Source organism: Amphibalanus amphitrite, unplaced genomic scaffold (genome assembly GCF_019059575.1).
Source record: "Amphibalanus amphitrite isolate SeventyFive unplaced genomic scaffold, NRLGWU_Aamphi_draft 000890F_arrow, whole genome shotgun sequence".
Taxonomy (NCBI): domain Eukaryota; kingdom Metazoa; phylum Arthropoda; class Thecostraca; order Balanomorpha; family Balanidae; genus Amphibalanus; species Amphibalanus amphitrite.
In genome coordinates this window covers 113482-254826 of record NW_024882384.1, presented here as the reverse complement: position 1 = coordinate 254826, position 141345 = coordinate 113482, and the positions used below count along the sequence as shown (strand labels likewise).

Sequence of the window (141345 nt, the reverse complement as noted above, 5' to 3'; positions counted from 1 at the left end):
TTGATGGCTTCTCGGACTACAGCTCTGTCCCGATACTGTGGGACGCGGACCTTTCTCCACACTGCTTGTGTTAGGTGAAAAACACCCATTTACTGAGACATCAGGGGAGGTATCCCACACAGCTTTCCTGGCTGACATTCGAAGTCAATTACACACGTACGTGGTAGTAGGCCCCTTAACGGGTTTTAAACTACCGAAGATTTTGCTGTATGTTGCAGTAGTTTTGTCCGGAAGCTCCTTTATACGCATGGGGAAATATGACCAGAGTTACCTTCAACCACGTTCATTGTGAACTTACGTATATTTGATGGAAAGAAAGAAAAGAGCGAAAGAATGCATATTAGCCATTCCAACTAGCTGTTATTGCATTAGCTGCTCCGGCCTAGTTATTTTGAGGTACCAGCTATTTTGCGCTACCTCAAATAAGCTCTTTTGGCGCTGTTTTGATGTGGACCCGGGCACAGGACGCGGGACAATGATCGTAAACATCATCCACATATTGGTTTGTGTAGTAAAGCCTTTCATAAGTAGCATCTTCATCATACCTCATCACAGTTTAACCGGCGCGGTGTTATCTTACCCAGCTCGTGGCTGGCCGAGCCGCGCACCGTAGGCGGTGGCTCGGGGAAAGTTCTTCCAGCCAGTGATAAGCCCATTCGCTGATTACTGTGTCCTTCCATCTCGGGTTTCGCGGCCGGCCGTTGTGCGCGGCGCCATGCCGAACCCCTTTGGCGGCTAGTGGTGTGTGAGATGACCATTATCGGCGCCGCCCGCTCCGCGGCGTGCCCTGCTGGAAATAATAGCCGACCCACAGACGCCGGCCAGCGTCTTTTTACAGCAGAAGTGGCAGCTCCAGATGGGTTTTCGGGCCGGCTGGACGGGCCGGCCCCATGCGGAGTACACGAGGAACGGTCGCAGTAGCCGCAACCGGGGCAGAACGGATGGTCTGGCCACTGTTCGTGTAGGGTATCGCGGCTATTGGCCAAAACACGCGAGCTGGATATCACTTGCTTACAGAGTTTGTTTCTGTCTCCCCTTTTACGCAACGCTACGGTCATGAATATCCGCAATTTCCGAACGTTGCTTGAAGCATGGATGCATGCGGTCTTTTTTGCTGGAAAGCATTTCATCTGTATTGTATTGATGTTGATTGCACGCCGTCCGTTGTGTGAGCGGCGGGGTTGGCTGCTCAGTGCTCATTGTTCGACCGGAGTTAAGTACCTATGTTGGGTGGAGACAAAGGCGGCCTAAATACCAGGCCCTGGGGCGTGGGTCCGATACGTGGCACATCACTGAGGAACAGCGCCCTCACTCCCTCAGCGAGCTCCAGCTGATCCAACAGCTCCCGGAGCTCGCTGACACAGGGGCGCCGAGCGGCAGCCGCGCCGCCTACGAGGCTCACCGGTCTGTCTGGCTCTGGGCGCCTGAAGAGCACACGATTTTTGCGTATCTTTCCGTTGGTCTGAAAAATGCGCGGCATTTCGAGGTCTTTCAGTCGCTTGTATGTCTTGCATCTGTTCGCACAAAAGCGACACTTTGAAGTCGATTGCACATGTGTTGCTATGTCATCATAATTATTTCCATCATCATCATTTATTTATACATCCTCGAGGACAAGGTCGAAAACAAGCACACCATAAAAAGCGCATACAGCCGATCAATTTGGAGGCCACTCCTATAATACATTTCGAGACACATGAATTATTCATAAGTATATCGGTACGGTGCTTCAGGTGGTGTAGGCGTCTTAAGTAAACAACGGGACTAAGCTCCATGCACAGGCATCATTTCGGTCCCCAACCTATCTTAGAGAATGGCAACTAGGCCATACGCAGCACTTGTGGCCTCAGACCACAAACAAAACAAGCAAGCATTCATCAAAAGGAATGACTTATGTATTTACTCTGCAGTACATACAATATCATGTCTCACATATACAGAGTATCGGTATCATCAATTGCTTAAACTTACCACCAGCATCCAGGCTCAAAGCCACCTCATCCAGCTCATCCAAAGCAAGCTGAGCCCCGTTTCTGGTCTGAAGCTGACAGTTTATTTTTCCTGAAGGTGGAGAGTTCATGCAATTCCTGAGGACAAGTGTGACCTTTCCTGTCATTACCATATGCAAACAAACATTATCATCCAACTCAACTATTACATTGCCAATTTAAGCCATTAGTTTTGAGTTTGATTTGTGAGTGCATATGCTTATTCTTGCTATTTTACAATGGCAAATGAATATCAGAATGATCTTACTGCAAACATAATATATCATGTGTTATGAGGTTATCGGTGGAGCCAACAAATAACTAAATGCACTTAATTTTATTGACGTTTCGGTTTCAAACAACCTTCGTCAGAATAGAATTACAAGTTAAAATATAAATATACGTCTCAAATGCACATATCTTAAACATACTGAGTTGTTTGAAACCGAAACGTCAATAAAAGTAATTGCATTTAGTTATTTGTTGGCTCCACCGATAACCTCATAACACAAATATGTCCCTAAATGATCAGCATAATATATCATGCTGGCTTTGGCAGTCTGCCTGCTGTTGCCACATTTAAATGCATTTCCCACTAACCTCTGCTCGAGACAACTTGGTTGCGGGCCAACGTCTTCAGTTTCTCGATGTCGCAGGATATAGGGACAAGGCCTAAGAGTGCGGCAAGGCTGCAGGTGTCTGCCCATTTTGCCTGCCTCGCAGCGCCAGTGCCTGGCCCTTTCAGTTTGCCAAACATAATCTGTAAAGCAAAAATGATTGCTCAAGCAAGCAAACTATCATTAATTATCAAGGTAAATGTACATCCTGAATGAATTGAGCTCTACGCCTCAAGTAATGCAAGATTCTATTTGGAATAGATGGTATCAGGGAGGAAGATAGGTATTATTGAGAAATCATGATGAAAATGACAGGATTGAGGATGGTACATAACAAAAAAAAAAATGCCTCATTATCATGTAAAGGAGATGGGTTAGACATAGTAATGGTAGCTTTTATGTTCTGTCATGAAGATGGGGGCACTTAATTTATTATCACTGTCGCAACAATGCATAGCGTACGGGTTGCAAAGCATGCAAAGCATCTTTAGAAGCTTTATATGTAAATCAAGGTATATAAAGTACAGGCTCCATGGCACAATTCTCCGGTTTTTCATTTCGTTTTTCGCTTTCTCGGCTTCAGTAAACGATCGGCTGCACTTGATAACATTGTTGTAGCTCCATGGCAGCGAAGCCGAAAAAAAACGAAATCAGCAACTCGAAAAAGTGACTCTTAAAATCGAAAAAGCGAAAAAAAACGAAGCGATGCGTCCAACCCAAACGCTTGGATCGACAATTAGCTTATCGGCTCCAGCTCGTGACGATGCGATTATACTGATGCATTGCTTAATAGGTAGTATTTCAGTTAAGGTATAAACTAGCCGTTTTCACGACGGGCTATCCGGCGAGTGCACCTGATTTGACCAAATCTGCACCTAATCTCTTTTGCAGCAAATATCTTTATTTTATGAATTTATTTCAGTGTTTTAATCGATGATGCTCTCTGATAATGTGACAAAGCAGGCATATAAGCAGTTAGTGTAACCCTAGCTGATAGCTACTAAGAGGCATACTGAACCTGATTTGACCAAATCTGCACTTGAGCTGCACCAGATGTGCACCAAATGTGTACCAGATGGCCGTCGTGAAAACGGCTATTATCCACGTGAAACGACTGAAAAGCGGTAAATTGCGCGATATATATATGCACGCGTTTATTCCATGTTTTGCAAAACCTGTTCATCCATGCTACTTAACATTACTTAACGTATGGTTTTGGATGCAATAATGGTTTTAGCGCACGAGTTGGGTGGGAGCTTTCTTGACCTGTCAAAAAGCACATCAAAAATGCTTCAAGTAGATAATTCTCTTCTTCCTCTTGGCCTTCGCATTTCCATCGCTGCGTAGAGTTTGCATTTTGCCTTGAAAGTGGCGTTTGCTTTGGTGAAGGGAGTATCTTACGTTATGATTATTGGATCGCGTCTAACTTTGGTGAGGTGGCGTTGAGTGCTATGGCCCGCAGACAGTTCATAGTTGCCGATGCTGGTGTCTTCCCGTCAGACGTTTTAAGCTCCCCGTAATACCGCCTGAGTATCGGGGCGAACTCCTCAGGAGACACCGGAAAGATCGATAGTGATCTTTCTTTTCTTGAGCCATGCAGCAAACTTGCCTATAGTATATCCAGTATTCCTTTCAGTGTTTTTTGGTTGCGCAGCCTCATCCAAATTATTCAAATCAGCCTCTTTCATTTGAGAGTTTTGTGACCATGGTTCGTCACTGTCACCACTGAGCTCCATTGTTTTGGTGCCCCGAAGTCAATAAAGTGTGAATTGAAAAAATTGCAAGGTGTGATCAAAACAGACTAACGTCTAACACCTAACAATCAACTGCCTTCATGTGAGCAAGAACCAAACTTACCGGTGGAGCCTCATGATCCAATACTCATTGTCGCCCGAGGGTGAAGACCGAAACAAGTGCTATTGCCCTCGGCTTCGCCTCGGGCAATAGCACTTGTGGAGGTCTTCACCCGAGGGCGACAGTGGCGTTACAGCGGGCAATATTTTTTGCTATTGCCCGCTCCCCCATGCAGTATTCGTTTTATTGCATGGCCAACTCTCGGAATCTTTACTTAGTACTCATTCATCCCGTAATAAAAATATCCAAACACAAATATCATGGTACAATTGAATGTATTGGATATACAATCATAGCCACGTCACATGTCTACGGCACACACTTTTAGTTGCTTTACATGTTAGTTGCTTATGATCTACGGCGCCTTTCCCATCCTTCTTGGCCATATGGATCGCGACTTTGAAGGCTTCTGCGCCGAGTGGGAAGTTCCCTTCATCGCTGATATCCTTTCCGGCATCGACGTCAACAGGTAGGTACTGTTTCACGCCGTACTTGAGTGTGGAGACTCTTCGATTTGTAGCGTTCACCGTCCTTGCGTTTTACAGTAATGAAGAACTCCTTCACAGCGTTGTCCAGGACATCGTTGCTGTGCATGCAGCTTTCAACAGATATGCCTTTTACTTGCAAGAACTCAATGAAGACGTCTTCTACTGATTTAATCACATTTTTAGTGCCCTGAGCCCTGCGCGATGAAAATAGCTCATCCAATTCATGCGGCTCCAACAAATTAAATCGGGATATTTGAACGGACATGTTCAAATGACGGCCCAGTTCTTGATGACTTGACTAGCCAATCACGAAATCAAACTGAACAGTCTGAGAAAACGACGATAAAATTACGACATTTGAATTTTTGTTCAAACACCACTGCGCGAGCAACTTACCATTGACCGTTGACATGACAACCGCTTCTCACCTTCAGAAAGGTCAGTAACCTGACACTGAAAGGTCAGTAACCTGATGCCGGGCAATAGTAAAAAATATCTCATGCCAAATTAACACAGGAGCCATGTAATAAACATATGTTTTGACATATGTAAATCAAGTAGGTACGCTTGATACACTTAAGCACTGAGCTTTACTGTATGCCTGGCCTATTCAAATACATTAGCCGGAGGGGTGTGGTAATATATATTCCCGACCGGGGCTGGGAAAATGCGTTTTATTCACCGAGGTTTTTGTGCGGAGGACCGAGTGCCGGTAGGCACGAGGTCCGTAGCCAAAAACCGAGGTGAATAAAACTCACTGAACTCTATAATGTGGAATGCGCATTGGCCGCCAAATGGTGTCCAACGGTGCCGCCATGTTGCGCAGACCAGAAAGCGGCCGCCGCCTGTGCTGGGGAATAGGGAATTCGGGACCTCGATTTACGTTTGCGGTCGCTGCATCCGTTACGCTCAAGCTATGTGGACACGGAACCCGGCATCTTACGCAGAATTGAGTGGAGAACAAGATGAAATCCTAAAAAATCATCAGCTATAAGGAACTAATACGTTAAACCCTTATAAGTCAATGGGGAAATATGAAAATTGTTATTTTGGCGCCGAGAATGATCTGAAACTATCTCAAACATATAAAATCATGATTTCATGCACTCTTTGCAAGGTTCTATGCTTCATATTTGCATTGTTGCCCTTGCGTGACGTCATTTGTGACGTCACAAGGGTCACCATTTTTCTTCAATAACTCCCGATCAAATTGAGCTAGCGAGTCGGGAAAGCCACCAATGGACTCAGGAAGACCTGCCGAATCGAATGATATGCGACATGACCTCTTTCGACCAACTTCGTGACCTGGGGGTGCTGACCTGACCTTGACCTGAGGTCAACACCCTAAGTTGACCTGACCCGAACAAAAAGTATATCACTCGATGCGCCTGAGCTAGCTGAACACGATGATGCCAAAATCGCGGCTCTACGGCCATTTTTGGCGAAGTTATTTACCAAAAACCGAACCCGTGCCTTAGATCACTTGACCTGACCTCAGAGGTCACCGGTTGACCTGAGACCCTTACAGCGGGTTCCTACCAGTCACTCTGCATTATAATTTGCCGCACACGACCACTTTACCGCTTAATTCTAGTTTAATTAGCGGTGCATTAGCGAGGTGGGTTCAATCAACCCCCTCGGCCGGGGCAAATGTAGGTCAGGCGAGTAAATTTGAGGAATTCTGAAGATACGATCGTGTTCCCCACTCAATTCTGCGTAAGATGCCGGGTTCCGTATCTACGTAACTTGAACGTAACGGATACGGCGGCCGCAAACGTAAATCGAGGTCCCGAATTCCCTATTCCTCAACACAGGCGGCAGCCGGTTTCTGGTCTGCGCAATATGGCCGCCACCGTTAGACACTACGGCCAATAGGGTTGAAGCGGCATTGCTCCCCTGTGATAAAACTGCATTTTCACAGCCCAAGGTTGGGAAGAGATTTACCACATGCCGCACCGGCGTAACAGTTAATATCATATTCATTTGGTACTGTATGTTATATTCCTAATATGGTGTTAATATTCTATTAATACTATGTTCATATTTATAGTCACCGCGATTATTTTTTGTGTTTTTCATTATTGGGCGGCGCTGGCCGCTGAGTATGAAAGATGAAATTTCTTACTTTTCCCTTATTTAGGGATTGAAAAAGCTGAGGATGAAGATGGTGAAGCGCCAGAAGTTAGAATAAACTATAAAGATATGGAACCCAGCAGGAGTGAGGAAACCGCGAGGAAAACTGAAAATGGGGTGAAACGCTGAATCAAACGCGCCCTAGATCCCAGCTGGAACAATATCCAAATGTTTCATTGTGGCTCGTTAAGATGCTTCGCGCATTTAAAGTGTTCGTTTTTTTTTTTGCGTGCATTATGTTGTAATAATGAGTAGGTACCCTGACCATGTTCTGCAGCAATAAATACATTGGCATTGGAACGATACCTACCCTTGTTTAGTTGAATTACGTTGACAGCAAAAGTAAGTGAAAACACCGTCACTTAATTTGTTCACTTCTGCTGTTGCTGTTAGTGAACACACAATACGAAAATAGCTTCTTTGGATTTGGTTCTTCCGCTCAGAATATTCAGTAAAACTTTGTCTGGGAAAATCAAAAAGCCCTAGGGCCGAATCGTTTCCCAAATACCTTCAACATTAGCCGAGGCGGGCCGAAGCCATTTCCCAAATGCACGTGCTAATGTTAAAGGGATATCTCGGCATGTGGTAATAACTGGTGTAAGCAAATTGACCACGGTCAAAAATGCATTATAGTTCGTTTTTTTTTCTTCAAAAGGACGCTGGCTCCAAGTATGTTTTTCGAACAAGCACGTGTTTTAGCGAGCAAAACGAGCAAAAACTGAACCTGAGAAAATCGAACGTCGACTAATTTTAACATGTGATTTCTTCCCGATAATTTCCATGTGTGCGTTTTGGAACCATATATGCAGGGGCGGATCCAGCCGATCCGTTTGGGGAGGGCAAAAGTTTAGCCGACCATCGGCGACCCCGACCCACCACCGCGCCAGTGACCAAGTTACTTCACAACGCCAGTTACACTATCTTACCGTAAGATGGTGTAAGATGTCTCATGTTAACCCGTGCCAGCCGCGCTGGGGCTCCCGGATTTTCACGCCCCTGGGGGATGTTTGAACACCCATATCCCTTCTAACTCGGCTCCTGGACCACGTAGCAACACGCGGTAGGCGGCGTTTGAAAGAGTGTCAAACATAATGACCAAATTACCCCAGTCACTTTTAAGGTCAGATCAGATGTCAGATCACCAGAGCCCATCAAAGGCCAAATCCCGATAATATTTAGGTCCAGTTTCGAGAATTTTTGAAGAACTGGCGCATAACTCGGAAACGAATAGAGCTAGAGCGCCCCAGAAAAGCTAATTTGATAGCACTGTTACTGCTCTTTCTGGGCAATTCGCTCAGATTAGACCTAAGATCAACGGTTTAGCCTCCAGGGGAAACTGCCATAATATATACCTACTATTTTTACGGGAACGGATTTTCTGCGATAACTTTTGAATCAAACCTTGTGCGATCTTACTTTTACCGGCATCGTGTTCCTCTCGCGAAGACGCGTCGGATGAGTTATAATTTGATCTTAAAAAGTGAGCTTACAACTTTAACATTTGGTCAAGTCATGACCATGGAAAAGGTCGTGTTGCATATCAGTCGATCCGTATCGTAAAGCTGAACACATCTAAGGTGTTTCTATTGCTCTAGAATGCCTCCAGCAGAAGTTATTAGCGAATTGCTGCAAACTATTGCATATCTTTCGTGACCTGAGATGATCTCAGGGACATAAGGAGGGGTCACGGGTGCTATTTTCCGGTTCACTGTGTGCTGTTTAGGTTGTAACTCGGTATTGTTAAGAGTGACGTTTCTTATAAATTTAGCACGAATGTTTGAAAGGGCGGATTGACGGGAGCCGGAGCCTACGCTAAGCAGAGCTTGTTGCGTAGAGCCCAACCCCTACTGTCCGATCGCGTAATTCCGGGTGACAGGAGAATTTAGTTGAACGTTTAACAATGCCAATGTTTAACGTGCCCTTCAAAGCCGGACACAGCCTGTCCCACTCCTGACATTGACTGGCTGCGGCTGCTCCCACCAACCTCAGACCATCCCCGTCAGGAGTCTCAAATATCGAGCGCCGGAGCGACTCAAACCCGGGCTCTCACTACCAGGAGTCCATTGCTTTACCAACTGAGCTACCGGACAGGAGGTTTGCCCAAAAAAAGGTGCCTTTCAATTTTCTCTTATTTACTTATAGTGGAGAGGTCGCAAAAATGACCTAGCCCTAGGTCATCGATATAAAAATCATGTGACTAACATTTTGTACATAGGTACTGTTACCCTTATTAACTGCTGAAAGTTTCAAAGCGATCCGTCACTCGGTTTAGCTATGGCAAGCATTGGAAATGTTTTTAGGTTATGTCACTTGACGTGCAGCTATAGTTACATCGTGACCTTGAGAGACCTTGGTCTGACATTTTCAGAACATATGCAAAAAATAGGTATAAAATGGCGGCTAGGCACGTCGCCGTTTTTTTTTTACGCGGAACGCTCCACAGCAATGAGGCTCCCAACAAATGACAAAACTGTGGACTGCTTAGATAATTTCGAATATAGGGTGGTGGGCGTCTTACCCGACTGGGCATCTTGCCCCGTGTTACCCCACACCATGGCCATTGGCCACACTGCATATACTTATACATGCATTCAGTTCAGGGGGTGCAATCTAATATCAGCATACCGACCCAAAATACCAGCAGCAAGTGGTCCGCTCCTTCCTTCGGAATGGCCGTCACGGACAGAAGCCCTGCTTTTTGTCCATATAGCCATCGACGCCGTATTAGATTTGCTCATCGCTACATGCTTTGGGAGGGGCAAAAAGATAGTCTTGCCCACACGATTTGGCTTTGGGGAGGGCAAATGCCCATTTTGCCCTCCCCTGGATCCGCCACTGCATATATGAGAACAGTGGTGACGTCATACTGTCGAACATGTATTGCAATGTTGAGTATCCATGACAGGTTGGATGATGATGCAAATAATAAACCAAATTATTACAAATGCATTCAAATATATTCAAAAAGACACACAAAGCTTTCGGTTCATGGAACCTTGATCACTGTGTATTGCAATGTAACTTATAACTATCATGGACGGAACTGCTTACTCGATTATAAGCTCGGCAACAGTGAAAAACTAAGTTTCACCCAAATTCGTTGACACTTGTCCCATTGCACGGACATTTGGGTGCCTGCTGCCACCAGTGACGTCATCATAGTATGATCATTTTTAAGAAACAATTTCCAGCTACTTACCGTGCACAATTTGAAATCGGTTATTTTTTCGGTAAGAAATTCTTTGCCAGACACTGAAGCTGCCAAAACTCACGTGAGAGCTTCGATATTGAACTTTGAGCCAGCGTCCTTTTGAAAAAAAACGAACTATACCAGTTTGCATTTAAGCCAACATTTTGGGATGGTCTCGTTCCTAAGTCGGCTAAGAGCTTCGGTCCAGAACATTAATTTATTGTTGGCATACAGTAAAATACATTCCAAACTCGGCCGGTGATCAATTTTCAAGACCTCAGTCCCTCCTTACTGATTTTTGAACTCGGCCTCGGTCTTAAAAAGTTTATTTACACCTGCCTCGTTCAGTATTATATAACACCGCGCACGAGATACAGAGCTAGCTCTGGGTCAGCCAGAGTCGCGGCTTAACGTGAGGCCTTGTGCAACCTAATCTGTCCTCATCTCCTTGCACATTTTTCTGTACCTTACCGGACGGTTTGACATTGGGCTGGTCGAGGGGTTTGGAGCTACTGTTCCGTGGTTTTTCAATAAATTTGACCTCGTTTAGCACGATATATAACCATTCTCACCCACTCTTCAGTTTCAGCTCTCGTCTGCTCCGCCCTTCTCCCCACCGTTCCCGTGCTGCTGCTCTGACCGGGTCCCCGCCGTCGCCCGGGGCGGTGCGGAGACACGGCTCCGTCCGACCGGTAATCAGTGCCCGGGGCGCGTGTCACTCAGCTGCTCTGCTCGGCACGCGGCGCCGCGGGCCGCACTGCGCACCTGAGCACCCTGATTAACCACGGCCGCCGCCACCGTGCCCCGCGCGGAGCCCACTCACTCGGACGGCCCGGCTAATTTGGACGCTAATTGACACGGGATACAGACATGCGCCGCGCTTTATGAAACATTATCGGCGCGAAAAACAAATCCGCCGCCCGCTCAGCGCGGCGGACAGATTTGTTACCCCGCCGCTGAGCCGCTTGTCGGCACGCGGGCAAACAGAACAAGCCGAATTAGGCGCACCACCGACACCCGTTCGGGCCCTTTTGGCGGCCGGCCGGACAAAGCGCGTGGAAGGCTTAGCGGTCGGTGGCGGCCGGCACATGAACGCTGGCCAAACATTATTTGTTTAGCCAATTAGGGGTGCTGTCGCAGCGCGTTTGTGCGTCGTGGCTCGTCCGCGGTGCACGGCTCATTAGCTGCTCGTCCTCTCGCGGGCCGGGACGGGCCGGCCGGCCGTCTGCGGCGCCGGGACGGACGGGCAGACCGAGTCCGCCGGCCGCGCGGGCAGCATGCAGGCCTCGTGCGACTCTCCCGACCGGCCGACACAGCTCTCCTACATGGAGGTGCTGCGCTACCACGAGCTGTGCCAGACCCTGTACGGCGGGCAGCTGTGGGCTGCTCCCTGGCTGCCGACACCGGCCCCGGCCGGCTGGGGCGAGCTGGGCCGGCCAGCGGCACCCGCTACTGTGTGCGGGTCACCGCCGGCCGTCCTGTCCGACTGTCCCCCGGGAGACTGCAGTCACCGGCCGGCCGCACAGGAAACCAACACCGGCCGCGTGACGAGCGACTTCAGCATCGAGGGCATCCTGTCGGGGCGCCGGCGGAGCGCCACGCCGCCCGCAGACGACAAAGAACCAGAGTATGATTGGCTCAACTGCACCCGCTACAAGCCGCCCAAACTGCCACGTAAGTGTTGAGCCGCCCGCGGCGCGTGTCGGCCGTAAACACCGCCGAGCTGATGGCTTTTTGTGCTTGGTGGATGGGTGTGAGAAAGTCAAACCGCTTCAGGTATACTGAGCATTCCCAAAAAAGCGTTGCTCTCATGTGAAGATGTATTTCCACGTTTGCGATCCATAAATACCTAATACATAGACGAAAAGCTTTATTGTTGTCGGCTCCGGCAATGCTCTAATGCAGCATGATTCCTGGCTGTATGTATATCAGCTAGTTTTCTTAAAAGAAAACATAATTTTGAGCTACGAATAAAAAAAGATGAACGCCTTACATGCGCGCTCAACAATAAAACAGTCACTGGAAACATGAACAGAAACATACAAACTTAAAATACGGGCTGATTTGGAATTTCGAATGAAACAGCTCCGATAATTCCTTTGTAGCCCATCTTGATTTGATTTTGGCTAGCTAACGTCCATCACGATTTAGGAACATATTTACACAACCGAACAGGCCATAAGGTCGACAGTTCTATGTGCATACATGTTATTCATCAGAAATGGGCGGCAATGGTTTTAATGCTTAAACATAACATAAGGCGTGTATAACATAACGCGTTCGCTTTGTATTCTTGAGTCGGTACAAAGTTAATTCCAGTAAACAAAATCTTGGAAACCCCTGCTATACGAGACGATAAAAGGAACGTCTCCTGGTTCGCACTGGTTCCGAGTGCGAACCCGTTGACGGAAATCAAGTAAAGCAAAATTATATAAACAAAAGTACTACTCTTAGTTTCTTGACATAAAATTGGATTCAATAAGAAAATAAGATTTGCTGAGCAGGGTAGCTCCAAACCGAAATAGAACAAACTGGTCCCTACATAGTTCAGTGTTCACACGGTGTTGCTTTCCTTTGAGTTGGTGAGGAGCTGACTTCCAAAGTACTTGCTCTGTCTTTGAGGAACTTCAAACGATTGATACAGCTTGCTGTTTCGTCTTTAACACTTATGGGTCAGCGGTCTGTTTGAATTAGGGTCGATTCTCCGTGTTGCAAGACCAGTTCTTGCCCAAAAGGAATTTCCAGATGATTTGGGTGAGGTCCCTGGAATGTTGCCTGAATTCACATTTGCCGTCCCTACAGCTAATTACTGGTTCTAGGCAGTAGCGGCGGAACACCTTCAATTAAAGGGGGCACTGGCACTGCCGACTTTTGGTCCCATTCTTTCCATGCAACGCCCATAGGGCTAATGTTAAAATGCCAAAATCAAAGGGGGGCACGGTGCCCCGGTGCCCTCCCCGTTCCGCCGCCTATGGTTCTAGGTATTCCACATTTCAAGACCCGCCTTCTTCCCCTCACATCCTTTGTTGATCGTCCAATATGCAGCTGAGCTACAATTTCGGCGGCGTTCGGAGCTTGTAAATGTTCTCCAGTTTCGATTGCTCCTTATGATGATACTCGATTTTAAATTTATGTTGTCAGACGACCATTGCATTTTGTCACATCACAACGCCAATCGCCAACAATTAATGAGGGCTTAGCAAGACTGTAGCTTTTACCGTCGGGGCTGGAATATCCCACGGTGACTGACTTTAATATGTAATAGCCAAAACGTTATATGGGTGATATTTCGACCAACAGGCCTTCCTCAGAATGTAACAAGTGTAGAAATCTACAAGAATACAATTAATGAGGCATTCCTTCGTTTATATTGGTGATGGTAATGCATAATGTCAATCGCATGAGCGAAAAAAAAGTAATGACCAAGTTTCTCCTGATTGCGCTGAGTCACATCCAAGTGTGTCATATAACGCCTTGTAACGCGTGATTTGCTATAGATGTTTTTTTCGAGTTTGGTATTTGTAGCCGTCGTGTCACCTCTCTCCCGCTCTAATTTGAACGCGATTAAATTCTTGAAGTCTTCTTGTTTGAGAGCTGAGGCGAGCTGAGGCTTGTTTGAGCATTATAGGTAATGAATGCTATGGTGATAGAGTTACCTTATGCTCATGTTACGGTAGTGAAATAATATTAAAATGAGGCCAAAAAAGTTATTGATATATTTCGACTTCGTCGTCTTCGGAATGTACGTTTTCGGCATTGTCACAATTTAAATGCGCAAAGCATCAAAGGCGCAACAATGAACATTTGATATCGGTTCAGCTGGGATCCAAGACGCGTTTGATTAGGCGTTCCGCCCAATGTTCAGTTTTCCTCACGGTTTCCTCACTCCTGCTGGACTCTATACACTTCTTTGTTTTTAACTTCTGGCCTTTCACCCTCTTCATCCTCAAATTTTTTCAAACCCTAATTAGGGTTAAGAAGGGCATTTCATCTTTCATACTTGATGCAACCCAACAATGAAAAGCACAAATATAATATTTACTGTTGCGCCGGTACAGCATGTGGTTTGGCTGGCTCTTCCCAACCTTGGCTGTGAAAATGTTGCTTTATTCACTTAGGGTTTTTGCGACAGACCTAGTGTCTACCGGCTCTCCGTTCTCCGCACAAAACCTCGGTGAATAAAATGCATTTTCTCAGCCCCGGGCGAGATTTATATACTCCCAACGTCAAATAACAAGTATACTCATTATAGTCTGGCAAACCCAAGAAAAAACGGATTTTAAGTGCTGCGGCCGTTGATGCACGCGCATTTATACTGTGAGAGCATATTTTCTGTCACAACTTTTGCTACATATGTATTAAACCGCGAGTAGGTAGAACAAATATTTTGAACGTCGAGCCGATAGGCGAGACGTTTAAAAGATTTTTCTACCTACGAGCGGTTTAATGATTTTATCCCGTACCGCCGATATGTTTCGGGCGCTCTAAGGTAAAAAATACATCTTATATAAAAAATACGACATAATTCAGACTAGACGAAATGTCTACTAGACGTTTAACAGTTTGTTAATCATTTAGACGCTTAACAAATCAGTTAAACGACATCTGATAATTTTCTCTCTTTGAACGTGAAGCAATTGTAAACACTGTCTACGGTGCGGGATAATATATATTAACGCATGGTTTCCCGTGTGTAAATGGTTTTAACGCACGACGTGGATGGATTGGAGCACGAGTGTGTTAATGCACGAGTGAAACGAGTGCATTAACGCACAAGTGCTCCATTCCATCCACGAGTGCGTTAAAACCATTTATGCACGGAAACCATGTGTTAAACTAATTAATACATGCTTAACGGTGCGAATTTGAATTAAAATTAAACTTAGTCCATGACACTAAAAGGGCCTTTTACGGGAATTCTTAGAATAAAGTCAATGACCCTTCCGAAAAACTTCAGCTGAGAAAGTCATCACTGCACGCGCGTGCACCAATTTAAATTGGTGCACGGCTACCTTCGAATTAACGCACGGTTAATCTCCAGTGAACGCACCGTAAAGTATGTATTAATATATATTAAACCGCGAGTAGGTAGAACAAATTTGTTAAACGTCGAGCCGATAGGCGAGACGTTTAAAAGATTTTCTACCTACGAGCGGTTTAATAATTTTATCCCCTACCGCCGATATCTTTCGGGCGCTTAAAGGTAAAAATACAGTTTTTATGAAAAATACGACATATTTCAGACTAATATTTCAGACTAGACAAACTGCCTACGAGACGTTTAACAGTTTCTCTCTTTGCACGTGAAGCAATTGTAAACACTGTCTACGGTGCGGGATAAACAAATTTCTCCGAATCATGCATTTCAAGTGATCAAAACACGTGCTAGGTGATTCAGGCGCTTCAATTCCGTTCTTTCTTAAGTTTGCCAGACTATAGGTTTTTATATTGGGGCGTTTTTTTCATTCCATGCTATCAAAGTGCCTTGCCTTGTTTCCAGTTCAAGTGCATCGGTTGACAAACATCCTTAGAACAAACGTTGACTGCGTGTATAAGAGACACAATGCTAATTGAGACGTTCTTTCTTCACATTACTAAACACTGTCCAAGGCGCAGTGTGTCCCGTCTCCTCAGCATACCGATGCCAGCACACTGAAAGGAGATGAGGGAAGCGTGCCATTCGCTGTGAAAGCACACGTCCGCGCCCATTATAATCGGCTTAGGGCGGCGCGCCGATCCCATCAGACCCACACTGTTGACGATAGAGGCCTGAATTTTTCGGCATTTTTCTGGATGGTTGCGTGCATCTCGGCCGCCGGGCAAAAGCTCAATTTGAGACAGTTGTCGGTCGCGCGCGCGCCGGCCGGCCCGTGGTTAGTGAATTATGATTATCTGGGCGGGAGGCGCGCTACAAAAGCTGGCCGCCGCTATCGGTACATTTCATCGTCTATGTCGCCCGAGCGGCGCGAGTCATCTGCATACCGGCGTGGTACTGTGGCCACACGCACTCTGCGCGCCGCGCCGGTCAGGGCGTATACCGCACGGAATGCAGCCCGGGCTGAGAGCTGAGCTATTTCAGCTCTGTTCTCGCGAGATAAATTACTGCTGCACATGGGCCCATCAGCAATGTAAAACGTACCAAAATTTAGAGATCCCCTGAACGGATGTGGTGTGATTAAATTTGATCCATGGCGCGCACTTGTTAGTGTTATCCAAGCCTTTCCCTCGTTGACATCAAATGAGGAAGACTGACTACTAACAGTGAGCCGTGTGTCACAGGACCTAAGAAGGAGTGTCAGCTCTGTGACAGCTCTGTGTGGCTGACTTCTAACGGTGAGCCGTGTGTCACAGGACCAAAGAAGGAAGGCGTGCAGAAGCGGCGGCTGGGCCGGAACCCGCGCATCCCGTTCTCGTCACACCAGATCGCGCTGCTGGAGCACAAGTTCCGACACAAACAGTATCTGAGCAGCTACGACGTGACGGAGCTGGCCAGCCTGCTCTGCCTCTCTCAGACCCGGGTGAGTGCCTATTTACCGGGATAGTTTTCACAGACCCGAGTGATCACCAATGTCCTTTTATCTTTTTTTTTTGTTTTGTTAAAAAAAAACTGCATGGAGCATGTCGATAGAGTATCCAGCTGTGAGCCGATCATATTCGTTTTTAATAACAAATTGCGATTGCTTATCTCATTATAATACACGCATAGCCTATCGCCATATTGTATCGGATATCGGTCCCCTGGCTTCCCCTGTCCTCCGCTATTCGGGGTCGCACATTCCGCGGAGCCGGGGTGGAATGTATGAGGGGTGCTTCCTTAGACCACCTATTAGCGGCGCTCCCGACTATGATGGTTATCACTGGAACAGACCCATTACGGCGCCTGGACTGGCAAAGAACCGTGCCAGCAGCGGCACTCGGCAGCCAGGTGCGAGCTCAGAGCTGCGCCTCAGTAAGCCCTGGGTTTGTCTTGGTGAGCGCGTGGCACGATGGTACGGCGGTGGCGGCGGTACAGGGGGACGAGAAACATTACTGGTGTTCTCCGAGGCTGGAGAGAAGAGGGGGCTGATTGGTCAGGCGTCGTGTCTCAGGGAGACTGGGTTGGAAGGATTAGGAGATGTGCTGGGAGAGATAGGGCAGCTGGAATGTGACACTGGATCAGCCGAGCAGCCTGGGTTAGGCAGCTACCGGATATTGGACATGAAGCCGTATCTGGACAGACTTGGCTGAAGACTATGTTGAACACGAAGTGTTTGGAAAGAAACGTGTATGGTAGCGTTCCCATCAGAGTGACGAGAAGAGGACCGAGGAGGGCGCACGACAGAAAATGGAGTTGACTGGCCGACACAACACGATTGCCGATCCAGTCAGTGACAGCACCGTCTAGCGTCGCGCTCCGTAGGGGCGCCTCTTGGCCGCGGCGGCTCCGCCCGTCCTGTCCGGACCCCTCAGTGTCGCCCTGCGCCCGCCCGCTCTGTGGAAAGATAGGCCCGGGTTATTTTATAGGGGGATTATCGTCTTGTTTATAGTACATTAGCGCACTGTGGGCGCCATCGGCCGACGCGGCCGGCGTGTCAATGCCGGTTTATTTATGGGTTGGACGGTTGATTAGGCGTGGACAGAGGGATGAGCGGCCCGTGGCGGTCCCGGAGCGGGCCCACCGCCGGCTGCCACTCGGCGACAACAATGTGACACACTGAGGAGGGAGAGAGGGGAGGAGTGGTCACACCGGGCCGTGCGGCGCCGAGAGCAGCCGGCTCCGATCTGTAGCAGATTGTTGGACGGTGATGACACGGTGGACGGGCATTGGAGGACGTGTTTCAAACCGGCCGGCGCCGAGACGGCTAGTAGTTGAAACGTAAACTTGAGTGGAACCGAGGACTCCATTGGCGAGGGCCGCCGCATTAGACGGGCGAGCCGACCAATTTTCGGCCGGCTGGCCCGCGCTGTTTCGCTTTTGTTGGTCCTTTGAAAAGAGCCATCACGGAAGAATGGTTCCGCGATGGGGCTTGCCGGGCCCTATCAAAATTCTTGTCACCTGCTCACTCGTTATAGGGCGTATAAATATGTGCTGGATAATGAGCCAGATTGTGGATGAAAGTAACAGGGATGCTGTCATTCTCTTGTACTGTGTTGTTTCAATCAACAAAACGCGTTTATCGCGTCTTCAACTTTCCAAAGTTCTTTGTCCCCTACCCAGATGCATATTTATCTTATCTAGTTTTTAGCTTTGCTATCTCACCGATATATTCTGACACTTCACCTACTGACAGTACTCGCTCCCCTTTCCCCCCTCAGGTGAAGATCTGGTTCCAGAACCGGCGCGCTCGAGAACGACGTGACCACGAGGCGCGCACTCGCACCGCCCTGCCAGTGGTGTCGGGCGCCCCGGCCGTGCCGCCCTCCACGCCGTCCCCGACCGTACTGCACTCGGTGCGGTCCGCCTTCCAGCCGGTACTGGCGGCGGCCGAGACGGTCACAGAGTGTCACAGGAGTCAGGAGCGGCCGAGACTGGAGCTGGACATGGCTCAGACCCGGGGCGACTGAGGGTGGAACTGAGGGGTTAAGTCCGCCGAACCGCGGGACTACATAGGTCGCCGAGGGGTGGTGGCGTGAGCTAGAGGAGGCCAGTCGTGAACCCGATAGTCATGTTTGTTGTTGGTTGTGCTGAGTGTTGGAAGGAGCGCATGATGGAGGTTCCGTGGGTTTTATGTCCGGAGCGAGTGATGGAGATACGGAATGAGAAGGACCAGTCTGTTTGTGCAGACTGCCGGGTGACGATTTACATTTCTCTGCCGTCATAAGCAGAAAAAATGTAGTCCGATACGCTGCTATTCAATGTCGCTCGCAAGAGCAATGGGTAACTATTGTATGATTGTGCGAACATTACTGTCTCAGGGAATGGTCAGTCTGTCTACAGATGTATCTGTATTTTAACTGTACGTGTTGACAACCCTATCGGCGGACTGTCTACACACCGCCCCATGATCATTACGAGCGAGCGAGCGCAGCGAGCGAAGTGAGTCTTTTCAATATAACGGAAAAATCTCAGTATGAGCGGCCCGGCCCGGCCCGGCCCGGCCCGGCCCGGCCCGGCCTGTAACGCTTTTGAGAGGCTTATATCTCAGCAACCGCTGGACCGATTGGCCTGCGGTCTTTTTTGCTGGGTAGCCCCATCCCTTCTACCCCGTAATTGACTACTTTTGATACATCTCAGTGACCGTTGTGGCACGTGCCACGTGAAAAGTCAAGGGTGTTCAAGCTGTTTTGCAAAAGTAGTGATTTTGAGAGGCTCATATCTCAGCAACCGCTTGGGCGATTGACTTGCGGTAATTTTTGTAGGGTAGCAGCATCCCTTTTACCCAAAATAGGATACTCTCGATGCATGTGGGTCACCCCCAGTGCACGTGCAAAATACAACAATAAGAGGTGCCAAATTTGTTCCCATTTCAGTAACTCGGTAATTACTGGGGCGATTTCGCTGAAACTTGGCATACAGGTAGGCACCCACCAGGCAATGCATTCCCATGTGTTGCGGTTAGGGTGCTACTGCACGTGCGCACGTGCAAGGGGCGTTTCCAGATCTCAAGAACGGCTGGGCCGATTGCGCTCAAATTTGGTACACGGTTGGGGACCAGTTAGTAGGGTGCCGTGCAAAAGTCATTTTGGACCCCGTTTGCACGTGCGCACGTGCAGAATGCCGCTTCCAGATCTCAGGAACGGCTGGGCCGATTGCGTTCAAATTTGGCACACCGCTAGTGACCAGTTAGAAAGGTGCTTTGCGCAAGCCCGTTGGAAGCACCCTCTCGCCCTTCCGCACGTGCAGGGCTCACTATCTCGCTCGCTCGTTCTTCGCCCAAAAGGCGTTTTACTGGTATTTCATTGACATCTGCTGTACATCAGCGTGGTCGCATGTCAGCGAAAGGGGCTGCGCCTGGGCTGAACGGGGCAAATCTGTCCTCTGAGAGGGCATACAGGTTAATGGATATCTTCCTAGTTCCTTCTTCGCACGATAACTAGGTATGTGTAGTGAATGTGTATGAATAAAACGATATCTAAATAATGTGTTGTTCGTGAGTGTAAGGAATAGCTGACGTTCAGAGTAAGAATCGGGCAACGAAATGCACCGGTTTAGACAGCACAATGCATCTGGAAAAAGTGTTTATTGTGGACGCATTTTGGCAGGAGGCTCACAATCTCATACTGAGCGGAAATGCCCTTAGCCCTTTGTACACAAATATGAACTGGAAGGCACGCATCTGGTCCCTCTTACCACGAACGAGACATACCATTCAGGGATTGCCTTCGCGGTATAAAATTGGCCTAACACATCCACCAAGCAACGTGCAAACATCTCTACCCAAATCATTCCACTACGAGCGTCAAAAGATCACATGCGTTCAGCAGTACCAATACATTCACGGCCATCCGCTCCCAATCCCGCATGCATGCGTCCAGAGGACTGAGGTTTGCGCAGCGGTCAAACATCACCTTAACCAATCGCAGACATTCCAGCTCACGACACTAATAATCACATCAGGCTCTCGCAGACATGCGTTCTCAGTCCGCTGGGGACGGCGTGGAGCCCCATCTGGTCAAAGTAGTGCAGGAATCTCCTCGTCCGCCCGCCATCTGTCGCCCGGCGGTGGCACTCGAGCCTGCAGATCCGGCGGATAGATGGCAGCAGGTCCGCGGCGGCGGCTCGCCGGCTCAGCAGCAGACTGGGGACGGCCGGCGCCAGGCGCGAGTGGTGCTCCCAGGCTATCTGCCGGACCTCCTCCTCCTCATACAGGGGCAGACGCAGACCCTCCGGCTCGGGTCGACCGCTGGACGCGAACCGATCCCTCGCGGTCCGCAGTCGGTCGGCGCAGCGGCGGCCGGCCGCACCGAGCGCCTCGGCTGCCAGCTGCTGCCCGAGCTGGTCACACCGCTCCTCTGTCACACAGCGGGGCTGCTCTGACTCGGCCATGTCTGCCTGGGGCCGCCGCCGCCACCAGGAGCCGGAGCCCAGCCGGTCAGTCGGGGCCACCAGAGCGTCACACTCGGAGCGGACGTCATAGAGGTCACTCAGAGCCGCCACAGACTCCGCCAGCAGCGCGCGGTCCTCCGGTGGAGTCTCCTCCTCGCTCTGCGCCGGGGTAGCCTCCGCCGCCGGGGCCGGGGCAGGGCTAGGAGCCGGCGGTCGTGCCTCGTCCTCATCTGAGAACAGGTCCGGGTCGACGCACCGCCAGCGGCGCCGAGTCTGGCCGTCATACCCGGCGGCGACCTCTGGTGTCGGCATGGTCCAGCCGCTCTGCCGGCGACCGGCCGGTACCGTCGGCAGCCCCGCCGCCGTATCCTCCGGCTCTGACTCGCTGTCAGTCAGCCGCACCACCTTCAGCGTCGGCGGCAAGCGGTCTACAAACTCCTCCATCGGCTCCAGCTGCGCCTCCGTCAGCGCCTGCCACGTGTCCACCGTCTCTGCGCCGTCCGGCTGGCCCTCACAGAGCCACTGCAGCTGCAGGAGGGCGCGGCGCGCGTCCCCGGTCCCGGCCAGCCGCGCGGCGACCCGCTCCGGCAGCAGCCAGCCCTGACTGAGAGCCACCAGGACCAGACGAACGCGGAGCTCGGCGGCGGCCGGCGCGGTGGCCGTCAGAAGCCGGTGCGGCAGCGCGCGCAGCAGACGGGTGCGGGTCACCGCTGGGTCGTCACTGGTGAGCACCACTGGTCGTTTGGCAGCGGCGGCCAGGCTGGCGGCGGCCGCCAGGAAACCATCGTCCAGCTCCTCAGAGACCAGTTGGACGTCCTCGAGCAGTAGCAGACTGCGGCTGGGCGGGTCGGCGGTTGTACCGCCGCCGCCGCCGCCCAGCAGGCTGACTCGCTGGGACTGAGTGGCCTCCGACAGCTGGGAGGACAGGTGGCGCCCCGAGCGGCGGTTCGACGCACTAACCTCCAGCACCTGAAAGACGGCGGACACCGAGCGTGATGAAGGCGAGGTCAGAAAATATGTTGACACCATGGCACACCGGTAAAACAGAAGGGACGAAATCTGGTCAGTTTGGAATGATCATTTGCACAAGCCTAAATACATGACGTGAAATAACTGACACAAGAACGTATTCGTGACCCGTAACAAAAAATCTACGGCGTCGATAACGATGTCAACCCCAAAAATAAGACTAGGCTAACTAGGCAAAACGAAAAACAAAAATAATGGTAAAATAGAGAAAACGCTCCACCAATCAACCCACGCCCCAAACCCACCACTCCCATTCAGCGTGCTCACCTGAAAGCCGAGCTGCGCCGCTGCGGCGTACACTGCGCTGGTTTTGCCGCAGCCGGTCGGTCCGAGCAGCAGCACGGTGCCGTCCGAGGCAGGCTCCTCGCTGCCGTCATCCTCCCAGTCTACTCCTGACGAGGGGGCGCGCCACTCGGCCAGCCACTCGTGCAGCTCACCGGCCGGCAGACAGGCGCCGGCGAACGCGTCGTGGTGACGCGGGCGGAATCTGTCCGTCCAGAGAGACGGGCCTGCAGAGGGGGTGGTGGAGGCAGCGCCGCTGGAGGTGGTTGATGAGGAGGTAGTACCAGAGGGGACGGGGGTAGAGGATTCGCTGAGTGCGTCCAGGAGCTGGCGGAGCGAGGCGGCACACTCGGGCTGGGAGAGGCGGGGCAGGCAGGCCGGCGGGGAACTGGAGTCGGCTGGCTCGCCTGGGTCGACGGCTTCGGCTGCTGCCGTCTTCGTCACGTCCTCAGTGCTAGGATCAGCAATAGATGCCGTCTCGCCGCTGGCGTCCCCACCGGCACCTACATCGGCCGCCACCTCAGGTTTCCTGCCGAGCAGAGCCGCCAGACCCGGCACCAGACCTCCAACTGGAGTCGTCAGGCTCGCAGCCAGCGGTGGCGGCGGCGGCGGCTCGGTCACCCAGCTCAGACCGGGCGGCAGCGGGGGAGGGCTGGCAGACGGAGCGGCCGGCTGATCGTCAACGCGCTGGAGAACGTGGCTCACCTCCGGGAACATAGGCGTCAGCGACTCCTCCAAACGCCTGAGGGCACAAACAAGTCAGTCAGGTGAGAGGGCAATTAAACAGAGCACGCATTTAAGAACGGCAAGAGGTGAGCATTTGATCAAAAGTTTTAGGGTGCTTGCCATACAGCTGCCGCCTGTAAATACTGCATTTACATGAGAATGACTTTAGTCTTTAACGATCGATAATGTATCACATCCTTTACTTACTCGGTAACCCACCCACAAAAAAAAAATAGCCGAGGGTGAAATATCAAGCAGCGTGCGCACGCGACAGAACGGCAGAAATACTGACCCGTGACCCTGTCACACTCACTTGGCCACCTCCGCCTGCACCTGCAGTCGCTCTGGAACTCCACTGGCCAGGAAGGCACGCCGAGCCTCGTTGGCAGCCTTCTCTGCAGCCGTCTCCTTGGGAGGCCGACCGCCGCGGCGGAGCATCTGGAACGCGTCCACACCGCCGCGAGCGGGCCGCGCGCCGGCTGACGGCTGACCCGCCGAGCGAGACCGCACCAGAACGACCTCCGGGTCATCCGTCGCAGCGGATCGTTTTCCACGCGCAGGCTTCTTCATGGGACTGACCTCGACCTCACTGTCGCTCAGCCGGCGCACCGGTCGGGACGGACGGGAGGAGCGGCGCGGAGCCGGCGACTCGCCGTCAGCGGCGGTCGAGGGAGGCGCGGCACGGGACCGGCGCGCGGGCCGCTTGGCCGGTGACGACTCCACCTCACTGTCACTGAGCACCACTGGTCTCCGGGGTCGGGACGGGCGCCGCCTCTCCGGAGAGCGTCGCGGTCCGTCGGCCTCGGCAGCTGTCGGTAGCACTTCGATATCCGTGCTACTGAGTCGGCGCCGAGTGCCTGTAGATGTTCGCTTGGTTGGTTTCTTTACAGGCGTGGCTTCCAGTTCGCTCCCGCTGGTCTCTGTCGGTCGGTTCCGCCCGGTCCGTGACCGTTTCCGTCCGGAGGTATGCCGGGGCGTGGTGTCTGCGTTCGCGTCACTCCGTCGACTGCTCGACTTCCGTCCCGGGGTGAACTCGATTTCACTGTCGCTCGGAGCTGCTCGGCTCTTCTTCTTCTCTGCCCGACTCGACTGGCGCCGAGGACTGGCCGTGGCGGAGACAGCGGAAGACGCCTCGTCCGGCTTTCGTCCTACCGTCAGCAGGGTCTGCTTCGCTCCGGCTTTGGTGGAGGAAGCTGACTGGCGCCGTGAGGACGCGTCGCCAGATCTCCGTTTCGCCTGTTCCCGCGATTTTTTGACGAGTTTCTGGGCGGCGGACAGAGTCGCTGGTTTGGTGGGAGACTTCGCATCAGTGCGTGCTGCGGAGTCAGTACGGGGGCGCTTGCTGCTACCGCTCTGGGATTTGGACGGCGTCCGCCCCTTGCGCTTGCCACTGTTCACATCCTCAGGTTCAAAATCACTGTCGCTAGCAACTTTTAGGCGCGACTTTTTGGGTGTTGAGTGTGGTGTCACCTTTGTAACAGATTCTGATTCAATCCCTTTTCTCTTGCGAGCAATTTCAGATGATCTTTCACTGTGCTCCACAGATGTCTTTGAACCTCTAGATTTCTTGGACTTGACCTTGTTTGTATTATCCTCAGATATTTCTGATGACTTCTTTCTCTTGGATGACTCTTTTCCAGCTATTGATGATCTTTGGCTACTTTTTGAGGACTTCTGCTTCTCTTTGGCCAAATTCTGAGCTCCAGACTTTTTAGAAGTTTTGTCTACTTTATCACTTTTGTCTGGAGTGTCTGAATTAGCATCACTGTCCAAACCAGTCTGAACCTGATTTTTTCTAGCCTTTGGTGAGAAGATGGAAAAATATTTCACATTTTCTGGTTTGGCTTCACCTTTCCCAGGCAATGTCCTTTTTTCATCCTTCTCTTCTTTACACAGTTCAACACACTCATCATCTGATAGCATGGCTTCTGCTTCTTTGGCTTTAGCAGTTGGTTTATCCCACACCCCTTTCTTTTTCCCAGACTGCATAAGAATCTGGAAAGGGTTTTGTGAGGATAGTCTAGATGCACTCTTGTCCTTCAAATCTTCTTCATGATCAGATGGCTTCGGCTTTCTGGGTTCATCATTGGCACCATTGTTGATTGATTTTTTGCTTTTGATATTCTTCAATTCAGTCTTTTCAGATGCACTGCTTGAATTCTGAGCTCTGGTTTCATTTGAGTGTCTTCTTCTCTCTGCATGCCCTTTTCTTTTGTGAGCATCCTGTTCTTTGGATGATACAGTGCCATTTACCTTTTCTTGTCCTTCTGAAGGTGAATTTCCAAGGGTTTCAGGCTTTTCACTCCTTTCAGTCTCTGCAGTATGTGACTGAGGCAGTTCAACCTTCTTTTGAAAGAACTGAAGCAAACTTCCTCCCACACATTTTGTACTTGATGGTTTCATAGTGCTGCTACATTGAGGACTCTGAATGCCAGAGCTATCCATCTGGTTTTATACCTTCAGTACACAGAATACTTTTTTTTCATGAGCAGGCACACCTGGAACAAAAAAGATTGCACATTAAAAGGGCATAACATTGTAAGCTCACAATCATGCCACCCATTAACATTCATAAAAATTGCACACACCCTGTAAATACTTTCAACACAGCCTAGTCAATGACAATAGATAGTTACCTACATAACAATAACACTTATTCTTATTCTTCAGACCCATTCAAAGCAATGTCGGCAGGCCTTCACACCACCACCCCTACACAATTTTGGTTGACTCTGCCCCAACATCACCTACCAACCGACCCAAGATAGAACTTCCCAATACAATTTTCTGTCTTCGTTGGAGTAAAAACAATCATTTATACCCTAACTACAAACTACCACTACAAGCTAGGTATCCAATAAAAAAAGGAATTTTGAGACAAAATACCACAGCAGCCTCGATAATAATCCCTTTTTCAAGACTATAGATATAGAGGTCAAGAACCTATATGTCTTCAAATAACAAATCCAAAAAGATAGGAACTTCCATGCAATTTACAATTCAAATTACGCCCTAGCTTATTTTAGCGCCATAACCATAATTCTCTGAGTACATTTGGCAGCAATAATTTGAAGAACTGCTGCTGCCAAAAGATGAAATAACTTCAATAGGCCGAAAAGAGATAAAATTATTTCAAAAATAGTAATCAAAAAGGTTTTAAATATTCGTACCGTGTAATCATTTGTGCACTGTGACGAGTTTTTGGCATGGTTACTCGTATGGTTACTGGATATTTGTTGAATAATGTATTTTGCGGTCGAAGATGGGTCAATAGATTTTGCACCTTTTGCACTTCTAGACTATTCTTAAAATTCCTTTCAATACATATATGGCGCAGCAAATACAAAAAGCGAAAGCCGGCTATTTTCTTTGGAATTCAAATGTAATAAATATGACGTCATATAATGTAATACTGCATTTCTATTCGTGAAATTTAGTGTTCATTGCCGTTTCATATGTAATAACGTCATAATATAAGGAATAGCGAATGCTTTCCCTCGTGACCAACGCGAACGCTTTGTTGAGAAGGGAGTGTCTTTTCGGATTCAAAGCGGCGGAGCACGTGCATTCTAGGCTATTTCGTTTATAATTATTTGATCTCATCTTTGTTAGTGGTGTGACACAGTTCAATCATGACACAGCCTGCTGCTGCCAAGGCACCCGCTCCCGCTCGGGCAGTGGGATCATCTAACCAGCATTCCGCCTTCAAAGATAAGACAAAACCTGCAGAAATCAGGGCCAGCAGCATCACTGCTGCAAAAGGTAATTAGCCTGTGTTGTTGGATAAGGATGCGTAGCCTTGTGACCCAAGCATCCAACTTCACTGTAGTCGTTCTCTTGACTAGTAGTCACGTCCTTTCTTGTTCGGTACCAAGGCGTCAGTTCTAAATTAGCCTGAGAATCGCTAGAAGTTTCCATATATGTTAAACCCCCTTTTGCTTGACTACAGGTCTAAAGGGACGTATGCTCGTGCGACCCTCAATAATGCTCCAAACTGGGTCTAATCACACTAAATGTTGCAGACTGATTATAGAAACTACAAACTCTTGAAAGCAAATAAAAAATGAATTATGGTACCTGCATCAGTTAATTTATCTGTATTTCCGCACTGCATGCAACACTGAGTGCTGTTTGTTCACCATTTACTGTTATTGTGCTGTTGTTTCATGGTTTCTTATTGGTGGGTCAAGTCCCGACTGGAAAAAATGCCTCCACTACGCTGAAGTTCTCGGCGGAGGTGATGCGCCGAAATTTCGGCGCAAGGGTTTATGCGCCGAAATTATTTTACCAAGCCATGCTTCATGCGCCGAAAATTTTCAAGGCTTACTGATGGCTGCAGGCTGTAGCCACGCACTTTTCATTGAGGGGGGGGGGGCTGGCGTGTGTGTGACTGTCTTCCAGTGACTACTGTCTACAGACGGTTGTTGGCACGGTCGACGGGATCGGGCAGACAAAAGACATCAGCAGGCCATGCGGGACCGAGCACCAGGGTTCGCTATCACAAAATCTCCTGACTCACAAACTCACTGGCATGTTCCATAACGTAACCTTTATTTTGTTGCCCGGCTCTGATCAGCAGTAGTGCCCAGCCGGTGACTGACGCCTGACGGGGCCTTCAACAGGCGTGGTGCAAGCACGGCCGATGGGATCGGGCAGATACCAGGCCACGCGGGACCGATTGCCAGCGTCCCAGTCCGCTCACAAACCACACGCCGGAAATACAGGAATCACAACGGTCAATACGCGCACGATAGCATACGTTATCTGAACTAGGGGATCCAACAATCCATAACCTCACTCTGGATCGGTGAACTGTTCCCGCCGTGGGAGAGTCGCAATCAGGTTCACTGAACATGACTTAAATACCCTGAGACGAATACGAGACAAGATAAGTGATATTTAAGATGTTAAACTCCCGAAGACATTTAACCCTCGCCGGCCGAGGGGGGTTGGTGCCACTCCCCGGACGTTTTTTCGCGATTTACGCCGAAGTACGCCGAAAATTTCGGCGCAAGCCGTCGATTTACGCCGAAGTACGCCGAAAATTTTCGGCGCAAACGCCCAACTACGCTCGAGTTCTCGACGAAAGCGTGCATTTTTTCCAGTCGGGGGTCAAGTCAAACTGAAGATAAAATCCACATGCCTTTTCAGGGATGAATTTTGTTCCTTTCTGTTTTCCTGTGTCCAGAATCTATATATGATGTGTGTTAGTCCAAGAAGTATGACTTATATTTTTATATATAATAATATCTTAGATCTATTATATTCCTTTATCTTATATTATGTTATATTATTATGTATTTTTATAGCAGGCCTGTCACATGCCACCACCCATCTTTGAAAAGTCGCTAGACTCCATGAGATAACTGATAAGACTCTCAAGTTGTTAAGATATTTACACAAATTTTGCTTATAAGTCTCTAACCAGATAGTCTTACAGAGCAAAACATAATTTAACCTGACCTTACCTTACCTACTAACTGAGGTACAACCTACAAGGCTACAAACTTATAACGTACCAATGTGCAACCTACAGCAAAATTCATGTAGATATCTCAGGAACTGAAGTGAAATGATTTAAAATAAATGGGTGGCAGCATATGAGATGCCTGCTATGAGATTGCCAAAACTATAGGTACTTATCTTATCCTTTGACTCCTTTTGAGACTGAGATTCATATTTCATGGGCACCTGCATTTGCATTGACAAATCTTATATTCCTTGTCTCCTATCGCTTCCACCCAGGTAACATTCTCATTTCTCAGACTCATTTCTTGTTCTTTTTTTTTCAAGTAATAAGGTCCATATTACTGCAGCTTGCTCAACTTTGTCAAAAGAGTGGTTCATCATATTGTTTTCACTCCTTGAGTCCTGGCTGCCTTGATGATTAATATGTTATCATAGTGGAAGTGATTGATTGTGACCTCACAGGCATGTCAAGCTGTCTTTTTGTGATGCTCTGGTCAACAACGAGTAATGAATCAATTCCCCTGTGTTGTTTCCAGCTGTGGCTGATGCTGTCAGAACCAGCCTTGGACCCAAAGGAATGGACAAAATGGTAATGTTCATGGTGACAAGTGAGACCTGTGTTGGCTCTTCAGGTCTTGTTTTAGCAGAGTGTATATAAAAAGTTTTTAGTGTAAACTATGATGCATTCCTTTGCTACTGTTCTTTACTAAGGTGGATGGTGGTGTTTTGACCAAACACTTGTGTGTGTTTTTTATGCCAACAATTTTATTAGTCTTAGCCTAGCTGTCTCTTGCTCTTGCCTTGCTCTCTATGTGAACCTATTTTGTATTCCATTTTTCCATGCCTTATGATGTAAATCTTTTTTTCAGATCCAGGAGCCCAAGGGTGATGTCACAATCACCAATGATGGTGCCACTATCCTGCAGCAAATGAAACTGGCTCACCCAGCAGCCAAAATGGTAACTAAGACTAAACTACACCTACTCGTGACTGCAAGCAAATCACTACCAAATTTGTCATTGATTGTCTGTGTCTATTTGCCAGTTGATTAATTAGTGGCTACCAGACATCCTCTGTGTCAAACATAATGGGTCTACTATTGAGTGCAGCAGACTTGCAGCTAGTGCAGTTTTTCAATGTGCTTTTATTCATTAATAGAATTATGTACCGTAAACCAGAGCAACTTTGGTCCATCAGTGCAACTTTGGTCCACCATGGAAAAGATACTTTGCTTATTTTTTAAAAATCCATCGTAATATTTGGGACATTTTTTCATGCAGGCAATTTAGCCCAATATGTGCCCTAACTATGTGTGAACAGACCTGCTTTTGTTATGTGACCTTGACAGCAGCAGAATTTTTATAATAAAAGCCTTGATTTTGGCGCAAAAAACAGAAGTTGCTAGGATGATGTAAGGAGCGGAACTGGTAAGAATTGGAGCGACACTGGCTATCTAGACAGTAAGTACATGAGTTCTCCAAAAAGTGGTACAAAGTTGCTCTGGTTTACGGTAGTCTGCCACCCTGTGGGTGTGCCCAAAAAGTCCCTCTCCATCACAGTGTTCGCCCTAAGTTCAGCTCTTCAGCTGATAGACCTGTTCAAGGCTCCATTTACCTACATGGCTGCTTGTCGTTTGTGCCTGTTGGCACCTTTGTCCATCACTGACTGCCCTTTATTTCCCTCAGCTGGTGGAGCTGTCGAAGGCACAGGACGCCGAGGCCGGCGACGGCACCACGTCGGTAGTAATCCTGGCCGGCGCCCTGCTGGACGCGTCGGCCAAGCTGCTGTCACGTGGTATCCACCCCACGGCCATCTCCGAGTCGTTCCTGCGCGCCGGCGAAAAGTGCTCCGAGATTCTGGCCGACATGGCCACCCCGGTGGACCTCTCGGACCGCGAGAGCCTGCTCAAGTCGGCCTCCACATCGCTCAACTCGAAGGTGGTCCACCAGCACGCCGGCACCCTGGCGGCGACATCGGTGGACGCCGTGCTGAAGGTCATCGACCCGGCCAAGGATACCAATGTCGACCTCAAGGTGGGTAGAGATGGTGTGACGTATGGACTGTGGAGTGTGAGGAATGAACGTGGGACTGAGGGAGATTGATATACATATTTGATTTAAAATAATGTATCACAAATAGGTTCATTCCTGCTAGCTCGCTGGGCTGCCTCGTGAGTAATTAGCCAATGCGGTGGTGAGGGCGTGGCTCGCCCGCACTCAGCGATTGACTGGTCATCAATGTTCACCATCGTTTTCAATGCATTACTCCACAGGACATCAATAGACAATATCGACATGTTCACCGTCGTTTTCAATGCACCATTCCACAGGACATCAAGATCATGAAGAAGCTGGGAGGCGTGGTTGAGGACACCGAGCTCATTGACGGCGTGCTCTTCGACCAGAAGAGCAGCAGCTTCGGCGGCCCGACGCGCGTTGACAAGCCCAAGATCGGCCTCATCCAGTTCTGCATCTCGCCGCCCAAGACTGACGTGAGTCGCGGGGTCCGACGTGGGATGAGGATAGTCTGGTTGGGTTGTGGACGCGTTGGGCAGCGCCGGGCGAGGTGTTATTTTGGTCGTCATCCGGTTTTGGTGCGTTAAAGTCTTGGCTGCTCATCTATGTGCCGTGAAGCCCGGCTTGGTTTGTGCTTCAACTCATCCGACGAAAATTCAACGAATAAGCAATGTTTATCATGAGTTCTTTTTTCGACTTGACTGTAAGTCTTTATGGCTATCTTCGTTCTTCTTATCAGCTCATGGGAGTGTCTGCTCAGTTTCACTCTCCACCGCTATATTCCATTTATGATCACATGTTCTGTCCTGTTCTCAGATGGACAACCAGGTGGTGGTATCCGACTACGCGGCAATGGACCGGGTACTGCGGGAGGAGCGGCAGTACCTGCTCAACATAGTCAAACAGATCAAAAAGTCCGGCTGCAATGTGCTGCTGGTACAAAAGTCCATCCTCAGGTCGGTAGCAACGCCCGCACCCGGGAAAGAACCGGTTTGTGACAGCGGTAGCCGGGCAGAAGCCGAGCTGTTTTTATACCCAGATATGTGTGCTTAGAGATTGACAAGGGCGTTGTGCACGCGTAAACCGGTCTCGCTTTGCGGATCGTCGATTGTTGCTAAGCCGTTATTAGATCGTCTAAACAGAGCTAATGAAATGTTGCCTCAGCTTGCAGTTGTTTCCGAGTCGTGCGTGAATTATGCTTTAGAATATGGCAACTGGCAAGTAATTACAATATGTATTTCAAAATACTAAATCGCCGGCAAAATGTATTTCCGGTCCGGGTTTTGCCCTTCCGGGGATAGTCACGTTTTACTCAATGTATTACGTCATAAGCTGACGCGGAGTGCGAAATAGCTTTAAAGGTAGTGTGCCAGCTTTCTTGGACCGTATGGAGTTAATGGCCCAGATAAGGAGAACCGGATTTTTAGAACTTATCCATACCTTCAAAACTCATGGAAACGTCTTAAATTCTTCAAATTTTGAGTACCCCAGTGCGAAATTCGCCCCGACGGGTTGTCGGTCGTACCCCAACCACATTTCACACCACTATGAACAATAAATGCACACACTGAAATCGCTATTACCGATATGCTCATCCAATCAAGTTTCGATAAACCCGTTCATCATCATCTCCTGCGGTTTCGAACACGCCTGTTAGGTGGCTTCTGATGCTCGTCGAGGTCGGAATTTCCAAATACGCGTGGTGCGTCGGGCCGCGCGCTCTGACTTCGGCCAAGAAAAATGCGTCAGCTGATCATTGTCATTTCTGCCACTTGCGTGTGGTGAAATGGGGTCATAACTTATAAGACGGCTTTTTCATATCAATTATTTTACATAAAATCATATTTCAAACCATAAATAATGTTCGACAGCCAAATAAAAGAAACAATACCAATACGGGCTTACAGTTTAAGGCTCGACATTGCGTTGTCTACGATTAGACAGCTGATAACTCATTCCCGTACGTCGTATGGTCGTAACACTATAATGACCTTTGCTTATTGTCACAAGTGCGCCGCATTCGCGATTGTTGCCCGACGCCTGTTTGCAGGTGAGCCCACTACAGTTGTTATACATATCTAAAAACCGATAAACTTTTAGGCGAAAAAGGCACTATTCCAGGCCCATTTTTGATTTTTTTTGCGATATTAGGTAAAAACAGAAGCTTCTTATCCTAGGAAAAATAAAATGGGAAATCTTTCAAAGGTGGCACACTACCTTTAATTTATACCGGAATCCCTCAAATTCCTTTATCAACTTCTTAAAAACGCGACCTCATCACAACCCCATCTGACCTGACCTCTGAACCACAGGGACGCAGTGAGTGACCTGGCGCACCACTTCCTGGCCAAGATGAAGATCATGGTCATCAAGGACATTGAGCGGGAGGACATAGAGTACGTGTGTAAGAGCCTGAACGTGCGGCCGGCGGCGTCTCTGGACCACTTCACAGCCGACACGCTGGCCACGGCCGAGCTGGCCGAGGAGATCCAGACAGGCAGCAGCAAAATGGTCAAGGTGAGGCCGGTATAGCATAGGCGGATGTACGAGTATAGTATATACAATGCATACATGGGGGCTCTATATTGCCTCCATAGAACACTTGCCTGCTAGGTTTATTGACTGGAAGATTGAATTTGTATGAAGCCATGCGTGGTTTCTACTCTAGCATTATGCGGACGTGTTTTTATAGCAATTGTCAAGTGGCAATGTAATTATTGTCTTCCTCTGCACTAATCAATGTCCTTTAATCTGCCCTCCTGCTTACCTATACCAGCTGTCCGGTCACCTCTCCGGCTTGTGAACACCTCGCCTTCGCGTCCCTCTGCGTCTCTCACCGTCCCCCATCTCCTCACAGATCACGGGCGTGCAGAACCGCGGCCGTACGGTGAACGTGCTGCTGCGCGGCAGCAACAAGCTGGTGCTGGAGGAGGCCGACCGATCGCTGCACGACGCCCTCTGCGTCATCCGCTGCCTCGTCAAAAAACGGTCAGTGGTGGAGGGGGTATCGTAATAAAACTGTTTATTGATGTGTTTCGTAAATAGAAAAAAAGATCTGTGAGAGTAGCGAAAAAAATGCATCGTCAGATGAGGGTGGCGACATAACAGGCCTGCATCGTCTAAAAAAAGTTGGGCATGGAGATCGGAGTGCAACGTTGGTGAGAAAGAGTGTGTTCACTGAAAGGTTGAGTTGACCACGAGAAGGCACTTGAAGTTGGGTTCAGGTATAACAGAAGTGATAAAGATAATGTGAAGAGGATATTGACAAGCATGACAACTATTCAATGCTTGTGTGTGATGGAAGGCAAAGAAAGCATTTTTAATATTAGCCACGCTTTGTGACCGGCTACAATGTCATTTTATACAAAGCATTTCGTGAAGTTGATTGTCTGACATAAGCGTCTTTTCACACCAAATATTGAGCACCGCATTATATTGTCATAGCGCGGCCGCCACTTTTGCAATTAGGTAGAGATTTGTACCATTATCTGGCATTAAAATCCGGTCGAAACGTCGGGTTGTCGTGCCTCTGTTCCAAAGGTGTCTCATCAGACATGCAAGCGCTGTGGATTTCCGTGACTTTCGCGGTAGTTTAGTCATCCTGAGCTTCTGTTGAGTGGTAAAATGTGTTTCGACAAAGAGAGGTTTTGAGTTGAATCCAGCCTGTGTGTCTTACGATTGTCTTTCTGACCCAAGCAGAGCGGGACGTCGCCCGCTAACCCCCTTCCCTCTCCTCCAGGGCTCTGATCGCCGGCGGCGGCGCCCCGGAGATGGAGATGACCCTGCGGCTCTCCGAGCACTCTCACACCCTGACCGGAGTCGAGGCCTACTGTTTCCGGGCGTTCGCCGACGCCCTGGAGATCATACCGTACACACTGGCCGAGAACGCCGGCCTCAACCCGATCGTGACGGTGACAGAGCTGCGCAACCGGCACGCCAAGGGAGAGAAGGTGAGAGTGGGAGAGAGGGAGGAAGACAGGAGAGTGGGAGAGAATGGTGGGGACAGGGGAGGTAGGGACGTGAAGGGACATGCGGCTGGTGGAAGATTGTAAAAAAAAAACACAAAAAAAAACTCTGGGATGCCAGGGATACTGTAGTGGGACTTCGAGTGTGTGGAGAGGGCAAACAAAGATTTGGCGTCGAGAAATGGCGAATGAAGGCTGATATTGAAGGTCAGAGCTGCGTGAAAGGCGATTGAGTGATGAGTTACATGCTTTTGTGTTTTATTGTCTGTTTATTGGTCTTCCACTATTATGTTGAGGCTGATATTTAACCGACTGCTATTGATTTGCGGTTAATGTGTTCTGGAAATGGCATCGTGACTGGTTTGAGGCTCATATCAATCGTTTTAATGACGTCATTTGGAACACAATATTGGCAGAACGATCGGCCTCGATGCATCTCATTGTGGACATGGTGACCATGACCCACCAATTAGTGCCTCCAACTGCGGCCAGAATCAGCTGCGCAAGGGATCTTATTTTTATCGCCTAACATGATTGCTCCCAACTTTGTAAGAAAATTATCTTAGGCCTGGCTACACTATGCGTTTTCTTCGTGCGTTTTTTGCGTGTTTGCGTGTTTTGCGTGATATCGTTCTAGAAAAAAGAACGATATTACGTTTTTGTGATGTTTTTCACCTTAAATTTTAGTTACATAAGAGTTATATTAGCTTTTGTATATAACCAAAGTAAAAATTATATTGCTTATAACTTTTTTCCTAGAACGATATTACGCAAAACACGCAAACCTGCAAAAACGCACGCAGAAAACGCATAGTGTAGCCAGGCCTTAGTAGCCTGGTGTTGGACATCGCCCTATTGCAGTACCGACGTCAGGCGGCATCTCAATTCAAATTATGTATGCGCGCCGAGCATTTTACAACATTAATCACACTAGGTCGCCCGTGTTTTTCGTCATCGAACTAGCAAACACCACTCGTTTGTTCAACACCTGTCACCATCCGCTGGCCAGTCGGTCATACCGTGCCAGGTGTCTGAGACCACTCGGTGGCCATCGGTTGGCAGCTGGTGGGGTGAGCCGGGAAGGGGAGGGGACAGCAGGTGATTGGACATGCCTGTCGGCCAGGTGGCTGGGCCAGGAGGGTCTCTGTCTCAAGGTGACCGGGTTGGTTAGTTCGTGGTTTGTTTGTGTAAACTGGGGTTGTCCGTATTCACGCTGGATCCAGCTCTACTCAGCGCTGGAGACCTGGTGGAGGATGGCTGGATCTAGCGTTTAAGGCAGCTGCGCGTGTTTACTCCTGTGGTTATGCTATGTAGTCGTCAACAGGTCGGGATAGCGGACAGTTAGGCCACCGGACTTTGCAGTGTGCATATGTTTCTGGTTATAATAGTCTGCCGTGCCACTGTCAGCCGCCGTGAACCACCAGCATTTCCTCGGAATAGCCGCTTGAATGGCGTTCCCGTGCAATGATGGGCATTGGGCAGGGTCTCCGGGTCCCCGGAGCTCGAGATCACGACAGGGGACTGGGTGTTTCGAGCTCTGATGACGGTCGTAGCAAGAAGTGTTGACTGTATGACAGACTAGCATGGGAAGGATTTTGGACGAAGCGACAAGAGGTCGTGTTTTCTGAGGATTGAGGGGAATTAAACATGTTTTCCGTGTCGTTGTAGCTGTGATGTATTTCACCTCTGGCCCGCCACCGCCGACCATGGCCCGAGTCTCGCGTTTACCGAGTCGTTACCTTGACGTTCCCCTCCCTTCCTCCTGTGATCGTCCGCAGAACGCCGGCATCAACGTGCGCCGCGGTCAGATCACCAACATCCTGGAGGAGAGCGTGGTGCAGCCGCTGCTGGTCTCCGTGTCGGCCATCACGCTCGCCGCAGAGACCGTCTGCTCCATACTGAAAATCGACGACGTGGTGAGTCTCGAACCGGCGACCTTTGGGGTGCTAGTTGGGAGGGGGTTGCGGCTGCGACTTGCGTAGGTCTCGCGCTTGGCTAACGGTCCAGGTCGACTCGGTAGTTGATTTGCCGGTGTAGTTTTAAGAGTTAAGCGGGCCGGAATTTTTCGACGGCTCTGGCCATTTCCAGCAAGCAATTTTAAATCATCTCCTTGAAGTCTTTCTCGAAAGAATCTTCATTGCCGGTCACTAATGCGTTGCTCGTTTGTTTCAGATCAACGTGGTCAACTGATAAGCTGTGGAGCAGCTGTCTCCCGGCCACCCTATCCGCCGTGGGCGTCCACTCATGTTCCGTGTGATTCGCCGCCCCCGCCGCCGGCCGCCCCTCGACTGACCCGCCCTGACCCGGCCGGAGGCGGGAGCGTACCAGTCCTGTTCAATTAACGTTCTTTTCGCACGTCCGTCTTGCGCTGATATGATGATGATAATACAAATAACGCACTTAAGTTTCTCTAAAGTGGGTTCACCTGTGCAGTTTGGAAGATGAAAAACAAAGAGGGTGGGAGACGTCAAGCTCAAATTATCGATCGTAAGACGACAATCTGGAACAGGGCACCTTCAACTAGGACTATTTCCGAACTATGTAGCTCGAAAAATAGTGACCGAGATCAAGCCAACGCTAAAAAGCGGTCTTTGGCAGTTGAATAATGTCATCCAATCCTCCTATTTAAGTCATTCCAAGCGTTTGAGTTTTGGTAAATGCCTTTATGTTATATAGGCACGGTCATTATTCCAATTAGCTTCGGTCATCTAATGCCATCTCCAATCCCGGATTTTCCACTTCCGTCCCCCATTTCACGCTGTCGATCTTAATCAGCACGATTTCCCGGAACAGGGGTGCGTGTATGAGGCGTCACGTGATATCCTGACCCGGGTATCCGCCCCTCACGGACCTCAGCCTGCCGCCCCTCACGAACCTCAGCCCTCCCCTCACGGACTGCCTGCCGCCCCTCACGAACGTCAGCCTGCTGCCGCCACTCACGGATCGCTTGCCGCCCCTCAGCCTGCCGCCCCTCACGGATCGACCCCGTGACCTGTTGGCGTGCGGTGCTGGCAGGGATGAATCACGAACGTGGCCGCTCGATACCCCGGCACGGTCGCCGGGAGGGCAGCTTAGCGGCGGGTCCGGGCGTCGGCCGGTACTTCGCGGCGATTTCAGGCGCTCCGGGGCTGCGGCGCTGGTCCTTTCTTCGTCGAACGGGTTCGGGAATAGTCGACAACTGGTTTGAAGGTGGAGAGGGCAGGTGGGGGGGGGGAGGGGGGAGCCACGAGTCCGATGGGAACGGGCGAGTCTCAGTTTGATCCGTCTGCAGGGGCGGGGTAAAGGGGGCTCCAGGGTGGGCCAGAACTCCGAATTCCGAGGTGGAGGCTGCACGGTCGATGGTGTTTCAGTTCACGGGAAGTTTGTACGAAGTTTTGATCAACTTCGGTGATTGGAGCGGACAGCTTCTGGCGAGCGATCCTTAAGGTCAAGGTCCGTTCCAGTTAATTTCCCCTCCCCGCCCCATCCCCTCTCCCCTCCTCGCTCACTAAGGAGTCGGTTGGCACGCCCCGTCCAGCCCCCCCCCCCCCGTATAGCAGGGAGCCGGGGGAGGGGTTCCAGCTGATGCGGGGCACGTGGGGTGGTAGTGACGCCCGCCCGGCGGCCACTAGTGTCAGGCACGGTGTGCGGGCAGTGGCAGCGAGCGACGGAGACGGTTCGCTGGGAGCGTCGGTGGCTACCGGTGGTCTTTGTGTTCGCTGGGTGGTGTGGAGTGGGGGTGGGAAGGGGAGGGGGGAGTGATGGGTTCGTACTTCGTACCGTGGAGAGTGAGGAGTGGGTGATTCAAAACTAATTGCGTCACGAATACGGAACAACAATGCGACGAAAATCGTGAGTATGTGTCGGTATTTTGATTTGTGTTTAGCATGTGATTGTGGGTTCACTAGTTAAGTGGCCCATTCACTTCATTTTGCGGGACTTTGTAAATTGTTAGAACGTGGATACGAGACATTTCCCGTAATATTCGCCCGCGGTTCGGCGTATTTTGGACCGTCGTGCTAGTACGCGCTTCAACCATATACCCTGCTTCAACCGCCCTGACCTGTGTGTAGCACCCCAGAGGTGCCCCTAGCAACACGCGACAAACGCCTGTTTGACAACACTGCACAGTCTATTGCACCACGTGGTGGAAAAGCCCAACGACGCTGCCTGTGTTTGACACAAACAAAGTGCACAGGTCAATGCGAGCTGTAAACGTCAGGGAGCTCGCTGTGGCACAGTCTTCACACTGACCCCGATGTATGAATGGTATAACTACCAACTTGGCTGTGCCTTCCCACCAGGATGCCCTCCGCCGCTATTGTAAAAACGTTCACTTGCGACTATCATTTCGATGACGGATATGCCTCAGATACGACAATACCATGCGATGAACCGTATCGTTCCAACCGCAGGAGCCGTTCTATCTATGTCATCGGACACTTTGTCACTTTCGGTATGCGAGCTTCTTCCTTCGGCGCTTCTCCCCCTTTCGAACATCTTCACTGTTCGGGTTGGAGTTCTTTGTTGGCGTTCTATGAACGCCTCATGTCAGGCCTCCATTTCATTGTCTGCCCTTTACATTCGGCACGTGACGGCCACACGTGGGGCGATGATTCGTGGAACGGTCATCGTTACTGCGGCGCCAGTTCATCAGTTTGTCGTGCCGTTTCGCAGTAAATAAGCCGACTGCCGGCCGTTCGGCAGTCGTGGGACTGGGTCATCAGATACTAACAGCAGACGGTAGACAGACGGGTCATTTACCGCGGGCCGTAGAGGGCACCGCGTCGGCGGCCGTCGCCACGGGCAATCGAAGCATCCGTGGTCCCGGCCGCGAGTTACCTAAGTGTCTGTGGAACTACCCAGCGCCGAGCCGGTCGGATGACGTCACACCACGTCCCGGCCGGCGCACCAACAGATCGACGGCGCGGACGGTAGGCAGTGGATGCGATGCAAAGTGGCGTAGTGAATAATGTAAAAGATTAGCTGGTCGCTGGTCGAAGGCAGCCCGGATCTCTCGGTGGATATCCAGGTCTTTTCGGTTGCTGGCTGATGGCTCTCAACTCGCAAGTACGATATCGACCGCAGGTCCAGGCCATTGCATTTCCCTCAGTTTCACGGTCTCTGCTATGGGCAACACACGTCCCTTGCACTGTTTTGGGTCCGGAAAGGCCATCTCTTAAATATCTTCCCCCTGACACCTCGGGCTGGATCCGCCACTGCACATGGCCCTTACGCCGCCGCTGTCCCGATTGAACGTCACTAAAAAACGACGTTTTCCTACATAATGCCTAATCGGAAATAATGACATTTCATTTTTATTGGACTCAAGATTCTCTCGCATTTCAAGCTGTTTCGCTCAAAATTTCTCTGTAAATAAAATTGAAAATTTGTAAAATATCATCGGTTATTGATGGATGCCACCCAGTCAGCTGGCTGGCCTTTGTTTTGTTTTTGCGATTTTCAAGGACGTCGCTGTTGTGCAGCTGGTCGCGTCATCGGGGAGGGGACTCTCATTTCTTTGCATTGAATTTGGCGTCGAGCCAGTGATTCAAGGTTGTGTATTCTTGACTTACGCATATTGGTAGTGTCTGGTAAGTAAAACATTCCATATGATCACTTGGAAAGCCACTAGTTCTAGCAATGTTTCATAATTGATCGCGGAGAGTAACTGCGCCATTCCATTCAACCCTTTGATAACAACTATTATAACGTTCGATGACTGCATAATTTTGAAAATATGCTAATTCCTAGCTGTTTGCAATCTTTTTTTTGAGCTTGCTCATTTCCCATAGCTCTCAAATATTAACTTTGTGGAATGTCTAAATTGAAATAGGTTTCTTTGTCTTTGTCCTCTTTGTCCTACTTTTACCCATTTTGTTGTATGAATTCAGTAGGTATGCCTAATTTTGAACCATTTTTTGGTTTTAATGCTTGCTTTGAATTTTACCTACCTTTTTTGGAAATGCCACCAATGCTAGTTCCTAACTACAGAAGATATATTCTCTGTCAATAGACTGAGACTCGCAACGAAAGTAAAGGCTGCCGGTCCTAAAGTAAATAAATACCTTCATTTCTTGGGTTGAGACTGGATCTAGGGTCCACTCCAGTCTGTGAGCCAGATGGACCAGAAGTTAAGATCAGTTACCATTTACCACACTCAGCAATCATATAAAAAAGCAATGAGAAATGATGGTAGAATCCACTAGTTACTCAATCACAACAAAAAGTAATGCTCTTGTGATGGAGTAGGAAATGTATGCACACTTTGATAAAAAGTGCTGGCAGTAAGAAGCGAGTTAGCTTGTATTGATACTGCAGGCAGTTGTTAGAATGTCAGAAACTTACACACTTGAAGCTGTGACGCTGAAAAGCCAACACCTCAAAAATATATGAATTAGTGGTGTTGCGGGCTAGAAGGTCCAGCCAGTGGGCTGGATTGGGATGCTGCATATTGATATGTAGTAGGTACCCATCCCATACCCAGTCACCACTGTCACCTTCTGTACTGGGAACAAAGTGTCACCCAGTATCAGAAACTTCTGATTGAGATGTCAATTTCTGCAGTTGGTGGGACAGTAGAGGTTGGTTGGGCAAGACAGTGCACGCCCCACAGTCAGGCAGTAAGTGGTTCACAGATTGTACCATGTCCAGCTGCTGTGCTGGCATGCTAAACTTTGGATTCTAGATTGCCATGACAACCAGAATGAATTTACCTATCAGGGGATGAAAATTAGACCTCCTCAACAAGCTTTGCTTATCACAGTCTCTGGCTCATCATTTCATCCATCCAAAGCATACAAACTAAATTTCTGAACATTGTTTCCCCATAGGCTGCCTGACCCTTTGCTTGATTTATCCCCAGCAGCGGGTCAGCGATGTCTGCGGACGCGCGGCGTCCGGGCCGCGCCTGCGGCCAAACGGCCCGGCCCGAGACGGTCACGGAGAAATCCTTCATGGAGTCGGTCACTGGAATCATCAATGAGGTGAGAACCGTGAAAGGCCTGGTGAGGAGGCTGGATGCAGAGATGTTGTGCTGGTCGGTGATTGTCATTGATCGGAGTGAGCAATTAATTTGAGTTAGATAGAGACTTGGCTGTGGTGATTTGGCTCAATGTAATCAGCATTCAGGTAGCACCACTATATTTTTTATCCTATTTAGAATGCTATCTGTGGCTGTATTCTAACAATAAATAAGTGCAAATAATGGTAATTAGACACTTGTACAATCACCTCACTACTTGCCCTCTCTCTCCCCCTCTCAGGTGGTTCCCTCGAGCTACTCTCACCAGTCGTCGGGCGCCGACCACCGCGAGACGGTGCAATGGGCGCGCTTCGAGCACTGTGACGTCAATGACATCTGCAGCTACACGGAGCAGATGGAGGCCAACGGAAATGTGGCGCCGCTGGTACTCGTCATCGGATACACCACTGGCGTACAGGTATGGGCGGGGATACAGCTGGGAGGAGTATATCCCCACAGTCGAGGGCGGGGATATAACTGGTGGGCGCTGTCGTACGGGCAGGTACACAGCGCCCAGGTTATGCAGTAGTGAAATGACTGTAAATCGTGATGGATGTGACACGGGGTAGATGAGTTATGCAGTCTATTATGACCGTTAAAATCAACGGCTGTCATGCTCATTGCTCACCTAATTCCATTTGTCCGATCGTCTGGCTTGACCGATAGCGGTCTTCCCGTTTGTCTATCAGCGATCACCCTTTGGTCGATCGTCGGTCTATGGATGACCTTCCGTGCTTGTCAGTGACCGTCTTTCAGTGTCCGTTCGTCTGACCATCTTTACAACCACCTGCATTGCCGTCTTTCCGTCAGTCAGTGACTGTTGACTCGTCCAGTCATCACCAGTCACCGTCAGTAACCCTCCCCTGCCGGCTCCCCTCTCCACAGGTGTGGCTGCTGCAGGGTAACGGTGAGGCGCACGAGGTGCTCTCCTGGCGCCAGGGCGTGGCGCGTGACGCCCGCCTCCTACCCTCTCCCGAGACCGGTATGGACGACCTGTACGTTCAGAAGCGGCCTCTGATGGCCGTGTGTGACGCCGCCGGCAGTGAGACCCAGTTCTGCTCGGTGGGACTCATCAGTCTGAGGACCGGTGAACAGGTCAGTGAGGGTTAGCGGGAGGTATTAGGCGATCTCGGAAAGAGCCAAGCCAGGGAGGCGTTGCGGATGGGACCAGGGTATGAAAGAAGTGCAGGAGAATGCGGTGATCATAAACTAGGACATTGTGTGAGCCATGCCAGCCAGCCATGCAGAGTGTACGCGGCCGAAGTAATGATGTCCACTATCGGAATCTGATAGCGTCGGAGTCTGACAGGAAAAATAAAAGGAATTTCTGTAGGCAACTGATAAAGTACCATACATCGGCTTGTTTGACATTTCCAAGCTTCGTTTTCTTTCCTGTCATGCTCCAGAGAAAAGAAAAACAGTCTTTTAATCCATTGCACAATTCACCCTCCCGCTGACGTTTCTGGGCCTTTCCATTCGCCCCTCACTCTCTCCCTAGTTTCGGTCACCCCTTCACCCTCCCTCTCCCTCCCACCAGGTGAAGAGCGTCAAGTTCAAGTCTGCGATCAGCGCGGTGCTGGCCACCCACCGGGTGATGGTGGTCACCTTCCCCGGGAAGCTGGCGGTGTTTGACGCCGGAACGCTGGAGGACCGGTTCACAGTCACCACCTGTTACCCGGCGCCAGGAGTGCTGGACAACCCGGTGGCGCTGGGACACAGGTCAGTCAGGGAAGGGGTTAGAGACAGAGTCATGTCATGTTAGGGGACAAAGGGATGAGGGAGGATCATGAGTGGATCAGGACTCGGATGTCAAGGGTCTGGAGTCTGGGAGGAGTTGGATCACGAGAGGGGTTATCTGTGCCTGGCAGCTAGTTGTGGATGAAAATGGTGCTTGAACAGTAAATGAATCTAGAATACGAGAAGCTGGTGACTCAACACCATTCCATTCAGGGTATTATGTGTTCCTTCCATACCCCATCTCCCAGTAAAGTTGCTGACCTCTCCTCCACGCTCAGATGGCTGGCGTACGGGGAGAAGCGCCTCACGGGCTACCTGCAGAGTCGCGGCGGTATGAACGCCGAGTCGTCCCACAGCTACACGGCTTCAATGCTGCACGCCGCCAAATCCATCAGCAAAGGTCAGTTATACCCGGGTAACGGCTGGGTGTCAGCCGCGCTGACGTAACGCGATAGGGTATGGAGTTGGTGGGTTATTGTTTGTCATCAGCTGAATTGACGAAGAGTGGAGGAAAGATTGAATAATGAAATAAGCACAGCAGTGAGCTTCTCTGAGGTTTCCTACGCGCCATTTTTTCGAATAAGGGTGTTATTTCATTTTATCTGTTTGGTGACTCGTAATCTAACCAAGCTTTGTGTATGATACCTACTTTTACTTTAAACATGACTCAGTTCAGCCTAAAAGTTGGAATGGCCCAGCTGCTATCGTTTGTCTTTATCGCCAAGCTGTTTGATCTTTTTTATGTGTTTTGTGGTTGGTTGTTGCCACCCGGTGCCAGCTGGCGTCCCGACCGGCAGCTGGCAGCTGCCGCGGCCCGTGTGAGGGTGGTGTATCTCCATCCGCTCCTCCCTGTCCTGGTCAGGGTCACGGGGTCAGGGTCTCACTATTGGCACGCGGGCGGCCGTCAACCCTCCCCTCTGGTGGGCGTCACCCCTTCCCCTGGCTGTCGGGACAGTGGATGTTTGTCACCGTGCCTCCCGGCCTCTGGTGGGCGGGTCGGGGTGGGGGTGGGTCGTTATCTTATCCCCCTGTTGGAGGAATCGCGTCATTGGCTGCCCAACTGGCTGGTGAAATCCCGCTATCTTTGACGTTACCTGGCTCGTTGGGTGTCGTAAAATCGATGGCTAGTATACACTGACGTGCTATCAGTGGAGGGACCGTCATCGTGTCAGGGTTTTTCTAGCCAGGATTGGTCAGAAGCTGGGTCGCTAATTGTGCTAATTACGTAGAAGCTGAATTAGAATAGGTGAAAGTTTTAAAGACGTTTGCCATCAACGCAAGCTCTCAATCATATCGAAACCATTTGTCATTCATTACCACTGTCTAGTCATCCGCCACCCTGTCTCATGCCCTCTGTACCACTCCCTCCCCCCCCCCCGTCCACAGGTATCCGTGAGCTCGGTGAGGGCCTGGCCTCCACCCTGGCCGGCGGCCGGTACGCCCCGCCCGTCTCCCCGGCCGCCGGAGCCGCCGCCAGCAGCAATGGAGCGCCCCAGCCGGGTCTGGTGACCGTCCTGGATGTACTGGCCACCGGCCGCGGCGGTCCGAACGCGCCGCCGGGGCACGGCGTGGTGGCGCACTTTCAGGTCAGAGAACGGCGCGGAGGGGAGTCGCGTGTGCACGAGGGAGTGGAATTGAGAGTCTGTTGGCGCTGACTGAGAGTGTAGCCCTGCGCTGAAGCGGGCAATTTTGTGCTGTTTTTTTTTTTTTTGCAGTGTTTTGATTTAGTCGTGGCCCTAAATTTTTTCATCCATATCTACAAGCCACTACAACTGTCGCTGGGTGAGGGCAGCGCTATCCCAACCACACATTGTACAGCTCACGTCTGTCGGTAAGGCCGCTCAAACGATACTGACCAATCCCTCGGCACATCTGATCTGACCGCTCTCTCTATCTCGTTCCACCGCAGGCGCATCTGTCGGCAGTGGTTCAGCTGTGTTTTGACGCATCAGGCACACTGCTACTCACCGCAGACAAACCGGGGAACAGTTTCCATGTGTTCCGGATACAGCCGCACTCCCAGCGTCCGGCGCTGGCGACTGTACACCACCTGTACACCCTGTACAGGGGAGATACCACCGCCAAGGTACGTACCAAGGACGGTATACCCTGTACCACGGACGGTACATCATCTGTACACCCTGTACCTGGGTGACACCTTGGCCGAGGTAAAGATGCCGCTGATATTGACTGTATCTGTTAAGAGGGATTGAGCGGAAATCTAAGATTTTATTCTAAGCCGTAGACACCACAAAATGTGCTGGGTTGTGTTTCATTTCATTGTGTTAACATTCAAGTATGCTCTATCAAATGTCTGTGTTTGCATTGTTGGTGTCTAGTTAATTTATGTGTCCTCTTCCAACACAGCTGATTTGATCGGTACCATTTACGACCCTTCTGATTGTTTTTGCTATTACCTGTCCCCTCCCCCTCAGGTGTTGGACCTGAGTTTCTCTCTGGACAGCCGCTGGGTGTCTGTGGCCACCCACCGCGGCACCACACACGTGTTCCCCATCTGCCCGTATGGAGGTGCCATCAGTACCCGGACCCACTGCGGGCCTCGGGTGGTGAACAAACTGAGCCGCTTCCACCGCTCGGCCGGACTGCAGGACTCCACCTGTCATGGGTGAGAGCGAGGAGCGGGGAGGGTAGGTAGCGGGGGAGCGGGGAGGGCGGGGAGGGTAGGCACAGAGATGTCAGGTCAAAGCTTACGAGACCAGGGAGGTTCTGCGTCAGCTCAGATTAGTCTACCTCAGGTCTTCGGATGATCTTTTGGGGCCCAATTCTGGATATCCAGACGGCAGTTTGTGCGTTGATCTAGGATGAGGACTTCGATGTGCGATGCTTACGGCCGTGACCTCTGTAGTTAGAAGTTTTTAGAGATGGCGCCATTATCGCCACGTCTTGTGCCGGATAGCAGCAGCTAGCCGCTGCCCGAAACGCTGGTTTGATACGTTTGCACTATTTTGCTTTTATACTTTTGTAACAGGTTTATCAAGCACAGCTGTGAGCTAAGCGACAATGGATAGCTTACATCGCTAGTAGATGTAACATCCTTATCAGCCAAACCGATGAGCCATCTCTCCCCTCATATGAGACCCGATCAGTGCAGTGTCATTCCCAAAATACTGTCGAATCGACCTGGGTCGTCATTAGCGCTAACTAGTCCATCACAATTAACTAATCACTTTCAAAGTTGGACCCCAATGATGTACTCCACTGGCGAAAGTGATCTAAGTTATATATTTCCCCAAATATAAGCGATGTGATGCCTGCAGTTTGAGAACTATTTTACAGCCTAAGTGTGTTCGTTCGTTATTATTAAAACTGAAATGAATAACCGCTTGAAAGGCTGCTATCGCCTCGTCATTTTGGTCATCGGAAGTTATATTAAGGAAGATGTAGCAATGTATATGGTGTGGAATAGGTAACTGAATAGGTTGCTGCGCAGAATGCTCTGAGTAGGATTGCAATCAGTATCAATCTGGCTGCATATTCTTTCATAGAATTAATTTTACGTACTCTGATGAGCGCATAATTCACTTTCTTTGTGTTCTCGTTCCAAATGAAATGCTATTTTAATTTGCACTTAATCACCTAATCATGCCATCCTAATGGATGCTGAAATTATCCTTTCATGCTAATGAATACTGAAAATTAACTCCTCTTCGCAGTTCCCGAAACGAAATGTCAGGCACACGGTGGCGCCCATTTTGCTAGTGAGCTATGCTGCAGGGACCAGCGCTGCAATGTCCTGATGACGCCGTGTTATGTGTTTGAGCTGTTAGGAATGTGGCCTCATTGTTTGCACTATTCTGGAATGCAGCTATGCATTATGTCGCGACTATGAACAGCCACGCCCTATGTGACATCGCTGTTAGCCTGTGACATACCAAAGATGTTCATACCAACGAATACTCCAGCCCCGTAACCCGCTTACATAAACCTTTGATGTTCAAATGACTTGGCCTGCCGTTGGTCGTAGCGTCGCTAAATCCAGGGTGACGCCGCAAGTTCTTAGTTCTCTACCCAATTTTCACTATCGGGGGCTATGCTGGCGACTGTCGCGTTAGTGCTGACCCCTTTCCACCCGGCTTCCGACGCTCTGTCTCCCCTGGGGATAGGAAAGGAATATCACGTGGTCTGGGCGTGTGGCGTGTCTCACGTGATCCCAGCCCATATGACGTGATAGAGCACATACCTACCGGGGTTGATAGACGGCCACCCCCACCCCCTGTCCCGTCCGTCACGTGATAGAGGGGGTGGCCCAGAACCGCAGGACGCGCGGCTCGGACAGCGGTCGAACTACGTCAGACTTCAATTATGACGCTTAGAGTTCGTAATAAGAGCATAGTTTGCATTCAGTGTGGTTCTAAAGTTTGAGTTGATTATAAATAGCCATTGGAATGGCAGGATTATGTAACATAAATGCATCCTGTACGGGGCTAATTGAAGTGCGTCTAAAACCAAGACTATTATTCCATCAGCTTTTATCTGTTCGGTTGATGTTCGGTTAAATTATTGGCATCTTCCTCGTCTTTCAGCCCAACGCACTTATACCTCTCCAGTCTCTAATATGTTTCGCGACAAGACCCGGCCCAGGATTCTTACCGATAACCGGGCCACTGGGCGTCTGACCCCAAAACAGGTCACAGCCCATCTGACTCTCCTTGCGTCTTCTCCTAGCTCTGGCCGCAACTCTCCGCTGTCGCCGAGGACCCGAGAGGCATCCGGGGGCGGATCGCCGGGCGGAGGACCGGCGCCCGTCCTGGTGCCGCCCATGGCGCAGCTCAGACAGCCGCTGCTCACCCAGCTCACCGCTGGCTCAGGTGAGAATGGGGAGGTCTCACCCAGCTCACCGCCGCGCTGGCTCAGGTGAGAATGGGGAGGTCTCACCCAGCTCATCGCCAGAGCAGGTGAGAGCGTGCAGGGTTGCTGACTATACTAGTCGGTATTGGTCGGTACTGGTCGATATAAATGTGATAGTTGGAGCATCTGGTCGCAATGTCTCCCTGTAATATTTATTGTGGTTTCATCCAGGGTGCTGCAGAAGTGTTTAGAATAACTTAAGTTACCCAGAAAAGGTTCTAGTTTGTCATCATACATTGCCGTCGTGCCATCATGAATTTACCATCGCAGGTGGTTTCATGTTTACAAAGCCAGGCCGCTAATAGCACCATAAATCCTCACCGCCGAAGTATTCTGCAGCGTTGTGACATTAAGCGCCAGGTCAACAGCTCAGCGTCATTTCAAGTCACTTAGCCGCATCATTGAAACATGGTAACGAGCTTAAAGAATCTTATGTATGCTATTCGTACTGATCCGGCACCTGCTGCTTGCTGCACTGCATGTGGGTCGTGTGCAGACTACATTAAAGTATCATATAATATGTATCCACCTTCCACCCCTTGCTAAACTACATTTGACCCCTGCCATCGTGTGACCTCTGCCACCCCTGTAAGGGGTGTGACTCGTCCGTGACCTCGCCTTTGACCCCACAGGACCGTCTCCGCGCCACTCTCCTACCGCTCGCCACGTGCCCACGGATGACACGTCGCACGTGCGCGTGGTGTGCACGTTCGCGCCTTCCCGCGGCTGGGTGGCCGGCTCGGCGGGCGGCGGCGGCGGCGGCTCGGCCGGCTCCCGCGAGCGCCGCCACTGGGACGCCCTCTACGTGATGTCGAGCGGCGGCAGCCTGATCGAGTACCACGTGGAGCCGCGCCCGGCTGGAGGTGGGTTATGGGTGGCTACTGACTGCCGGGTGGTACCGGGCGGTTCAGGACGCACTGACGACCGCTGGCAGGCGGCTGACACGCCACCGCGCCGCTCCAACTCCGCCGCGGGGTATGGGCGGCTGATGGCGACCACCCAGCGGCAAGGACGTTCGGCGGGTCACCGGTCGGCTGACACGAGGCCGACTACCGACCGGTGACCCACCCGGCTGGCGGGCGGACGAGTCGGTGCGTCGATCGGTTGGGTGGGTGGGGCTGGGTGGAACGCTAGGTGGGGTTAGAAATGATGCCACGGGGTGTAGTAAACTCAGGTGTTTTGGCACTAACGTGCACGCTACTTCGTAAACAAAACGATGCATCTATAACCAATACGTATTACGGTAAAAACGTATTTACCCAACGTATTTACGGTACAGTCGAACACACACTACTATGACTCAGCGTGCGTGTGCAGCCGACACGCACAACTGACAAACACGCGCCACTTCAAAGGCTACTGTCCTGCGTGTTTTACTGGACCCAGCGGACCCTCGCACGCCCCTCTTCGCGGCACGCTACCGCACCCGGCGGGGCTAATGGATACTGCTCCAGATTAAAATAGGCGGCACACCCGTATTGATCCAAACTGGCGGACCGGGAGGTCCTCCTCCGTCCATCGGTATGTGGACGGCTCACTGATGCCGTCTTAAGCGCTTCAATCAGGGGTTCAATGTGCGGAAACAGCGACAAGACGTCCGTAAAGCAGCTAAAAACGCCGCCGTCAGCTGCCCGATCCATCATAGAACCGACGACGTCGGACCTCTCTGAGACGACGGGGAGAGGCCCGCCCGCCGGAGTGGGAAGGGGTGAGTTAGCGTCCTCTCCGAGTCTTGTGATGCCGCCTTGCCTACGCCCGGCAACTACGACTGTTCTGAATCTTATTAGAACGACACCCTTGCTTCCACTGACCGTTGGGGCAGGGTAGATGGTCTGTAGATGGGAGAGGCTAGAGACGCTGCTGTGTGGGATAGGGGCTCGTTGATTGGAAGAAGCTGGTGGCGGCAATAGCGTCCAAGTTGGTGGTGTCACTTGGATAGCTTGTTTTGGCGTGCTCCCGAAAATGAGGAGGCTCAATGGCTCAGCTATCAGGTTTGGTAAAGTTTTCGAGGCCCCGTCGTCTTTGACTGGTGAGGCGTGAAGGCCTTTACGGGTCGAGGCTATGTGGTCCTTTGATGGTCTCATCAATGCAAGTTTGTTGAAGTGACCTTTTAGCGGTTCTGCAGAAGTAAACAGAAATTTGGCATACATTACTTATGAGATGATCGACTCCACAACACAACCATATAGGTATGCCCAAACATTACTCCTTTGCAACCAATGCTTTGCGGAGAGTTTATAAGTGTGGTGAACCAGTTTCTTCTCTCGCGGTCCGACATTTACGCCACGTTTACTGCAGTCGGTACACGTCCGTGGCATGGGCTCCGTCTCCGTGTGCGCACGAGTACCCCGGACTATCTCAGCTAGCAGTACACCCCAGCGGACCGTCCCCCACGCACCGGCGACCGACCAGCCGACCGCTCTCCCGACCGTCCGACCGGCAAGCAGCGAAGCAATGAGCCGACTCGAGGGTCGCCCAACCGAGACATCGCTGCGGCCGGCCCGTCTGGGTCCGCGCTTTCTTCTGCGCTGCGTCTGCGCTTTTTTCTGGGCCGTGTCCAATAGAGGTCTGCACCGGCCGGCTGCAGCCGCGGCTGGCTGCAGCCCCACGGCTGTGGGCCGGGGCGGCTGCAAATATCTCCAAGAACACGGCTACGGCTGTGGCCACGGCTGTGAGATTTCAAGCTCAATCTTAAGTACTCAAATATAAAATTTTAAATCCTTAATCTTACATTCTGATAAGCAGTCTAGCCTGTAAAAATCAATGCTAAGGATGCCCAGCAACATTGAAAGTGGTGAAGCCTTTGAGAACCTGTAATGGTTTTACCATTTGCTGTAGGGGAGTTTGCACTCTGGTACAGAATACTAATAATAGGTACCAATTGTTCCTTCATCATCAAGAGCTTGACAGTTTCAGAAAATGCAACATGTTGCATTGTCACATCCCTCTCAAATCAATCTCACCTGGTCATTAGGAGAGCACCTTACAGCTATTGAAGACGAGCGTTCAATAGTTCTTTCAGGTAATAGAAAAAGAAATCATGCCTAGGTAAAGGCAGGTAAAGGCTTAATAAAATATTATCTAAAATACCTCTTAGATGAATTTCTGGATTTTCGGCAAGTCCAATTACATAATATAAAACTGGCGCTTTATGTTCTAACTGGTGTGTGAGTGACCGCTAACAGAAAATACCGATCAATGAAGCCAATGGAATTAGATTATAAGTGAGCATGAACCTTACTTACGGTTAATTCACATGATGGTGAAAACCCTGAACACGTAATTCACATGACGGTGAAAACCCTGAACACAATATTTCTTAGCGAGCTGTTGACTTTATAACAAAATGACGTCTTCTTCTAAAAATGTAAAAATTTGATACTTGATCTTTGTTTTAGAGCAAGTTTTTAAGTGCATAGGTTTATTATTAAAAATTATAATTTTTTGGCTGTTTATAGTGAAACAAAACAACTTATTGGCACTTCCTTTCTATTGACGTCATTAAAAACTCAAGTAAAATTTTTGATTGAAACATGCAATTTTGGCTCGCACGTCCTTGGGGATTTGAGCGAAGATCATTATTTGGAAAAATCAGAGTAGATGAATGTTTTTCTTTCTTGGATGCTCACTAGTGTTTTGATGCCTTGCATATCAAATTATTTTGAGACTTGCTCAGAAGGCTGCTTCAAGCCTGGCATATCACACCCCAGAAAATATGCAAGGTAAGAAAGAAGCAAGAGTTTTGACTAGACAATCACTGTTTGACAGTCCATCAACTTCAGTTTCATTTTCCATACCTAACATTGATAATGAAAAGCATCAGGGTCTGTTGTTCTGTCCCACAACCATGCTTCAGGATTTGGCATTAGATGTCTACACTGCTAGTGCTTCTATTCTGGTTTGTTGTTTATGTTTTCTGTTGATGTAGGTACCTACCTACCCATCTTTCTTAACTCTTCTTAACTTTCATCTTGCAAGGGCTTGTGTAGGCATGCATTGCGCATCAGGCTTCAGGCCTTCGGCCTAAAGCCAGATACACAACCACTTAACCTATGATGCTTCATGAGCTTGAGAATCTATAGCCCATTGCAATGTGCCTTTGGCTATATGTTTCAACTAAAAACAACTTATTATATACTATTTGGTTGCATTTCATTGAAAGTATCCACGGCCGGCTGACGGCTGGCTGCCCACAGTTTGCCACGGCTGTGGGCGGCTGTGGCTGTGGAGCCACGGCTGCGGGGCGGCTAGGCTGTGGAAAATTGCAGCCGTGCAGAACTCTAGTGTCCAAGCTACGAGCAGTGAGCGTAGCGGCAAAATACGTCCCTAGGGCCTGAGTCAGCGCGGTGCTAGGTGGCTCATATATTGGCTGCCTTGAGACCGTATCTTCGTGGTTCGTATGTAGGGCTCCGAGTTTGGTTTCTAATTCTCTCCCAGTCTGTCTCCTGGCCGACAAGGAAGGCCTGAACCGGGGTGACCGGAATGGCATCTGTCTGGTCGGACAGCAGAGTGGAATTTATGGGACTCTGCGGGACAGCTGGAGTGCGGCACGGATGTCGGGGTGGGGTGGGGTGAGGGGGCGTTCATAGGTCAGGTGGACTGATGGAGGATGGGATCACGACTGTCTGGGAATGGTATTGCGTTAGTGTGTGAAGGCAAGACATGTGTATAGTAATTGTTGTTGCGATTGAATATTTTTTATCTTCACACAGTCACCATCACTTATAACTTTTCCTTTTCACTGCTGATTCACTTTTGTGGAAGCATTTTGGGTAGTTTTTTTTTTTGCAACTTCTGGCTACGGCACATCGCCGGTATATGTAGTGTGCCTACCAGCTGTCGCCCTACTTTGTTGCCGGTTGTGCCACTATGCCTGACTTTGGTGTCCCCTGTTCCAGTGATCGCCAAGGACCGAGTGCCCGAGGACGCGCCGGTCGAGGTCACGGTTCACGCGCACGCCCAGTGGTCGCTGTGTCGCCAGACGGTGTGGCCCGAGGTGCGGCCTCCGCTGGCCACCGGCAGTGTACTGCTGCACACCCCGACCCCGCCGGCGCCGCCCACACCGCCGGCCGGAGCCGAACAGTGGGTCTCGCAGGTCAGTGTGCGGGGAGGGTGCGGGGGAGAGGAGCCAATGGAGAGGTGGATGATGGATGGGAGTTCTTTTGACGATATCAAGCGTTAAGAACGATTCGGCTACCCCGGACCCCGAAGCTATCCTTTCCTACCGCCCCCGCGGTTGCTGTGAAGCTGAAAAAAAAAAGAAACACGATGGTCGATGCACTTACTGGAACAGTGGTGTGAGAATTATACTTTCGTAAAGCTTCTTGCTTTATCGATGCCATTATGGCTTTAGTAACTCGGGGGCAGATTGATGTTCCACCACTCCCTACCTATCGGGCTCCCATGGCACAGCACTGGCTGCTGCCAGTGTTGCCTGCCCTCAGCACTGCTCAGCACTGCCTGCCAGTGCCAGTGCTGCCAGTGCTGCCACTGGCAGCAGCCAGTGCTGAGCCATGGGAGCCCGATGGGTAGGCCATGGTGCTGCCATTGGCAGCAGTCAGTGCTGAGCCATGGGAGCCCGATAGGTAGGCCGTAGGGAGTGGTGGAACATCAATCTGCCCCCGAGTGTACCCTGGCTTTAGTTTGAGCCAGGGTACTTGTGATTCCATCCAGACTCAGATACCCGACTTTGATTCACCGCGAGTATCGTCCAAACTCTGACTGGAACCGCTTTAAGTCCTCATGACATGTCCAACTTCCCCCATATCGATATCGCTACCACACACACGCCAGACGCTCCGCACTTATCTGATATCGACTCGACCCGACCGCTCGAACCTCCAGCAGCAGACATGTTTCTCCTCCGAACTCCGCTGATTGCCTCAGAACATCCTCCGATGAGTTACACCGTCTCCCTGAGGCAGTTCCGATTGACTTATTGCCACTGTTACCGTCCGAGCCGATAGTCCATCACCGCGTGACTTGTCTTACGACGGGTTCTCCGGGTGCTTTTCTAGTTTACTGAGCGGTTTTCTGTCGGAAAAAGCTGCTTCGGCGGCGCATTGCCCGGTTATATGGTTACCGCGCCAGCCCGCGCGACAAATGGTTTTTAAACGGCCGTGGGGATCGCGGCCCCCAATTGAGCTGCCTGGCCGGCCGAACGTGCCCGCGCCGGGGGTGAGGCTCGCTGGATTGGCGCCAGCAAAGCGGGCTCAAGGGATCGGCGGCGCTGTATTGATGAGGTCTGGACGCGGCGTGCCGGGCGAGTTTTTCAGCGGCCGAGTGGCGCGATCCAGAGCCGTGCCATCCGATGGTTGATCGCAGAAGCTGGAGGAGAATCCGTAATGGATTCCTCGGCAGTGATACGCCGCCATCCAGCGCCTGTATGCGAGACGTGATGTCGGGCTATTTACTGGCATCTGATTGGACTGGCCGGCGCCATTGTGTCGCGGCATATCCGATTGCTGATGCCAGCCTCCCTTTCTGAGTGAAAGATGAATGTCTAATCCAACTGCGATCATTCTTGTTCGATCCCACTCGACCCGTTTCCGCTTCTCTCTCCCTCTGTCTCCTCTCTCTCTCTCTCCCTCCCTCTCTCCCTCCCTCTCCGCCCTCCTCTCTCTCACTCGTTTCTGGGTAGGCGGGCATTGTCTTCATATCCGGTCGTCTGCGGTAAGCCTGGCTCTGTGGTCGGTCCGGGGCCCGTCGTGGCCCCACAGCGCCCCAGCAGTGTGCCGGGTCAGCGTATTACGACTGGGGTCATCGCCGCCTCTGCAGCCACCACCACCACCACTGCTCCGTGGAGCTTGGGCTGCGGTAGCGAACGAATTCACACGGAATACTGAATAGAGCAATCTGGAGGCTGGACAAAGTTTCAATTACAATAACTAACAAGACTAAACATGGAATTCAATTGTGTCTAGCTCAGTCTTGAATTAATTTCGGAAAAATACGCTGAGTTTCGAAGAACGTTCATAATCGGACAGCTGTTGCCCCGGCTGTTACGAGTGGCTCGATGATCGTAACCCGGTGCTCACGCTAGTCCAGATGGTCAGGTGTTTTCTTTATTATTACTTTAGCTGTGATCATGATAGACCAGCTGGCCAGCTACGGCTAAACCTGTGATCATGACAGACGGCCGTCGGACACCACCCGACTCACAGACGGTCCCCGGACGGTGAGAGCCGCGATGGAGCTATACTCGGCCGCGATTTATGGGAGGATGAATCAGGCACCCGGTAGGGACGGTGGAAACGGGCACCGCTCAGTCACTGCTGACACGGGCACGGGGGCGGATTCTCACACCGAGATCTGGCAACGGAACAGGAAGTGTTGGGATCTTTTCCGCCATATTTGTCTCGCCTTGTCGCCAGTCAGAGGCTTCTTATGTGTGATTGTATGTGGAACTTCCTGTTTTCTGCTTATCATTCTCATTCCAGCCAATATTGTATCTCTCTGCGGTTCGCCTCCTCTCCGCCTAATCCTGGCCCAGTATTTCGTCTGCTGGCACGGCTCCCCAGTCCCGTGTGAGTTCCCGCTACATTTCTCCTGTCATCTGCCTCCATATTCTCCTCTCCTCGCCGTAATGCGCACTGACTGTCGGGCTTTTACGGGGCCATTTGGACCGAGCCGTCCCTCCCTGGGTATTTCTGGATGCTTCAGTGCGCCGGTCGGTGATACTCAGGTCTTGTATTTCAACTGAAGTTTGGCACTAATGCGTGCCTAGGTTGTATTCAGACCGGGCTGTATTTGAACTAAAGTTCGGCTATTCCGAGTACGTGCTTATATGGTTGTGTTCAGGCTTTAGACTATTGTCATGTCCTTGCGGTATCGCATTGCTCCCGCTCGGCGAATATCGTGTCTGACACTGCGTTTCGTGATGTATCGTGATATCTTTCGTGATTAGCTTTGACACGTGCCGTGGTCCGTGAACCATACGGAACTTATCGTGATTTGGCTCAGTTTATCATATATTCACCACACCATCATGCCGTGATTCTCCTTAGTACTTCTCTGATGTTACTACCGGCAGGTAACAGCACTGGTCTGATCCTCTCCCAGCGGCCGACTCTGCAGCCATTGATCCCTTCAGACACGTGCAGAGTTACCTCTCCTTCCTTTGAAAGCCCGCTTCCCGGCGGCCCGCGGTCGGCCTGATGTGGTGCCCTCCGACATTTTAAGAAGATGAATTGAAACGTGAAGGCCATCCGTCTCGCCGGCACCGGACGACTTCCATTAAACCGAATGGAAACGTCAATGCAGCCCTTCGTCCGCCGCATGAACGTGATTGCGGTGATTTGGCCTCAGATGACTTCATTTGGCCGGATCAATTATTCGGAAATGGGTCCGGTATCCTGGGGGTAATGACGGACCATTAGAGGCAGCTGATGACAACGGTCCGTTGCGGCGCCGTTCCATGGACATCTCTCTGCCATTTGTTTCCAGCGGTGGTATCCGGTCCCCGGCGGTCGCCGCTCCATTCGGCACCACTCTCCCCGACCGGCCGTTTTGGGAGGTTATATTGAGACCGGTCCCCGCCAGTTGGGCTCAATTTCAGACGGTCAGTTGGCTCGGAGACGGTCCGGCCAGCGGGCTCTGAAACGGCGACTGTTTCGTAAATTGCTTCCACTATACGTGCCGCTATATTGTCCAGTCGCATATTGTCACCTCTGCCGGGCGGCTGCAGGGCGATTGGCTGGGAGTCGATTACCGCTCGATTTTCCTATATTGCTTTCTGATGGTTATTGTACGCTAATTTTATCTCTAATATTTCCTATCATCTACCACTCCTCTTTTTCCTCTCTCCTTATTTCCTCTCACATCTCATCCCTCTCGTCTCTCGTCTCTCGTCTCTCGTCTCTCGTCTCTCGTCTCTCTCTCTCTCTCTCTCTCTCTCTCTCTCTCTCTCTCTCTCTCTCTCTTCTCCTCCCTCCTTCCCTCCCTCCTCCCTCCCTTCCTCCCTCCTGGCTTCCTTGTCCCATCTCCGTGGTTCCCCACCCTCCGCCCCACCCCTGATGCGCCGTCCCAATCATCCCCGCCGACTATCCCCGCTCCATTAACATTCACACCATCCCACTACCAGCCTCAGTCCCCACTGCCCCCTGACCGACCAATTCCGCCAAACGGCCCGCCGGACCTCCGCCCTGCCACCGCTAGCATGGGGCTGTGAAACAGTCGCTGGCTTGGAGACCTCACTGGTACTCTGTGGTGTCACACATGACGTCATGAAGGGGATGGTTGTCGCGCCTGGTAACTGTGCGGGGATGGATATGGCTAGGAGCGATGTGTCTATTCTAGTTCCATCGGTCTTGTAGGGAGGGTATTTGGGACGTGCCTTGATGAATATTCAAAAGCTGTGATGTTGGACTGACGGCGAACGCGTGGCTGTGACGCCGGAGACAGCCATCGGGCGGTCTGGATTAGAGCTAAGAATGGATGTATGCGCTACGCTGGCCAAACCATCAGATCCGCGGTGATTCCCACTGTCACTGCCTCGTTCACCTCAGTCATCGTATTGACGTCAGCACGGCCTACGCTTTTCTCCGTCTCTAACGCTACGAATCAACCCAACGATCCCATCCGCGTCCAGTCTCGGTCGCCTGGAAACCAGGGAGAGCCGGGGGAGCCCGCTCAGCTGTGCTCGGAGGGGCGCCTGTCGCCGACGGGACGGTTAGAGCGACGTTCCGCTTGGTTGATCGGCCTGATGAGGTGTCTCGGTCGGCGCCGCGGGACGCCGGTCCCCGTCAGCGCGCCTCGCGTCGAGAGCGACGGGCGACGACGGCGACGACGACGGTAGGCGAGGAGGGATGAAACGTGATGGTGGCAGCGACAGCAGCGACGGAAAAGTGTGGAACGGTGCCTCGTCAGCGCCGGCGCTCGGCACCCCTCCCGCCCGCCACACGGCCGCAGAATTCGGCAAATGAGGGCCGTCTGACGGGCTCTGATACGGCGCTGAGCTGGCTGGATTCACTGTGATTGACGGAACGAGCACTGATGAGCGGCGACGGGGACGGTCCACTGATGAGCGATTGTTTTTGTAGGGGAGGTTGACGCCGTATAAAGAGTGCTGGTATCTTAAAGGTTGAGGCTTTGGTGGCGCCATAGCTAAGGCTACCCGAAGTTGTGATTACTCGACGTTGTATTTCGTATCACGATTCTTGATTCTCTGTATAAAAGTCCATCCGTTTATTGTGCGAATGTTTTACGTCGGGGTGGTTTGCTTTCACTCTGTCAGAATGCGTCATTTGATTGCTACCAAAAGTATCTATCGTCTGCAAGTGCAATACATTTTTCGCAAATTTTACTTGACAGTTTTTCAGATATATCTCATGCAAATAAGATCTGACAATTGATGGGTGTATGACGCGACACGTAACTACCTGCGTCATTCGTATGACCCCATCTGACAGCGTGTGCCCTGTTCGTCCCCAGGTGGAGATTCTGAGCCACTCGGGCCCCCACCGGCGGCTCTGGATGGGGCCGCAGTTCTCGTTCCGACCCTTCTCAGACTCGGCCGGGTCAGTATCACTGCGCATTCTGTGCGCCTCTCTTTATTTTTGCTTTCGCTCTTTGCTTTTAGTTTCATTTCTTGATGCCATCGTGCTCTTTGCATGCACGCTCTCTGTTGAAACAACTTTTTTCTTATTTATATATGTCGCCCACGCTCCTCGCTTTTAGCTCTAAGCCGAGCCTGTTCAATGACGTCAGCCCCTGTTGTCTTTGTGTACGCTGTGTTGTCGTTCAACAGCATCTACCTCGCCTCTTCTACCTCGCCTCTTCATACTCTGTTCTAACGCGCTTTTAGTATCGCGTGTCGTGCCTCTGTCTGTCCCTTCGCTCGTAGGCTCCCCAGCCCCGGGTGTTTTTGTTTTGCGTGCCATTTTTATGTTCTGTTCAGCCCATTTGAACTTTTATGTTGTGACGGAGCAGGCGGCGCCTCGCCGGGTATAAAACTACTGGGTGTTTTCGATGGTTCAAAAACCACCTTTGAGAATTGAATACATTAATTCCAGATCCGTGAGGCTTGGCTACAGGCGTATGTTTTCTTATACAGGGTGACACAAAAAAACGGTCATCACCAAAATTCGAATAACTTCGGAAGTTTTATTCAAATCATCACCAAACTTCGGCCACTTTAGGTCACACCTATGTAGCAGACATCCACCAAGTTTCAAGTCTTCATTACGAATACTTTTAGTACAGTGTGTGTTTTACGGACGCTCCACAATGTGCTCCAGGTGAGCGCCCCGGCGCTGCAGGGCGTAGGCACACCTGCATCCGGCGGGCAAAGTTGTCGATAACCCGATAAGAATAACGTTTCAGGGGTAGCACACCCCCTGAGCACTGTCTCCAGAGGCCATTGCACTCTGTAAAGTGCACAGCCATCGGGTTATCGACAACTTTGCCCGCCGGATGCAAGTGTGCCTACGCCCTGCAGCGCCGTGGCGCTCACCTGGAGCACATTGTGGAGCGTCAGTAAAACACACACTGTACTAAAAGTAATCGTAGTGAAGACTTGAAACTTGGTGGATGTATGCTACATAGGTGTGACCTTAAGTGGCCGAAGTTTGGTGATGATCTGAATAAAACTTCCGAAGTTAGGTATTCGAAATTTGGTGATGACCGTTTTTTTTTGTGTCACCCTGTACTTGCAGTCTGGCTCAGGTTTCTCATGAATACTCAAGTAGGATAAGGGCTGCCTATGAATTACTTATAACTGCTTGACAGAAAGGTACTTGACTCAGAAGCTCCATTTATATCTTACGGGATATTGGGGATATATTTTCGCTACTTATCGAAAGATTAGTAGCGTGTGCCTCATACCGTCATACAGTTTCCATCCGCCCCTGGCGTCCTTTCATCATCCCAGCTGTCTGCGTGCCCGGACGTTTTTCTTCAGCTATCCTGTGCGCACAGGCGGCATCGTCTTTCATACGAGAAGCCACATCATTAACTTCGCCCTAAGATCCCATCATAAGGCGTCTTTCATCTTGGATCCCGGAGTGTAGCGCTAAGCCATACCATCCTGCGCCCGTCCACGGCGGATCAATCTGCCACCGTGGCCGGTCTCTCTTCTTTGTCTGCTTCTCACTCTGACTGCATCCAATTTCCTGTCGTTTCCCGTGCTATTTCGTGCTCTGTGAATTCTGGTCCCGGTTTCGTATGTCGTCGCGCGGCAGTGATCCGGGGAAGAGAGATGCTGGGTTGCAGACGGAACGTGTGAAATGCTGACGAGATATGTGTCGAGACGGTGAACAGAATTGTGCCGCCGCTGATGATAAGACGAGCTCCGTCACAGTCCCATTTTCATTAATGTTCATTTCTGGCATGGCTGGTACGCAGAGCTTGAGATATACTTAAAATTACGAAGAGTACAAATTAGCTTATCACAATACGTTGAAGGCTGACAGTATTTCTGAAGTTCCGGACTGACTGGCCAAACTGACCGAGTCCGTGCCCTCAGAGACGTGACAGTCCCTGGCCCTTGATCAGATCTCTGTTTATGGCAGTTATCCCTGGCTGTCGTGACGTGACGGTCGCTCCGCACGGACGGCCGGTATCGACGGTACGGGCGCTGTGATCACAGTATTGACGCAGCTACCATAATAACGACTCGGTGGCTGCCTGTGCCGGTACCGGAAGTAGTGCCAGATAGTGTTAGGTCGGGCATTTGGGGCTGTTTTCGCGTGGCAGAGCGTGCTATTACCCATCTGCTACCCGCTGGTGCCGGACTGCGGACTTTGCTAAGTTCGACTCAGAAGAGGTCAGGTTTCGGCGGACAGTTTATGGTACTACTCTTCCCGTAGCACCGCTTGCAGAGATTCACTGTCATGATTAAGGAATAAGACGGGTGCCGAGAAAACTAGCTACCGTCTTACTTTTGACGCCGACTGAGATCCACGTCGGCAAAGTTTCTGACATGAGAAGCCAGGGACTTTGCGCTCTTCTTCAATATGGCTGCGGCGCGTCAGAGGAAGATTTTTAACGATAGCTTCAGTGGCAAAGTTGGGGACGTGACGGTCCAGGCATCCCTGACAAGTTCATTTATTCTGGTCGTGTCTGTGAGATAGCCCGGGCAACTTCAAACAAATCTGTATCGGAACGTCCGCCGGACGACCCGTGATTGATCACGTGGCCTGACTCGATCAGCTGACCAACGACCTCCAGCCATTCCGCGTACGTCGGCTGAACACTTCACCGCGGGGCTGTCGTACAACCCTCCGTCCGTCCCAAATCTGTCAATCACGAACAGCTACGTATCCTCTGCCCTGACCTGATACGTTACCTGCGGCGTATCAGTCGGAGACTCGCCGGCGGCTGCTCCTTCCCTTGCGCCGGCGGTGGTGGGGCGAGTCTCTAATGACGATCATTAGGGGAGCCCGTGACGCTGATGGGGGAGGAAAGTAACGTAGCCGTCGGTATGGTGTCGGGTGTCGGGTAGAGGACGGAGGATAGAGGATGTGTCGGATGTCGGGCCTAGGATATGTCGGATGTATGATGTCAGATGTTGATGCGTCAGGCGGATGATATGTCAGATAAAAGTGTAGTGGCTAGGTCTGTAGCGGCGGTGAAGGTATATTGGAATCTTCAATTAGCAGGAGACTGGAACCAAGAGAGAAAGCTTGGGTAATGCATATCGACCGGTCTGGTTTTCTGCTCTTTGGAGCGTCATTTAACCCGCGCCCCACTGGGGTCTGCGTATAACACGCCCTACTGGGGGGGGGGGGGGCTATTCATAGCCCCCCCCCCTCCTAACTCCGAAACTGCTGGGCCGATCGTCAAAATTCAAACGGCGTCTGATAGCCCCGGAAAAACTGTCGAGCGAAACCTAATTTCATTGACCTCGAGGTCACCGATGACGTCACAGGTCAGGTCAAATTAAAAATTATTAGCATTTTGGCTTGTTCACGTTTTGGGCTCTGGCCGCGTCTTGCAAGTCAGATCAGGCTCATTTTTGGTTCACACACTCGTGAACAGATGCTCTAGATACCCTGAGGGTGCCAAACTTGTACTTTGATTTTCAGGTCAAGGTCAGGTTATCACAGGTCACGAAAATATTATATCATGCGTCGGTCACGTGACACATGTTTTATGGTCCATTTAGGCCAAAGATTTCGAATTTGATGTCGTCTGTGTCATTTGAGGTCATTTTGAGTCGAATTTAGCTTAGGTCAGGTCACTTTCAGGTCAAAAAAGGTCAAATTTTGAAGTTATAATTTTTCAACAGAAAAGGTGTCTATTGGATGCAGTTTGAGCTCAGGAACACGATGGTGCTATTTATATTGGCGTACGATGTCAAGTACGTGGTGAAAAATTGATTTGAAAAATTAATAATTGTTAATTTTTTGCAATAATGCGTATAACTTGGCCATTTTTGAAGATATTTAGCTAAAACTTGCTAGAGTTAGTCATAATAACGCATTCTATCACATATATTCCGTTTTTTCGAAAAGTCAAAAACTTTTTGAAAAAAAATGTAAAAATGTAAATTTTGAATTTTATTATATAAAATTTTCAAAATTTTCAAAATTTCGAAAATCTGAGATAGCAGTTTGATAGTGCAGTCTATTCTGAGTCCTCTCATGCAAAGAAATTGGATCTAGCTTAAAAACTGAGCCCTTGGGAGCGATTGCCGTGGTTCAATGTTTGGCGTCGAAATCGGCCGAACATGACGTCACTCTGACGTCATTTTCGGCCGACCTATGGTATCTACGAAGTTCAATTTTTGACACAAGGTGTCAAATTGATGCAGCCGAAGGTACTGAAAGTTTGGCGTCGATACGTCAAGCGGTTTGGAAGTTATTGCAGAAAAACGGGAGGGGGGCTATAAATAGCCCCCCCCCCCCGTGGGGCGCGGGTTAATATTGCAGCTGCGGATTCTCAAATACAGGAGGTGCGGCAGAATTACCTTGGTGCGCCAGTGCATTTTCCCGTTTATCTTAACATTCTGTAATAAGAGAAGCCGGAACAAGATAATGGCAATGAAGGCACGGCTATATTCGGCCAACATTATGTGGCTTTTGCGCGTCCCCTTTCCATAACAGAAGGTCAAGGTCACGTTGGCCACACATCACATTATGTAGTCTCCCGCTGGGAGTTCTGTAAACGTTTACCGGAACCAAGAGCAGAACACACAGCCATTTTCCGCTGGTATATATCGGAAGCGACATGGGAGTCCGCCGGCTACCTCATGCCCTAACCGGCGCCGACATTTGCAGTTACACCGGCTCTCTGGGCTGTCTTGCGAGGCGAGTTAGACCGGCACGGCTGCCGAAATGCCGCCGCGGTGCCCATTGCGCCCGTGCCGACCGCCGCCGGTTATTTCGCCGGCCACCGCTCCTGGCTGGCCTTTCTGTGTGATGGCGTGTTGCCAGTTACGAGCTCGGTTACGAGCGCCGCCGGCCGGTGGAGCGGACCGGCCTCGGCGTGTGGACGATTCGAGTTGACACATCAGACAGCGAGTTTGGGTGGGGACGGGGATCCGGTGGAGACGGTAAATGTCGTCAGAGGCCGGCGCCCTCATCGATTACCGGAGGATGAGTGCGGAGGACGCTGACGACGAGTAGAGGGCCGGGGAGCTGCAGCTCGTCTGGAGAAGAGGCGGCGTGACGTGGGGGTAATGTTGGGTGGCAGTGGGTGGAATGTGATGCATCAAGCTGCTGAACTCGAAACTTTTCCATTTCTGTCACTTGTAATGCTGATTGTTGGCAGAAACTTCTTTCGTTCGTGTGAGGTCATTCTAAATTTTGCTCAGTCTTCTAAATTTGCTAGTTGTGCTTAGATTGATTGATTAAGATGCGTCTTTGAGTTTGAACCAGCTATTCAACAACAGCGTGACATATGGTTTCACAGTCATGGATTTATGACAGTCATAACTCATATGTCGTATATGTGGATTCGCAACCGCTGCGGCTCGTCGTGTATCCCTATATGTCCTGATACCATCAGTACATCTGCCGCCACCCTCCGCCACTCTCCGTCCCCCGTCGCCAGCCGCCGTCTCCTTCCGGTCCTATTGTGTCCGTGGTATCCCCTCGGACGGTGGCGGTATTGGCCCATCTGACGTCTGCCCGATGGTGATGCAGTCGTTCCCGCGGTCTGTCCTAGTTGCATATTGATATGATCCTGACGCATGTGACTAGCATATGACCCTATGGTATATCTGTTGTTTCAGTGTTTTCTATGAACTTTTCACAAAGATACCTCCCTGCCTTGTAGAAATCATGATAGTAGCTATTCATGTCAGTCAAGGAATCCTGTCATATTTGTCGTTCTGTCTCGCACTGGACTGTGACCATGCGTATAATGTGTCTCCCAGCTGCCTGTATGACCTTTTTGTGTGTCTGTATGTTCCAGAGGTGCCTCTGAGGGCCGCGACCTGCTTAGCGCAGCCCGCTCCAGCCCGGTCAACATGCCCGCCCAGCTGGCCTCTCACAGCATCGAGTGCGGCTCGGCCAGTGAGTACAGTTCGCAGAGCTTTCAGAATACTCCCAATGGAGTGCACTGTGCAGTATAGAAAAAGACGTAGTTTGAAACTACTGTTTGATAAGTCATTGGACGGTGGATGCGCTCGAAATCCACCTCAACGGACTAACATTTCCCTTTTAAAAGAACCTTTCTTCCCTAAAGTTAACAGCTTTCGGGCTACTTAGTGCTTATATCACTATTCAGCTGTAATGTGCCTCTCGCCGTTTCCTACTTCCTTCTTTCCCTCTGCCCCGTTCCTGGATCAACCCCCCCCCCCCCCCCCTCCCCACTCAGCTCTGCTACCGTGCGCACCACCACTCGTCCCGGATATAATGTATGAACCGGCCGGGCCGAGCGATCGCCCAGGCGAGATGGATACCCCGGCTGTGGTTCTGCAGCAGCGGCGGTGCAGCCTGCGACGCTAGTCCAGCCCGGGACCATACTCTGTACCCCATCCAGCCCATCCCCAGACCGGGCCCCGTGCTGTAGCATTACCCCCTCCCGCTCCAACTAGACACGTGAGTCGGAGAGATACGTGCCTGGCCCGGCGTAGGCACTGAGCTCGGCTGGCTGGGGCTGGATGCCCCGGGACGGGATAGGTGAGCTGGGATTTGATCTTGCACCGGCCCGGCCTGAATCGTGCGCTGAGCCGCGTGCAAGTGCAAGGCGGATTCGTTTGATGGATGGGATAGGGAATAAAGGACTCTTTTGTACTGTTAATTGACGTCATTGTAATTCGTATGTGTGCTTGTATTATGTAATTGGTTATTTTGGTGGCCTTCGCTTCATTGTGTATGTCAATCACCTGGCACCTACTTTGGGAGTGGACATCCTGGTACGCTGCTGCCGCTCCGCCCATCTGTATGCATTGCGTTGGCTGGAGTACACACACCCACGATGTCCGCCTGGTGTGACAATGGGCCAACTCCTAGAGCATCAGTCTGTTGTTGACATGACGGGGAATGAATGGTGAGGGCAACGGCGGTCTTAAACCCAGACCGAAGTTCTTTGACGACAATAAACGTCACATAGGGCTAGCAGAAAGCAAACTCGCGACATCCGCCTCTGAGTTTGTTCCGGCGCCCCTCAAGGTTCGTTCATCGATCGCCTCATGCCGGCGAGCCTTACGCGCTATTAGCTGCAAACAGAATGCGTCATTAGCGTGCTAATAACGGCGCTATTTTAGTTGGTAACGGCCGCTGGCGGCGGTCGTTAGGGCGTGTAGACTGAGCCGTTATCTCATCGGAGCTCGGTGGGTGGGTCGTTACCTTCGCCCCGGTGGGAGGAGGGTCACCTGGGTCAACGAGATGGGTCTCTATTAAAGAGGCTGCTGAGGGGAGATGGATCGTTGATGCAATCGATTCCCCTTTGAAGGCGAGAAGAGGTCAGTTGCGGCAAATGGACAGGTCACTTATTCATTGAAGTAGCGGATGGGGGAGGATTAGTTTGAACTTGTTATCTTGAGGGATAGTTTACGCTACGCTCTTCGCATGTAGCGTAGAATGATTGGGTGTAGACTTGTCAATATTGAACTTGCCTGTCTTCGGACTTATGCCGCTATAGAATGTCCATGGGCCAAGTGAGGATAGATCGAACGACTGCTGAATACTTGCCGAACTCTGGCCTGACAATTGGACGACAGCCTCAAAGGGAGCCCATTATCACATTCAGACCACGATTAGTGCTGGGACCCCAACTTAATATGTGTACCACTGGTGGCACTATTTAGCCTAGTGACCGATCAACAAACATCGCTACGCCACAGTCATTCTATACCGCATCCTGACCTCGTGGTTCTACCTCTGTGTCATGTCCGTGCGTTCTTTCTCTGCTGAATCTTTTCGTCCGTGTATTTTGGTCAAAGTGTGTCTCTGTGTGCCTCTGTGTTCAGGTCATGTGTGTTCTAACCTCACTGATCCCCTCTGTTCTCCATCTTTCAGACAGTTACGAGCAGTCGCCGCGTCTGATTGACGCCCTGGACACGGACAGTGACCGACACGAGTCGCAGCTCTGTCAGAGGATCGCCGAGGCCATGTCGGATCTGGGACCGCCGGCCGTGCTCGATGGTAAGACTCACGGGACGGTCACCGGAGAGAGATGACGGGTGTGGGAGATGGGCGAGAGATATCGCACCGGGGAGATGTCGGGGAGATGGGTTGGGTAAGTGACACATGAATTACCCAGCAGGTGTGGCAGGTTTGTGGATCAGCGCTGGGCTTGAAGTTGAATTACGGTTTAGGTGCTGGTACTGCATCTGTGTCTATTGTCGGATATTTTTTCCTATTTTACTCCATGCATCATTGTTTGGTAATTCATTTTGGACACGAGTTCAGTTGAATTGGTCTGTCGTTGCTCTAGAACGGCTTTGCATTACACTTCGTTGGCTATTTATTTTATATTTATTATTCATTTATTGAGACGATGTCGCTGCCGTGCCGGGCGTTGTTAGTTATCTTTCCTCATTCCACCAACTTCTTAACGAACGAAGGTTTCCCTCGGAGACTTAACCGTGCACCTGGGACATGCATTAGCTTCCTTCCTGAATTACGGCTCCCTGGGGCTCATAGTTCTCCAACTTGGTCCCAATGACCGGATTTATGGACCAAGCAGCCGACCCGAAGACACACGACCCCCTACATCATGGACACTGGAGCCAGATACAGCCAGGCCTTACTCCCTCATCATAAATTCATTTGTGCCTTAGTTACAAGCGATCTGATTTCTTTTTTATTATATAAATTTATGAACTTAAACTTGTCGCGAGAACTCTGTTGTAAAATTCAGAATGCGACGAGATGCTACTTCCATGAGTTTTACGGCGTTTTTATGTCGTAGTACCGAAGAACCGGGCGTATTGGTCGATGCCACTGGCCGAACACTGCTCTGTCGAATTCGATCATGATTTATACGGCTGGGCGTCCCGGCCGGCCGGCGGGCCGCGACGCTGCACGGCGTCCTATTTATGGGTCCGCAGCGGGGTCCCGCTTTAACGGCGTCCATATGTCACCCGTTATCTATAATTGGCTTTGTGCTACCAGCAGGCACGGACTCCGGTTATCGGCTGGGTCCCGCCCTTCAATTTCCTCACTGGCACCGTTAAACGGTAATCCTGACCGGTCAGTCGATCAACAATAAGTTTTATAACGGAAATCCGTGGGAAATCCGATCTTAGACCCACGATGACGTTCGATGACGTCATATTGGACAGACCGATGACGTCACGTGTGTAGCAGGTGCCCTGCGATGACGATTGTTTAATGTTGTTCGCCTTTGTGTTCATTATAGACTCTCCAGAGACCACATCAGCAACACTTTCAAGGAAATCGAGCTTTGTTGAGAGAAGTTTCTAACTGCATTCACCGGCGGAGTGTTTTATTAGACGCCTCGATTGAATCCAATTCAGGAAAGTTACTTCTTAATCACAGAAGTTCCAGAGGAAGCTTGAAAAACAACACTCGCTCTCAGGTCTTCGGGAGATCTGAGGTAGAGGCTTGGGGCGTTTCTCTCCATTTGGGTTCTTTCTTGCAGATAAGTGTGATACAAGTGTTATTAGTATTATTGAAGCTTCAACGGTGTACGCGTGGGTCATACTGAGTTACTGGCACTTTCTGGTGGTGTCAGCTGCCGGTAGACACTCTCTGGACACTATCGGTGTCAGCTGGTTGGTGACACTCTGCCGATGTCAGTTACTGATGACGGTCTCTGTCGGTGTCAGTCGGTGGTGTCAGTCACTCTATTGGTGTCAGCTGCCGGTGGACACTGCCGGGTTAGCCACTGATGGACACCATCTTTCTGTGTCAGTCGGTGGACACTGTCGGTGTCAGCCACTGATGACACTCTCTATCGGTGTCAGCTGCCGCATGGGTACTTTCTATCGGTGGCAGGCGGTGACGGGGCGGCCAATTTCCTGCCCACGATTGCCCACTCCTGCCGCGTCGGATCGAGCCGCCCCATTGTGCGGACTGGACGGACGGACGGACTGGACTGGACGGACGGACTGGACTGGACGGACTGGACTGGACGGACGGACTGGACTGGACGGACTGGCCCTGCTGGGCTATTGTACTGACGTCGGACTGTAGTCCGCGTGTCAGTGGACTGGTCCGTGACAGTGGACTGGTCTGTAGGTGGACTGTTCTTTAGGTGGATTGGTCTGTAGGTGGATGGCGGTGGACAGTTCCACCTCCAATCGCATCACTGTCCTGTGCGGAATGTGGACGGTGGTGAACAATTCCACTTTCGGCGACGCCGCCCTTGTCATGAATGGAATGTGGGATGTGGTAGACAATTCTACTTTCAGCAGTCTTGCTACCATCCTTACTGGAATGTGGACGCCGGAGAACATCCAGTTTCAGTTTCACCTTTAGACAGCATCCCACCTCCATTTAGTCGGGATTTCGACTGCGATGGACAGTCTGACTCCCAGCCGTCTCACAACTGCATCTGGACGGAGATTACCGGTCCATCACGGCGCCGGCAGGTAGTCGACTTCATCTCCGTTTGTGCCAGACGGGGGATGGTCTCTCTGCAGTTGGTGATAAACCAGGCTCGCCGCTGAAGGGCGAGTCCATCCTCTCAGCTCAGGGGGTACTGACTGGCAGAACCTGAGCGGGGTCGGAGTAGACCTGAGTTAAGAGATCTGCCGCTGTGGGAAGGCATATTCTGAGTACAGTGTGCTGCGCATTGATCGAGCGACGGCGCACCGCATAACGGTCTTTAGTGACATAGTGAGCTCAGACTTTTCTAGCCCACGTATTTCTTAGCTTGATCTGTTGTATTTAGAGTCATCATCCAATACCGTGATATTCAAAATCGCAATGCTGGACAAAAAGGGTACTTTTTCACGTACAATTATATCGTCCTATCAGTTTAGGCTCCATTATGTCAATCGTGAAACGTACTTGAAAACCACCTGTTCCCAAATGTTTTGTCGCCTGTCTGGTCCGTTCAGAGGAAACAGTCGGCGTTTATCGCTGGCATTGCGCTCACGAAGCCCCCGCGAACGCCAATAAATCGCATAACTCAGGCCGGTTGGTGTTCAGATTCGCGTTTACTCGCGATACAGAAAACAGCTCTGATTGGCGTATTCCTATCACGTGTCCCCCGAGGTTCGCCGTGCGCCGGCACGCAGCTGGCGTATTCAGCAGGCGGCCGACCCAGTGTCCCACCGCGACTTGTTTTGCTTCTCTGAAGCCCAGACGCTCTGCGAAAATCTATGTATCGAACGTGACGTTAATTAAACACAAACGCCAAGTGCGTTACCTAATTGCAGTTTCGCGCGAATTCCTCCCTCTGGGGCGGCATGTTCTGCGTTCCCTCGAGATGAGGCTGATGCGAGTCCATCGCTCAGTGACCGGAGGGAGGCCACACGACGGCCGAGGCCCTGATGGTGCCCCTCCGCTGCGGTCAGTATATTCCACTCAGCTTGCCAGAACAGGGGGTCGATACCCGTGTCTTCCCGTCCCCTGCACGCAGGGACAGATAGACACACACACGACTGCACCGGGGCGCGGAGAGGGCGACCGGTCACTTTGTGGGAGAGAGGGGCGGAGCGACTGAGGGACAGAGGTATGGAGAACTGAGGGGACGGAATGCCGCAGGGAGGAGTGGAGGAGACATCAGAAAGGCATGGACGTTCGTAGGCCAGAGGAATGGAGGCAACTGAGGAAACGATGTCAAGATGTCAAAAGAATGGAGACAACTGACGTGGGAATGTCCAAGAGAAAGAGGAAGGTGGCTCTAGGGGTAGAGAGTTTCTGAGATGGAGCGGAGGAGACACCTTAAGGGTAGATCACGGCACGCCCGGTAGACGGAGAATAAGCAGATGTTGGAGGGAAGGAGATAGGCAAAGTACAGAGTCGAGGAAGCACCCAGAAGACAGAGCAGCGGTATTGGCACGCTCGACCACGGCTGGGTGGTGGGGACCCGGCCTGCCGGGCCCAGCCAGCCGTGCACAGACCAGCTGACCGGCCCAGCGACCCAGGAAGGCCGCGGTACAGAGGACGGAACGGCGGAGGAAACGGGTGGTGGAGACCGGTAGCGGAGAGAGGTATCAGTGTCTGGTGGTGGTTCTAAAGGGACGCTCTTGCCCGCCGGTGTCGTCACACGTCCAACATTGTGTCACCTCTCGTGGCACTGTCGCCTCCGTCGACCGTCCGGTTAGCCGGTCATTCACGTCACCGTCGCCGGTCACCGATCACCGTCCATTGCTCCTGATGACATCGTGAACGGCCGTGAATCGTGAACGCCCACACCAGTGGCGGCCACCGGAGGCTGTATCCGCCCACATATGGCTCACTGGAACGACTCTCAGTGACAGCGCTACTGTAGGAATTAATGAATAATTCGAACACGGAAAATGATGGAAAGGAAAAAAGTGATGCCACTGCGAGGCCGGGCTTACCTGGGTAGTTGTCTGTCGGTTTGGCCTCTGTGATTATTTGTGTCACTGCAGTATCCTCTCTTGAGTATGACAGGACACCACGAGTAGTGGCATTGAGGTAGGTAGTCGTAGTTCAAGTTTGAAAGTATTTGAGCGCACTGCACTGCCGTTTATCACTGCACGCGCGCGACCCATTCGAGACCAGAGCAGACTGGACGTCTGGCTCGGGCAAGGTCAGCGACCGCTGACCCGGTCGCCCCGGGCGGCAGTCCTCTGAGCCGGCCAATCAGCTGGCAGCCCTGCGTCTGACGTGGCCGCCGCTCCACTGGGCCGGCCGCTCCTCCCCTACCCGCCCGGCCCCCCACAAGTGGCGATAGGAAGAGAGGGGAGGTCGGCAATGGCGTTGGGATAATGAATGATTGCATATATGAGATATTGTGGAATTGCAATTTCTCACACCCTCCCGCGGACTGATGCTAAACAACGTTTAGCATACATGTTTGAGAAGCATGCTCTAGATGCTTCCAGTACGAAGGAGAGACTTGATGAGTTCGTCTTGTTTGACCGCAGCTTGTCGCTTTGGACGCCTGGTCACTTCTTCCTGCGCCTTTTCAACACCATCTTGGACCTGCTGGCAAGTTGAGTCGGCCTGCTGTTCATCGTTCAGGACACGGCGACCAGTGTGCGTGCTGTGAATCTCAAGTGGGTACAGCTGAGAGATGGAATACCTTTCTGTACGTCCAGCACTAGTTTTCAAGAGAACTTGGCGGACATGGCCATCATCTCCGTACAACAGCTGCATAACTCGTCCCATGAGCCAGAACATTCTTGGTCGGTTCTTCGTATTGATGAGGACGATGTCACCTACAGCTATCTTGTCTTGCCATTCTGTCTGGAACAAATCTCGAGTGTTCTCGCGCAAACTGAGCAAGTAGTCGCTGTACCACATGCTCTTGTAGCGATCTTGAAGTTTCTGTTGCTCTTGAAGAGTCTTGTTGAGCTGCTGGTGAGAGTCGTCGGGTGTTGAAGTCCACAGAGGATCATCATCGACAGAGCACTCAACGAGTCGCAGTCTCGGGTTGGTGTGAAGCTTGAGTATTTTGTTTGGCGTGAGGGGTTCAATGTCGTCCAGCTTGCTGTGAACGTAGGTAATTGGGCGACAGTTCACCATGTTCTGTATCTCACTAAGCTGAGTGAGAAGCTCGAAGTAGTTAAGTTTGGCCTTGCCTACACTCTTGTACAAGCATTGTTTCACCGTCTTGATCTGGCGCTCGTATACGCCACCAACCCAGCTTGCGTACACGGGGATGGTGCGATGTTGAACCTTGTGCTGTCTCAGGTGTTCTTCAAATTCATCAGACGTGAAAATATTGTTAAGAACTTTCTGACTTGCCAAGAACTGCTTTGCGTTGTCCGTGAACAAGAAGTCAGGGACACAATACATGCTGCAAAACCGTCTGAATGACTGTAAAAACGAGTTCAATGTGAGGTCGGGGACCAGGTCTAGGTGCACAGACCGAATTGCAAGGCAAGTGTACAACACAATGTACATCTTTTTCATGTTCCCATCTTCGTCTGCGACAAAAATGTGTCCTGTGTAGTCAATCGCAGTGTTGCTGTATGGCTTGATGAAAGAGACTCGCTCTCTTGGGAGGTTTGTCATCTTCGGGTAGTCAAAGGCAAGAGTGTTCAGCTTCTTGCACGTGATGCAGTCTTTGAGGACACGCTTCACAACTTGCCGTCCACTTGGGATCCAGAATCCTCTCTCCCGCAGCTCGGTCAGAGTTGTACCGACTCCCAGGTGCTTGCAGCGCCGGTGCTGCTCTTCAATCATGAGATCAGTCAACCGGTGTTTCTTGGAGAGAAGAATGGGATTGTGGACTGCATAGGAGTACATGTTGAGTTTCGATAGTCTCCCTCTGCATCTCACGATTCCTGTTCCGTCAATGAACCCATTCAGGTCATTCAGCAGCTTGGGGACTGATGTTCTGGAGGTGTTGTCTTTTGAGGCTCTCAAGTAACCGAGCTCTTGAGCGAAGGACTGTTCTTGCATGATCTTGAGCCAGTATCTCTCTGATTGTTCTCTGGCATCAGCTTTCTTGTGTCTCAACTTGTTGACGAAGTGAAACACTCGTGCTGTCACACCATGTAACTTGCGCAGCGATGAAAAGTCTTCGATGTTCAGAATCGGCTGCAGCGCTGGTTGCCGTTCACTTTCCTCAATCCTGACTTGCTGATGCTGTAGTTCAACAGCACTTCTTGCTTCGTCCGATAGACAGAAGAGTGGACTTGTTGGCCACAGTTCTGGTTCCTCACAGAGCCAGTCAGGTCCGTGAAGCCAGAGGGGCAGTTTCTTGTTGAACTCTCTGGTGGTCAGGCCGCGCGTCAGCATGTCGGCTACGTTCGATGTTGTGGTGACATAATGATGAGTGATGTTGCAGTTGTGTTTCTTCTGAAGTTTCGCCCTCATAGATGCGATGTCTTCCAGTCGGTTTGATGTAAACTTGCTCTTTGACTTGCAGCCTGAGGTCAACCACTCGAGCACCACCTGAGCATCGCTCCAGACGTAGACGTGTTCTGTGGATGTGGCCAGAGAGTCCAGTATGACTGGCACACACTTCAGGGCAAGAAAGACTGCAAGCAGTTCCAGCTGGGGAATGCTCTTGTTGTCTGGTGCGAGCTTGCTTTTCGCAAAGATCAGCTGAGGTTCAGAGTTTTCTTGCTTCATGTAGCAAGCGAATCCGTAGCAAGACTTGCTTCCGTCACAGAAGAGATGGAGTTCAGTTGGTTGGTTGTTTTCTGTGCTGATCGTTTTTCTTGGAAACTTCAGATCGCGCAGTGCATTGAGATCTTCCTTCAGTTTCATCCATTCTCTGTACACTTCGAGTGACACGTCTTCGTCCCATGCTGTGCCATCTTTCCAGACCTGCTTCATGAGGAGTCTTCCTCTGATGGTCACAGGAAGCACAAGAGAAAGAGGGTCAAAGATCTTGCTGATGTTACTCAGCAGTTGTCTCTTGGTGATGCTGTGATCCTTTTCTTCGAAGATGAAGTCAGCAAGCATCATTTCATCTTCCTTGGTGTCGTACATGTACCCCAGCACCTTCTCCGCTGGGGCCTCATGCTGGTGAAGGGTTCCTTCTGATGTCATGATGTCAACCAGTGAAGGATGGTTAGACATCCAGCTGCGGAGGTTGAAGCCTCCTTCGTTCATGATCTGTCTGGCATCTTCGTAGATGTCAACAAGTTTCTGTTGATTTGAAGTTGTGAAGATAAAGTTGTCAACATACAACGACTCCTTCAGTGCGATCGCAGCCAACGCGTGTTCATACTTCTGCAGATGAAGCTGTATGATGTGATTGAGAATGAATGGAGAGCAGTTCAGTCCGAAGAGGATGGTTCGAAAACGGTACATCTTCATCCCGTCGTCAGTCTCCCAGAGGAAGCAGAACCTGTCCTTGTCCTCTTCATACTTCAAGTAGATTTGGAGAAAGGCCTTCTCAATATCAGCAAGAAGAACGTGATTGTTTGTTCGGAATCGCATGAGAAGTTGTACGAGGTCGTTCAACAGATCGATCCCTCCGAAGCATGCCTCGTTGAGAGAGGGCTGGTTGCCCGTCTTCAGACTGCAGTTGAATACTGGACGTATTTTCGTCGTGGTTTGCTCGTCAGTCTTCACCACAGGATGGTGTGGAATGAAGACTCTCTGGTTTGATGTTGGTTCTTTGGGATTGATTTCTTCAATTATGCCGTCTCGAAGCTGTTGCTCGAAAACTGCCGTGTATGAGTCAGCGAGCTGTCGCTTGATTAGCTTTTGGCGAACTTTCTTCATAGTTGCAAATGCTACATCGTAGTTGGTTGGCACTTGTGAAACCATGTCGTAGAACGGCACTTTGACAAAGTATTTCCCATCCTTGAACTCTACTTCTTCAGTAAAGCTGTCCACCAGCCGCTTTTCTTGAGCTGATATACTTTCATCACTTTCTTTGATGCCCAAGCTCTCAACGCTGAACAAGTGTTCGATCTGGAGATCCACGTCACTATCAGTGGACATGTGAGCCAGTGGGTGGAAGTATGAAGTCTTCGGATGCAGCGTTGCATTCACCATCAGTTCAATGCGAGGCGACTGGTCAGCTACATCAGCAGCGCCGTCAATGAGCGACGACTGGTTGTCGGATGCAGATGACTGTTTCGACGTTTCATCTGTTTGCGATTCTACCGTCGAGGCCAGTGTTTGATCATTTTGTTGTGTGTCTGTCGATGTGTGCAAAACACAATCGTAGTGTTCGTTTGTTTGTGTTTGTTGGGTTTGTGTTTGTGTTTGTGTTTGTGCTGGAGTTTGAGTTTGTTGTTCACTGGTCTGACTGACAGCGTCGTCATCCTCCGCCTGTTTCTCATGAGCCAGACTGCAGTGTGTTTGTGTTTGTTTAGTTTGTAGATGTGAGTAGTCTGCTGCCAGATGCTTCACATCTTGCATCTGTTGAACTTCTTTTGAAGACTCGTTTCTGTCCGTCGCGACCGATTGCAGCGTGGTCTGAACGTCTTGCTGTCCGTGGCTGGTGCTAGATGTCTGCTCGCTTCCGCTTGTATGTGATGGTGGCGAGTTCACACCGCTTCCACCAAACTTGTCATCTCTGTCCGGTTTCCTGGATGACCCCGGTGCGCCCCTGTTGGGTTCATGATCCTGTCGATCACTTTTGTCTTTGTCTCCTGCCGCAGTCTCTTGAAGCTCATCTTCAAAGTAGCTGTCGACTCTCCCGAAGAGAATGTAGCCATCTCGCACCTCCAAGGCCGTTCCGAGCGCGAGGTCTACAGTCTTCAGTGGCTTGAGCGCTCCAATGATGTCCGATCCGAGCAGACAATCGAAGTCGCCAACGGTGTCTGAAGTGATGTCGTTGAAGAACGAGTCCGCGAGACGAGCCCCATTGGCCTGGAATTGCTCAACCAGAGACTTGATTCCGGGAACTTCGTACTCCAGATTCATAGCTGGATCCACCAAGAAGGTGTGTCTGGCGGTGGAATCAGGCGTGAAGATGACATCACAGGTGACCGAGCTGTAACTCAGTTCCTTGACGCCGATGCACGTCTTCACGTTGAAGCACGTCTTTGGAGTGCTCAAGTCGAAGCCTAGCTTCCTTGCCAGATCTTCGCTGATGTAGGAAGCCTGAGAGCCGTAGTCAATCATGCATCTGACGAGTTCGCATGTCTTCTGGTCGTTGACGTGCATGATGACCGACATCGATGGTAGTATGACAGTCTGCCCCTTGTTTATGTTGTTGCACATGAGTGTCAAGCCGCTCTGAAGCATGGTGTGCTGTTCATCGGTGTTCACACACACTGCCGAAATGTGTTGCTTGCTGCCACACATGGTGCACGGGTATCGCAGTCCAGCAGCCTGACTTTTGCAGTCCGAGAGCTGGTGAGCACCACTGCACTTAGTGCAGAGCTTCAGCTCTTTCAGCCGTCGAACTCTCGACTGTGGTGTCGTGTACTTGGCACACTTCAACATGGAATGAGCTCCTTCGCATAGCTTGCATGGTTTAAACTTGTTTGCTGTTGGTTGTTGCTGTGGTCCGGATGTAGAGTTTGCACCTGCGGACTTTTTCACAGTTTCTGTTCCAGTTTGAAATCTCTGTAAAGTTGACTTCACAGACGTAGCTCCTGGTTGTTCATGACCACGAGAGAGACGAGATTTCTCTGTCTTTGGTCTGGCTCCCGGAGTCTCTTTTGTTTCTTGATGTTTTGCTGGTGCAGACGTCTTCATCAGTGACTTGATAACCGTGTTGTAGTTGTCCATTAGTTGCTTTGTTGAGGGGAAGTCAGTCTGCAGAATGCTGCTCAACTTCAGCTTGAAGTTCGTGGGGAGCTTCTCGCAGATCATGAAGCTGACGATCTTGCTGCCCAGAGTGTCATCCTCAAGAGCGTTGTAGCCGAATGCTTTCAGCTCGTACACTGAAGCGCGGGCCGTGTTGAAGAATGCTCGTATCGCCGGGAAGTCTTTTGCTGATGGCGACTTGAGGTTGTGAAGTTTCCTGATGTGTTCCTCTACAATGATGTCTGTGTCCAGGTATTCTTCGGTCAAGAACTTCCTGGCAAGTGCGTAGTTCTGTTCATCGTTTGACAGATGTTTGATTGTATCTAAGGCGTTTCCACGAAGGTAGCTCTTCAGATACATCAGCTTGGCGGAGTTGCTGTACGCTGCGTTGTTTCCCACGAGGTCATCGTACATGTGCAGGAAATCATTGAATGACATCACATCATCTTGTGATCCAGAAAATAGTGGCATTTTCAACTTCTGAATGTCTGGCTGTGTGATGTAGGTTTTGTTGACTGCAGCTTCTTCTTTGACGTTCTTCGCTGAACCAGAGGTAAAAGCAAAGTACGCCTTCTTGGTGGTTGAGTATACTTCGTAGACTTCATCCATCCAGGCATCTTCATATTCCATTTCGGCCTCGCTCGTCATTGACGAGACGTAGTCGTTATGCTTGGCTTCAACGTCGGACCACGCAGTTTGAAGCTCGACCCAGCAGTCTCCGACCAGGCTAGGTTCTGCTCCTTCAGCTATGACCTTCAATAGGTTTCTGTTGATTCTCGTGAAAGACCGTTTGCTGTTTGAACGTGCTGTCTTCAATTTCTCCATCTTGGTGGAAGCTTCTTACGACAGACAAGTGCCTATAACCTCGCTGAAGATGAATCGAAGCAGATGGCTTGTAGAAGCGCTGAAGCAGGCGAGGTATTGACCCGCTGAAGCACCGAAGCAGGCGAGGTAGTTGACCCGCCGAAGCGCAGAAGCAGGCGAGGTTGATGGCCAGCTGAAGCGCTGAAGCAGGCGAGTCTGATGACCCGCTAGAGCGCCGAAGCAGGCGAGGTAGTTGACCCGCTAGAGCGCCGAAGCAGCAGGCGAAGTTGATGACCCGCTTGAGCGCCGAAGCAGGCGAGGTTGATGACCCGCTTGAGCGCCAAAGCAGGCGAGGCTGATGACCCGCTGAAGCGCCGAAGCAGGTGAGGCTGAAGACCCGCTGAAGCGCCGAAGCAGGCGAGTCTGATGACCCGCTGAGGCGCCGAGGCAGGCGAGGTTGATGACCCGCTAGAGCGCCGAAGCAGCAGGCGAAGTTGATGACCCGCTTGAGCGCCGAAGCAGGCGAGGTTGATGACCCGCTTGAGCGCCGAAGCAGGCGAGGCTGATGACCCGCTGAAGCGCCGAAGCAGGTGAGGCTGAAGCCCCGCTGAAGCGCCGAAGCAGGCGAGTCTGATGACCCACTAGAGCGCCGAAGCAGGAGAGGTTGATGACCCACTGAAGCGCCGAAGCAGGTGAGGTTGATGACCTGCTGAAGCGTCGAAGCAGGCGAGATTGGTGACCCGCTGAAGCACCGAAGCAGGCGAAGTAGTTGACCTGCTGAAGCGCCGAAGTAGGCGAGGTTGGTGACCCGCTGAAGCGCCGAAGCAGGTGAGGCTGAAGACCCGCTGAAGCGCCGAAGCAGGCGAGGTAGTTGACCCGCTGAAGCGCCGAAGCAGGCGAGGCTGATGGCCCGCTGAAGCACCGAAGCAGCAGGCGAAGCTGATGACCCGCTGAAGCGCCGAAGCAGGCGAGGTAGGTGGCCCACTGAAGCGCCGAAGCAGGTGAGGCTGAAGACCCACTGAAGCGCCGAAGCAGGCGGGGTTGATGACCTGCTGAAGCGCTGAGGCAGGCAAGGTTGTTGACCTGCTGAAGCACCGAAGCAGCAGGCGAAGCTGATGACCCGCTGAAGCGCGAGGTAGGTGGCCCACTGAAGCGCCGAAGCAGGTGAGGCTGAAGACCCGCTGAAGCGCTGAAGCAGGCGAGTCTGATGACCCGCTGAGGCGCCGAGGCAGGCGAGGTTGGTGACCCGCTAGAGCGCCGAAGCAGCAGGCGAGATTGATGACCCGCTTGAGCGCCGAAGCAGGCGAGGTTGATGACCAGCTGAAGCGCCGAAGCAGGCGAGGTAGATGATCTGCTGAAGCACCGAAGCAGCAGGCGAAGCTGATGACCCGCTGAAGCGCCGAAGCAGGCGAGGTAGGTGGCCCACTGAAGCGCCGAAGCAGGTGAGGCTGATGACCCGCTGAAGCGCCGAAGCAGGCGAGTCTGATGACCCGCTGAGGCGCCGAGGCAGGCGAGGTTGGTGACCCGCTGAGACGCCGAGGCAGGCGAGGTTGATGACCCGCTAGAGCGCCGATGCAGCAGGCGAGGTTGATGACCCGCTAGAGCGCCGAAGCAGCAGGTGAAGTTGATGACCCGCTTGAACGCCGAAGCAGGCGAGGCTGATGACCCGCTGAAGCGCCGAAGCAGGCGAGGTATTGATCCGCTGAAGCACCGAAGCAGGCGAGGTAGATGACCCGCTAGAGCGCCGAAGCAGCAGGTGAAGTTGATGACCCGCTTGAGCGCCGAAGCAGGCGAGGCTGATGACCCGCTGAAGCGCCGAAGCAGGCGAGGTTGGTGACCCGCTGAGGCGCCGAGGCAGGCGAGGTTGATGACCCGCTAGAGCGCCGAAGCAGCAGGCGAGGTTGATGACCCGCTAGAGCGCCGAAACAGCAGGCGAAGTTGATGACCCGCTTGAGCGCCGAAGCAGGCGAGGCTGATGACCCGCTGAAGCGCCGAAGCAGGCGAGTCTGATGATCCGCTGAGGCGCCGAAGCAGCAGGCGAAGTTGATGACCCGCTTGAGCGCCGAAGCAGGCGAGGCTGATGACCCGCTGAAGCGCTGAAGCAGGCGAGTCTGATGACCCGCTGAAGCGCCGAAGCAGGCGAGTCTGATGACCCGCTGAGGCGCCGAAGCAGCAGGCGAAGTTGATGACCCGCTTGAGCGCCGAAGCAGGCGAGGCTGATGACCCGCTGAAGCGCTGAAGCAGGCGAGTCTGATGACCCGCTGAAGCGCCGAAGCAGGCGAGTCTGATGACCCGCTGAGGCGCCGAGGCAGGCGAGGTTGGTGACCCGCTGAGACGCCGAGGCAGGCGAGGTTGATGACCCGCTAGAGCGCCGATGCAGCAGGCGAGGTTGATGACCCGCTAGAGCGCCGAAGCAGCAGGTGAAGTTGTTGACGTCTCGATGCGGCGATCAGCAGACGGGTCACAGCCGTATCTGTGTTAGTATTATATTGAGCGATAATGTGCTCAGAGACGCGCGTCTTATCATTAATCCACAGCAGGCGATTAATCGAGCGATTCGTTTAGATTGAATAGTTGAGCCGTCTCGCACAATTGCTGTCTTGAAGATCAATTGCAAATCGCACGAGAGATCAGTGTGAGAAAATATAGCGATGTTTTGTGAAGGAAAACTGTGAGCAGTATAGGGCAAGTCCCGAGGAGCGAGGGACCTGACACAAATAATCACAGCTTTTCTATGTAGGAATTAATGAATAATTCGAACACGGAAAATGATGGAAAGGAAAAAAGTGATGCCACTGCGAGGCCGGGCTTACCTGGGTAGTTGTCTGTCGGTTTGGCCTCTGTGATTATTTGTGTCACTGCAGTATCCTCTCTTGAGTATGACAGGACACCACGAGTAGTGGCATTGAGGTAGGTAGTCGTAGTTCAAGTTTGAAAGTATTTGAGCGCACTGCACTGCCGTTTATCACTGCACGCGCGCGACCCATTCGAGACCAGAGCAGACTGGACGTCTGGCTCGGGCAAGGTCAGCGACCGCTGACCCGGTCGCCCCGGGCGGCAGTCCTCTGAGCCGGCCAATCAGCTGGCAGCCCTGCGTCTGACGTGGCCGCCGCTCCACTGGGCCGGCCGCTCCTCCCCTACCCGCCCGGCCCCCCACAAGTGGCGATAGGAAGAGAGGGGAGGTCGGCAATGGCGTTGGGATAATGAATGATTGCATATATGAGATATTGTGGAATTGCAATTTCTCACACTACGACGGGCTGACGATGGTATTCGCTGACGCGGAAAAATTTCACCGCCGTCAATTGCAGTATAACGCGGCGTTAGCTCACGTCGAATGGCATCCCGTGACGGCGAGTGTAGCGACTTAACGTCACGAGCCGCGCGCGTATTTTCTCATTTTAGATGTTGTAATTCACGTGCATTGCTGCCAGGAAATTGGTATTTGTGTAGAGTCGTGCTGTAAAGTTTGCTGCACCTCTGTGCAGCTGGTGCTGTCCTTTCTCCGGCTGCCGACATCAGCTGTTCAGGGGAGAGAAACGGTGGCTCCCATTGCGCACACATGTGGGATGGACATTAAAAGGTTTGTAAATAACAGCTAAACGGAATTATAGATCACCAATCATTGGAAACAAAACTATGAAGTAAACACCAATATCGGAAAAAAGTAACTATGCCGCACCTAGTTGGGAGGAACGAGGGCTCCTACTGCGCTCTGGCGCAGCACAACGCCGGCCTCCAGCGTAGTGCGCGTCGGCCGTATTCCCGGCCGGCTGGCCTGACCGCACGCCGTGCGCCGTACGATAAATAGTCGGCCCGATATTGGAAGGTCGCTCGCGGGGGCATTAGCGGTTATTCGGTGCCGGGGCCAGCTGGGTCGGTAGGACATTGACTGCCGGAATATGGGCCATCCCGTGCTCCCAAAGGCGCCAGGCTGCCCGTTTGCGGTGTTATGATGCGAGTAATGTGCAAAATTGGTGTGGTGCGTTGTAGTGTGGAGGGTGAAAATTGAGGGATTGATGTTTTGTTGTATTTTTGTTGTAGATTTTTGTTACTTTTATGGGTGCAACTGCCTCTCGCTGACTGCACATTTGTCTCCATCTGAACGCACCTGTCCCCCAAGCTGTATCCCTGATCCCACTGACCGCCCTCTCTCCCCCACAGACTGCAGTCGCCGCCGGCGCCGCCGTCGCAGCGACTCGGCCCGCAGCTCGGCCTCCAGCAGCAGCGTGGACGTGCGCCTCTCCCCGGAGCGGGGCGGCTCGCCGCTCGACTTCTCCGAGTACGAGCGGGACGCGCCGCCGCCGCCGCTGCAGCCGCACCTGCTGGACGAGCCGCTGCCGCCGCCGCCGTCCGGTGTTCCTCGGGAGGAGGACGAGGAGCCGGACTCGCCGCCACCCCCGGCTGAGGACTGGCCGGAGCCGGCGCCGCCGCGCCGCCGGCCGCCGCCGCCGCTGCCCCCGCGGCCCCGCGACCCGTCACCGCCGCCACTGAGCGACGGAGAGGACTCTCCGGCGGCACACGAGTTCCATACGGCCCGCTCCAGTGACGATGACTCGTCGCCGCCGCCGCCGGCGCCGCGCCCCCTCGAGCGCCAGCCCAGCTGCGGCTTCGAGGGAGGTGAGCAGGTGTATGACCGCGAGCGGGAACAGGAGTCCGGCTGGGGCGACGATATCCTGTGTCCCGACCTGGCCGCAGACAGCAGCTCGCGCTCGGCCAGTGACCGCGAGCGGGCCGATAAAACCAGCGACGAGGAACGGCCGACCGTCACAGTCACCAAACGCAAGGGAAAGAAGAAACGCCGATGATGTGGGGAAGGAGGATAGGGTTGTGATTGAAAGGACATTGGCGAATGGTGCGTTAATTTGTTGGGTGGGATAGAGTGCATGACAGCTACCCCTTTGAGGCAATTAGCGCACCGTGCTGATGTTTACAGAGACAGTTTGAATTGGGTGATAATTGCGTCACGAGAGAAGAGTTCTGGTGATATTAGAGCGACTGGGAACACTAGCTGTAGCACCGTGCGCTCTGGAGAGGCCACCGCCTTCGCTGCCCGGGCGGCTCTAGAGTAGACACCGCGCGTCGGCCTCTGCGCCGTGACTGTGGGCTTTCGGATCTATCACTGCGGCTTCTGAGGGTCGCGCCAGGCCAGCGCGAGGTGCGGAGTCGGCGGGGCCCGCTCCGACGAGGGGTTTGGTGTCGAGAAGGTACTGCTGGGCTGGCCCGGAAGATTGAGAGGCTGGTAGGAGGATATAGATTATATGCGTGCCCGGAGTGGTAATGGTTGGAGATGGATGGGGGGGGGGGTGATCGCGCCTAGGGGGGGGGGGGGTCAGTCGGCTATCGTAGAATCCGGCGCTGAGATGGAGTAGAAGCGCGAGTCACGAAACAGGGACTCGAGGAAGAGTAAGGAGCCGGTCTTATGGAGAGGTAGTAGGTATAGCGGGTAGAGCGAGTCATTGGCCGAGCGGGAGAAAGAGTGAACGGGTTTCGCTCAGGTCAGCCTTGTGTGAGTGCATTCCTAAATGTTGAATCGAGAGGCATACTGGGTGGTGGGTGTTTTGGGTGATAAACAAAAATATTGATTATGGTAGCAAATTGGCAAGATCTTATATGTATCGGCCGAAATCTCGTCGTTGTATCTGTCAAAAAATACGCTTAAGATCTATGGAGTAAAGAAAGGATCCGAGCGCGGTTAGTGTAGCAGTGAATATGATGAGACTGTCGGAGCTCGGTGCCATCGTAACTGATTGTGGCATAGTGTTCTGTGTCATCATCGGAGGCACAATGTATGTTTCACCTTCAGTCGAGAGAATCGTGCGTTGGTGCTTGACGCTTGCGAAAGCTGCCGTTCTGGGCTGGCGAACTAGGGCGTGGCGTGCAGAGAATAGCAGTGTCGTTGCTATGGCAACGCATATCATGGCGTTCAAAACTGCGTGCGCGTGCGGTAGTTGGTCACTACGCCGCCTAGATGAGCGAGCTTGGTGTCTTACCGGCCGCTGCTAGGGCTGGCGTGCGGCGCCGCGCCGCGCCGGGAGTTTGCTTTTCCTGTTCCTGTTCGCTAACTTATCGCATTTGGCGTTTTTAGATCCGCCGAGAGAGTCTTATTGCTCGTATGCCGTTATTTTGTGTTCCAATTATGGAATGTGACACCGAAGTGTTACCTGGTAAATCAGAGGTCGGGCATCTACGTCACAGTCTGTCTGTCTGTACGCTATAGCGTTGTGTCTTTAAACTGCACGGGAACCTCGATTTGAAACGATGACAATAAATATGGATAACTGATATAAATTGTGTTTCGTTGAACTGATCAGCAGATTGCATCGCGGACGTACAAAGATAAAACACAAACGTTTCTCCGGATTCATTCGAACCGCTTCTCCTGAATGAAAACCTGGTTAGCATAACTGCACCGACTGAATTCAAACATCAAACAGCCAATATTGCGCCGTAACCAGTCACCTCGGGCACTGGTACCTATACACGTGACTGAACATTTTTTTCCGGCTTATCTTCCGCATTCACTAAACCGACGCTGTCTGAACTATACCGCTCTGTGAGTGACACCCATTAATCTGCCTCGGTGGGCGATGTGCGCGCGATGCGTCAGTCGGCAGCTCCGCTGATCATCTGTCTGAGAAGGGTGGCTGTCCCTGGACAGAGTGGAAGACCGTGTTCGCTCGCCGGCGGCGCTCAGAGATGCATTAGAGGGACACCGGTGGGCGCTGCGTCCGCTCAATGCAGTGCGTCGGAGCAGAGGGAGGGGATGATACGACAGATCGGGATAAACGCCGGGAGAGGGAGATATCACTTGGCCCGGGAGGATGGATATTGGATAGTACCGGATAACTTTGGAGCGGAATTCGTGCCAGCTCGAGGAGTTGCAGGTTTATGGCCATTGTGTTTCAAAGGAAGATGACGATGCAAAGTTGCAAGGCAATATTAAATATTCATGAAACTTTTGCTTGGCTCGACTTTGGCCGGTCTTTGAAGTTATAGTGAACGTCTGCTTCTTCTTTTTTGTGGCGCACTACAGCTGCAAGCTCCTCAGTCCTCATCTCGCTACTTTCAATCTCACGCCCTCTCTCCCTTTCCCTCTCTCTTAGTACCAAAGTGGATTTGTATCTGTCTTTTTCCCTCCTATCACATTGAGTTTATGTATTGATGTTCCAATGTCATAAAGCCTCTCCTGTGTACTCGTAGATACGCTTTGATTTCCTCTGCACAAATGCCAAGTATTTAGCCATCAGTTGATCCAAACTCGCACAATTCCTGGTCCAGCAAACCAGACCGCACGGGACTGGCGCTGCTGCGTCCATCCCAGTATAGCTGCAGGGCGATAGTACGACCCATGAGAGGGCCATTACACCTGACCTCGATCGCCGCGCTCGGCGGGGCTTAGGTGCGGCTCCGGGCCCGAAATCGGACAGCGCTGTCCGTCCATGAGGGGCTGGTATGCCGGCCTGCTAGAGGCTGCTATGCTGGCCCACCAGAGACTGTCGGTCGACGAAACGCTAGTGGGTTGGGTAAGTGTGCTAGTCTTTTGGACTGGACTGGTATGTTCGCTTTTAATCTAATTCCTGGCGGGCTCCGCCGGGACAAGAAACTGGCGGGGGGGGGGGGGCCGATTCGGCCCCCCTTCAGATATAAAAAACTACACATCGCAGCGACAAACGGCAAACGGCTTTTGATAGGTCGTTTAAAGATCTACAACTTTTACATAAAACATTTTCAGGTCAGGTCAATATTGAGGTCATCAGAGGTCATCAACGATAAAATGTTTTGGAATTAGTTACCTATATAACTTTTAAACTAAGAAACATAGAGACATAAAACCAATACATTTTTTGTTGCTCTCGCCGAGGCGATGCGAAATAAGTATGTGATGACCTTCACAGGTCAATTTGAAATTTGACCTGAGGTCAAGGTCACGTCATTCATCAATGAGGTTGTGGGGTATGGTCATGCACATGCTGCATACCAAACGACGTGCCTTGACCAGGCGGGCAGTTTGGTACCACTTACAAGTCTTCAGCACCATCATGTCGTGATTTATTGACAGAATAACGATTTATGACGTCACATGACCTCAGATGACCTTTGCCGGTGCCCCTGTCAATTAGCGGCACCAGGATCATCACCGATGAGATAATCTTCCATAATACTGAGAGAATTGGGTGGTTTTGACTCGTTTACACGAAGCAGGAGGCGTTTCAATATTTTCCCATAGGCTTGCAATGTAAAGGTCACGAGTCTGGCCTGACCTCAGGTCACAGATATGAAAATTCTGAGATATACAAATTGCACATACTGGTACCCTAACTAAAACCTGAAGAGAAGAAATTGATCGGTCAAAAACTCTAGCTCTGGCGTGATTGCAAACTTTTCTGAGGTGGGGTCACCAAACCGCCTCTGGTGACCTGACCTGACCTGACCCGGCAACTTTTTTTGTCAAAATGTGCGCAATGAATGTTTAGAAAAAGTCACCGAGTATGAGCTTTCAGTCTTGCGGCGTTTGGCAATGGCACAAGAAAAACCTGAAGGGGAGGGGGGCCTTAAAGGCCCCCCCCCGCCAGGAAAAGGGTTAAGTTGCTGGACTATCCGTCACCACGTAGGACCACACTGAACAAGACACATGCAGCTCATGTTAGTTTAATCCGAAAAGCAACAATCGAAATGTTCTGGACGATAACCAGTAACCACTCTAACCAGCCTTGCTTGAAATTTTCTGATCGCCGCAGCATCGTCATATAAAAGTTTTGTTTTCAACTACTCGCGCTAGTTGGTGTAACTAAAATGGCAGTTGCCACGTCCGTTGACACACAGTATTATCGTTTTCTATCGCCAACATTGAGTTCGACAGCGACAATGGCGTCATTTATCGTTGTCAGCCTTTAAAAAGTTGTCGCCATTCGCAAACGGGGCGACAAGGCTCCAATATAAGTCGCTTTCTGGGCAATTTTCACGTCTAGTGTCGCATGCCCATTTGTCTTTTCCCGTAAAATATATTGCCTTTGTTCGAATTTCGAATAAATGTATTTCGACCGTTTGAAGGCTATAAAATAGTGATCAGGAATTGAGGAACTTTTATAACAAATGGAACAGCGAGTTGTTAATTTTTTTAATGTTTTGTAACAAAGACAAATTATTGAATTCTGCACCGTTATAAACTAAATATTGGCCACTTGCTGATAAACCACAATCACTGGTTTAGTCGTAGTCCGACAACTGTTTCAATAATACCTCGCCTGTACTTTCCACTTCCACTATCAAAGTCTATCGAATTCGAAGCATTCCTCCGTAGTCCATAGTTCTCACGTTACCGAACTCGACTGCCGGCTGATTGACAGTTCATTCTCCATGACCTTCCCGTATAACAAGGCCCCGCACCGAACCTGGCGGGTCACCGTGACCCTCCACCTCATCACGGCGACCACTCTGCAAACAGTGGGGGCGCCCGACCGCGGCCAGCTGCCGCCGACTTGTCCAATAACGTCGACCGTTTGTCGGCCGCTCGTCAGCCGGGCGTCGGAGCCGTCGCCGCTGGTGGGAGACCGCCACAGAAGGAGAAATACAGCGGCACGCCACACCGAGACCGAATCTCACCGGCAGAGCGCGAGAGGTGACATGGCATGTGATGGGTACGGGGTAGGAGACGAGGCAGAATGCAATCCTGATAGCATTGACGTTTGTCGCCCGAAGACATTAGGTCGGGACGGGAGGCTCTGGATCGAGAACGCTGATTGGATGTCTAACTTTCTGGTTTCTAACATACCATGCAGGTGATGCATTGTGTTTCAAAATGATCATCCGCAGACAAAACTACACAGTCATCGCTATCTTCCCCTTTCCCTACTATGGACGTCAAACCCCTTGAGACCCCACTTTTTTGCGATAATTTTTAAATGCGTCTACTCTCGTTGACAATATTCTGGCAATGTGTGTTTCACAACCTGCCGAAACTTTTATTACTATGGTATTTTGACGCCAAACGATTATTAAAGGTACTTCTTATTCACTCGTAATGTTAAATTTCACGGAACGAATCTGCTGTTTGGGTAGAGGCTATGCGCTCATGGGGCGGAGCCACGTAATGACGTCAGCGCTAAGCTCCGCCCTACCCCTCCGGCGCTCCTTGCTCGGCGACCGGTCACTCGCGTCTCTCGCTCCATTCAGGCTTGATGGTGGGCGGTAGCTGGTAGCGGTAGCGGGCGCTGGTAGATGGCATTTAGAGCAGATGGCGCTGGTGGCGGGTCTCGAGTGTGGCCGAGCGCAAGCCTCTGCCCGGGCCTGAATTGACCTTAACATTACGAGTGAATGAGAAGTACCTTCCATAATCGTTTGCCGTCAAAATACCTTAGTAATAAAAGTTTCGGCAGGTTCTGAAACATACATTGCCAGAGTATTGTCAACGAAAGTTGACGCATTTAAAAATTATCGCAAAAAAGTGGGATCTCAAGGGGTTTGACGTTCATAGTAGTTAGTTGTAAGCGGTAGGTACCCTGAGCAGTGCCAGTGCATCACATCGCGCGTTTGCCGTGCCCAGCTGAACATATCGCTGCACCTTGGTATGCTGCACCGTATCACATGCGTGTCCGGCGGGTTAGTCTACCGATGCAGGCTAGTGTTTGGCCGCACGGTCGGCACCGAGGAACTCGAAGACCAAGAATTTACAGACTTGTAAATTCTACGGCTCAGAGAGGTGTAGGTATGTTGTTGGAAAGACTTACAAGTTAGAACACATACTCAAAATAATCAAAGGTCAAAGGTCAAACATTTGACTTCACGGAAAACGTCACGTTATACCTACGTACTCGTATGTCAATGTTTCAACGCTGCATGACATTAAAAGTAAATGTTCATTAACTTGTATAACCCGGCATATGCCATCACCATACGCTGAAATATAGGGCGCTACTGGTGGTTGCATAGCGTATCGGTCTTTGGAACATTATGGATTGTTTGATATTTGCAAATTTTAACCATTCGTTCGCACATTAGGTTTTAACGTTTCCTCTTTATAAACTTTCCCAATGGTGTTGATTTTAGCTCGATCAAATAAGGAAAACACACTACAAGAACTGTTAACAGTAATACTGCTTAGTGCTTACGTAAGGCAGGCTGTCGCACTTTAAATGATCGATTGGTACATATCGGTGGGTATACATAACTAACGATTTAATTTCTTCAGACAGGTATGGCGTCAGTGATTTTTGCTCCTCCTGACGAAATTCCCGGCTGCTCCCCTGGCTTCCCTCCCAGGGATATATAGCAGCTGCGGCCGCGGCTGTGCCCCGCCACTGATGGATGGCCCAGTTCGTGGGAAGCAATCTCACCAATTATGCCGCGGCCTGGCGCTATGCATTTTAATCTGCCGTGCAGGCCGGCCGTGGGACTCTCAGGACAGCAGCTCTTTTTAGATACTTCTTGCACGACAGCCAGCTGGAACGGACGCTGGGCGATGAGCTGCCGCCAACTTTTACCGCTTTGGTTGAACAAACTTCACCAATACGTTGGAACGGTCTGGAGCAATGCAGTCAATCAATTTTGGCGTATTATGAAAAAACCAACTTCAAAACGTAACCGAATAAACAGATACGTAATCCTTTGTTTTTACGGCATGTTTCTAGCAAGAAGCAGTAACAATGCGGATAATATATTCTTTTTTTTTGCAGAAAGAAAATAATAGTTTTACGCTGCCCTTTTTAGCTGATTTTAAAAGTGACCACAACCGCCTAATTTATTTCCAACATTCATAAGAAGGGAATCGATTGCCAACATATGGTGCCTCGTGTCCCGAGCGCCATAACTCATTTCGCCAGTAACAAGGGGCACGTGTGTAGCCAATAGACAAAGTTCCCAGGCCTCCCGCAGTTCCATTCACCGTCCTGCACCGCGGCTCGTGCCGCCTCACTTACGCTACCCATACAGTATACTGTATAGTGAAGCTCGCTGCTCACGGCCGCACATCAATCCGTGTCGTACGGTAGACAGTGTCCAGGGGCGTATCTGGCCGCCGGTACAGACCCCGGACGGACCACTGACAATGGGACCGCGGCCATCGACCCAGCGGCGCGAGTCTCTGCGGCTTCCACCGGCGCCGTCACCGCCGTCGCCCCAGCGACCGTGGCGGCTAATGCTGTGTATGTTTGCCAAGAGCAAACAGCCGCACCTGCTACATGTCGATTTTCGGCACGAGAAACAACCCATGATGGATGGCCGGACGGCGCGCTGCATTGCTCCCGTCAGTCGATACGATAGGTACTAATTGGAAAGGGTAGCTAGTCATAAAAAAGACTGGTAACTTTTTTAAATTGACAATGATCCAGGACACAGGTCGTAGACGATGACTGAAAGGAAATCAGTTAAGAAAATATTATACCTACTTCCTATTGCACGTGCAGCCCAAACAAATCCTTTTTCCGTTTTCCATTCTCTGGGTCAGCAGCCACTCAATGCTTGCAAGCCGCAATTAATATAACAGCGGTGTATTTATCAAAATGGTCGATAATATTGTCCTAGATTGGAGATATTGCGCGGGCGATGCATCACAGCCCACAGGCCTGGCAGCTGAAACGGGCACTGCGCGAGTCTTGCGGCACAGCAGGGAACCAGGCGTAATACGCGCCCGACATCTAGCGGCTGGGATAAGAACTAGGTTAGAGTCTTGCGGCACAGCAGGGAAGCAGGCGTAATACGCGCCCGACATCTAGCGGCTGGGATAAGAACTAGGTTCGAGTCTTGCGGCACAGCATAAATCAGGCGTCATGCGTGCCTGACATCTAGCGGTCGTGATAGGAACTACATGAGTCATGCGGCACAGCATACATCAGGCGTCATGCGGGCCTGACATCTAGCGGCTGTGATAGGAACTGCATGAGTCATGCGGCACAGCATGCATCAGGCGTCATGCGTGCCTGACATCTAGCGGCTGTGATAGAAACTACATGAGTCATGCGGCACAGCATGCATCAGGCGTCGTGCGTGTCTGATATCTAGCGGTTGGGTTAGGAACTGCGTAGGTCATGCGGCACAGCATGCAACAGGCGCAACGCATACGCTGATATCTCGCGGAAACGACTGTAACTGTGAGTCTTGCGGCACAGTATGTTTCAGGCGCAGTTTGTGACGGCCAACCTTCGGCTAGCCTGGAGACTTCCGAGGTGGGGCGGCAGGTGATCAAAATAGATACTTTCATAATTGGAAGGTGCCGATTAAGTCTGGCCGGTAATTTCAGCTACCCACATTTTTTTGTGACCACATGGGCTCTGATATAAAGCAAGGCACCATGCGCTTAAAATGGAGACACCTTTTCGTATAGCTACGTTTCGGTTCAATGTCCAGGACTTAATTTCGGAAGAGAACTCGACCCTGACAGTTCATATTACCACGAACTGACACGGAGCTCGCACGATGTTTGCCAAGTATCAGCGGGCCGCGTTAATTCCATCAGCGTCGCGGGGGGCTCCTACCGGCACGACTCTCGCCATTTCATTTCATCGTCTGCGAACCTGAGTTTCCTGACTCGCTACAGAGCTCTCTTCCAGCAATGCCACTCTAGTTTCTCGCCCAGCACTTGCCCTCACCTCAAACGGCGCCTTGCTCGACTCTTCGGATGCCCATCTGACCTGAGCTGGCGTCCGTCTCGGGCCGGGGGGGGGGGTGTAATGGAGAGATCAGGCGCCTCTCCCCACCGCCCCGCCCCGTCCCCGGAGACCTTACGCTGAGCCGGCCTACTCGGCCGGTCTTACAGCTGATTGACCGTGCTAGGAGGGGCTGATGAGGGCGTCTGGAGCCGGGCGGGCCATCCCCTGGGCATATCGCAGGGAGAGAGGGAGAGAGAGAGAGAGAGAGAGAGAGAGAGAGAGAGAGAGAGAGAGGTGGGGAGAGTGGGGGAACAACCTCATCAGGATGATATGATGGCGAAATAATGACTGCGGAGTAGCCGCCTGCGGGCAAAATGTACGGTTCAGATGATTGTCCTAGAAAACATTTTCAGAAAACCAGTACTTACGAAAATATATGTATTTCACATTCCGTTACTCATAGGATGTTTTCTCACGTTTACATATCTCTAATTTCAGTTTTGATAAACAGAAAGAACATTTTCTGGTAGTCATAAAATGCTATGAAAACACAAAACATCAACTGAATCTCGAAGCATCCATGCAACCTGGCTGGAGCCATATATCAGTGATATCACCATAGCAATGCGAGGCACGTCGGTGTTCGATGAATCGGAGCGGCCAGCAGATGGAGTATAGATTGAACCTGGATTGAAACGCTTCTCCTACTTGGTATAACATGCCAGCTCGGCTTTGGTGGTCAGGGCACAGCAGGCGATCACGCTGTTTTTGTACTCGTAACAAGTGGAAATACAATAATTGTTAGCATTTCTCATGATGGTCCTAGTCCTACTAAACAGCACTGCCCAAAGCATTTTCTCGTATTTACATATTGGTTGTTACGTAGTGTTGACATGTATCTATCATAACAAGCTATTGATATTTACATGACTTTTTACAAGCATTTCATATTTTAAGAATTGCTTATATTTTCCTCCATTTCGTTTGATGCATGGAGGTCTGAGTCTTCATCATCCAGAATCTGCCTTGCAAATTTCGCACCCGTCGTATATTTGACATATCATTCCAGCCATCTATAATGCACGTGCAATCTATGTGCGCTACACACCTGCACCTTATTAGTGTATTTGTTCGCTCATGCCTTGGAGGCTAAACAAACAGCTCGGGAAGAAGTAAAGTAATGATGAGTCGGGGTTTTGATGTAATAATGAAAGATCAGTAGCATGTCACTCGTCGTAGGAACGCTCAGCGTAATACCAGTCTTCAGTGTTAGTCGGTGGATGGTAAATTGAGGGTTGTCGAAAACACTGCAATCACTGCTAGACATGATGCTAGCCTATACCTACAATTATAGAATTCACATAATGATATACTTGCGGAAGTTTTCGGTTAATGTCCCTATACTCATTGAAAGGTCTTGATCATCAACATCGGCCTGAGCCGCATGCCGTTTCAACGACACATTATCCACGAGGTTCCACCTCATCCTTTTGGGAAAGGCACACCATTGTTGTGTTAAAACAAACAGCGATCGAATTAGTTGATAGGGCATGGCTGCTCGAACACTCCTTTCAGAGTGTTTGCGTTGAGTGCATTTGCTCATTATTGCTGTTAATGCGTGCTGGTGCGCCAGTGTGACTGTGTTGTGTATCGGAACTATGTCAATTACGTCTATTATTCGTCAATAAACATGACGAATCAGTCCTCAATAGACTCCCAATTGCATACAGCGCAGGTCCCTTGGGGCACCGTCCAATCGATCCACATAATGACGTAGGTAGAACGTCCACTAAAAGCAGACGGAAAACTCCACATTCCGCAGCCCTTGCAGCAGTGCCGGATCAATACCCCAGAACGTGCACTATTGCACCATGCACATACACTCTAGGCACCATACCAAGAAACCATCAAACATTCCAGCCTGTCCTCGGTACGGCAGATCGGTCACGGGCGTGTCGGGCGGTCCGGACGGGCGGCCACTGATCCGCCGCCCCCGCCCCCGCCCCCGCCCCCGCCAGGTGACGGCGGCACGCACCGCGCCCGGTGACGTACCGTCAGGCGGCGGCGGCGGCGGCGGCGGCGGCGGTCGGACTGTCGGTCGCGTGCAGCACACAGGACGCCGCCGGCAGCGTGCAGTGAGACACAGTGTGCGGCCGTGCCGGGACGGGACAGCAGCGACGGCCGCCCGGGGGACCGCGGAACGAGACGCTCAGGGGAGCCGGGGAGGCTCAGTGGGGAAGGAGAGCGGCTCAGTGGGGACGGAGAGCGGCTCAGGGAGTACAGAGCGGCTCAGCAGTGTTCAGAGAGGCTCAGCTGTGACCATCTAAGTGGTGACCAATCATAATATTTGTGCATTGTGAGGAAACCATCTCATTTCATCTGGAGGAGGAAGCTATATCCGGTGAGAAATAACAAACAGGTCACATTTATCACAGATAAACGCACAAAGTAATTGCGTATCACAAACCGAGTGCATTACCAAGATAATCACAAAGTGCGCTTGTTATACGCATTTACTTACTCATGTTTCTCTAGCAATACCCGAAATGCTACGTAACATGTGATGCAGCCGTTGCTTGTAACTTTTCCTTCCAAATGTGCTAGCCTTAATCGTGTTGTTTGTATCTTTTCCTCATCGTGAACGATTCTGTAGCTTGTCAAATTCGACTGGCCAGCGTTTTCCCAGCAGAGTTACGAAATGCCGTGCCTGCGTCAATAATGATCATCACGCTTTTCTTTGGGCCACCTAATCTCAACTCGTTGAAATAATGGCGCTAACTCACGCCAACTGGGCCACTGGCTGCTAAAATTTATGTGTACCCAGCACTCAGCAGTTTGATACACGATTTTCGGACGAGAAGCCTAGTTGAATTGATGCCAAGCTGTAATTTCCTTGCCAGTGAATCATAACAGATTTACATTGATCTTAAGGATATGGTACTTTGTAATTGAGTTTTTGGAACGCTATTTCTTTCCGTTTTTTTTTTGTCCGATGAGCAATGGTGGATAGATGGCAGGAATATTTTATTTCAGTCATTATTTCTTTATTTTCAACCAGCACGTTTTCCACGAATAACAACTGCACTGTTATTTATTGAGGTTAGTTATGAATGGAGCAGACAGATACTTCACCAAGCAAGACAGACACTCTTTTCCACCTGCCTGCCGTTTTCTGAAAATAGTACGGTGCATTAGCACAGCCGTTTAGAACGAACAAAATGGCCTTCAGTCATAGAAGGAGCTAACTTTTGTAAAAATCTGTTGGAATGGCATTGCCTTCTGGAGCTATGCATTAGCCTCCGTGTCTACTTATTTTGTTTTTGTTTTTGCAATGTCACTCTTCTTCACCGCCAATGATATTTCACTAAGAATATCCCTCGGTCCTGGATACAGCGTTGGACTCGTTTCCCTGAGCGCCCAGGGGCCTTGTTGACCCTGAATTCAGGCGTCATCAATTCAGGTGCCTTGTTGACCCTGAATTGATGACCCGGGCCACCGGTTCGACCATGTCGGGCTTTTAGTCTGCGTGCAGTTAGCGCGGCTTACGAGCTTGTTCAGTCGGTGTTTAACGCTGTAAGGGCTATTGATCTGTGGGTGCTGAGGTCGCTGCTCGAAGCTGTAGCTCTCGTTAGGGGCCCTAATCACCGCCGTTGGCGCAGCTTGCGCAGTCAACAACCGACTGAAGAGGAGGCTTAATGAACGTTTTAAAGGCGAAGAAATCGACTGAAGTTCAATACCAACCTAAACAGCAGCTTACGACCTCATTACTTGATGGAAACTTATTATCTCATTGTTCAAGTTTCAACCTAAAAGAAGGCTGATTAGGTTGTTGTTGTTGAAGTTCAAAAGGGACATAGCAGCAGACTCAAATTTAGCAGCATAAAAACCACATACAGCTTCACTATATTGAACTTGTACCTAATTTCGCCATTTTCCAAATCCGTATTCAAATTGCACACAGCACATTATCAGTAGTTCATTAATTTTGACCGACGCATGGCCCCTTTGAGTGATCAACCTCACAAAGCTGATTGCAGTAGGTCAGAATATTACGTGGTAATGACCCAAGCTTTGAGTTATTTAGATTGCGTTTGTGATAGATTTCCACATCAATATCCATAAGCATGTATGTACAAGTAAAACATTTAAAAAAAAAGTAATTGCCACGACATGAGCCCGACGCATAGGAACCAAACACGCAGGCCAACACCCGTCCAGCTTCTTGGATATTGGATGCTTATATAAAATGTGATAACGCTCTACTTATAACTGTCATTAATTTGCTGTCATCATAAACTTGCAATTCGATCACCAGCGGTAGAAGTGACCCCTCCCTAATATCAGGCGCTACCCCTGTTTACAAGTAATCCCGCTCTTCTCTGCCCCTGACCCTGACACTGAAGCAGATCTTGACCCCAACCCTGACCCTAACCCTGCCCCTGGCCCTGACCGGGCAGATACCTGCCCACCTGGCTGGATGGCCGGCCGCCAGCATGGGCTGTAACGCCAGCAAAGACGGCGTGATCGCCGCTCCTGGCAGCGCCGGACCTGGAGGAAAGCCCAACGGCAGGGCGGTGGAGCCGGGAGTCGAGCAGGAGCGCGCACCGGGGGCAGGTGAGTTGAGAACCACTGGTCAGAGGCCTGGTGGGTTGAGGACCACTACCAGTCAGAGGCCTGGTGGGTTGAGAACCACTACCAGTCAGAGGCGGGTGACTTTTGAGCATCTTACCAGCGACCAGAGAGGTTTGTACATCACGAAAAATCGGTGGCCGCTGTGTCACACATTCACGATCTATGTTAATTGTAGGGATCATTATCATGACCCACTGGTGGACGTTATAACTATTTGATATCATCCACCGCAGTAATTAATGCTGCCATGATCGTTACAGCAACAAGTGTCATTATAAATGAAAGATGTCAGTGTTTACCGAACCTTCCAAGAAGCCATACATGCTCACAAAGTATAGCCCTCAGGACACGCCCAGCGTTACAGCAAACAGCTGTACACATTCCGGCTGTAGTTATGCAGAAAATGTGATAAATTAGCCACGTGTTTTCTTGAAATGCTTATATGACAGTTAAAACTTCATTTATGCGACGTGTATGGTTTGTGAGATAGTCGCTACGACCGTTGTGGTCGTTAATGGTTAGCGCCTTGCTCTTCTCCCTCCATTTACTTTTCTCGCTCTGCCAGAGTGGAACGGTTAATCGCTGTGGTGCCAACTGCAGCTCAGAAACGACTGCACAATACCTTGCGTGGCCAACCACCGTCATTACAAAATGTCAATGTTGTTTATCCTCTTGTGGAGGATCAGCGTTCAGCATATACAATACAGTTGCAGGCTGCTGCACATTCAAGCACATGCATACAGTCCTGTGCACTCTAGCCTATCTGTCTTGAAACCATGGCCGTATGTAGATATGGCTACATTTGAGATGATAAAGTGAAGCCGACGGGAATTTCACATGGAACTTTAATTTCTGACAAATGTCTGGTAAATGGTGCTAACAATCCATGGAGGTCTCGCATTAGCATGATAAATTTGGCGCCGCCAGCATTTAACGCTACTACGGCATGTAGCGGCATGTCATTTGTCTCATACTCATGTTAGACGGCACTGATTTTGGACGAGATGAGAGAGGAATGGTTAGAGGGAACTCATGGAAGTTATGACATCACACAAATTTAAATAAAAAGTAGGTAAGGGTTGTTATCTTTTCTCTCTCCACTTGCCTGTCTGCCCTTATCGCTCCTTTTCCTCCTCTCTTCCCTCTTTTGTCTCTCTCTCTCTCTCTCTCTCTCTCTCTCTCTCTCTCTCTCTCTCTCTCTCTCTCTCTCTCTCTCTCTCTCTCTCTCTCTCCCTCTTTCCGCTCTTCTACTCAGGCCTTCTACCGTCTTCCTTTTCTGCCATCCTCCTCCCAGTCCTCCCTCCCTCTATCCACTCTGTCCCGCTGCCGGCACCGCCCTGTGCCGGCAGCGGCCCCGTGAATAATTTAGCGGCCTCGTCTGCCGTGTCCAGGTAGTGTCAGCTGAATATGACGGGCCTACCCAGCCGTGATGGTCCCGCTTCCCAGAGACGCTGTCAGCCGTGCGTGAGCAGCTGCGTGCTCTTTGTGACCGTTCCATGGCTCCTGGTTATGAAGTATGGTGAATTTATGCATATATGGTTGAAATGTGGAACCAGTGTCTACTGTCTTCGGTCGTAATGCTATTGCATGGGCAGCAAGGTCTCCCTGATGTGCTGGATGTTAATTTCGATTACCAGCCTGTGATATGTTTCAAAGTCAACTACGCATATTATGTACAATCCCATGTCGATGCTTCCCCAATTGCTGACACCTGAAATGTACGCTTTTATTTTATAACATTATGCTCACTCTCAACGAGCTCACTCGGGGTCATTGTGAACTGAATACAATTAGGTACTTTTCCTTTGTGCTACGCTAAATTTGGAATGGAGGCAGTGATGAACTTCCTACTATAGTTTCTTATGTGTCGTAAAACTTAGTCAATGTGTGGAAAGTTTGATAACACAAGATGAATGTGTTCAAATGTCAGGCGGAAGCTATGTACATGGCATGCATAACGTAGCTTAATGCTGAGATGGACTGAGCATGTTGAGACGGACAGGCGGGCACTGAACGCTGAACAGGGCAAAGTAAGTTCTATAAAAAAACTTACGTTCGATGAAGCTACGTCGAAGACAGTCTGACTATTTCTAACCCCAGTGCTGAGTAAGCTTCTGTCGGTCTGCCTCGGTAATGCATTTAGGTGAACATAAGATGCTTCCTTTGAAGGCTTGATGGTGGGTGATATCATTGTCAAGCTCACTATCGTGTGTAATGTGATGTTTTTATGTTCTATTTTTCACGATAACAATCCAAAGGCACCGGCCAGCAGGAGGGCATAGTTTGTTAGGAAGTGTTAGTGTAGGTACTCTGTGCGCTTGGAGACGCTGCGCTTTTGTTCTAACTTGCTTGTGGCAGCGATACACCTGTTTGCATCACTCGGATATTCTCGCTTATAATCCAAACACATGTTCTTTACCGAACTAAAAACTAGCTAGGAGTAGGTCAAACTCAGCGCGATACAGAGATTTAATCAATCGAGCCGATGGCAAGACATCTTGTAATCCAGTGCTTCAATCACCTACGCTTATTGCTTTCAAGCAAACTATGTATCTCCATAGGTCATATCTATATCACCAGAGATTATCCAGTCAATCCCTGATCGTCTAACGTGTCAGGCTGATTCACACTCCAACAATGTGTTCTCTGATGCGATAATACCTACTGCATTCTGACATGGCATTCCACTCATTTATTCAGGACAGCAAATGCCAGCAGCAATCATGTCGGCTCAGTTATGTTAGATAGCTCGCCCGAGTCGGCAAATATCCAGAAGTAATCTCATACTTACAAAACAGCTAGATAAATATTGTATTTGACTTCTAACAAGCACGAAAATGGAATGCCATCTGAAACTATCGAGATAGCATAATGCTATAATGCCAGCATAACGCTCGGATGTCTGAGCACCGACAATTGACTGCTGTTTATCAGCATCTTGACTTTCGGTAAAAGGTATGCCATTTGCAGTTTGAATTCGCAGCTCAGCTTATGCACTGCGATTGAGCGTCACAGCTGAACATGAAGACTCAGCAGCAGGTCGACTTGCTAGAGATGCCACACGTTATGGAAATTTTCAGGGGGTTCTCAAGTCAACCTTATCTTCGATCTTATCTTCGACTCTTCATTTTCACTACCTTGCGGAAATAACCTGGCTCTTGCGGTATACGAGTACATTGTATGCAGCTTTGGACGTACCAAAGCACCAAGCAGGCAGACTTCGGCCTTTATCTGTCAGACCCACCAAGCCTCGACCTGATCCGACCCGACCGGGTTCACTACCGGGGGGATTGGGCTAATCAGGCTCAGTCCCGGATGAAGTCCTTACAATCAAGGATTTGGGTGATTATAGACCAAACGTGCAGTCATTGATAAGAACGGACTGGGAGTGGCAGGAAGGGAATGAGAAGAGAGAGATAGAGAGAGAGAGAGAGAGAGAGAGAGAGAGAGAGAGAGAGAGGGAGAGAGAGAGAGAGAGAGAGAGAGAGAGAGAGAGAGAGAGAGAGAGAGAGAGAGAGAGAGAGAGAGAGGGAGAGGGAGAGAGATTTGGGCTGCATAAAAAAGCATCTGCTGTCGTCATTTTCACATAATTATGCCACGATAGGCGCCATATGCTGCCCAAAGACGGATGCACGGGGCGCCATTTGTCTGATAACTCTGATAACGATCAGTCAGTATGCCAAATAGACAAGTAATGCGGCAAGCCATAGTTAGTGGGTCAGGCTGCATCGTACATAGTGCTCGGTCGACATCATCAAAAGGACTTAATGGCACCTCATGGCATTTATGACCATCAGCGACAGATAATGATTCACGAATGAGTGGCATGAGCCGCATGATATCATATACCCCCGGTCGTATGTTGACACAGCATGACGTTAAGCTCGACAGGGAAGAAGCTGAGAATTGCAATTAATTTCAGTGAAGGCAGTGCACGTTGTGGAGCAAACTAACCAAAGAATCATTCCACAAAGATGTCTAGTCAAATGAATTTTGCTGCAGATCGATCAAGATCGTATCACTTGTCCAGCTATTTGGAAAGTTAACTAGTTTGAGATAAGGAAATGCGTCACATTTATCACAGTGATGGCATACTAATGTCATGTCTGGCATAGCAGATACCTTATTTCAAATATGAGCCGCTGCTTGCAGCTTGTGATACTTTGATGTGATTTAAAAGCCTCTGCACCTACTAATTTCGATGCCTCGTGATAATTGACCTGACCTGGAAGTTCCAGGTCAGGTCAATTGGTCAGTGTGGCCAAATTGTTCAGGTCAATTGCTGGAACATCAGTAATAATTCGGCAGAAAAATATTCATGTGTTTTTTTATTATCCAACCATCAATTGTTTTACTTTCATGTCAATCATTACCCATGAACACGTGTCAGAAGATGACACCTCGCTTACAATCGATAATCGACCTGTGACCTAGTGGCATGTGTCCTGAGTCCTGACCTTCCGTTTTGCCAGCCTCATGGTCCCAATGCCAGCGCCCGATTATGACACAAGCCGCACGGACAATTTACAGCACCCCGTCACGCACGCGGCGTTATAGCGTCACCATAGCGCTATAGTTCCTATAGCAACTTTGAGTCCCCGCTGTGCCTATCGATTTTGACAGTTTGACGACACAAGTCTGTCTGTTTTTCCTAGCGGAGCACTGGCGCGACGGTCGTCGTTTTCATTTGGGACTACCATCGTCCCTTCTGGTGCTAATGGACATGAAGTAGTCTTCATTAACGGTCGTCCCTTGTCTTTCTTCGCCTCACGTCTATTGTGAGTCGCGTCTCGGTATCGAACCGTATTCGCTCGCCTATTGTTATTGGTCGCTCCCTAACGCTGCGCCGCGACTTGCTGTCCTGTCTGGGCCCGTATCTACCAGGCGTAGTGCCACAGCTGACCACAGGACAGGAACGGAAGACTGCGACTGAATTGTGACCGAACTGTGACTGAATTGTGACCCGACTGTAATCTGACTGTGACCAGACTGTGACCGGACTGTGGTCGGACTGTGGTCGGACTGTGGTTGAACTATAAACGGACTGTGGTCACTGGGGAGGCGCTCCTGACCTTGCCCGACCACTCTGACCTTTTCACGTTAAGTAACGAGGACACCTCAGGCCAGGCCCGTTGTAGCAACGCCGATTACGCCAGGAAATGGTCCGCCGAAGCCCGACTAATGGCGTTCTGGCGGAGGTCGGAGACCGGGACAGCGTCAGCGACCACTGCCGAACCGTGTTCGAATTGTGGGGAGTGCGCCTGGTCGACACCCAACAAACAGCGGTCAGAGCTAACAGGGTTTCAGACTCGGTCACTGGAATCGAAAATCAGATTACAGCGCTATTGGTGGCTGGTTTTGAGGTAACAACAGCTGTTTAAGCAGTTATCTGGAGTTCCCTGTAATCGACACGCTTTACCGCTTTGAATATTCTTTCCATGAACGATATAGTTAAACATTTAGCAAATCCGTAAATGAAACATTGTTGCCTGAAAGAAGCCTGTCGATGATAATTATGATAATTATATTTACTCTCTTGGAGCGTTTAGGCATTTTGTGACTTCAAACGTCAAAACATTACGTATGCATACATCTGACGATGCCATGTAGTCTGATATTCACCCACAGCGGGTCATCCAGCGTTTTAATGCAGATTGGCTCACGCGAGGTCGATAATGTCATTTGCATTCCTAAAAAGGCCAGATAAAAGTTGGGCCCATTCACTGGTAGCAAAGATATGAAGAATGACTTTGTTTACCATATAAAGCGGCAGTATAGCCAAAAATACAACCACTACACATCAGAGTTTAGCGATGCACATTTTTACGACATTCGTAAGGAAATGACATTTTGGTCTCTGGAGCAAACATAGAGTCTTTTGGGGCCAACAGAGTGAGGTCTTGAAACTTCGACCTCCGAGTAAATATCAATTGATTCACTTTACCAACCGTCACCAATAGGCAATACCCGATAGGTTACATAGGTTAAAGCCTACCAAGGTACCAGATTTCCGATGTGCCTGTACTGATTGCCTACTCACTATGCCTAGTATCCAAACAACCGCCTAGTAGATCGTCTAGTCGCTTAGAGGAATTGCCCTTCTATGTTTGGAGTATCAGTCTCAGTAGTAAAGTACCGTATACATTACTTAAAAGAAAAAGAAAGGAGACAACCGAAGACCAAATAAGCAGCTTTTATATACTAGGGCCACTGAGAAGAATGAAGCATTAAATGGGATTAAAACTGAGTTTTGAATAGCTACTGGCTACACCAATTGTAAATTCTTATCATATAAAGCGAAGTTTTAAATACATCATGCATTTCGTCATTGGATATCAATGTTGACATAAATCTATACACAAGAGATTTTTCTGCTAAGCCGTCCAAACAAAGTCTACCAGTCTACCAAACCGGACCATGTTGAGCCGTCGTTGCCATATTTACGGTATGCATGCTGCATGAGCCACAGCCTCACGATGTTGCACGGAATTTGAATGGCAAATTGCAGCACATGTCACATTTCGAGCACGCAACGGGGAATTCATTGTTGTGCCGCGCCCGAGCGAGGCGGTACTATGGCGGAATTTATGAGCAGGATATAAAGTTGAGGAGTTGTGGTGTTATGAAATAAATCAAGTAAGCTTCTAATGAAAAATATAAAAGCTTGGTTCAACCTTATCAACATTTAAACAAATTCCGAACTAGAAAGCATAAAAGCGTCGTTCTAATTCGTGCAATAACTAAAGTAGGTGCATACATCCTGTTCAGCATACTTTTTGTGTGTGTATCTATGGCAACAGTAGCTTCAAATAGACCGATGGAGGTAGCCTGGGGCAGCATGTGGGCATTATATTCTAACTGATGTGCACAAGCACCCATTATCGAAATGGATACTATATTTTCCGAGTTGCGGCCGCGTACAGACGCGATATTTTCAGCCACAGCCGGACGCTGCCCAGCCAGTAAGTAAGTGGCTTTTATCCATGCTGAGTCACATCGATCAGCTCCAGTTTCTCGAGCGATGGGCTGGGCAGCCGGCTCCCATTTCGAGCGTCAGCTATCGATGACGGCGATACTGGATGACTGAAAGATGATGAAATAATGAAATGCTCATCAATATCTTGATGCATCAATACATTAAGGCGCCAGTGAGATGTATGTACCTGAAATAATACCTATGCAAAAAAAGATGTGCAAAGTGATAACTTAGTCGCGTACATCTAAAGAAAACGCTTTGAAAATTGATCAAATAATGCTTTTTTATATTACTTAAGTCATGAGGCATACACTGCTTAAAATGATCAGATTATGACATTTTGACAAAAATCATGAGGTAGAGAGCATTTAAAGAAATTGTAAGTTTTGTTAAAAATAAAATGGCGACGTGTTTGATTGCAAGCATTAAACATGAAACTTATATAAAGCAGATAAAAACCTAGCTTACATACAACAGCCAATGTAGGCAGTCTTCGCCACTTCCAAGCCACTTAAAAGCCCAAAGCAGATAAACTACTAAATAGAACGGCCTTCCAGCACAGACAAACGCCCCGTCGCCGAGGTCGCAGGTGTCACCGGACCCCTGATGTGGCCAAATTCGCCGCTGTTGTGCCTCTCCGCGCGCCGAGGGAGACCGGTGAAGACGCCGCGTGTGCGGAGAGGTAGCGCCCAACCGGGCCGGGCCGGGCCCGCCTATCGACCTGGCACGGGACGGCGCGGCGGCTGGCAGCGTGCCGCGAGCCGGCCGCGAGCGAGCGACCGCGCGCCAGTCTGCCGCCGCCGCCGCCGCCGCCGCCGCCGCCGCCGCCACCAGTGACCTGTCAGACGCCGCCGCCGCCACCGCCGCCGACAGGAGGAGCAGGACAGCTGGTGGAACCAGGGAACGGGAGAGCAGTGCGAGATACAACCTTCGGTGACCGGTGAGCTAGGGACAGGATCTGGTGATCGGGATCGTCGAGTACGTGACCGCAGCCGGGCTGACCTGTCCCGGTAGAACTTCATTGGGATTGATATGCTCGCGTGACCAAGGAGCTATAGAGTCTAATCTCGATTTCTGAACGCTTGCGTGATGGAGATTAACCGAAATGTGATGAAGACGCCGTGCGAAATTGAGCGTGGTCGTATTATGATACAGCGGGTCGCATGTGACGAGGATTTCACATACATATTAGTACATAGATAAGCCGATTTATCAAGCGGTAGTGGGCAATATTCCACGGTATTTGAGCCTAATGAAAAGTCCATGTCGCCATTAGGCGGAAAATGGCTTACCGTGGGACGATTAAAGTGACTTATATTTTCTGAAATGTTACAATGCTCAGTTGTTGAATTGGAGCGATTACTTCCGTTTTTTTTTTATAAATGAGAACTCTCGACGTTTTCAAATTAGATTCATGCATCCTATTGCAATATTGCATGTTAGGTATGCTTAATGACAAAAAATTAATACATAAAAAATGTGTGTTTCTGGTGACAACTAGTGCTAAAAAATGTCTACCTGCGTGGCCTTTCAACAGTACACAACCATTCGTATTCTTGATATGCAGCAAAAATAAGTATCTTCTAACTAGATAAGATCTGTCTGAGACGTACCATTTTTGCTCTCTTTTACGTAGTAATATGAACTCCTCCGTCTAATTTTAAAATGGCATAGTTGAATGCCCCTCCCTTTGCGGATGTTGGCTATTTCTGAGTTGGATAAGACGGTGGAGTGGTGTTATGAAACGTTATACAAGCATTTCCAACCCAGGTCCTCTGAGCTAGAAAGAAGGGAATTAGGTTTTAATTATGCAAGATTTCAGCGTCAATTAGCTTATTTTAGTGGCCCTTCACAAACAATTATTATATGGTTTAGGCCTTCTTTTGATCATTTGCGAGAGTAAGGAAGCCAATAAAGAGTTCAAAGACAACTGCGAATGATGATGATGGGCTAATTATTTCCTTTTTCCTCCCGCCATCTCAGTCTCTCTGTATGTCGTGTGTGCCTCTGAATGGTCGCTCAGACATGATACTGACTGGATACCCTGTCGACATGGATGAGCTATACTCAGGCCGACGCCGTGTGCCCTCGGTGGACCTTGTTACTCCTGTGACCTACTCTGACCAGGGCGGGCGCTCGGTCTCAGGGCTTCCGTTTAGCGTGGGACCACCGTGGGCTATAACAGGCTTACCTGGGAACTTGGGAAGGGAAGGGGGAGGGATCTGGCAGAAAGGTGACGGCCGGGAGAAGGCACGCTAGCAACAGAAAGGGCCAGTTTGTATCCGCTTAGACCTTCAACGGCCTACGCTTTGATGTTCATTTGTATTTACGATCGTGGGCGATCCACACATGGCGTGGCGATTACTACCTTGAGATAGACTTATTTCGCAATGCGACACACGATTCAGTCCAGCAGTATGATATATTCCACAAATGACTCACTAGGCAAGGCGATCAGCTTCTCCAGGCAATCGGCATTCCTTAAGCTTAAGTTAACACGGGACAAACAAGCGTTTTGGAAAGCGTGGATGAATATCAAACACCTGGAGGACTTTATAGCGTAAAGATGAAGCCTGTCGTCAATATCTTGCATCGTAACCACAAAATTCACTTCCAGGGTGTTTGTCTTCGACATATTGAATACTTATTAAAGATGTTATGATGAAAAATAGGCTACTAAAAGCGTTTCATGCCAAGTTTTATCCGCGTCGCCAAACTTCTGTCAGCGTCTTTATGTTACGTGTGGCTCCATTTATTAATCAAACCGAAGCCACGTTGGTTGTTCCACCTTCAAATACTCTGTCCCCAACCAGCTGACTACAAATCCAATAGGTCAGAGTGAAGGGCGCAGTGTGTTCACCGTGCTCTTTCCCACGGGTCGGGCGGCTCTGACCGACTGACTGAGGGGGCGGGGGCGGGGCGGGTGGGAGGGGCGGCTCATTATTGGTGGGCGGGGCGCTGCGTGCCTCGGTCCGGTTCGGCGACGTCGCCGGGACGTACCGACTCGGTCGGAATCATCAGAATCGAATCAGACCTCCCCGGGGCCCGCGGTTCCCCGAACGGTCCTACCGAGCCACCCACTCCCGCTCCCTGACATCGCTCACTCTCTCTGCGCGGACCCTCCTCCCCTGCTCTCTCCCTGTCCTCGACCCCCGTCCCGCGCCATCGATAGCTGTCGTCTGCTGTTGTTCGCTCTCATATCCGGATGTTCTGCCCCAACGATTGCCACCCATCACACATGTCACATCGATATCGGGCGCCTCTTTCGTATTTATAATAGATTATTTACGCCTCCACGTCATTTAAGCCAGATTTGACGTAGTTGAAGACACTGGTAACCGACAGGTAGCGTCAATTTCACTCCGGAATCCCCGCTTATTTCATAAACCATCGGACCGCGGCTCTCACAGCTTCCCGTCAGCCCTGGTGCAGACAGAAGCACCTTATTGCCTTCATCGTCACACACTTCAGTCAGCTCATCTCACTCCCTTCACTGCTCATTCCTCCCTCCCTCCCTCTCTCTTTATCTCTCTCTCTCTCTCTCTCTCTCTCTCTCTCTCTCTCTCTCTCTCTCTCTCTCTCTCACTGACCCTCTTCTATGCCTCTCTCTCCATAGGCATTTCCGTTTCTATTTTGTCTGTCTTTTGGTCTCAGTTCTCTCTTCTCCTCTCCGTCTCTCCCTCTTCCTCATCTCCTCTCTCTCTCTCTCTCTCTCTCTCTCTCACCCTCCCTCTCACACTCCCCTCTCTCCGGCAGGGCCTGCTGAGGACGCTGAGCTGACTGCAGCGGCCACCAAGATCCAGGCCTCGTTTCGTGGTCACCAGGTGCGCAAACGACAGAAGGCTGAGCGGACCATGGCGTCTGCCACGGACGATATCGACCTCACCGACCCAGGTCAGCGGGGAGGGGATGGTGGGGATGGGGGGGGGGGGGGGTCAGCAGCCGGGCTTTGTGAGTAGAGATACGGTGCGCTAAGTGTGAGACATGTGGCGCATCGCAGTTAGGGTTCATGGGTTGGGTAGAACGCGTGACAAGGAAGAGTATAAGAGTTATGAATCAAAGGTGTAAGAAAAGGCGCTCCAGATTTATTTGTTGTGAGTTCGTTGGAAATGTTACGGCAGGAGTGACAAGAAGTGCTTTGTAGCTTATGTGTCTTGGGGCTAAAGCCATCAGTTGTGACCATAAGTTGTTGCCCATAAATTGTGCGACACAAGTAGGCATGCGAAAACACTCTCTCATTGGAATATTGGAAGCAAGCTTATTTGTCTCCAATTTGGGAAGAAATGCACCGATATCTGACGCCATCGGTTTCAAATCACTGCCATCCGTCCCAAATCAAAACCCTCATAGAACAATTTAGTTTCATCAATATCAGTCAGTCACGAACCATAAATCTCTAGGTCCTGAACTGCAGTCACGAATCAGTGCCAAATAAAACGAATTCCACACACGCTCGGCTGTCATAATGTTTATACAGACTAAGACATTTGCCGAAGAGCATATGCCATCTGTTTTCGTTCAGCCGATTCGCTTCTCAATCTGGAAATGTCAGATGCACTGGGATGTGAGTGAAATGCCGAATGGCTGTTGACACAAGGTTTATAACAAAGTTGCGCGATCCTGTTCTTCTACAGTGGGATTGCATTTTCCTGAGTTGTTCAGCCCTTTTATGTTGCACAGCAGCGCAATATCACATTGAGATTGCTTCTTCTTACATATAGACAGTAGAGAAATAGTGTACGACTTTTCTCATAGTTTTTCTTTATTGTTTTTACGTCCTTAGTTTTCAGTTTCCAAGTTGCATTCCGTCTTGATTTGTTACTTTGTGTGCTAACTTCAACTCAGCATTTTGGCAAAGATATCATGCATTTGTGGCGTTTTTTCCAAAGTTATTTTTCAAATATTGCCCGACTCCAGAGACGTATTTTGCTCAATTAACTACAACGCACAGCACATTTTTTTTTCGTGTCCCACCGTTTACACCATTTATCACCGTACGCTGCACACTGGTCGGAAACGCCCTCACGAGAGGCCATGGGCGATTCCGGAGTTTCGGATTATTTTTTATATAGATCGATTTGAAATTGATCAAATTATTATACTTAGGCCAAAAAAACTAATCCGGGTGACCAAAAATAGCTGTAATCAGCCCCCGAAGATGGGGTATCCCAGAACTCGGAAACTGACGCGGAGCAAGAGGTTTCTTGAGCCGGATATTCAGAGTCTTATTGCTGATAGACACCAAATTGAAATCCCACATATTATGCATCAAAATGTTCGTTATGAAGTTGCCGACTGGTCAGTGCAAAATTTTTGGTATACTTTTTCCCTAACTAAGATGTACTATAGCTTTTTTATGAAGGCTCTCCTACAGTGATTCTGGAATATAACTGCAAAGTTTAGGTAAGGAAACAACAGGTAGTCCCATCTAGTTCCACTCTGATTTTTTGTGAGATGAAGTAGGATTTAAATTTACACCAGGGCAACATAAAAGCTAACTGCGCATATTTGCGCAAAATTTGCAGGAGCCGCTCTTCCTACCCAAGTACCGCCCGCCCCGCCCCAGTTTCGGCTCGGCCGCCGCGCCCGGCTTACGCTGACCTGTGTGGCCTGCACGCATCCATGCGTAGTTGACTGGTCATTAAAAACAGATGCGCTTGAGCTTATGAATTTTGTGAAAAGCGCGTTTTATGTATGCATTTATGTATGTATTGACATCAAAAGCCTTCCACATATTGCGTGGCGATTACGGCTTGCATTTAGAGAGCCTTGCTATTGACAACCATCACTCGGCTGAAGAAAGTGGAAATTGAAACCTTTGTGAATATAAGACGCTGCAAATATAGGACACCTGTCACTGACGTCGGGTTACCTTGGGCCGTCTTTTTACATTAGATCACAATTCCGGTATTTAACCCTGGCCGGACCGATTGGTTTTCTACATTGACCGGGGAGGGTTGGTACAACTCCCTCGCCGTTTCGCCTCTAACTGAGCTAGAGCCTCGCGGAAAAAACAAGCTTGTGTGCCGTTATAAGACGCAAAAATTAGGTACTACCCGATTTTAAGGTCTTAGGTCAGCCAGTGACCTCTTAGGTCAGGTAAGTGCCACAAGGCACGGACTCGGTTTTAGGTTAATTACTTTGCCAAAAATGGTCGCACTGCCGCGATTTTGGCATAATCGTGTTTGTCTAGCTCAGGCGCGTTGAATGCTATACTTGGTTTTCGGGTGAAGTCAACTTAACTCTCGCCGGCACAGGCCATTTTGCGTCCTTCGACGGCACAAGGGGGGGGGGGGGGTTGGTACGACCCCGTCGCGTTTGGCCCCTGATCGAGCTAGAGCCTCGCGTAAAAAAACGAGCGTGTTGCCCGTCACGAGAGGAAGCCGATGATACCCAATTTTAAGGTCCTAGGTCATCGGGTGACCTTCCAGGTCAGGTCAATGACCCGAAAACTGGGAAAATCGGGACCTGTTAGAAAGTCGTATATTGTGGCTGCTATGTGGTTTTCCGGGGTGCTGATCACGAATATCGTATTAGTTTTGATCAGAGATGATGTCTTTAAGCATTTAGACCAGGTCGGGTCAGGTCAGGTCAGGTCAACCGGTAGGGGTTGTGACGGGTATTCGTAATACGTGTCAACCGCCTCTGACAGCTTCGTAACATGCTACGAAGGCGCCAAAACTACTTCGTAAATGTTCAAATGGTTGCTGAATTAGAATTCAGCTCCAAAAGCTAGCCTAAAAACATGTAAAACTCGAAAAAGTGAACCGAGGTCACCCGAGGTCACCAATGGTCAATGACCTGACCTGACCTTCAGGTGACCTTGACACCCATCCTAATGTATGGGAGCAACATCAAATCACATGTTTGAACGTTTGAAACCACGAAAAGCTTGCAAACGCGCGGCTAATGTGAGCCAACATACGCCGAATCGCGATTTCGGCCAAACATGGTCACGGAAAAGAGGTCACAGGTCAAAGGTCATTAGGGTCAGGGTCATGAAATTTTCAGGGTAGGTGTAAAATTGATCAATGCGAGGGTACTGAAAGTTTCGTCGCGATCGGCCGCTTTTTACGCGAGTTATTTGCGAAAAACCTTAGGGGGGCTGCATCAACCCCCCCTGTGCCGGCGAGGGTTAAGGTGTTAACCTCGGGTCAAGGTCAGGTCGGAGCCCCTCAGGTCACGAAAATGGTTGAAGGAGGTCATATCGCATATCATTCGATTCGGCAGGTCTTCCTGAGTCCAATGGTGGCTTTCACGACTCTCTAGCTCCATCTGATCAGGAGTTATTGACGAAAAACTTACATGGCCTTAGTGACGTCATAAATGACGTCACGCAAAGTCAACAATGCTAAAGTCAAGCACTGGACCTTGCAAGGAGTGCATGAAACCATTCCCGGTGCCCGAATAGCAGCTCCCAATTTCCCTTGTTGACTTAAAGTGGTGCTAGATCCTGTATTATACTCAACTATGACGTCATAACTTAACAGATTCACGTCATATATTTAGTGCTTGACATCCAAATGATAGCTTACATATGACAGAGAAGGTATGCAAAGTTTTATGAAGTTTGCTTCACTAGTTGTGGAATAACAAGCAAAAAACTTTTGCGGAAAGGCCGCTGGCCTCTCGCTGGAGCGTTTCCGACCAGTGCACTATGGTTGGAAACGGCCTCACGGATGGCCGTGGGCAATTTCGGAATATATGTATATTTGGGGTGTCATTCTGTTGGAAATTGATGAAATGTTTTGAATAGGGCAAAAAAATTTATTTAGTTGCACATTTAGTCTCCATTATTGTACGTGGAATCGGGAGTTTCTGATAGTGGCTTTTTTGGTGCGCCGTCAAAGGTTTAAACAACCGCGCTGGTGATAGCATGTGGAGTACCTCCATGACGTTGTAAAACTGGATTATTATGTATCAAAATAATCCTTGTTATGTTGGCTATCGAGTGGAGTGACTCTTTTTCCCATGCGTGTTCAAAATCAGGAACGGCATTGCATTCTGTTTGCAGTGTCACCACAGCAATATTTGCAAAATTACGTTTATGTTTCATTGGACATACAAAAAGTTCTCCATCGACCTCCATTGAGCTTTTTGGCAGAATAAATCTCTGTTCAATTCTGCGTAAGGGGAACGTAAAAGCAGACTGCGCACTTGTGCGCAAAATCGTCCGTGAAGCTTCATCTCCCGAGGCGTACCTACCCGTCGCTTCGTTAGCACCAGGTCGGCTCGTCAGTCTTGCAATCGCTTATCCTTATAAATGATGGTAAGAAGCAGGGTTGCGGAGTCGTGGTGGCGCCAAATCCGACTCCGACTACGACTCCGACTCCTGACTCGTTGCCATGACTCCAGCCAACTCTGTCTCCGACTCCGGACCCCTGCCAGTGTTTCGGAGTCGTGATGGAGCTGTTCCGATTCGGACCGACTCCGACTTCCACTGCGGGCTCCTGACCGACCCCGACTCCGACTCCGACTCCTGGCTCGTTGCCACGACTCTGGGCGACTCTGACTCCGACTCCGACTCTGACTCCGACTCTGACTTCGACTCCGCACCCCTCGTAAGAAGTAACTGCTCGCCCCTGCACCTGGAGTATGGATATCGTGCAAACGTGTATGGATATCCTGGAGTATGGATATGGATATCCACCGACAGAGCAGACATACAGACATGCTGTAAACGCCATTACACTGCCAATACCATGGCAAATCAAATGGCTATCTATGGTTTTTGATCATCGTTCTACATTTTCCAAAATCTTGAACTGAATGTTGGCAATTTCTCGTGGTTACTTCACGACCATGATGCATGCATTTCTGAAATTGATCTTTTTTCAACCAGCCACGTACTCGTATGATAAAATGAATGTCACCATCGTGTTCTACGCCCAAAAGTACCCATAAAACATGTGTCATGCATGGGCTGCGAATAGGTACCAGTTTTAATTTTCGGGGTTATGTGCTTACCTGATTGACCTGACTTTGACCCTGGCCAGTGGCCTATGTTTGACTGACCCCTACATTGATCTGACACTCTTTTAGCACTTATATGAAGGGTTGTGACAGTTGTGACAGCTGTGACAGATTGTTTAGGACCAACTGATGACTGAATTTATTTAGGACCAACTGATGACGATGTAATCGAAACGCGAAACGCGAGGCACCGATTGCGAGGTTCTAAAGTCCATGCTACTGAAAGCCCGATTTCAAGTGTTTGACCTGACCTTGACCCGACCTGTGACCTCGAAATTCAACTTTAAAGTATTCATGTGAATCGTCTCGTCGCGTTCTTCTTTCGTTTGCCGCGCCTCGTGCGTTTCGCTGCGCCTATTTGTTCGCGAGTTATCGGCTGGGGGCGTTGAACGCCCCCCCCCCCCCGGCAAACGGCGGATGGGGAAATACCCCAGCAACTACCGGGTTAATCTGACGCATGTTTTGTCATTTGATCGTCATTTTATTTCTTACTTTTTTGCCCAATCTAAAAAAATCATAAATACTCTTTCTCCAAATTTTTGACCCTTTATGACCAATAGTAAGACACTGTGCGTCACTACGTTGATATTTCTCGCCCTAAAGCATAACAACAATATCCATTCAGTAAAAGCAGTATTCAAAACATGTTCAAAATGCCTCGCGATATCGATAACATAACGAAAGACATAGGCGACTTATAACATACTTGCAATGATGACGTCACACACGCGTGACGTGACGTGACCTCGTCATTTCTGAGTTACTGTATGATGCACGAAAGACACTGGTATACCTATGCAAAGTTTCATCGCAGTCGGTCTACGCATTAACCCGCGCGGGGCTGGGGGGGGGTAAATTTTACCCCCCCTCGCGAATTTTTGCGATATCTCAAAAACGGCGGCGCGCAGCGCCGCCAAACTTTCAGTACCTTTTCTTACATCAATTTGACACGTTCCCTGAAATTTTGAGCGAAATCCGTCGGAAAATTTTTGAGAAATTGACGTTTTAGTGACGTCATGTTCGCCATTTTCGCCTCAAAAACGGCAAAAGTTCAAACGCCGCTAACATCTTCATTTTTAAAGGAATCAAGACGTAACAAAAAAAGGTTATACGTAATTTTACTTTGTCTATCAAATGGCTATCTCGGTTTTTTGAAAATTTTGGATTTTGGGCTAAATTTTTTCAAAAAACTGACTTTTTTGGGAGAATCATTATAAAATCCAAAATTTTGAGTCTATCGAAAAAACCGGAATATATGTCAGAGAAGTGGTCTATGTGCACCTACATACCAAATTTTAGAAGAATCAGTTCAAAAATGTGGAAGTTATTCAAAATTTGATGACGTCACGACACACAATTTTTTTGAAAAATGACTTTTTTGGAAGTTCTAGACCTCGTACGGAAACAAAAATAGCACCATTCGATTCGCCGTGAAAAACTGCATCAGATAGACACCTTTTTAGGCCTTAACAACCAACTTCAAAATTTGACCTCACTTGACCTGACCTTGACCTGACCTCGACCTGAAATTCATCCAGAGGTGGTCCATATCACTTATTGAGTGTGCCTATTGAATTCTATGAGTAAAATGACCCATAAAACATGTGTCGCACATGCCCTTTTCTATATTTTGTTTTTTGGTGACCTGACCTGACCTGACCTGACCTTGACCTTGACCTCTGAATGATATTGTATGCAACGAATATTGTCTTGGTAGCCTAAGAACACGTTTTGGGCGATCAGTCTCAGTCCATGACTCCATTCTTCGGCAACTACGGTGCAAGGCCGATACTGTAGAAACTTGCAATTTGTACCCTTGACCTGACCTTGACCTTGACCTCAAACTTAAAATTAAGTACATGTTTTTAGTAGTTCGTGATGAGAGCTTTCGATTGGCGTTTGAATTTTCCAAATCGGACCATTAGTTCGGGAGATAACAGGGGGGGTAAAATTTACCCCCCCCCCCCAGCCCCGCGCGTTCGGCTGGAGACCCCAGCCCCGCGCGGGTTAACAAGTTATGGGCAAAACATTTTTTCGCGTTGACCCCCGGCCATCCGTGAGGCCGTTTCCAACCATAGTGCAGTGTGCGCTGTTCGTTTCAAACACACTATTGTCACCTAGCTTCCCACAAATTATCCCCCAAACCAGGGCTGCGGAGTCGATGGATTTACGGCGACTCCGACTCCGACTCCGACTCCAGCTTTCAAAAACCAACTCCGACTCCGACTCCGACTCCGGGCAGAAATGTCGACTCCGGTCAACTCCAACTCCCGACTCCGACTCCGCACACCTGGCAGGGCGGCGGAGTCGACAGATTTTCGGTGACTCCGACTCCGACTCCGGCTGGGGTTTCCAATATCGACTCCGACTCCGACTTCGACTCCGGTCAAAACTGTCGACTCCGACCGACTCTGACTCCGACTCCGACTCCGACTCCGCAGCCCTGCCCCAAACACAGCACCGTTAATACATGCTCTGGCCACATCAGCTGGGATGATCCCGTCGGTCACGCCACGACTCTGCTCCCTCGCGTCGGTGGCAGATTGGTCTGTCTCCCGGACGTCATCATCGCCCCCGATATCTGTTAGCGTTAACACAACACTAAGCGCGATGGGACCGATATGGGACCGATATGGGACAGCAACCGGCGACCAATGCGACGACGCGATACTAAGAAGCAAGTATTCCACAGAGAGGGTGCATCCTATGCCCCCGTCAAATATGAAGCTGGTTGGTTCCAGGTAAGAGGCATTCAGTTACCCATTATATGGGATAGTAATTAGTCTGTAGCCAAAGCTAACCCTCTCGCTGTCCCGTGCTGTTTGCCCTGCAGAGCTGAGCGCAGCCGCCACCAAGATCCAGGCCACGTTCCGGGGACACAGGGTGCGGAAAGACGAGGTCATCCAGAAACGCGAGCAGGAGCTCAACGACCAGATGGAGAAGCTGCACACAGACGTGAGCGCTGGCGAGGACGAGCCGTGACCGCATCCGTTTAGCCGTGACCGTACCCCATATAGCCGTGACCGTACCCCAGAGAACCGTGACCGTACGCCTTATAGCCGTGACCGCATCTCTGTCGAGCCGTGACCTCATCCCGGATAGTAGAACTGCATGGGCTGGCCGTGCTGCAGCCTGGTTGTCCTGAACGTTTTGTTGTAGATCGGTTGTGCTGATGTCGGGTGCCTTTTATCTTTTTATCCGATGTTTCAAACATTTTGGTGTAAGAAGAGAATTAATGCCTTTCGATAGCATGCAATGACCCTCCATAATATGGAAATTATTGTCGAAAGATGTGCGGGCATCGCACACATAGCCATTGTAGTACATACGATAGGATTCCTCTGTAGAAGTCAGTTTTCCCTACGTGAATAAAGGTATCTAGGACAATGGAGAGCTTGCATGACTGTCGCCATAGGTCGTGATTCGCATGACCGTCGCATTCCTGATTGTGTTTGCATTAACTCTTTGTAGGCACTGCACCGGATAATGATGGTATTGAGTTGCGTTAAGACATGTGTTGAACCCTGATCGTGTGGCTGTGCTGTGTAGAAGGCGCCGTATTAGAGTTTTGCATGCTCTTATTTGGTAGTGAATGCCGCGACTTTACTGTGTTACATGTTTATAGCTCAAGTGATTAATTATTTGTTCAAAGTCAACATATCACCATTATTGTTTTGCTACGGCTAAATGATATCCATTTTTATGCATTTGGTAAACCAAAAATATAAACACTTATTTGGTATTTGGTATGTCTTAACCTGACACTTCCGCGCATTCGCTGACGCCACAGCGACCGTTTTGCTTTGAGAAGAGCCATGCGGCGCAGCATAACAGCCAGGCGCGAGCATCTGCTGCCATCTATTGGAAGCAATACAACTAAGAGATAATGAAAGTAATGATCGCAAAGGTGTATGGATTCCCTAATACAATCGCTACACAAGCGGTAAACCTGATATAAATGTAACCTAAAAGCAAACGTAGGATGCAATGCAAACGCAACATAATGCTCCAGATGCAAATATACCTACGAGTACCCACCATGAATCTTCACTTCACGGTGTTCAGTCGAAGGAAAAATGGTTGATGCTGAAAGTTCACCTTGGATTGAAATAAATTGGATTGAAAAGAATGTCTTAAGTGTGCTACGGCATTCATCCATTTATCCAGTGACCATGTATAGTCTGCAATGCACGGGGCACAAGTTCAGTTCAACCGTTTAAAAAAAGTATCAAAGAATTGAATGTCTTTCCTCGTCGCTCCGATCCAGTGCGTTTGCTCAGGTACCTCGCATTGCTTTGTGTCATTACTTATGACAACAAATAATGATAAATTCATTTCAACAGGAACAATTAAAAGCTAAGAAAACAAACCCAGTGTGCAAAAATAATTTCGCCACCAATATCATCAACGATCGCAGTTACCAGGTAGCGTTACGATAAAATCAAACTGAAGTTAATAAATCGTAACTTTTTCGGGGACCAATCATCAACTTTGATGTAGCGCGGCATGCAAAATTAGTTACCTTTTTACGTAACTTCAGAAATCACAATTATGGGTCGCTGCCGGTGTGCGATAGATGCGTGGGGGTATCCAGTAAAGTTCAACATAATTTACTTAATTAAAAAGTGTTATGTAATGCAGGCAGCCGGTCGAATGCGACGTGGCGCAGAAAAATCGACAAAATAGCCATCAAACACTGCTTATAAAGTTTAAAGTCTCTAAAGTCAACCATACTTTGGCAGCAGCGGAAGCTCTCGCGATCTACTAACACGACTTGACACTATGCATCTCAACTCGGGGAGCGCTGAGGAAAACTCTCCATCACTCAGGAGATGAAATGAGAGACGGTGATCGGGATGAAAATATAGTCGGTCATACCATGTCAATGAAAAAATGTACTCGTATACGAGGATGTATAAGTAATTGCTGGTCTTACCATTTACATAGCTGTAGTAGGGGAGTCATTAATGCTAGTGGAATGTGATATAAAACCAACATATAAAATTAACGTTAGCTTACGATTACGAACACTCGGATGACTCGCAATCGATAACTTTTGCATATCCTTATTATTTGATGAAAAGGGTTTCTGGGGTTTTCAAGGGTTTTCATTTTTGTGATATTCGAACAGGTAAATGGAAGCCACAAATGTTATGCTGTATAAAAAATTAACATAATCCACGACGCCCATTCGAGGTGCATCATAGAAACGTCACTTTGATCTTTGAAGGTAGGTGCATCCAATATTTATTATGCAGTTGTAACCTATTTATAGTATTTTATTTTGATGTGAGTAGACTTGTAATGGCATCGTGTGGCATGCTTCGGTGCAATATACCTTTTTTAGAACTATATTGATGTGCATGATCAACTGCGAGTGCTATGCATTTTCATTTTGGTACATTTTTTATCAAAAGAAGATGCCACGTCTATACAACAGGCCTGGAAAAATACAGGCTTTCTGCTTAAATTCTAGTTTGCAAAGAAATAGTGATAGATGTACAGTACAAGCCATCGTTTCTCAATTTCAGTTATAGGACAATAAATTTTCATGCAAGCATATCAAACTTATTGACACCACCTACCTATTCGCCGCAGTTTCTAACTGTTGGTAATGCAAATTTACAGAGCAGCATTAGTATGAACGAGAACTAACAGGAAAAACGCTCTTCTTTCAGGCGCCTAAGGACGAAGAAATTGATATCGATCTGAACGATCCTGAGGTGATGAAAGCTGCCAGCAAGATCCAAGCGTCTTTCCGAGCACAGTTTGGAAAGAAGAAATAGCTGAACTCGTTTATTTGAACCGTAGACCCTTATTGCTGGTATTCGCCTTTCAATAACATTCCAAAAATTCAACCTTGATAATTCATGTTCCCTGTAGGATCTCAATTTAACTCTTCCAACAACTCGAATGTAAATGAAGTACGTAGGTATATTTCCTATCAGCAAGTCCTCAGCATTCCAACGTATGGAGTGTCAGCCTTGTGCGCTGCGTGGCCTTTTTATAAAAAACAAATTGGTAGTACGAGTCCTTAGGCATGAGACAGTTTGTCACTTATTCAGACGAGTACATCTCTGAGATATTACATCGTTATGAAATTGTTGCATAAGAAGTTTGTTACAACAACTGTGGTGCCCGAAACAATAACGATCTGTCTACATATTGTTCCATGTCCTTGATATACCCCTTCTAGGTACTATATTTTCTCCATAGAAATATCTCTCGTTACGGCCCCCTGACCATAGCGGCAATTAAATGACGTGAAACTGAGTATCGTCATCCACCATTTTCAATCCATTTCCAATCCCAATCAGCATAATAAGAGCACTTTTTTTGTAAAGTGCGTCCGTTACAGCTCGAGGAAACGGCTCCTTCACGCGTCCCTATCTTTCGGGTCTCAACGAACAGCGGCGGCATCTCCCTAATTATGACGTCACTGGCCCGAAATGGGACGTCACTGATCTGGGAGCTATGACGTCAGCAGCCCGGAGTGTAATGCCATCAACCCGGAGTGCGGCATCACTGTGACACCACTGAGCCACTGAGTATTACGTCGCTGTACCGGAATAATGACGTCACTGACCCTATGAATTATGACGTCACTGGTTTTCCAGCCCGAGTCCGTGGCCGGCTGCTGACCGGACGGTGTGGTGCGCTGTGCCGCTCGGCCGATACCCCCGTGTGTTCTGCCATGCTGGAAATAAACGCCGACATTTATCGGGGGGACGTCTTTGGCGGTGGCGGTGGTATGAACGGTGGAGCCGAGGTGATTGCTGGTGACGTGCTAAATATAGGATCAGGGTGAGTGTCCGACTCCAGTAGGAGTCGTAGGAGTGTAGGCAGTAGGAGTGACCTGATATTTCAAAGTTTTACAGAAATACTAGTCTTATAATAAATGGAAACGTTTGCAGATGTTCACAACTTAACAAGGAAGATAATGTCATTTTTATTAGCTTTATTCTCATATTTTGGGAGTGAAAAATGATAGAAAACATTTAAAATATATTTTCTAACCTGGCTGTCATCGTTATTTGGCCGAGTCGTGAATCCAAATTGTTGCCAGAATTCCTCGAACATGCATTAAACTTCCGTAACAAATTGTCAAATCGAGGGAAAATCATCTATTTAGTTCGGCCATCGGTGATCGGGCGACACAGCAGCTGCCTTTCATCCTGGAAATCGCGTGCCTGAAGTTTGTTTCATGAAATGGAGGGATAATTATGGTGCATTCCCCAACAAACTCCAATACGACTGGCAAATGATAGCCAGGGAAAACCAATCATATGGAGCGATCTCACAAACACAAATTAAATGCAGCGCAAACAGTAGCGAACTTCTCAACTCTGCACGAATATTGAGTCACTCCTGTCAGTCCCTAGAATGATAAGCACCTTCGTGGAACCTGAGGAGACGGTTTCATAATAGCATAGTCGTAACGCGGTATACTTTACCAGAGATGTCCTTACATAAATCGATTGACATCTTATTGATAAGAAAGTTTTCACGACAGAGCTAACATCAATGTGAATGCTGTAAGCGAGTTCGTTTTTCATTATCCGGATAAATGCATTAGATTGGTGCATCAAAACGGGTATCATAATCATGAGAGATTGATCCAGGAGGCAGGAGGAAACCACAAAAGCGTCAAAAAGGTTGTTAATGGGCTGCAGGACCACCTGGCTACACAAAATATCCGATGGCGAGAGGCGGCATGGGTACCGGTAAGTCAAACACTACGTAGTTAGCTCAGGCAACATGAGCCAGTTCCATTTCCCAGCCTTATTTTTCATTCGGTATGAAAAACTTTAATCTTTGCAAAACGCCCCGATGAAGTCGGAGGCATTTTATTCCTTATCGTTCGCAAACCACCATCGCATCAGTGACACAACAAAGCAAGTCCCCATAGTTTATTCAAAAAGGAATGTTCATTTTAACACGAAATACCCCAGCGTGTGCATTGGTAACCGCTCATCTGGCCAAAAACTGCACCGTTCCGCGCACAGCCACATCTCACTGCTTCTTCTTCTTCTGCTGCTGCTGCACCGGAGAGTCCTCTACCGGCCAGAGAAGGAACTTGAGTGAGCCGATACCGAACGCCAGGGTCTGCAGTAGCCAGAGGACGCGGGTGACGCCGCCGATACCGAGCTTACGGCAGCGCCGGTGAGCCACCACGCACTCCAGACAGTGGATCAGGGGGATAGCGATCAGCCTGCGGAGGGGAAGAAGGTGGGTTAGATACAGCACGTGATGCGAACAGCAGACAGAACCGGTAAAACGCGTCGGAAGGCCGATGTCATGGCCCTCCTGGCGGATAAAAACTTAATAAGCTAAACGGTCCTCTAAGCTCTCAGAGATGATATTTCAATTATATTGTTGCATTAAGTGCTCTCATCACCGCTCCGTGCTTCTATCCTCAGGATATTGAAATCCTTCTCCTCCACGCCGCAGCCCCCTCCGGGCTGGACAGGCAACTTTATCTCATGCGGGCTGCTCCCTTGGAGCGGCACCGCTGCTCCCGAGGGAGCGCACCCCGTAGCCGGGTGCAGTGAGTGCCTTGGAGCTGGGTGGCCTGTTTTCTGGACGGGCTCAGCCCCGGCGACTCACTAGGGTGCCTGCCCAGACCAATGTCTCCCCCTTTATCCTATCATCCTCCCGGCTCTGAAAAAGTCCCATTGGACCGAAAGGGCCTAACCCAACAAAAAAAAAGTGCTCTCACCCCTGTTTTCCGTGGATGCTGTAGCTGGCATGAGCGGTCTGAAGCAGAGCTGCCAGCCGGGCTGGTAGCCAGGTAGGGATCCAGGGCCCTCCCAGCCAGACGGCCTGTGGCGAGAACATGTGTAGTGTGTACGATAGATAGGTCAGCGCCCGCTCAAGAGTTGGCCACAGGTGTGCGATGTGGGGATGGGTGAGAGGGAGAGGTTAACAATTATACGTGCGGTGGTAGGCAAGTTTAATACACAGAGATGCTCTTTGCTCACAGCAATAAACGATGCACCGTCCACTGACGAAATCGGAAGTGTAACAATTAAAGAGAATCTTACATTTATAAGTGCAACACTACATAAATAATCGGAATTCAAAACCAACAACGCTGATTCAAGAGAATCTTACGTTTATAAGTGCAACTGTACATACATAATCGGAATTCAAAACCAACAACGCTGAAGAATCTTATGTCTATAAGTGCAACTCTACATGAATATAATCGGAATTCAAAACCAACAACGCTGAGTGAGTGAATATGGAGATCATAACACTACCAAACCGACAATACCCATCTAAAACACGTAGCAGTAACACCGTCCTCACAGCAGACACCATTCACCAATCGACAACTCGGCGACACTCACCGCCAGAACGTAGTAGAGCAGGAGGGTGACGATTGCTGTCCTCGTCTCAGCCACCTTGAAGTAGGTGCTGGACACCATGGTGAACCGTCAGATGGCACGTGGACGAAGCAGGCAGGACGCCGGCACCCGTCGAATATGGAGTTCAGGGCTGAAAATAGGTCGATTGTCGGTCAGAGATGATTATGGCACACATACGATTACATTCCGAGGAGCTAACAGCGAACACGTAGCTTTAATGGGCTATAACGGTGCTTCCATAGTGCTTACCGCAAGGCTAGCACTGCTTATCTTCTTCCCGAGGTTCATGCCTCGGTAAGATTTTGCCAAATGGCTTAAAGGGACCCTCCCACCTTCAAAAAAGTTAATGAATTGGCATGAAAGTGATGTAGCTCGGTTCAGAAAGAGCAAAAACGAATATCTACCAAATTTCATCGAAAAATATTCACCGGTTTTCAAGATATTAGACTTTTACTTTTGTTTACTTTTTGGGATCTCCGCTGTTCCTAGCGACTTTATTTGAAAGTGCGGTATTTGTTGCGCGCAAAGCAGCATATACCACCGCATGCTACGAAACGTTTTAGTCAAACATTTAACGGACGTTCGAAAGCCTGATGACGTCATCAGACTCCCGTAATGGTTAAGAGATAGGGACCACGCTGGTCCCACCCTGCAAGTAAAGGGAAGAAATTTCTTGAACACCATAAAGCTGCGGGGGTTGCGACCAGGATAAATGGTGGTTTCTGAGCCTGGCCGCAAACTTGGCTATCTCAACTCAAAACTAATGTTAAGGTGGGAGGGTCCCTTTAAATAGCGATCACGACATTCAATGCCTCCATGAATTCCATCTTAGCGAGGGTTTAGAAAGTGTCACTAGAGAGCTGACAGAACTTGCATGCACTCAGCAAATATTTTGGGCCTAAGAAGCTCTAGTTATATGTCCTATTCAAAATTTTGTATAATGAATTCGCATTTACACTGAGCATATCCATAGGCGGCGGAACGGGGTGGCACCGGGGCACCGTGCCCCCTTTGATTTTGACATTTTAACATTAGCCCTATGGGCGTTGCATGGAAAGAATGGGACCAAAAGTCGGCAGTGCCCCCCCCCCCCCGAAGGTGTTCCGCCGCCACTGAGCATATCTACCATTTGAACAAATTCAACATTAAAAAACGATCTATTTTTATGACATATCACATCTCACTGATAATGTCCGTGAAGTTAGCGTCAGCAACAGCAACGAATACAGCGTCGGATTCAGAATCGCTTAAAAAACTCATATTAGGTCAATTGGGGGACGGGGAGCAAGAATATGACCTTTATTTGGCCCTAGCTCTTACCCCTTACCCCTTAATCGGCCCTTAAAGGAAGGGGCGCGTCAAAAGTGCCTCAAGGGTTCGTCTGATCGCCAAAATAAGGGTCGCAATCGATTCCCCGGGTCAATATCTAGCCGCAGCCTCGGGTTGCAGATGTGTGCAACTTACCCCTTACCCCTTAATCGGCCCTTAAAGGAAGGGGCGCGTCAAAAGTGCCTCAAGGGTTCGTCTGATCGCCAAAATAAGGGTCGCAATCGATTCCTAGGGTCAATATCTAGCCGCAGCCTCGGGTTCCAGATGTGTGCAACTTACCCCTTACCCCTTAATCGGCCCTTAAAGGAAGGGGCGCGTCAAAAGTGCCTCAAGGGTTCCTCTGATCGCCAAAATAAGGGTCGCAATCGATTCCTCGGGTCAATATCTAGCCGCAGCCTCGGGTTCCAGATGTGTGCAACTTACCCCTTACCCCTTAATCGGCCCTTAAAGGAAGGGGCGCGTCAAAAGTGCCTCAAGGGTTCGTCTGATCGCCAAAATAAGGGTCGCAATCGATTCCTCGGGTCAATATCTAGCCGCAGCCTCGGGTTCCAGATGTGTGCAACTTACCCCTTACCCCTTAATCGGCCCTTAAAGGAAGGGGCGCGTCAAAAGTGCCTCAAGGGTTCGTCTGATCGCCAAAATAAGGGTCGCAATCGATTCTTCGGGTCAATATCTAGCCGCAGCCTCGGGTTCCAGATGTGTGCAACTTACCCCTTACCCCTTAATCGGCCCTTAAAGGAAGGGGCGCGTCAAAAGTGCCTCAAGGGTTCGTCTGATCGCCAAAATAAGGGTCGCGATCGATTCCCCGGGTCAATATCTAGCCGCAGCCTCGGGTTCCAGATGTGTGTAACTTACCCCTTACCCCTTAATCGGCCCTTAAAGGAAGGGGCGCGTCAAAAGTGCCTCAAGGGTTCGTCTGATCGCCAAAATAAGGGTCGCAATCGATTCCCCGGGTCAATATCTTGCCGCAGCCTCGGGTTCCAGATGTGTGCAACTTACCGCTTACCCCTTAATCGGCCCTTAAAGGAAGGGGCGCGTCAAAAGTGCCTCAAGGGTTCGTCTGATCGCCAAAATAAGGGTCGCAATCGATTCCCCGGGTCAATATCTAGCCGCAGCCTCGGGTTCCAGATGTATGCAACTTACCCCTTACCCCTTAATCGGCCCTTAAAGGAAGGGGCGCGTCAAAAGTGCCTCAAGGGTTCGTCTGATCGCCAAAATAAGGGTCGCAATCGATTCCCCGGGTCAATATCTAGCCGCAGCCTCGGGTTCCAGATGTGTGCAACTTACCCCTTACCCCTTAATCGGCCCTTAAAGGAAGGGGCGCGTCAAAAGTGCCTCAAGGGTTCGTCTGATCGCCAAAATAAGGGTCGCAATCGATTCCCCGGGTCAATATCTAGCCGCAGTCTCGGGTTCCAGATGTGTGCAACTTACCCCTTACCCCTTAATCGGCCCTTAACCCTCTAATGCCCACACATAGTTCCACGGTTCCTAAAATTAGCACCTTGTGACATATGATTCATTTTGGGTCCCTTGTTCGAAATCTGGAGTCAAATATTTTTTCGCACTTCAAATTTCGGAAATAAATTTTGTATCAAATATGATACATTGGGCATTCCACTTGGTAATTTTTAGTGGTATCAGACCACACAGAAGGAAGTGAAGACATAGATGAGAAAATATATATTATTAAAAATTTCAGTGATAAAAGTGGCAGTTAAAATGTGCAAAATGCGAACAAGACATCCTATACTGTGCACTTTTTATCAGAACATTTTCTTAATATTTCATTGGCATCCTTCTTGTATCAAAATGTCCTTTCAGTCGGTGCTTAGGGAACAACGCTAATCATAGGCATCTATTTACGAGTGCCTTCTATTCCTTCAATTTCCACGATACAGCGCGTTGCACTTGTGCAATTTTTTCATAATTCAGACATGTGTGCCATGCTTCTCAAACGTAGATGCGTTATGCATACTTGATATAGAAATGAAGACATTACAGTTGGCTCGCGGTAAGTGATTGAAGTGAAGCAGTTCTGATGCAAAATGCTGGACAGCCTGCCGACGGACCGGAATCAATGCCAAAGACGATGTTGGTTTATCTTCATGATAGCCGGACAATCTCGGGTGACTGAAACTCTCAGCCTGTGAATCGTCAGTTAGTACTTTTCCCATACCTGCTACATTGCATGATTAAATCGAGACATCCAGGCATTTTAATGGCACGTGCACTGTACCACTCTTTTCAGTTTAATGCAGTGCTTTAATATTGCCAGCCGTGTGGTTCAAGGGGTGTGGTTAAACGCGTTGAACCACACGGCTGCTGACGTCACTATCAATTATAGTTGTGAGCTTTTTGGCAGGTATGGGAAACACCTTCCAGCCCTAAGGCCGAGAATTCAATAAATGTCACCTCGCTTTTTTAGCGAAAAGCACCTCGGGCCTAACGGCCCTCGGAGTTTTCGCTAAAAAAACCTCGGTGACATTAATTGAATCATCCCGGCCCCGGGCAGGAATATATTTGACTGGTCGTGCGGTCCTGATGTCATCGGCGTCAGTATAACAGCCGCGCACTGACCAGTGCAATAACCGTTGTACGTGTCAGACAATAAAGGTACTGGTAACTGTGCACCGATCGGCAGGAACTTGCACAATATTCATTAACCTCATATGGAGGTGAGCATACGCATTACGCAATGCCGCACTTTAACTTTTATTCTTATGGTCAGTACAAAAGTAGTATCCATGTTTTAGTACCTATAAATCCTTTTTGTTCAGTGGCACTCAGCTACCACAGTTGGCGGTATATGTCAATATATGACAACAAATGACATACCTGGCAGTGAAAATGCTTGTCAGGTGTCAGGCACCTGCTGGAACCTGGCAACAGTGCATGGTTGCCTACTTCTTAGATAGGAAATCAAAGGAACCACGCCCTTCGGTCCGGAGTCTGTCTTCATGGCGAGCCCGTTTAGCCAGCTTCCTCTGAAGATGACGATATAGTTTTCCACTCCACATTCAATCTCTTACTACTGGGATGAACGGAGGAGATTTGAATCGCAAACAAATTGTGAGTCGTTCTCCAATATGAATGAAAAATGCTGGCTGGCTGCTAATGCAAGTCTTCAGCCATGCCCAGCTAACACATAGACCCACAAGACATAAATAAGCCCGTCCACAACCCCTGTTGGAATATCGAAATTGTGCAAGAGACCGCTGGATCCTCCTGTCCCTAACATCAAGTCTCAATTTTTGGTTTCACGAGTATAAATGCTCGCACGGATGATCGTTCCTTGAAATCAACAAGCTTGTCATCGATAGCATGTCATTCCTAACGTGGTTTTAGAAGATATGGTCTGCTAGTGTCCTGCAGATCAAAAAGTTCACTATTGTCATCGTCAAACAGTTGCAAAACCATATTCCTATGAGCGTTAGAAAAGTCGAGATGTATGAGGCATGTAAGGCCACTCATAGAAAGCTAGATGTTGGAAGATTGACAAGGATGAGAGGCGGCATAGCGTACCAGTATCGTTATGACATTTTAAGTCTGGAGCGAAATAGAGTTATCTGGCGCAAGAGGTGCGAACTTCACAAATTTATGCATCTTGTACCATCGTCATTTGCAATGACTCACAGGCCATTGCAATGCTTATCACCTGAGAAAACTATGGTATTGGCACACCGTATGTTGCAGCGGCGAAAATTTCATATATTGATATGCGAAAATATTGGAGTGCTATGCCCACTGTATCATATCTAGTATCCCCAAAAATAGGGGTCCATATCTTTGACCCTGAAAAAAGTTGCGATGTTTTGCAACATACAATGATATATGTTGAACATTTGTCTCACAGTATACCAAGTTTCTTTCCAAATAACTAATTTTTTGTTTTCTAAATGCTTAAATTTACACTTGCATCTCAAATTGATTTTCGGCAAAGGACAAACTGACCCTCTTCAAAATCACCTGGTGGGAAACTGAGAAATCATTACTTAAAAATTTTGCCACCAGGTGGTTGCCAAGACGTACCACTTCTGATACAGCAGGGGTTTCAACAATTTTCACCTCTATGATTAGCAGGCGAATTTTCTGCAAATTGACTTACAGATATGATACCGGGGGCACTAGAGGGTTAAAGGAAGGGGCGCGTCAAAAGTGCCTCAAGGGTTCGTCTGATCGCCAAAATAAGGGTCGCAATCGATTCCTCGGGTCAATCTCTAGCCGCAGCCTTGGGTTCCAGATGTGTGCAACTTACCCCTTACCCCTTAATCGGCCCTTAAAGGAACCCGAGGCTGCGGCTAGATATTGACCCGGGGAATCGATCGCGACCCTTATTTTGGCGATCAGACGAACCCTTGAGGCACTTTTGACGCGCCCCTTCCTTTAAGGGCCGATTAAGGGGTAAGGGGTAAGTTGCACACATCTGGAACCCGAGGCTGCGGCTAGATATTGACCCGAAGAATCGATTGCGACCCTTATTTTGGCGATCAGACGAACCCTTGAGGCACTTTTGACGCGCCCCTTCCTTTAAGGGCCGATTAAGGGGTAAGGGGTAAGTTGCACACATCTGGAACCCGAGGCTGCGGCTAGATATTGACCCGGGGAATCGATTGCGACCCTTATTTTGGCGATCTGACGAACCCTTGAGGCACTTTTGACGCGCCCCTTCCTTTAAGGGCCGATTAAGGGGTAAGGGGTAAGTTGCACACATCTGGAACCCGAGGCTGCGGCTAGATATTGACCCGGGGAATCGATTGCGACCCTTATTTTGGCGATCAGACGAACCCTTGATGCACTTTTGACGCGCCCCTTCCTTTAAGGGCCGATTAAGGGGTAAGGGGTAAGAGCTAGGGCCAAATAAAGGTCATATTCTTGCTCCCCGGCCCCCAATTGACCTAATATGAGTTTTTTAAGCGATTCTGAATCCGACGCTGTATTCGTTGCTGTTGCTGACGCTAACTTCACGGACATTCACTGATAGTAGGTAGCAGGTCTGAATTTGAAACTTAAATTTTCTCATGCAGCATGGATCAACAAAGGATGCTAAACGATCGGCAGGAGACTAAATTAGTAAACGGAAATGCATTAGGTACAAATAACTTACTGCGAAAGAGCGAAAAGGCAGGCGGACAGCCTTACCTGACCCTGCTGGTCCCTTCCTATCCGCGCTTCAGACGTCTAGCCACTGCGCCAGCACTTGCTGTTTATCTTAAAAGATCGACTCACGCTCACAAGCCACACCTCAGACCTCTCAAGAAGGTACCCAGAGGCCAGATAAGATACAGCAGATGCCGGCACCTGGCGGGCGTACCAGACCTGCGCGACACCTACCGGTCATTCATGTGAACTACATTGATATCCGGCCTCTGGCAGCTGGCGCCACCTATAACTACGGGGCCGGATATGCGTACTACCAGGGCCCTGCCCAGGGCGACCTATCTATCATCACTGATCAGACGGATGGGCAGCGCCGGAGGGCAGGCGGAGCCGTACTTGGAGAAGTCAGCCGATCAGCCTTGGCTAGATACGGGCACCGCTCGGCGGGGCTGGCGGCACTCGACGTGAGCCGCTGGCCCGTGAGACGGACACGGACTTGGGACTCGCCGGCGATCATAGCTTATCCCAGACGTCATCGACCACTGTCGGAGATTGTCGGCCGTCGGCCATGAATCTCAGGACTATTATAGTTAGGGCGACGGGCGTTGATGCCACGACAATAGCGCAAAAGTTGTTGACAATGAATTATGAATACACCGCTGACTGAGGTTAGAAATTGTGGATAACATTCTTGCATCTCACAGCCGTTCTAAACAAAATTGATCGGATAACTTGATATTTGCCTGTCAAAGGGCGACTTGGTGTGAGAAGTGAACACATAGCTTGAAAATTTTGACAGACTGGGCCGGTAGGCATAATACACGTCACACACGTTATTGTTGCTTTTCGACCGGGACCAGTTGTCCACGCGAAATTATCGAACGCCACAATCGATGGCCCTGTCGAACGAAGCAGGCACATCTCAAGAATTTTACACCAGGTAAGCTCCAGCTCTATCCAATTAATGCTTCAACCGCATTGTCTGTGGTGACCGCAGCTACGCCGGATAGTAGCCCTACACGAAAAAAAATCCCGCCGCCCTCCGCTCCCTTCCCCGCCCGCGGCCCAGGGCCACCGAACTTACCGTTCCCCTCCCGTCTCCAGGGCCGGTCGCTGTCCGAACCGACCCGGCGGCACCCCTCCCAAACGCGGCGAGTTTCCCGCCACAACGGAGAGACGCTCACGTGGCAGCCGCGCTCCAGCGAGCGCGCGTCAAGGTCAGCCGCGACGGCGGGAGAGGCCGGTCGGCGCGCCGGGAGGGCGGGGGCGCGCGATGGCGGGAGCGGGACACCGGCCGCCGCGCGTCACTGAACTGGCCGGACCAGTCGCCGGCGTGGCGGGGACGGACGGATGGCCGCCGCCGGCCCTCGCCGGACCGACTGGCCCGTCCTGAGCCCGCCAGAGGCGATGGGAGTTCATGGGAAGCGCCGGAGGTATGCGAATTAGAAACCGGGACCGTCGGCCGGTCAGACCAGAAACCGGGAGACGTTCCAAGGCGGCGTGGTATGCACGTGCAATGGTGTGACCGTTCATTCAGTAGGTATTTCAACGGTATTTCTCTATATTGTGTCGCGAGCAGCATAATGTATCCTACATTATGTCCCACACAGCACACCCGAGTCACCTTACCAGACGAAATGTATGATACCGCTAAAACGATGGAAGTTCGTAATAACTGCTCAACGGGATGTCCGAGCACCCGCTCATTCATTGACATTTCAGAGTTCGCTGAAGAGGAAATATTGCAGGGAAACACCAAATTCCAGGCAATAAATGCAGTCATTTGTGAGACGGTCTAGCGTTTTCCCCCATCCAACACGAGACAGAGAAAATGTATAAAAAGAGACGTCGAAGGTGGCATTGCCTTACATGAGTCATATCTGATAAGCGCTTGGAACGAATATTTTTATGGTAAATGTAGCAGTGTTCGAGCCTGGATCGCTATTCGCTTATTAAGCAGTTTGCACCGCCACACCCGCGCCACGCGCCGGTGCGCCCAGTCACTCCACCAACCGTGACAGTCACATTCCGCGTCACTTCCGTTCTGTTCAGCCCCATCCGTTACGGTGGGGGGGGGGGGGGGGCTCCGGCGGCCCCGGCCGGCCGACTGGACTGCGCCACTGCCCGGGAAGTTGCGCCCGATTTGGACCGCAGCGACCGCGGTGGTATGTTGCAACTGCCCCTGCAACTGCAACTGGCCCCTGTTACTGTGGATTTCTGTGCGACCACAATCACTGAGTCTAGAACGGTGAGGAACCTCGGAGTGACGATGGACCGTCATTTGAGTTTTGAGCCGCATGTCGACAGCGTTACACAGAAATGTACTGGCATGCTCATAGCACTGATGCATGCACGTCATGTTGTGCCGAGGTCTGCCTTGAAGTGCATCGTCCAGTCACTAGTGATCTCGGTATTGCGATACTGTTCGTCCGTCTACGGATCGTGCGGAGAGACGCAACTTCGGCGGCTCCAAAAAGTACTGAACTTCTGTGCCCGGGTCGTGTCGAACAAGCGGCGTCGCGACAGTGTGGCATCTGCAATGCGCGAATTGAAATGGTTATCTGCCAAGCGACTAATTGACTACCACACCGTGTGCGCTGTACAGCGAGCTATCGTATCTTCCCAGCCTGAGCGCCTGAGCAGCACCATAGGGCGCCAGGCGAGCAATCGCCACCAGCACGACACAAGGCGCGCCAGTTTGCTCACGCTCCCGTCCATTCGGACGGAGGCAGGCCGACGGCGGCTGTGCTACAGGGGAGTGGCACGACTCAACCAGCTCAAAGTTGACCCAATGGTGGCATCTTTCAGAGCTAACGCTGTGAAGGTGCTGCGAGCAATGCCTGAACAAGATGCTTAGATTATGTGTGTCTATGTTGAGCATACGTACTGTGATTTGTGAATGCGTGGATGTGTGCTCGATATACTCCCCCCTCCCCATGATGTCCCCCATCGTATGACGTGAGCTTGTGAAAAGCCACTCCATTGTGTGGATCTGGCTCGAATATATCTGTATCTGTATCTGTATCTGCACCCAGCCGCCGCCGATCGGACTGCAGACAGCTCGAGGGGGCAGAGGGCGCTCGGTCGCGGGGCGGATCAGCAGCGGGCGTGGCAGAGTCGCGGCGGTCGCACAATCGGCCTATCCGGCACGGCGCGGCTCACGGGCTCCTCGCAGGTCCCTGTCGAGGCAGCTGATAGCCAATCTGTGCTGAGTGCGGCCGGGGGCCACGTCAGCCCGCGAGCGGCGCCGGCCCCGCTGACGGCGCTGATTCGGCCCCGGATAACCGCCGCCGCCGCAGCAGCAGAGCGCGGCGGCTATTTGCAGCTCTCGGAAATGGCAGTCCCAGGCGAAGACACGGTGGCCGGTCAGACGGATTGAACTACATCACATTTTTTCAGCCACACGTGCTCGTGGCTCGCGAAGCCGCCGTGGCACCTCACGATGGTGGCACATGCCCCAAGGCGCCCGGCATGCTTCCCCGAAGCCGGTCAAGACGCCAGGCTGATTTACGGCCGTGTTGCCGAGTGCAGATGCCAGCCTCGGGATGCGGGCACCGGCAAAATAAACCTTCGCTTCACTCCGCAGAGTGCGGACTTTAACCGCAACAGTTTTCAGAAGCATCAATTTGGTCGGCCACGCAAAAATTGTAGCTACCCGGACAGTGTTAAGTTCAAGAAAAAAAAATAAGATAGCTCGGAGATTAATCACGTTTGACAGAAGCAGTAATGCGCATCGATGTAGACGGTGGTTTCCAAAATTGCTTATATGCCCGCCTCTTCATTTGCAAAACACATTTTCACTCTGATCTCAGTCATATATTACCATGCTCTTCACGCTAAATCACTGTTAAAATCACGTTTGACTGACATTGGTATCGGCATGTACCCTCCACTTCTGGCGAGCCCTAGCCCGCTTTCACAATACGCCTAGCGCCCATAAATAAAACCAGAACCACGCTGGAAACGCAAACAGAACGCATCACGGGGGAACACGGAGAATAAATGGTGGACACGAAGAGCGGTGACGACAGCGCATGGCGACGATCGCGGCTACCGGGCGACCCCAGCTACCACAGTGGAGACGTATAAAAATCAGGAATGTAGAGGACTGAAGGTCTCGGCCCGCCAGTTGGCGTCTGGCGCCGAGCCGTCCGCCGCCACGCCCGCACCGCACAATATAGCACCTATATTGTCACGATGCTCTGTTGTAATACGGCACGCACCGGTTGTTCCGCTGCTCACTTGGACGTCATCATTGTGACGAACTCTGCGGGACAGAGAGACACAGGTGTTAATATGATAAACAAGGGACAGGCCAATATCCAGCAAACTCTCCGCTCCGCTGACTTTACACGGTCGGAGCAGCCCATTCGCCACGGTGGCGGCAGCAGCCAGAGCTTAGCCTCGCTATTATTAGTTCATGTTAAGCCGCTGGCGTAGATAAATGACGCTGCGGTTCGCTTTAATTGGCTAATAAATGAAACACATTTTACCTTTATTGCTCACCCAGCCGTCACTTATACAACACAAATCACTTCCAGCATAGTAGCCCAGTTCCTACTCGAAATATTCCCCCCTCTCCCCCAGCTGAGTACAGCACAAAAGTACACTAGGTACGATAGAAGTATCCCTTCTGCCGTGTGGTACTGACCTTCGTAGTTGACCTGGCCGTCTCCGTCGATATCGGCCTCCCGGATCATCTCGTCCACCTCCTCGTCTGTCAACTTCTCACCCAGGTTGGTCATCACGTGCCTGACGACAAAAGACAACGAGGTCAATCAATGAACGACAACCATCCAACAATGCAATCGTGCAGCATGTCTCGATAGCAAACATTTTAATTCGGCTGAAAAACTTGTCACTCTAGCTCACTCTGCCCCATTTCACATTCGGATTTGTCCGATAAGCATTGTTCCGATCGGAAATGCTGTTTTAGGCCAATGCGCGATTAACGTTTAGCTTTCAGTTGGCGTCTCCGGTCATACGACGTCCACACTGCTAATTCCAGAGAAAGAATGCAGCCGTTACGCTGAAATGACGCCATCCCTCAGGAATCTCGGGTGGTCTGTCTCCACCGGCGGCCATTTGGCACCTGAACGCACGCCAGGCCCGGCCAGACGGCCGTTAGAGCACCGTCTGGGAGCCAGCCGACTGCCAGTCACCAGAGGCCCGCCCCGGCCAGACAATGAATAGACCAGCTGCACTTTAACCGCCACCTGTCAGCCGCAAACGCCTGCACAAGTGTAGAAACTGAGTGGCATCAGTAGTGGATGCGTGGCAAAGCTATTTAACCTGTCCGTTTGACGGAACTGATCTGGTATTCAGAAAGTAAATCAACAGTGGAAAGTTACTAAGTTTAACACCGGTTCAACAATCAACATGCCTCGCATCAACGTGTTGCACTTTTGAGCATCATTAAACCGCAACATCGCATTGGCAAGTGGGCATCATTCATGAAGCGTCATTAAGTATGCTGGCAACGTCGCATTGCTACTGCTATCGCCTACTGCGGAAATGTGGCCCCTTTATAGGAAGCGCAACAAGTGACTGCTCTTAGCCTGAACATAATTGTTTATAAGTGTAAAAAACTAAGTTAAGGGCAACTGCTAAACTTTGTTAACGTTAGCCCTAGCCGTGCTGGACAGTCTAGTTTACGCCCATATGACCAACGCTAGACATGTAAATGAATACCTTCGGAAAACAAATACTAGGGCACCGAGTGCAAACCGAGCTCTTCATATTACAATCCCATCTGTCCTGGCACACCGGCCGACCGTTACCGCCACCCCTGGCGCGACACCCTCGCGCCAACGGCCATACATAATGCAGCACCCTGCGGCCGAGGCGAGTCAGTGCCTCGACCTTGGATCAATACGGGCATGCAGGGGTCCGTTACCGAAAACTGCACTACCGACGACACGTCACAGCGGCACAAACAAAACAAACCGCGAGGCCGCGATCGACTGAGCCCCCGGTAAACCGTAATGTTATCGCAACTCCTCCGATCTATATAGAGTACGGAACCGGCATGGCGTTTGACCACATTTCCTGATTTTACAACCCACCTGAGCTCGGCAGCTGAGATGAAGCCGTTGCCGTCCTTGTCGAACACGCGGAAGGCCTCCCGGATCTCCTCTTCTGAGTCGGTGTCCTTCATTTTCCGCGCCATCATGGTGAGGAACTCGGGGAAGTCGATGGTGCCGTTTCCTGCAAACGGTACAATTCCATAAGACGTTACACCTTGTACGCTGACACTGATCGAAGGTGGGCATATTTCAATGCACCTGTGTCGAGTTCCCCACCCTACGCCATCTCAAAGCCAGGTATGGACCCCCCCCCCCCTCTTAAAAGTTTGGAAGACCACCAGCGAGCGCAACCCGTCATAACTCTGTCATCATTCCCTACTCCGCACCCCATGGTGCCGCGTCAGTATCCGGTCAGGCGGAACTCTCCCGGCGACCAGCGATGACTCATAACCGCACCGCCGCCGCACCCCCCGCAAGTCACCACGCCCTAGAGAGCCGGCTATCGCCGCGGTCCTGAACGAACTCGCGACCGAAAAGGCGCTCACCGTCCGCGTCCACCTCGTTGATCATGTCCTGCAGTTCGGCCTCGGTGGGGTTCTGGCCCAGGGAGCGCATCACGGTGCCCAGCTCCTTGGTGGTGATGGTGCCATCGCCATCCTTGTCGAACAGCGAGAACGCCTCCTTGAACTCGGCGATCTGCTCCTCGGTCAGCTGGTCGGCCTGTTGAATCAAAGATACAATTACAGGTGGAGAGAACCGAATGAGAGATGGTTACATTATCCACGCAGTATAACTGAAATCAATTTTGAATTGGTCTTAGTTTGGTACCTCCTATCCAATGCCTCAATTTGACATTCCAATTCGTTGGACCCAATTTTAGCAAAATGGAAACTGGCTCAAATTCAACTGGAGGCAGGACATTCCCAAGGAAGAATAAATGTCCTGCGGTGCTCCAATAACGATTCTAGACGAGGATTGAGCTTGACTGATACATGTAGATAGAAGGCAGCAACAGATTTAAGCGATTCCAATTTCCAAATCAGAAAACGCTAAGAAGGGCATCCAATTTTGCTTCATTTTACCCCTCTTCACTGCGCGGCAAACCCGACGCACCGTCACCGCCAGCTCAACGGAGAGGCCTGTCCGAGGTACCAGAAATGAAGGGCATATATCCAGAAATTAGCTATCTTTTAACCGGATCAATCTCACCAGCCTGGGTATCCAATCTCAAATCCATTCCATGTCGGCACTGCGGCCATCCAGTCACCGCGAATCGGCACTTCACTTCTAAACCATCACACTTGATTTCACACAAACACCAAGTGCAAGTTGCCGCCATATCCATACGTACCATGGTGATATGATTTGCTCGCGACGGCACACCTCACACGACACGAATTCAACCCGAACTGAGCCACGGAACGAAATGCGGCGAGCAGTTTCCCGCGCCGACCACACCGCCTCGGTCGCCGTGAGCAGGGTACTACTTTCACACACTGCTACACAATCACGTGAACAAGAAAATCCTCGCTATTTTGTGCATGAAAAGTGATGGTTAACAAATAAATGATTTGTTGCTGTCATTTAAAACAAAACTTTACGTCTTTTGAATCGCACTATTCTAAAAACTCTTCGAACACTTGGTACTATATTCTCCCGGTGTGTGGTAGTCATACGCGCCGGAGCCGCTCCTGCTCTCTGATTGGTCGATTCTTTACTGCAATGCGACACTCGGTGCCCGCGCGGTCCCGGCCCGCACCGACGCTGTTCCCAGACAGCCGATGGCGGAACCGGTCGGCATCTCCAAAGATCGGAAAGCCGTCGTGAATCGTACGCACGCGGCACGGATTAGGCAAAGATGCTTGATTTCCACGATTTGAGTGCCAAACTGCGAATTAATTATCATCGCTTGGCTCACTTGTGTGGTAGAAAACGGTTTACGTTATCAATTACAGACGAAACCCCTATTTTTTTTTTTTTAACAACTTTCTAGTCAAATTTTTAAAAATTTTGACTGGACATCTACCTAGCGCCGAAAATACCCTGGACGTGCGTTTTTCAATAGAAAAGGTCAAAGGACGGGGGGTGGCCGCTCGATCACCAAGAACTTATCAATTCATTATCCGTATCAACTATCAACCGAGATGGCCTGAGCGAGCATTTGCCCTCGCCGGACCTTCCAGTTTTCTGCGTAGTCCCGGCCGAGCGGTACCTACGGGAATGGGGAGGGGGGGGGGGGGGGTGCGACCCAACTCACCGTTTCACCCCTTATTGAACTACAGACGCGCGGGAAAAAATGAGCATGTGTGCTGCTGCGAAACACATCGACTGGTACCCCATTTTAATGTCTCTGGTCATCTGGTGATATCTGAGGTCAGGTCAAGTGCCCCAACGTATGGGTTCGTTTTTGGTAAATTACTTTGCAAAAAAAGGTCGCAGACAGTAGCGGCGGAACACCTTCAATTAAGGGGGGGGGGGCACTACCGACTTTTGGTCCCATTCTTTCCATGCAACGCCCATAGAGCTAATGTTAAAATGCCAAAATCAAAGGGGGGCACGATGCCCCGGTGTCCTCCTCGTTCCACCGCCTTTGGTCGCAGAGCCGCAATTTTTTTGCACCATCGTGCTCTCCATGCTCGGGCGCGTCGAATAATATTTTTGTTTATGTGTGGTCAACTTAGAGAGTTGACTGCGGGTCAAGGTCAGGTCAGAGCTCCTCAGGTCACGAAATCTGTCGGAAGAGGTCATATTGCATATTATTCGATTCGGAAGGTCTTTCCGAGTCCATTGATGATTTTCCTGACTCGCTAGCTCAATTTCATTTCCATTGACAAAGAACTCAAATGACCTTAGTCGGGGAAAGTGGGTGTATTGCGCCCTCCTAACCAATTGCGCCCACCAACATTCCCACGGATGCAATGGCATGTGTAGAATTTTGTGTTCGAAAACATTATTTTCACCACTGGATTGTTCATTTTATGGCCCAAACACTCCGATGAAGCCAATCAGCAAGGCTCATTACGCCATCAAAGATGTTATGGCGTTTTCTTAACTTTTTTGCAGTATTTTGAACCGTTGGCTATAAAAATTTACGATATTTGTGTGATTTTCAGAGTGATATTTAGAAAGAAAACCCCCTTTTTCATCGTATATCACTGAAACCGTAAACTTCCTGCAACATCTTTATGATAACTTCTATGCTTTTATTAAAAAGTGCCTCAATTTTAATTGCGCCCATGGCAATTGCGCCAGGGGGGGCGCAAATATAATAATGGTGTAGCCATTGTATCACGACAGTATGAATGCATCATTAACTGATTGCAATAAAGAAGGAGTTTAATGTCAGGCAAGGGAGCAGCCCGCTGTCGTTAGTCCGCAAATTATTTCTCTCGTCAAACTTATAATGCAGCTGCCATTTAGGCCACGACTTAAGGTGTACCTAATTGACAAAATACGACATTTTCAACATGGACTCAGGCGTGAGAAGTGACAGCTATGATAAAAAGTAAAAACTGATGTCATTAAGTTGTCAAAACGTTAAAAATTATTAATTTTGAAAGAACCGATTGAAAAGTTAACTGTATAGGCGCATACGTTCACATATATCTAGTCGGTTACAGTAAACGTTTTCGTTGCACTTTTACAAGCGTACGGACACATGTAAAGTTATCTACCTGGGCAAAAAACATCGCGATTTATATCTACATTTATTATTCATCCAACCTGAACAACATTATAAATGTTTAAGCAAGCCGCAATGACATTAGACTGCCGGGGTGTATGCATTCCGTCTCATTCACTTAGCCATGTTAAAGTATAGGGCGCAATTGGGTTCTAATTGCGCCATCCCCCTGGCGCAATTTGCAGCAGTTGTTGGCAAATGCGCCCTTTTGCATGTTTCTGAAAAGCAGCTGTCAGAATCAAACGAAACATTCTTAATTGACCAGGAGGCTCATAAATCGTAGCCAATGAGCTCCTCTTTGAAATGGTTATCAGTGCATGCTTATATCTCCAGCGGTTTTCTTGCAATTAGCGTTTTTCCTTAAGGTGGCGCAATTCACCCTGCTTCCCCTCCTTAGTGGCGTCATAAATGACGTCACGCAAGGTCAACGATGCAAAAGTGAGGCATCGCACCTTGCAAGGAGTGCATTAAATTACGCTTACATGTGCAATTGAGGTAGTTATCCCCAGCGTCAAAATAATAGTTTCAATACACATTTCCAACCTAGGCTTACAATGGTTAGGTGACCTGACCGACCCGACCTCAGGTGACATTTGCGAAAAATCCGAGTAAGTCCTATAAAAACTCCTCTGAAGTCTGGAGGATAATATGGTCCTATAAGTTTCCCTGTGAAAGCTTCTCTGGCACCGAGGAGTAAGAGCACTGCGAAAATTTGGCATTTTAGAATCGCGCAGGGCAGGGGTTTACTTATGACGTCATGGCCAGGTCAGTGACCTGACCTTATCTGAAAATGCGGTTAGTGTCACAAGATCTAGCTTGAATCAACTGTCTGACGTGCCGAATTTCATCTCTCTCTCTCTCTCTCTCTCTCTCTCTCTCTCTCTCTCTCTCTCTCTCTCTCTCTCTCTCTCTCTCTCTCTCTCTCTCTCTCTCTCTCTCTCTCTCTCTCTCTCTCTCCCCCCTCTCTCTCTCTCTCTCTCTCTCTCTCTCTCTTTCTCTAATCTCTATCTCCGGTGTGTTCTTGGCTATTGCAAAAAAAAAAACGTATGAGGGGGAGAGGCCACACCCCTTGGCCGCTCCCCCCGGCCGATTTAGGGGCGGCCGATTTACCTAGGCATGCCGATTTTGCCCAGGCATGCCGATTTACCAGGCATGCTGGCTAGTTTATTCTACTCTCCCTTACCCAAAGCGGCCAAAGCATCCCATAAACTGCAAAATAATCGCAAGTTTTAAATGCCCTTTTAGTTGAAAGTAGATCCATACCTAGTCTACACAGAAAGAACATCACTTATTTATTTGAATTAGTCATTAAAACTAAATCATATTACCTGGCGTGTTACCTAAGCCTACCTAGCCTACGGTTTACCCCAAACAACGACCATTCAGATATTTATAGTCACCGTGCATTCAGACAATTGACCTGACCTTGACCAGTGACCACCTTATTTCTTTCGGAATTGAACCGACGCTCCGCCGCCCTGGGGGCCGGCCCGGGGTCCACCTACTTGGGCTTCTTGACCACGCAGCGACACGTAAGCGGCGTTCGAAAGTGCGTCAACATAACGAATTAAGTATTTGGGTCCTTTTTAGGTCAGCTCTAAGGTAAAGTCAACAGAGGTCATCGGAGGTCAAAGCCCAAAGGTCACATTTTTGACATTTGTAGACAGTTCGGCAGGTCTCACTTGTTGACTTGTGTCACTTCCGCTGAATTCATGATATCCATAGGAATAAGAATATATGGTATATCAAACCCAAATGACGCGGCCTATGCTCCCTCATTTCTCCCAGACTGCGTGGGCGGATCAGCCATCGAGGGTCGAGGCCAAAATCAACCATTCAGCTCCCCACTGTTGACCTTCCGAGAATGATGTAGGCGATCCGTTACACACTGACCATTCACACCCGCCCACGGCGTTTCTTGGGCATGCCAGAATGAGGGCAGGCGCAACTCCGCCACACACGGCGGCCTCGCCGAGCCCCGCGCCGCCCCGTGTCATTTCACGCTGACCGTGCGACCGGCCGAGACTTTTCCGCGGTGCACTGACCGACCCCAAGTCGGTGCGCACCGCAGCCTGTTGCATTGCGGCTATCGACTGGCTCGGGTCGCCCGGTTGGCGTATCGACCGCCCGCCGCCGCCGCCGGCACCGCCGCGGGCGCTCTCGTGTCAAGGACGCGAGTGGTGACGTCATCCGAGCCCTGCGGCACAGCGTGCGGCAGGCGCAGCGGCCGGGAGCAGCCAGCGCGGCGGGCCGTGGTCGATGGAGCCGTGACTGGACCGCTGATGTGGCTATTTACTGTGTGGGTCATGCGGAAGAAAGCTGCAGACTGCAGTTCCATTTCTAAAAATAAGCTGTGAAATCGTATCGTACTGCGATGTTTGCTATAATTATGAGTGCATTATATAGCAACTTCAGCCGAAACACTTAAATATTTACTTATTTATGCGTAGGTACAACGGCACCCACACAATTCGTGGCTTTTCAGCCGAAGGGAATATGCTTCGAATTTCGCAGGGATTCGAGATGCTGGATCCCGAAATGCACTCAACGAACAGGATTAACTCGGCTCGGATTTTCTATAAACAGATACAAATCTTAAAATCCGCTTTGTGCCAAAGGAATAAGAATGACACTTTTGGCTGATGCCTTCGTTTGCGAGGCCGAGCATCTGTGCTTCATGTATCTTTTAGACGAAACGGAAAACCATTGGAATCATTAAAGAGAAAAATATACAATTCACAAATTTTCAAAGTGAGGTAAGATTTGTGCAGACTATCGACGGCACCGTGCTCTCATCATCGCCCATCGGGTCATTACCCTCATATTCGTCCACTCTCGCAGCCTTTCCGCAGGCCCGGTCCGGCCAGACCTCGGTCCGTCCCTCCGCCTCATTACCCGCCCCCGCAGGGAGGGGAGGGACCAGGGGAGGCCGCCACCCCTCCGTCACTCAGCCCGTCGGGCCCGATGCGCCGTCACATGTCTGACGAGCCGGAAGGGCCGTGCTTGGACGCCAGCCACGCGCCCAGCGTTTACACACCGTGGGCGCCAGGCGACGCGCGAGACGCGATCACAGCGAGCGACGAGAGACGGCTTTTCTGAGCGAGAGAGACACGAACGATGAGAGAGCTTTCTGAGCGAGAGGGAAGTGATGCCTGAGCAAAAAGACACGATCCCTGAGCGACGAGGATCAGGAGATGTGATGTCCGGCCGTCCGGGCGACAGAGACGTGATGTGCGAACGAGAGACGTGATTCTCGAGTGACTGAAGATGCACGTGAGGTGGTGACGTTAATAGTGATGTCCGCTATGACAGTCATTAATACATGCTTTACAGTTCATAACATGGGAGTTGAAATTGTCGATCGGCATCATGGTTGCTTGCATTTCGGATGTAAGTTTCTAAGTTGCCGAAGCCTGAATAATTACGTGTATATCCACTTTTCGCATTCCAAGTTGAAGTTACCAACCTATAACATTTCAACTACAAGCACAAGTGACCTTCTTTTTTCCATTTCCAGTCGAAGTTCTTTTCAAAACTACACACATCCTCCCCTTCTCCACTGATAAAAGCCAAACAGTCACATCTAGCCAAGAACAACAAACCACAACAAAATAAACAATCCCACCGAGCACAGCTTCATCAAGCAGCAGAGCCACCATGACGCAGTGTTCCTCCGCCGCAGTGCAGAGGCGCTGATACACGTCCTATGTCCCCCCTCCCTCCCTCTCTCCTTCCTCCCCTCCCTCTCCCCGACCAGACCCGGACGCTGCAGAGCCGATAAGGCAGCCGCGCCGCCGCCGCCGCCGACGCGCCACTGATTGCCGCAGTAGACAATCGAGATCAATCAGCGTGGTGCTGAGGTGCGCCGGGTTCG

At 50.0% G+C, this 141345-nt stretch overlaps 7 protein-coding genes across 12 annotated transcripts; 4 read left to right on the top strand and 3 right to left on the bottom strand.

Annotated features, from left to right (window-relative positions):
- Positions 1-10537: 10537 nt before the first annotated feature.
- LOC122367697 (homeobox protein MSX-1-like) lies at positions 10538-19383 on the top strand. Its single transcript, XM_043341032.1, has 3 exons — positions 10538-11944; positions 16622-16788; positions 18566-19383. Exons 1-3 carry the CDS (start codon positions 11548-11550, stop codon positions 18812-18814), a joined length of 813 nt encoding a protein of 270 aa, XP_043196967.1. The 5' UTR covers positions 10538-11547; the 3' UTR covers positions 18815-19383.
- A 1037-nt stretch (positions 19384-20420) lies between these two features.
- LOC122367696 (probable replication factor C subunit 1) lies at positions 20421-26332 on the bottom strand. Of its 2 annotated transcripts, none has more exons than XM_043341031.1 (4): positions 26309-26332; positions 23587-25771; positions 22533-23289; positions 20421-22205 (listed from the first exon to the last, which is right to left on the bottom strand). In XM_043341031.1, the coding sequence occupies exons 2-4, from the start codon at positions 25716-25718 to the stop codon at positions 20799-20801; spliced, it is 4296 nt and encodes a 1431-aa protein (XP_043196966.1). In that variant the 5' UTR covers positions 25719-25771; positions 26309-26332; the 3' UTR covers positions 20421-20798. The 2 variants fall into 2 exon arrangements, with proteins under 2 accessions (XP_043196966.1, XP_043196965.1); XM_043341030.1 differs by having other exon boundaries at positions 26271-26311.
- A 323-nt stretch (positions 26333-26655) lies between these two features.
- LOC122367695 (T-complex protein 1 subunit delta-like) lies at positions 26656-37126 on the top strand. The gene is made up of 11 exons (XM_043341028.1): positions 26656-27035; positions 29279-29331; positions 29612-29701; positions 30428-30775; positions 31072-31233; positions 31574-31713; positions 33070-33274; positions 33615-33745; positions 34497-34707; positions 36501-36638; positions 36895-37126. The coding sequence occupies exons 1-11, from the start codon at positions 26906-26908 to the stop codon at positions 36910-36912; spliced, it is 1626 nt and encodes a 541-aa protein (XP_043196963.1). The 5' UTR covers positions 26656-26905; the 3' UTR covers positions 36913-37126.
- Positions 37127-40182: 3056 nt separating this feature from the next.
- LOC122367702 (breast carcinoma-amplified sequence 3 homolog) lies at positions 40183-84086 on the top strand. Of its 2 annotated transcripts, none has more exons than XM_043341039.1 (16): positions 40183-40295; positions 41570-41687; positions 41967-42143; positions 42611-42820; positions 43263-43444; positions 43741-43862; positions 44849-45048; positions 45372-45548; positions 45898-46088; positions 48149-48291; positions 48964-49194; positions 53230-53426; positions 58763-58848; positions 64688-64788; positions 66739-66864; positions 81964-84086. In XM_043341039.1, exons 2-16 carry the CDS (start codon positions 41580-41582, stop codon positions 82605-82607), a joined length of 2895 nt encoding a protein of 964 aa, XP_043196974.1. In that variant the 5' UTR covers positions 40183-40295; positions 41570-41579; the 3' UTR covers positions 82608-84086. The 2 variants fall into 2 exon arrangements, with proteins under 2 accessions (XP_043196974.1, XP_043196973.1); XM_043341038.1 differs by having other exon boundaries at positions 41567-41687.
- A 9412-nt stretch (positions 84087-93498) lies between these two features.
- Positions 93499-118346, top strand: LOC122367710. The gene is made up of 5 exons (XM_043341058.1): positions 93499-93786; positions 95843-95999; positions 106750-106887; positions 114800-114921; positions 117645-118346. The coding sequence occupies exons 2-5, from the start codon at positions 95879-95881 to the stop codon at positions 117750-117752; spliced, it is 489 nt and encodes a 162-aa protein (XP_043196993.1). The 5' UTR covers positions 93499-93786; positions 95843-95878; the 3' UTR covers positions 117753-118346.
- A 1515-nt stretch (positions 118347-119861) lies between these two features.
- Positions 119862-129077, bottom strand: LOC122367708. 3 transcript variants are annotated; one of them, XM_043341055.1, is made up of 4 exons: positions 128848-129077; positions 121320-121467; positions 120686-120789; positions 119862-120178 (listed from the first exon to the last, which is right to left on the bottom strand). In XM_043341055.1, the coding sequence occupies exons 2-4, from the start codon at positions 121395-121397 to the stop codon at positions 119980-119982; spliced, it is 381 nt and encodes a 126-aa protein (XP_043196990.1). In that variant the 5' UTR covers positions 121398-121467; positions 128848-129077; the 3' UTR covers positions 119862-119979. The 3 variants fall into 3 exon arrangements, with proteins under 3 accessions (XP_043196990.1, XP_043196987.1, XP_043196988.1); XM_043341052.1 differs by lacking the exon at positions 128848-129077 and adding an exon at positions 127806-127977; XM_043341053.1 differs by lacking the exon at positions 128848-129077 and adding an exon at positions 127771-127909.
- Positions 129078-131557: 2480 nt separating this feature from the next.
- On the bottom strand, positions 131558-135899 carry LOC122367707 (calmodulin). 2 transcript variants are annotated; one of them, XM_043341051.1, is made up of 5 exons: positions 135141-135899; positions 134335-134509; positions 133829-133970; positions 132415-132515; positions 131558-132030 (listed from the first exon to the last, which is right to left on the bottom strand). In XM_043341051.1, exons 1-5 carry the CDS (start codon positions 135141-135143, stop codon positions 132002-132004), a joined length of 450 nt encoding a protein of 149 aa, XP_043196986.1. In that variant the 5' UTR covers positions 135144-135899; the 3' UTR covers positions 131558-132001. The 2 variants fall into 2 exon arrangements, 1 of the variants encoding a protein (XP_043196986.1); XR_006254109.1 differs by having other exon boundaries at positions 132415-133970; positions 135141-135296.
- Between the last annotated feature and the right edge of the window lie 5446 nt (positions 135900-141345).

What these genes read in the sequence shown, in the direction of transcription:
- LOC122367697 (XM_043341032.1), top strand. Translation starts at nt 11,548, where the DNA reads ATGCAGGCCTCGTGCGACTCTCCCGACCGGCCGACACAGCTCTCCTAC. An exon ending in CAAGCCGCCCAAACTGCCAC is followed by an intron (nt 11,945 to 16,621) that starts GTAAGTGTTGAG and finishes CGTGTGTCACAG; the next exon opens with GACCAAAGAAGGAAGGCGTG. An exon ending in TCTGCCTCTCTCAGACCCGG is followed by an intron (nt 16,789 to 18,565) that starts GTGAGTGCCTAT and finishes TTCCCCCCTCAG; the next exon opens with GTGAAGATCTGGTTCCAGAA.
- LOC122367696 (XM_043341031.1), bottom strand. Translation starts at nt 25,718, where the DNA reads ATGGATAGCTCTGGCATTCAGAGTCCTCAATGTAGCAGCACTATGAAA. An exon ending in GTGCAGGCGGAGGTGGCCAA is followed by an intron (nt 23,290 to 23,586) that starts GTGAGTGTGACA and finishes TTGTGCCCTCAG; the next exon opens with GCGTTTGGAGGAGTCGCTGA. An exon ending in CGGCGCAGCTCGGCTTTCAG is followed by an intron (nt 22,206 to 22,532) that starts GTGAGCACGCTG and finishes GCCGTCTTTCAG; the next exon opens with GTGCTGGAGGTTAGTGCGTC.
- LOC122367695 (XM_043341028.1), top strand. Translation starts at nt 26,906, where the DNA reads ATGACACAGCCTGCTGCTGCCAAGGCACCCGCTCCCGCTCGGGCAGTG. An exon ending in CCAAAGGAATGGACAAAATG is followed by an intron (nt 29,332 to 29,611) that starts GTAATGTTCATG and finishes TCTTTTTTTCAG; the next exon opens with ATCCAGGAGCCCAAGGGTGA. An exon ending in ATACCAATGTCGACCTCAAG is followed by an intron (nt 30,776 to 31,071) that starts GTGGGTAGAGAT and finishes ACCATTCCACAG; the next exon opens with GACATCAAGATCATGAAGAA.
- LOC122367702 (XM_043341039.1), top strand. Translation starts at nt 41,580, where the DNA reads ATGTCTGCGGACGCGCGGCGTCCGGGCCGCGCCTGCGGCCAAACGGCC. An exon ending in TCACTGGAATCATCAATGAG is followed by an intron (nt 41,688 to 41,966) that starts GTGAGAACCGTG and finishes TCCCCCTCTCAG; the next exon opens with GTGGTTCCCTCGAGCTACTC. An exon ending in CCGAACAGTGGGTCTCGCAG is followed by an intron (nt 53,427 to 58,762) that starts GTCAGTGTGCGG and finishes GTTCGTCCCCAG; the next exon opens with GTGGAGATTCTGAGCCACTC.
- LOC122367710 (XM_043341058.1), top strand. Translation starts at nt 95,879, where the DNA reads ATGGGCTGTAACGCCAGCAAAGACGGCGTGATCGCCGCTCCTGGCAGC. An exon ending in GGAGCGCGCACCGGGGGCAG is followed by an intron (nt 96,000 to 106,749) that starts GTGAGTTGAGAA and finishes TCTCTCCGGCAG; the next exon opens with GGCCTGCTGAGGACGCTGAG. An exon ending in TGGAGAAGCTGCACACAGAC is followed by an intron (nt 114,922 to 117,644) that starts GTGAGCGCTGGC and finishes CTCTTCTTTCAG; the next exon opens with GCGCCTAAGGACGAAGAAAT.
- LOC122367708 (XM_043341055.1), bottom strand. Translation starts at nt 121,397, where the DNA reads ATGGTGTCCAGCACCTACTTCAAGGTGGCTGAGACGAGGACAGCAATC. An exon ending in TGCTCTACTACGTTCTGGCG is followed by an intron (nt 120,790 to 121,319) that starts GTGAGTGTCGCC and finishes TTCTCGCCACAG; the next exon opens with GCCGTCTGGCTGGGAGGGCC. An exon ending in AGCATCCACGGAAAACAGGG is followed by an intron (nt 120,179 to 120,685) that starts GTGAGAGCACTT and finishes TCCCCTCCGCAG; the next exon opens with GCTGATCGCTATCCCCCTGA.
- LOC122367707 (XM_043341051.1), bottom strand. An exon ending in CAACGAGGTGGACGCGGACG is followed by an intron (nt 133,971 to 134,334) that starts GTGAGCGCCTTT and finishes TACCGTTTGCAG; the next exon opens with GAAACGGCACCATCGACTTC. An exon ending in ATCTCAGCTGCCGAGCTCAG is followed by an intron (nt 132,516 to 133,828) that starts GTGGGTTGTAAA and finishes TTTTGTCGTCAG; the next exon opens with GCACGTGATGACCAACCTGG.